We start from the raw sequence: 121,367 nt of genomic DNA, 5'->3' as shown, positions 1-121,367 counted from the left end.
ATGATGTGGCTGCCACTCTACTATTATTACTACTTAGTAATGGTGATGTGACAGCCTCTTTTGAAACTGATAGGGCTGATGTGTCTTTATCTAGACAAAGGAAAAGGTAAGGTTTCTTGTGAAGACTTAGGTGAAAGTCAATTTAATGATTTCTCCACATACCATCTCCAAAGATCTGATTCTGATTTAGATTTTGATATCACTGATTTTGATGGTGATTCACTTTATGATGTTGATGAAAATATTGAAGAGTTCAGTGATTTTGATGAAAAGTTACTTCAAGTTAGAAAGTCTAACATTGAAAAACAAGCAAAAGAAAATGGTGAGAAAGTGAATCTAGATGAGATACCAGCTGGACCAGTAGGTATAGATATTGGTTTTGAGGATATTTATAAGAACAAAGGGGTTAGATATGAAGGTAAACTGGGTGGGGATGACCCTTATTTTGATAGTTCAGATCCTGGTAGTGACATTAGTGATGGAGAGGAAGGAGATCTTGTTGATGATGATGAAGTGGTAGATCTACTACCTAGAACTTTATCTAGCAAGATTTACTTTGATAAAACTGCAAAGAAGGTATGTTTTCAATTGTATGTAATTTTTTTCAATGTTGTTGAGTTTAGAGAGGCACTGCAGAGTTACTCTATTAAAAAATGTGTGAACCTTAAGTTGAAACCTAATGAGAAGGAAAGGTAATGGCTAAGTGTAAGCATAAGGGTTGTCTTTGGATTATTCTTAGAAGTGTTGATAACACAGAAAATTTTACTGTGAAAACTTACTTTTCTGTACACAAGTGTTCTAAAAGGACAAGAAATAAGATGTGTAACCCTTTGTGGATTAGTAAGTACTACAAGGAGAGGATTATGAGTGACTCATCAATAAAATTGCATCAGATTTAAGCACTTTTAAGAAAGGACTATGGGTTGTATGTTAGTAAACAACCTGTAGAAAGGAAAAAAATCAGAATAATAAATAAACATTTTGGTGATTTTATAAAAGAGTTTTCTAGGTTGTATGACTATGCTGAATAGTTGAGGACCACCAATCTTGGTACCACTATATTTATTAGGACATCCAAGAATGCAATTCTAGGAAAAGAGGTGTTTATGGGCATTTATATTTGTCTTGGGGCCTTAAAAAGTGGATGGAAATAGGACCGCAGAAGAATAATTGGTTTAGATGATGCCTTTCTCAAGGGTGTATGTAAAAGTATCTTGTTGTCTTGCATTTTCAAAGATGAAAATAATCAAATGTATCAGGTAGCATGGGCTGTGGTTGATAAAGAAACCAAGGACACATGGTCTTGATTTCTTAGGTGCATCATCCATGATTTGGAACTTGAAGAAAATGGGGGTGAAGGCTTGACAGTAATGTCTGATATGCAGAAGGTATGACTGTTCATATGTTCATATTTTTCAGTTATTTATTTTTTAGTTTGCTGCAGTGATGTTATTAATGTTTAACTATTGTTTTACATGTTTGGATAGGGTTTTCATTTGACACTTACTAATCTACTGCTAAATGTTGAGCATAGATAGTGTGCTAGACATATATGGGCCAACTTGAAGGAGGTTTAGAATGGTGAGGAAAGGAGAAAAAAATTCTGGCACGTTGCAAGGGCCCCATTTGAAGTGTATTTGCAAAAAAGCTTAATGAAATGAGTGAGTTGGGAGTTGGAATTATGAAATATTTGCTCAAGTCCAACAAAGAGGCATGGTGCAGGGTCTTTTTTAAGGAACATAGTAGGTGTGATGTGGTTAAGAACAACATGTGTGATACTTTCAATAGTTGGATTTTAGCTGCTAGGTTCAAGACAATTATCACTATGTTGGAGGAAATATGATGCAAAGTCATGGAAAGAATGAATCAAATGAGAGATTTTTCTGAAAAATTGATCAGTGATGTATTATCAATGGCTATGAAAGTTCTTGCAGAGAATGGTAAATATGCAGCCAAGTGTAAGGTGAGGTTTAATGGTGATATGGGCTTTGAGATTGATGATCCACCTTATACGCATGTTGTTAATGTGAAGAGGAAACATTGTAGTTGTAGGTCATGATAACTAAAGGAAATTCCTTGTGCACATGCAATTGCTGCAATCCATTACAACGGATGGAATGTAGAGTCATTTGTTGATCACTGGTATCAAAGGAAAACATACTTGAAGGCATATGATAAGTATATTCAACCAATGACAAATATTAACATGTGGCCAAGAAGCACAAGACCACCAATTGATCCACCTGAGATTACTCTCATTCTAGGAAAGCCAGGTAAAAATAGAAAAAAAGCGAAGGATGAACCTGTTAAGAAGAAGTTTGGAAAGTTACAAGAAAGGAAAGAAAAATGACATGTTCTGTGTGCAAGTGTATTGGACACAAAAAGAAAGGATGTCCAACTTTGGTAAGCTAAATCTTTTCTTATTGATGAATTTTACTCTTTTTGAATGTGTTTTTGACCTTCTCATATTTTTTTGTAGAAAAAAAATTTCAGTAGTAGCTGTGACAGTCAACTAAGTGTGCAAGCCAGCACTAGTACTGTAGCTGTTGCTGCTGCTGAGAGAGATGCAAATGCTTCAACAGCTGAAGAGATGCCTGCAAATGCTAAATCAAGCAACAGAAGGACTGCATGAAGGCCTTCAAATGCTCACAGTGCACCAAGAGGTGCAAGAAGGCCTGCAAATGCTCACAGTGCACCAAGAGCTGCAGAAAAACCTATAAATGCTGCATCAGTTGGTAGTGTGAGGCCTGCAAGTGCCTCAACAACTGATATAAGGCCTGCAGCTGCTGTGATGCCCACTACCACTTTAGCAGTAGGTGATGCTGCTACACAATCTACATCTCAGCAGTCTATTAGTGGTGTTAGAGCCCAAAAGAGGAAGACTAGTACAGCTTTGAGAGGTGGTGCAAATCTGACATATAAAAGATCAAGGCAACAAAAGACAAAAAATGCAGGTTTTAGTGTGTTGTTTGAACCAAATGGCAGCGTGGTAGAGAGGATAAGTTTCATATAATGTAATTTACGTTTAACTAATATTATTTAGTGCATCAATAACTGATTTTTTTTTACTTTTACAGTCTGAAAATACTGATAGAGTGTTGCATAGTCCAACACTTATTAGTTCAGTTCCAACCAATATTGACTTAGGTTTCAAACCAAATGGAGTAAGGTGGAAAGGAGGAGCTGCAGTAACTCAAAGACAGCTACAAGAACAGAGTTACAAAAGATCAAAGGCAAAATCATCTACAAGCACTCAAGCCACATCAAGCACTCAAGCCAACAAGAATTAGTCCACAACAAGCACTCAAGGAACACATTAGTGTAATTCTCTTTATATATTGATCCCAAGTGTTGTTAAGACAATTTTTTAAAGATTTTTGGTTCATTTCTCATTTAAGATATTGTTAAGACAAGTTTTTTTATGTCAACTCTTATTAAGACATTATATATTGTAAATTTCTATGTTGGCAAAATGGTGTTTGTCATTAAATTTGAATTTCATTTCATTGTACCTAGCAACTACATATATCAAGTTATCTTAAATAATACAACAGATATAAACCAAATGACAACAATAATGATAACAGTGATATCAATACTAATGCTTGATCTTTGATGTCTTCCGTTCCTTCCATATCTTCCCAGTCTTTGTTGTCTTTGTTGCCTTCGATGTCTACCTTTATAATGTTCATTTTCATCAGTCCATCGAAAGAATACACAACCAGTACCAACTTGATATTTTTGACAGCCCCAAAATATTCTTCAGGGGTTGGTTGACGTTCTTGACATCTTAAGTTCCGCATAAAGTCCACAATAACAAATTCGAACTGTCATGGTGTTGCAAAAAATTACATAAAAATTTAACTTTCCAATATTATAAACATAACAGGAAAAAAAATAAAGAACAAGAACTTAAAGAGAAAAAATGGAAAAGAAGGAAGGAAAAAACTCAAATTGCTCCAACAATGGTGTTGGAAGCAAATGAGGAAGAAAGAGCCTTTATAATGCCCTTTATGACCGTTGGGGGCCTTTTTGGATGGCTGACGCGCGCTTTGTGACTGGGATACATGTTCCTATGTGGTCCCAGCCACATAGGATGCCATATCAAAAAAATTGTTTAAAAAATTATTTTTTAGTGGGTTCAGGAATTCAGATGACTAACACGTAAGTAGAGGTGTCCAACTTACAAAACAGACATAATACAGGGGTCCATTGAACTATTTTGTCAATTGATATATAAGATTCATACAGCCAAATTTTAACTAATGTTGAATTGGATATTGAAGTTGATTGCATTTATTTGAAATGTTTACAATTTCTTGAATTTTTTTCCATGTTAATGTGACTTTTAGGTGAATGCTGTTGCTCGTTTGCTACTGATATATGTACATATATGGTTGTCATAGGACTAGGTACTCATGAAATTGTTTAAAAAAGAAAAGGGGATATGTATTACTTTTGACTTTGACCAATTATATTGAATGATTACATCAAGCTACTTAATAAAATAAAATTGATGCACATACAATAATTGAGATGGAAGTCCAATGGAAGTTACTTCATGTATTCACACTGTAATTAGAATGAAATAAAATAGGAGAGACATTGAATAAAAAGTAAGATGTCATCCATATACAAAAAGGGAGACAAGTAATAGAAAATAATGAAATATTTAGTTATTTCTTGTAATTTGCTCAAGTTTGATGGAAAAAATTACTCGAAAACACATTAGATGGGAGGAAAATACAATAGTAAATTAATCTAAACATCAAATGCTACTTAAAACGAAATAGTATGAATGTGTCTAGAGGAAGAGTTCTTTGGTTGTATCTGCATGGCTGCACCTAGAGTTTTTTATTCGCGGTATTTTAAATGTCTATTTTGTTATGTGTTTTTATGTTTTTATTTGTTATATTGTTATGTTATCTGTCCCGAGCCAGGATCTATCGGAAACACCCTCTCTACTTCATCTAAGGTAGTAGTAAATTGTGTACACTTTACTTTTCTCAGATTCTACTTTGTGGGAATGCACTAAAACAAAAAATTGGGTGAGGCAAATTAAATATATACATGAAAAATCTCATTTTACTATCCCACTTTGGTTTTCCATTCGGTACTTGATACCCTCTTTGAGGCTCGTGTTGGGTGTGTGAACCAAAGTCCCACATTAATGGCCTAAAGAACTAGAAGTTGGGTGTAGGATTTCTTAGTGATATGAGACATTTTAAGAAAAATCGTGCAAGCTTGACCAAACATGGACAATATCACAATATATAAGAGTAGGGGTGGACATGGCATGGCATGGTATGGTATTTGAAATTTTGGTACGGTAATTTCGGTATCGATTTTAAAAATATTATACCATTATCATACCATATTAATTCGGTATGGTTCGATATTTTGACGTTTGATTTTGGTATTTTGTGGTATGGTAATCGGTAATTATAGTTTGTACAACTTCGATAATATATACTCGTACTAGAGTATTATTACTTCGACTTTTAAAAAGCACGTCTTAATTGTATCATAAATACACATTACACATGTAGAAATATTGAAAAAGAAGTACAAACAATTCTTTTTGTTAGTCAATTACACAAAAAGAATTGTGTAACTGGTAAAGTTGCTGCCGCCATGTGACCAGGAGGTCACGGATTCAAGCCTTGGAAACAACCTCTGGCAGAAATGCAAGGTAAGGCTGCGTACGATACACCCTTGTGGTGGGCCCTTCCCCGAACACCGCGCATAGCGGTAGCTTTAGTGAACCGAGCTGCCCTTTTAGTCAATTACACAAAAAAGACATTTCAATCAAGATAGAGTAGCGAAAGTTTCAATGTCTAAACATTTTTATACTAATACTAAGTATTATATTTGTGTATGTGTGTGTGTGTCTCTATATATACGTAAAAGTCACTTACGTAACTATATGCTTCGGTATGGTATTCGGTATTTCGGTATGTCATTTGTAAATATCGAATACCATACTATATACTAAAAAAATTCAAAATGTATACCATATACCATACCAAATACCATAATATCAAAATTACGGTATCAAAAATTTTGATTCGGTATAATAATTTAGTATATACCATACCATGCCCACCCCTATATAAGAGTGTCTTTGGACTGACTGAGCCCGATAGATCTACTATATAATCTTACACCGAAAAATCTCACTTAAGAGATAGATCACACCTTATCAAAGACAAAAACATCATTCAGGATTTGAATTTTATCAAGTCTTACAACAACCTCTTACAACAACCTCAAGTGAATACTATGTGAATATTAACTTTAAAAAAAAAAAAAAAAAACAGTCCAGTGCATTAAACTTTCGCTATGCGTAGGGTCTAGGAAAGGGACCGACCATAAAGATCTATTATACGCAGCCTTACCTTACATTTCTGCTAGGGGTTGTTTCTAAGGCTTGACCCGTAACCTCCTGATCATATAACAACAACGTTACCAGTTACATGATTACTAGCTAGATTCAAAATTAAATATTTATAATCATTTTCTGAATTTCTTAATATTTATACAAAGTATTTCTTAGTATTAGTACAAGAGATTTCATTTCCTCAATTTTAATTACCTATAATCCTCACTTACCATATAATGTGACATATGCCAAATGTAATTAAAAAAAACTTGTTTGAATATCCAAACGGCCCCTTAGTAGTCCAAATTTCTCTATATAGTTTTGTCTTTGCACCTACTTAATTAGAATAATCAACCTCCAAACAGAAAGTACCTTAGAATTACTATAAAATATAGTAGAACCTTTTTATGTCATGTCTTTTTTGTTTATTACTTATTTATTAGGAAGTTTGATAATTTAAAGACCATTCATCTTTTCAAAGATATGAGAAAATCTAATCCACCAATAAGATCTCACATTTTGATTATGTGGTCCTCACAAATCTAACACTAACACAAATATTCATGTGTGTTTTAATTTGTTTGTCTTAATTTTATTAGACTTGTAATTTTAAAAATTTATTAAAAACATGTATAATATTTCTAAAAATATCTATAATATATTAAAGATATGTATAGTATATTAAAAATATACTTTATTTTGTGATCTTAAATATTTATATTAAATGTTGAAATAAAAATTTACCAAATTCTAAAAAAGTTTTTTTAAAAAAAAATAACTAAGACATATGGAGTAATAAAGGGGCAACTCGGTGTCCTAAGCTTTTACTATGTGCAGGTAGGGGTGGGCGTTCGATATTAGGTTTGGTATTTTTAAAGTTTGGGTTCAGTAATTTAGTAGTCAGTATTTGAACGTAGATACCACATACCATACTTATAAATATCAGTTCGGTAATTCAGTAATCGCTAAATTAAACTTCGATTCGGTTCGATTTTTAATAATACCATATTAAAGTTGAAGATGTGCAAATGTATATTTAAACATCAAATATTATATTTAATCAAAACCCTATTTAGTATTTCTTTTTTTTGCTTTTTACGAATATATTACAAACGTCCAAGAGATTCTTTGTGATGACTAATACTATTGTCTATTGGGTTTGTTAGACATATCGTATTATATATATACATATATATATATATATATATATATATATAAATTTTGATATTCGGTAAATACCAAATACCAAACGGTATTAATATCTTGTACCAAATCCAATCTCGAATACCAAAATATTGAAATCTTACTCTCAAATACCATACCAAAATACCGAATTATCGAATACCAAATTTTTTGGTTCAGTTCGATAATTCAATTTTCGGTATTTTATGTCCAACCCTATGTGCGGGGATCAAGGAAAAACCAAACACAACAAGGCGCATCGATGCAGTTAACTTCTCTTATGTGTGGAGTTTCAGAGGAAAGGTCAATTCATAAAAAGATTTAATATAGACAAAGTTATCTTGCATTTCTACGAGATATTATTTTTACAGCTTGTATTCGTAATCACTTAATCACATATATTAATAATTTATCAGTTACTTCAAGACTATCGGTAGAGAAACCAAACCAAATAAGATGGAGCAATTAATATACCAAAATTTCAACTAAGTTTTCTTTTTAGGTTGTTTATTATTGAAAGAGACTAATGCATGAAACTAAGCCAAGTATTTTAGCCATTATTATGACGTTGACTACACTGTCCAGTTCTTAATTTGCTGTCCACGAAAAAGTAGAAAGAATTAAATAATAATATTATATTAATAGTAAAAATAATAAAATATAGTCTTCTCATAATTTTTGTCCAAGTAAAATGACAGCAGTGTAATGAAAAGTCTGTTGATCTTATCTCTCAATGTTGACGTCTATTGAATCATTTGATATTACCTACAACTATAATGAGATTAATAAAATTAGTTAGATGTCGCCAATTTAAATTCATAGAACAAAAATGTTTTGATAATTTTTTTTATGTGAGTATGCTTCAAATATGGTTTGCATATATTTTTTTTAAGCCCAAAGTGTTGTTATTTATAACGTTTTCGGGTACAAGAATATGCATATACATGTAACAAAAACTTTAACACAAATTCAAGTCTAAGACAAGGACACTTATGAAGTTTCTTAACATCTTCAACACAAGATTATTAATAATTTTTCCAAGAAGTATGTTAATTTTCAGAAATGAGATGAAACAGAATTTTCAAGGCCAAGTCCCCCGACTTCACGGAGTGTCCTTAAGAAATAAATTCCCTCACTGTACCCGAAGTTATGAAATTTTCCTCTCAAGATAAAATGGCCTTCAATCCGAACAATAACGGCACCTCAAGTTGTTGGATTCTTCGAACTCACTCAACAGCTTAATGATCACACAGAGTTTTAATATAGAAGAAGAGTGTTTTTGTTGTCAAAAATTATACCAATACCTGAGGAATATATCAGGTATTTATAACCTTTAATATGTCCTTTTAGAAATGATGCATTGGTTCAGCAAAAAAGTCACTTTTTCAGTAGCAGACACGTCCCTGCGCCCAGTCTGTGCTGGACCTGCGCCTGATCTGCGGCCGTAGGTGACGTTTGGCAAATTTCAGTGCTTTTGCGCTACATCTGCGCGCACAGATCGCGTACCTGCGCGGCGTCTGCGCCGGCAGGTCATTCTACAGCGCGAAACAGTGTGCCTTTTTCCTCGAAGGGTCATATCCTTTTGTGATGCGTTGCGTATGCATTTGCATAGCGTCAAAATTGCGCTCGCACTTGGAGAAAAGTAATTATATAGATTTTGGATTAAAAATTTCACTTGTAAACAAGTTTCAAATAAAATTTGTCTAAAAAGTTAGATCTCATCGATCGATTATTTGACAAATCCAAATCCAAAACCGAAGTCGAAGCCGAGCCGAGGGAGGAGCGACGACGATGGCGGCGCGAGACACCACCTTGTTCTTGCCTCACTATCCATGTGGAGTTAGTGTTTCTCATTAAAAACACTTCAAAGTTCCCTTCTCCCACCAATGTGGGAGAACTAGTGAACTTTCCATTTTTGAGAGTACATTTTCTAAATTGTTGTCTCTCTTTCCCTCCACCATTTTTTCCTCAATTTTCCATTCACTCACACATATTGAACTCAACAATCCCCCACATGAATGGAGAATGACTATCTTTTGAAGAATTTACGGACAAGCATGTGATCATTTAGTAAAGGCTGATTGCATCTGGATAAGTAGATTTTCCTTTGAACTTTCCGTAGTGAACATGCATCGGATGCACTCGGTCAATCGGTAGATTTGATATCTTTGAACCGTCGAGCTTTAATGTACATCTAAACAATACATGTCACACAACCAGCCTTTTACTGTTTATGATTTTCACGATTTTGTTCTTTTCAGCCATGAACACGTACCGATTTCATGAGCTCTTAGAGAATAGGCCGTTACTAACATTCTCCTTAAAGCAGCTTCCACTTCACCCTCACATAGGTGATTGCTAAACGTTCAATCTTATATATTAAACTATTTGATCAAATTTGCTAAATTTAGATAATCATTAAAAGACTTTGCACCTTAAGTCTTACCCTTGTTTACTAAATATTGTCTACATCATGAGAAAGGGTTGGGTATTGACAATGTTGAACCTGTCAGACACAAATTTGTGTGATCTCTTTGAACTTAGCTCTTGGAATTCCAGTTTGCTAGGTAGAGTTACCGTCATGCTGACTTGTCCTAGGCCTTAAACTCATTCCCTTAGATGTCCTCTCAACTCCTTCTCTAGATAGGCCTTTTGTAAGTGGATCCGACACATTATTCTTTGACTTTACATAGTCAACAGTGATAGTTTCACTAAAGAGAAGTTCTCTAACAGTATTATGTCTCCGTCTTATGTGACAAGATTTATCGTTGTACATTATGCTCCCTGCCCTACTTATTGTCACTTGGCTATCACAGTGTATACATACTGGTGCCACTGGTTTAGGCCAATAAAAAACATTTTCAAGAAATTTTGGAGCTATTTTGCTTCTTCACTGGCTTTATCTAATGCGATAAATTCAGATTTCATTGTAGAACGAGTAATACAAGTCTGTTTAGATGATTTCCAAGAGACCGCTCCTCCACCGATAGTAAACACATATCCACTCGTGGATATTACTTCATTCGATCCGGTGATCCAATTTGCATCACTATACCCTTCAAGTACCGCAGGATGTTTATTATAATGCAAAGCGTAGTCTTGAGTATATTTAAGATACCCCAAAACTCTTTTCATTGTCATCCAATGAGTTTTATTAGGATTACTCGTGTACCGACTCAACTTACTTATAGGGCATGCTATATCTGATCGTATACAGTTCATTATATATATTAAACATCCTAATACTCTTACGTACTCTAATTGTGAGTCACTTTCACCTTCATTCTTTCGAAGTGCAAAGCTCACGTCTAATAGAGTCTTGGCAATACCGAATTCCATATACTTGAATTTGTCAAGTACCTTTTCGATATAATGAGACTGTGACAATGTCAACCCTTGTGGAGTTCTACGGATTCTTATTCCTAAGATCACATTCGCAACTCCAAGGTCTTTCATATCAAACTTGCTCTCAAGTATTAGTTTCGTTGCATTTATGTCCGAAATGTCTCTACTAATGATCAACATACCATCCACATACAAACACACAATGACTTGGTGATTTGGAGTGTCTTTAATGTAAACACATTTATCAAATTCATTTATCTTCAACCCGTTTGCTAACATGATTTGGTCAAACTTTGCATGCTATTGTTTAGATGTTTGTTTTAGTCCATAAAGCGACTTAACAAGTTTACACACCTTATTTTACTTTTCTGGAACCACAAAACCCTCAGGATGTTCTATGTAGATTTCTTCCTCCAATTCTCCGTTTAGGAATGCTATTTTCACATCCATTTGATGAATTTCAAGACCATATACTGCCGCCAAGGCAATTAACATCTGAATTGACGTTATCCTTGTTACTGGCGAGTATATATCAAAGTAATCAAGTCCTTCCTTTTGTTTGAAGCTTTTTACAACAAGTCTTGCCTTGTATTTATCAATAGTACCATCAGTTTTCATTTTCCTTTTGAAGATCCATTTAGAACCTAAAGGTTTATTTCCTGGAGGAAGATCAACCAACTCCCACGTATGGTTGCTTAAGACTGAATCAATCTCACTATCGACTGCTTCTTTCCAAAAGGATGAGTCTGAAGACACCATCGCTTCCTTAAATGTTTGAGGCTTATTTTCTAAGAGAAATGTTACAAAATCCGAACCAAACGAAGTTGATGTTCTTTGACATATACTACGTCTTGGATTCTCATCATTATGTACATTCTCACTTAGTTCATCTCGAGGTTGTTTAGACCCCCCCCCCCCCCCCCCTCACTAGACTGTTCATGTCTAGGTTTATATGGATAGATGTTTTCAAAGAATTCAGCATTATCTGATTCAATTACCGTATTTTCTTTAATATTCCGATGTTCGAATTTATGAATAAAAAAACAACATATTTTACTACTTTTAGCATATCCTATGAGCATACAGTCCACCGTCTTAGGTCCTATCTTAACCCTTTTAGGTACAGAAACTTGGACCTTTGCTAGACACCCCCACACTTTGAAATATTTCAAGTTGGGTTTCCTTCCTTTCTATTTTTCATAAGGAATTGATTGTGTCTTACTATGGAGAACTCTATTGAATATACGGTTGGCTGTAAGGATAGCCTCCCCCACAAGTTTTGTGGTAAACCTGAACTTATAAGCAAGGCATTTATCATTTCCTTCAAAGTTTGGTTTTTTCTTTCCGCAATTTCATTAGATTTGGGTGAATATGGGGCTGTAGTTTGATGGACAATTCCATTCTCTACACATATTTCGGCAAAGGGAGATTTATATTCTCCGCCCTGTCACTTCTTATCGTTTTTATCTTTTTGTCTAACTGATTTTCAACTTTAGTTTTATATTGCTTAAACGCATCTATTGCTTCATCCTTATTGTTTAGCAAATAGACATAACAATATCTAGTGCAATCGTCAATAAAAGTTATGAAATACTTTTTTGCACTATGTGATGGTGTTGACTTTATATCACAAATGTTCATGTGTATTAAGTCTAAGGGATTGGAATTCCTTTCAACGGACTTATAAGGATGCTTTGCATGCTTTGATTCCACACACGTTTGACACTTTAATTTATTGCACTTAAAGTTTGATAAAACTTCTAAGTTAATCAGTTTTCGTAATGTTTTGTAATTAACATGGCCTAGACGTTCATGCCACAAATCATAAGACTCAAGCAAGTAAGAAGAAATTGAACTTTTATTGATTTCAACATTCATTACATTCATTTTGAATAGGCTCTCATTGAGGTAGCCTTTTCCTACATACACTTCTCCTTTACTAAGTACAATTTTTTCGGAAATAAATGCACATTTGAATCCATTTTTGTCTAGAAGTGAAACAAAAATCAAGTTCTTCAGTAACTCCTGAACATACAAGACATTGTTAAGTGTCAACACTTTACCAAAAGTCATCTTTAAGCACAAGTCATCTTCAAGCACACTTTTCATGTTCCTTCTACTTTTGCAGTAGCGAAGTTTGACTTGTAAATCTTTTCTTCTACTTGAGCCGGAGCGAACGTTGAAAACAACTCCTTATTAGCACAAACACGGCATGTGGCACCAAAATTCATCCATCATTCGCGAAGATTTCCCACCAAGTTGCATTCGGAAAGCATAGCACACAGATCATCCATTTCTTTCTTAGGCTCAGCCAAATTTGCTTGGTCCTTCTTCTTCCCTTTCTTCGAGGCACGGCAATCCGTATACTTGTGGCCAATCTTGCCACAGTTGAAGCGCTTTCCCTTGAATTTCTTCTTGGGTTGATTGCTTTCATTTCCAGCTTTCTTTCGTTTTTTTGAGTTGTTTTGGTCATCTTCTACAATGCTTGCTCCATTCATTGCAGAATTGTCTCTTGACCTTCTTTCCGTAGTCTTATTATCTTCTTTAATGCGTAGTCGTACAATCAAATCTTTGACTGACATCTCCTTTCATTTGTGTTTTAAATAGTTCTTGAAGTCTTTCCATAAAGGTGGTAGCTTCTCTATTATAACTGCTTCTTGAAACGCCTCATTCACGATCGGACCTACAATAAAGGTTAAGTGGATATTAAGACCATTTTTAAATGGTTCAACAAAGGTATTTGTCAAAATTCTACCTTCCGCAAGGAGATCATAGATGATCACTTGCCGTTCTTGCACTTGGGAAACAACCGACTTGTTGTATACCATTTTATACTCCAGGAATCTTGCAACAAATAACTTTTTAGTTCCCGCATCCTCCGTCTTGTACTTCCGTTCTAGCGCTCCCCATAACTCTTTTGATGTTTTTATTCCACTATACACATTGTAAAGGTCATCTTAGAGACCACTCAAGATGTAATTCCTGCAAAGAAAATCTGAGTATTTCCAAGCCTCTACAATCACAAAATGTTCTTTTTCAGAGGTTCCCTCGGCCATCTTCAGAGCTTCCTCAACCGTGAACCTTTGAAGACAGAGAGTGGTGAGGTAGAAAAACATATTCTGCTACCATCTCTTAAAGTCAATACCCGCGAACTTTTTGGGTTTCTCCGTTGGTGCCATTGCTGGCGGAGCATTCGTGCGACTTGTTGTGGCAATACTAGTTGCCCCCACAGTCGTTGCAGCGTCTTGCACTTGACTATCGTTAGTCATTTTCCTGTCACAACAAGACAGTACCTTTAGTATATCGAAATAGTTATTACAAAGTTGCAGCAACTTTAAACTCTTCTTGTTTCTAGTTTAACGATGAAGTTTTTATGACTTTCAATCGTCAAATGAGTGATCTTTAACTTGTGATGAAGATTTTATATTTTCAAATCACTAGTTAAGTTCAAACGGAGTAGAAAGCTTAAAGCTTTAATCTCCAAAAACAAGGTATACAGATTCCGAAGGCTTATTCCTTAAAAATGTTATTTATAACGTTTTCGAGTACAAGAATCTGTATATACATGCAACAATAACTTCAACACAAGTTCAAGTCTAAGACAAGAACACTTATGAAGTTCCTTAACACCTTCAACACAAGATTATTAATAATTTTTCCAAGAAGTATGTTAATTTTCAGAAATGAGATGAAACAGAATTATTAATGCCAAGTCCCCCAACTTCACGGAGTGTCCTTAAGGAATAATTTTCCTCATTGTACCCGAGGTTATGAAATCTTCCTCTCAAGATAAAATGACATTCAATCCGAATAATAGCGGTACCTCAAATTGTTAGATTCTTCGAACTCACTCAACAACTTAATGATCACACAGAGTTTTTATATAGAAGAAGAGTGTTTTTGCTATAAAAAATTATACCAATACCTGAGGAATATATCAGGTATTTATAGCCTTTAATATGTCATTTTAAAAAGGATGCATTGGTTCAGCAAAAAGGCACATTTTCAATAGCGGTCACGTCCCTGCGCCTAATCTGTGTTGGACCTGCGCCTGATCTGCGGCCGCAGGTGACGTTTGGCAAATTCCAGTAGCTTCTGCGCTATATCTGCGCCCACAAGTCGTGTACCTGCGTTGTGTCTGCGCCTGCAAGTCACCCTACAGCGCGAAACAGTGTTCTTTTTCCCTCGAAGGGTCGCATCCCTTCGTGATGCATTGCGAATGCGTTTGCATGGCGTCAAAATTGCATCCGCACTTGAAGAAAAGTAAAATTTCACTTGTAAACAAGTTTCAAATAAAATTTGTCTAAAATATTAGATCTCATTATCCGAAGCCGAAACCGAGCCAAGCCAAGTGAGCAACAACGACAACGGCGCGAGGCACTACCTTGTTCTTGCCTCACTATCCTTGTGGAGTTAGTGTTTCTCATTAAAAACACTTCATAGTTCCCTTCTCCCACCAATGTGGGAGAATTAGTGAATTTTTCATTTTTGAGAGTACACTTTCTAAATTGGTATCTCTCTTTCCCTCCATTTTCCATTCACACACACATTGGACTCGACAAGTGTTCCCTACCAAGTATAAACAAATTCAATATAAATTTTACAACTATATGTAGCTAAATTTCTAATTCCTAGTAGCTAATTAAAAAGCGAATGAGATTAAAAGCAAGTTTTGATATTTAACTGTAAAATTTGTCCATAGCAAATCTTCGTTCTTTAGGTAGCGATTTGAGATATGGTTCGAGATTCAACATAAGCCTTTCTAAGCATATCGAATAGTCTTTTCAAACTTTCTATACACCAATTTATCATTAAATTGCTTATAACTAACGAAATTTTTTCGCTATTCCTCACCAATTTATCATTAAATAAGATGAAAGACGAATTTTAATAGCAATTTAAGCTAAGATTTTCAAGAAAAATAGCTATTGAATTACACAAAAAGGGAAACAAAATTAGATATATGCACATAGTTACCATCCTCCTCAACAACAACATAAAAAATAAATAAAAACAAAATTCAATTTTTTTTTTTCTTTTTTGCTAATATACATAAAATTTAAAAAGACGGAACGACGCCGTATGAAGAAGCATCAACGGCAATAAGGGAATCAATTTCGATTTCAGTACGTTTAGCGAATCTCCCTTTAATTCTGGGTCGAGTTTCAGCATAAGCCTTTCTAGAAGCATATCGAATAGTCTTTTCGAACTTTCTATTCTTCCTTTTCTCTCTGTACCTCATTACTCTCGCTTCTCTGTCTACACCAGATAATGGATTCGGTGCGGTATCTCCGACGGCACCCAAGGCTGATGAGGTGATCATAAAGGTGTTCGATTCATCCGTCATTATACTATGGTCTGGCACAACTCCAACGTCCATGGATGATGAGGAAACCTGTAGATTATACAAAGACAAAATTAGCACACAAAATTAGTTTAGATTTAGAGTGAACATAAAAAATACATTTAAACTATGTTGGCTTTACGAATTTTATATCTGAACTATCAATCGTGTCGGTTTCTTTACCAAAATTATCATTAAGTATTTATCAGAACACACATCAATCATCATGTGTGACCTTTCAAGCAGAAAAAGTGAATAATTAACTGTTAAAGTAAGTTTTGATGAATAATTTGGTTAGTTCAGCTCGAAACTTGATAGTTCAGATACGAAACTTTAAAATTTCAAATACTTTTAAGGTATGTTTTTACCCTTAATTCTTAGATTTATTAATAATACTTCCTCTCCATTCTCTTCTACTTTGTGACATTTCGAGAACAGTTCTCGAGAGTTGGCACAAATATTTTACCATATTAATATGGATAAAAAATATACAATTTATGATATTTTTTTATAGTTTTGACCATCGAATCGAATTTAATTTAGCTTCAAAGATTAGGTGACAAGTAAAACTAAATATGGTAACTGCATCAAGTGAATTATTATACTGATAAGGTAGAACAAAATGAAAAGCAGTGAAAGAGAACATACACTCTGGCTAATGGATTGGGAGTTGAAATTGTACAAATAAGGCTTAGATCCAGCAAAATCCATTTCATATGAAGGAAATCCATCAACAACTGGACCTGGCAAATAAGTAGTTGCCTCAGGCACAACTCCGTCAGTGCTGCTGTAATTTCCATGGTGCTGATGTTCTGGGTGGTGATGATGAATCTGCGGCTTCTGCTCTATCGACATGATATCCATATCCAAATAAGAATCCATATCGTTAAACGAAAAATCACCAACACAAGATGATTTATACTGGTGCTGATCATCTGTTACTTCTTTTGGATTTTGAAGTATCCATGATGCTGCTTCTGCTTCTTCCTCTGGTTGATCACATGTATCCGGAAAAAGGTTCTTCTATCATGAATTATATCAAGTATCAGATCTCAAATAACAATAACAACCATAAGCGAGGTACAAAAACTGTTTCGATAGATCCGAGCTCAAGATAAAAACACTATATAAGAAACATAACTGAAATAAAATTACCACAAAATAATACTACAACCAATCTACTCGAAACAGCAAATATCACAAGATCTATTTGTTTTGTATATATTTTTTATTTTCTAACCATAGAGGCATTTGGAATACGTTTAGCCATAAATTTTCAAATAATTCCACTTTATTCACATTTTTCAAAATTTCTAAAAACAACAAAATTACTCGTAAAAGTTTAAAAACAAATTTAATTTATTTCATCCTAAAAACAACTTAGATTTTCAAATACCATTTTGCACCTTGAAAACAAAAACTACATTTTTCTACTTCATAATGAAACATAGACCAAACGCCTCCGAAAACTAGACTCGTGCACTAAAGCTCTCGTTATGCACAGATTCAGTGAACGCCCCATTATACGCACTATTACTAGTATTTCTACCAAAATCGGTTTCCAAAACTACTACCACAAAATGATACAACAACAACATATCTAGTGTATTCCCACATAGTCGGATCTGGGTAGAGTAGAGTGTATGCAAACCGGTGAAATAGAGAGGCTGATTTCGATAGACCCTCAGTTAGCACAAAATGATACTACAACGAAACAACAAATATAACCAAAACACCAAAAAACAAAGTTGTAGAAATAATGATATGACTAAGGGGCAGCTATTTATTTTGTACATCATATGCTGGTTTCGATGCACGTGTGTATATATTTTCATCATAATTACCTCATCATCGTCACCGTCGGTGCCGCCGTGAGATTTCACTTCAACATTAGAGTCGTAAAACGGCACCACCGGAACCCGTTCATGCCGACGAGCTAAAGGATTAGCAGAATGAATATCATTATCGCACGTGACACAGAGTGCGGCGGCGTCCGCCTTGCACGTGACACTCGCCGGAGCTTGTTCACACACTTCGCAAACCCAAACGCGCGCGTGTCTCGACGCGAGCTTATTAGCCGCGTGGATTTTGGAATCGCAAAGTAAACAGAGAAACGCAGAATCGGCACGGCAGAATACTGTAGCCGACGTCGTTTTGCATGAGTCGCATAACTTCGCCGTTAAACTCCATGTATCTAATCCCATTTTTTTGTTTTTGCTTATTTTTTTTTGCTTCTCTTTAACTTAATGTTTTTTCTGTAAATGAGAGAAGCAAAAGTTTTTAGAAAGGAAAGTAATAGTTTTTAGGAAATTATAATTTTTTTTTAAGATGTAAGAGTGAGTAATATATATAAGGAAAGTAATAGTAAGTCAAGTTTCTTTGTTTGAGAAAATGACAAAGATGGTCCCTGTGTTTGAAGGAAGCTTTAAAACGATATCTTAAATGGAAATGGAAAAGGTTGGAATATACCTTAACTTCGATAATGATACAGATATATCATCCGTATATTTTAGGTATAAATATACTCTTATCGTTAGTAAAAAGGTATATATATTTTCCTGAAATTTGATAAATAATACAGATATATCCTCCAATATACTTTAGATACAAATATATCCCTGAATTTTGATAAATGGTACAAATATATATTTCGTCTTACTTTAAATACAAATATACACTTATCGTTAATGAAAAGATATATTTATAGTCTTCTCACTAATGGCAGAACACGTGTCACAATCTTATTCATTTGACCTTTTTTAAATTTAATTTATCCCAACTCCACCCCAAAATAATTCCAATTTAACCCATAACACAATCCAAATAATAATTCAAACTCGATTCGGTCTAATAAAAAAAGAAAGAGAGAATGAAAATGCGTGAATAGAGATGCATATCAAAGGTTCTATTAGACCGATTCGGGTTTAGGTTATTATGTACCTTTTCATTAACGGCAAATGTATATTTGTACTTAAAATATGATAGAGGTATATTTGTACCATTTATCAAAGTTCAAGGGTATATATGTACATTTTCATTGACGGATGATATATCTGTACCATTTATTAAAATTCAGGAATATCTATGTGCCTTTTCATTAACGGCAAGGGTATATTCGTACCTAAAGTATAACGAAGGATATATCTATATCATTTATTAAAGTTCAGAGGTATATTTGTATCTTTTCCGTATTTTAAATGCCCATTGAACATGTTGAAAAGAGCAGTTCGATATATTAAAATTTTTATTACGATTGAATATGAAGAAGAATTAAATCATAAGAATTTATTATACGTATATTTATCTTACATTTTTGTAATAGTAGTTTATTTCTATGGTTCAAACCTGTAATAGATTATATGGAGCGAAGTGTTAACCAATTAAGATCTCTCATATCCAAAAATTGAAGATGTCGGAGATAAAGATGTTGTAATGAATGTGTGGACTTACAAGGAGGGATAAAATTAGAAATGAGATTATTCGAAAAAAGATGAGAGTAACTTCAATAGATCGAAGAATAAGATGCGAAACTTAAAATTGTGATGATTTAGATACATAATAAAGAGGGACACAGATACTTCAGTACTGAGGTGTAGAGGGGTCATTCCAATTTAATGGATGGCATTCAACAAATATTTGATAGAGACTAAAAATATTTGATCGAAGTATACTTAAGAGATTATCTTGAACTTATCATCAAATATAAAGGATCATTTTCTCTTCTTTATTATTTCCTCCATTTCATAATAAATGAATTATTAAATTTTGATATAAAAATTAAGAAAAAAACATTAAAGATATAAATTTTATATAACTTTCCATTTTTACCCTCAAAAAAGAAAAAAGCTGACTTGTAATATTTTTTCAAAAGTTAATTGGTTGTCGAATCATAAAGGTAAATTTGAAAAAAAAATTATTAATTCACTTATTTTGAAACACCAATAAATACCCCAATAATTCACTTATTCTGAAACGGAAGGAGTAACATAATTCTTTTAACTTCACATTCAATGTTACTATTCATATCGACGTTCGATTAAATTTAAATTTTTTACATTATACTAAGATCTGTTTCTAAAAGAAACGCTTCATAAATAATCTTTTTCATTTTCTATAACTCGAATTCAATACCTTTAGTAAAGCATTAAAAACGAAATTATCTCAAGTGGGAGAGATATCTGGAAGATGACGAATAAAAGATTGACACATGGCATATGTTTTAGCCAAACAAATTTTGACATTAATATAATGTTGAAAAAAATAAGAAAGTGTCGTTTAATATGAAAATAGATGAGTTGTCATTATGGGTGTTAAAAGAGATGGTGGGCCCCACGTAGAAGAAGAGCCGTGTTTGGATTGAAGTTATGTTGGGTGTTTAGTGGGGCTTCCTATTAAGGACATGTTTGGCTTCTAGTGAAGTGTTTATGTATAAAGTTTTGAATTTCGAGATTTAAATAAGTATTTTATTTAATAGTCGTTTGGTCATGAAAGTTATTTACATTTTTTTTTTGAAAAATCATTTCTCTATAATAAAAAAAGTGAAAACAATATGTGTTTCGTCATAAAATTTTTAAATATAATTTGAAATTATATTTGAAAAAGTGAAAATAAGTAAAAGTTATTTTCACTTTTTTCACTCCTATTTCTATCACAAATTTTAAAAAAATAGCTCAAATTTATATTCACGATTAAACAGAACTCTAACTTCAGCTCTAACTCTAACTTCAATTTCGAAAAATTATAATTTTCATGACCAAACAGAGCTTTAGATTTTACATTATTTTTTATGTAGTTTTTATGTTTATTTTCCTTTTACAACACTAAAGTTGAGTATCTTTCGTAATAATCTCGCTTCTTTCTCGAAATAGAATTTTAATTGTATGTGCTTTTTATGTAATTTTTAAATATGTAAATTTAATTTTAGAAATTTAAAGATTATCTATGGTTGGAATTAAATTACTATTATTCTTAAAATTTAAAATGTATCACATAAATTGAGACGGAGAGCGTATCGAAAGAACGTGGACTTCATAATAGAATGTGGGACCCATATGCTCGTGACGTAGATTATGACAATTTTAAAGGTAGGTCCCACATTTAAGTGAGTTCGTGACTAATTTGTACACTCTGTAAAGTTGGCTTTTGAAGCTTTTGAAAAGTCATGAGAAGTGTACATGCTATTGTTTTTTTTTATAGCGGATATTTATATTAAAATTTAATTAAATCTAAATTTAGATCGAGCGTCTATTGAGAATAATTTTTCTATCATATTTTTGAAATAGAGGTATGATTACGTATGTTTTATTTTTCTCCTATCAACTTCAGTAGGATACACTAAACATATTATTATTATTGATTAAATTTGAATTTACATAAAAATATCATGTATTAAGTGAAGAATCGTTTCTAATAAAGGTGACTTTATACTTAAAATTTTAATCCTACCAAGGGTATGAATATTTTCTTGTCTCATTTTATGTAACGCTTTTTTCAAAGCATCTATCGGAAAAAAGATATTTTTTTCATAATAGAAATAATTTGAGGTTAAAATTTCCTTTACTCTATTTTTTTTTTATAACAACTCAAATAATATCACATAAAATTGATATGGAAGTATTACTAGATGCATGTTAATATAAAAGTAATTAAAGAATGATATAGTTATCTTCTAATTAAGTTTCGTTAGGTTCGGTGTGAAGCAAAAACATATTTGTCTAATTAAGTTATAATTATAGGGTCGTTTAGTTGGAAATGAGTTGTTTGGGGATTAGTTAATTTGAAATTATTTGAGATTAGTTATCCCATCATATATATATGAAATAACTTATCTGATTATTATGATGTAAATGGTGGATAAATAATCTTGGTACTAACGAATACCTCCAACCAAACATGAGGTAAATTATCTTTCATTTTATTTCGAAAATGTTCATTTTTTATATCTCACACCATACAATCATAGGAGTATGATTAAGTAGAGCTAATAAAGAAAGACAAATATTATGAATTCTCCATATTTCGAAAAAAAAATAAAAAAAAATTGACCCCTTTTTATCATTTTTAAATGTCATGTGATTTGTATAGTATCACATATGTACTTATTTAATTTAATATAGAAGGATGAGAACTTTATAAACTAAATTTAAAAATTAAGTGACTAAATAAGACATATAACTTGAGTAATTATTTAACCCAGATGCAAGAATGACATGATTGTGACATAAAATCTAATTCTGACATGAGTCTATGATAGATGACTTAAGATCTATCCACAATTTTTATTATACAATTTAAATTCTCCAAGAAAGATGGATAATGAGGACATTATCTAACAAAAATATTCATTTGTTCTCACTCATCTATGAGTTTTTCAAGCCAAAATTTACACTTAAATCTACTAGGTATAATAAATAAATGTGTCATTTAATTTGGTCTCATCTAATGTATATGTTTTTCAATTTTTGATGTGCATAAATAGACATTTAACCTCGTATAAAGTTGAATTGATAGACACACTCGTCCTAAGTGACGTCTCACATGAATTGACACGTAGAACGTTTGTGTGTACTTGTTCAATTTTAAGATAGTTTAAGTGTCTACTTGTGCACATCCTAAGTTAGAGGACGTAGATGTCAACTAAGATTAAGTTAAAAGACAAGTTTAATTATAGGTTATGTCAATCTATAAAATAGTAAATATTCATCGCCCCTTATCGTATAGGTTTCATTGATTTTTTTTTTCTATTATTTTGATAATTCTTTATACCTTTTTTTGCATAAACAATACTCATATTATATATTACTATAATAAAAGTGACGTGAAGATAAGAGTAGCAAAGTACTTCAATGTATTATATATTTATCATACAAGCTGTTACAGTGCTAAAACCTAACACTGGAAGACTCATAATTCTGTCATTACAAAAATGTGAAACACAAGAAACATTCGAGACTTTGATAATCATTGTATGCCTATATAGTGCGGTTTATAAGAAAGGGTAGAGTGTACCCTGTCCGTACCTCTATATTAGAAGTGAGGCAGAGAGATTATTTCCGATAGACCTCCGGCTCAAGACTATAAGCAATAGGTGGTAATAAAATAATAGATAGTAATAGAAACAAGACTATCACAAAATAATACTATAATCAATCTATCCGAAACAACAAGCTAAGCATCACCAAAACTTCAAGAACAAAACTATAAGTGTGACAACACTACGACTACTAGTACAGATAACAAGACAAAACATTCCTATTGTCACGCCCCTTTTTTTTCTCAAAAATTATATTTTATGGTTTTGAAAGGGTTTTACTATTAAGTGACAAAAAGATGAAAATTTTATTTCGAAAAAGAATTATTTATATTTTTTTATTCAGAGTCGCCACTTGGCATAAATCTGGTGTGCCAAGTCACCTTTGGAAATCCCTTTGCAAAACGATTCTGATTCTTTTAAACTGATCCACGAGCAGAGATTCCTGTTAAGGAATTCTGTTGACCGAGGGGAAGGTGTTAGGCACCCCTCGATCCCGTGGTTTGACCACGGTTGCTTGGTAGGGCGTATCGGCTAATTTGACACTACAAATGTATAAACCACACAAAGCACGCAAAACAATCAAGCAAGCAAACAAAACAAAACAATCCAAAATTTAGTGTCCAGTCCAATTATACAGTCCAAAATAGAAAAATGCAAAAAATATAAATCCTATTCTAAGCTGGTCCTAGACTTAGCACCAATGCATCACCCAATGCCTCGAGCCTTGATCACAAACCTCCTTCGAAGACATAATACGTCGGGGCATTCCCCAGTGAATAAATACATGAAACCTCGGGGCATTCCCCGGCCAAATGAATTCACTTTTCAAATACGGTAAACAAAACCTTCAACAAATATTTCAAATATTCCAACAATCCACCAATTCTAAATTTTACCTACCCGAGCCTAGTGCTTGCCTACCCGCTCGACGACATATCACGTTCAATATCAACAATGAATCAAAATACCATAATATTCACTCTTATCAATTTTTGATTCCCGCCCCCAACTTCATTTTTATCAATCACACCATCAAAATTACTCAAATTAGCTCCTTATATCACCTAAATCACATTGTCAAACACATAATCATAACATCAAAAAAATCAAACAAATCGTAATTACCCAACACAAAATCACCAAATCACGTCATCAATATAAAGAGAAGAGATGAAGAATTGGACCAGGAATTGAGGCTTTCAAACTGTGTTATTCAATTAAAGAGAGTTCGCGCCCGGAAAACTCGAACAAAACCTCAATACGAACTCAATCCGACCTCAATACTCCGCAATCCAAGCAGATTTCGCCCAAAGCTCAAAAATACAAAAGAACAAAACAGAAAACCCGTCTAGATTATAGCTCAGGTGAGTTTAGATGGATCGAATTCCGACAAAATTACCCTTTTCCAATGAGATTTCAACTGAACACCCAAGGAAACTAAGAGATTTATGGTATCCCGGGACTAGGACGGAATTCGAACCCACGGTACCTAAATCCGATCGAAACAATGACCGATTCTAATGAAAGATTCACTAGAAAAAGCTTAGCTCTAGCTGAACGTCACCGGAACAGTGACCCTCCGTGAAAATCGTGCTCCTTCCTCTACTCTCCCTATCCCTTTGTCATCGTCGATTGGATATTCACATATTTCGGTGAAATCGACACTTTTTTTTGTATTTCGTGTGCGACGATATGGGTGTTTCTTTGTGTGATGTATGGGTATGGTGTATTTTGTGAAGATGGGGTAGAATTGTGAGGGGTCTGTGTAGGGAGTGACAATGCGCTCCCTTGATGAAAAATTATCCTCCATTTTTAAGAAGAAAAGATGAAGATGATGACCAAGAATGATCCCCCTTCTGTGTGTTTTCTGAATATGGAATAAAAACATTAAAAAAAAAAACTTTTCAGTGGCCCCTTCCACTTTTGTTTTCTTGTTTTTTTTCCTTTTTTATACTATCCTAGGTGGATCAATATTATTGGTGGCTTGTGGGAATAAGTTTGTGGCGTGTGAAAAGATGAGTGTGGCATGTGCCCTTTGCATGTATCTAGTGGAAAATGAGGGGTGAGGTGTTGAGATGGCATGGTGAGGTGGCAAAGATGCTATGTATTTAATTATTTTTAATTCTTTTTGGGGACAAATTATCAATTAAACAAAAGTATGGTAAGGTGAATAAAAATAAAAATAAAAATTAAATAAAATAATAAAAGAAAATTAAATAAAATAAAAATAATTAAAATATTTTTGGGAAGGGACAAATTATGTGTCTACATCATGCCCCCTTTGGATGTAAACACATGGTGTTTTCATACAAAGCAATAGACAACGAGATAGAATTTTGTCCCGATCTTTATTCAAAAGCACGGAGCAAGAGGAAGGAGGGAAAACAGGTCTTGACTTAGGGCATCCTACCTACCCAAGTTATGAAAGAAACCCGTCACAGGTACTTCCAAAGGAAGGAGAAGGGCTATACCGAGTTGGAGAGTTGAGTGAGGTTCCATCGAGGTTTCGGTCCACAGCTCTGTCATTACATCAAAAATGAAAATTACTACTTAAAACATAAGTGAAATTACAAAAACTCTATCTATGCAGCTTTTCTTGACTCTTGACTTGCTACTTCATCACCCTGTTCTTTAAGCGGACTCCTGACTTGAAATTTCTTCAACTTGTTGTTTGGCTTTCAAATGCTTCACCTCATTGCTTAACTTTCAATTCTTCACCCTGTTCTTCAGGCGGGCTCCTGACTTGCTATTTTTTCAATCCGTTAACTTTCATCTTTTCACCTTATTGCTTTGTTTTCAACTTCTTCACCTTGTTGCTTGACTTTTAACTTCTTCGCTTTGTTGCTTGGATTTCCATTTATTCGCCCTGTTCTTCAGGCAGGCTCCTGAAATCACATCAAAACTAAAAAAAAATTATCCCAAATAAAGATTATTACAAAGAGAAATTTCGGTTGCCAGAAAAGAAAAGTTCCAAAATAGATATTAAATTTCCCCAGTTTACCATCAGAAGACTTTTGAGAAAGTCAGATCATACCTACTTGCATGTTGCAATAACGAATCAAGACTCTGACCAAGAAATGCATCTTTTGAGAGTAAAATTGAATGACCAAGACTAGGAATTGTGTCTCCTAAGAATTTAAATGAGGAATTCTGACTAGAAAGTGCGTCTTCTTGAGATAGAAGTTAAATTAAAAAGTATGTCACCTAACAAATGAAAACTAACAAGAAAGTGCATCTCATAAAGATTAAGTTCAATGACTCGACTAAAAAGTGCATTTTCTAGAAATCAAGGAGAATGAATGACTCGACTAAAAAGGTATGCCTTATAGGAATCAAGGGGAATAACTCGACTAAAAGGTACGTCTTATAGGAATCAAAGAGATATGACTCGACTAAAAGGTATGTCTTATAGGAATCAAGGGGTATGACTCGACTAAAAGGTATGTCTTATAGGAATCAAGAGGGATGACTCGACTAAAAGATACGTCTTATAGGAGTCAAAAGGAGATGACTCGACTAAAAGGTACGTCTTATAGGAATCCAGGGAAATGACTCGACTAAAAGTACTCCTTGTAGGAATCAAGGGGGATGACTCGACTAAAAGGTACGTCTTCTAGGGGTCAAGGAGGATGACTCGACTAAAAGGTACGTCTTATAGGAATCAAAGGGGATGGACTCGACTAAAAGGTACGTCTTATAGGAATCAAGGGGGATGACTCGACTAAAAGGTACGTCTTATAGGAATCAAGGGGGATGACTCGACTAAAAGGTACATCGTATAGGAATCAAAGGGAGATGACTCGACTAAAAGGTACGTCTTATAGGAATCAAGGGGGATGACTCGACTAAAAGGTATGCCTTATAGGAATCAAAGAGAGATGACTCGACTAAAAGGTACGTCTTATAGGAATCCAAGGAAATGACTCGACTAAAAGGTACGCCTTGAAGGAATCAAGGAGAATGACTCAACTATAAGGTGTGTCTGATAGGAATCAAAGGAATTGACTCGACTAAAAGGTACATCTTCTAGGGGTCAAGGAGAATGACTCAACTAAAAGGTACGTCATATAGGAATCAAGGGAGATGACTCGACTAAAAGATACGTCTTACTAGGAATCAAGGGAGATGACTCGACTAAAAGGTACGTCTTCTAGGTGCCAAAGGGAATGACTCGACTAAAAGGTACGTCTTATAGGAATCAAAGGGAGTGACTCAACTAAAAGGTACGTCTTATAAGAATCAAAGAAGATGATTCGACTAAAAGATACGTCTTATAAAAATCAAAGGGAATGACTCGACTAAAAGGTACGTCTTATAGGAATCAAAGGAGATGACTCAACTAAAAGTTACGTCTTATAGAAATCAAAGGGAATGACTCGACTAAAAGGTACGTCTTATAGGAATCAAAGGAGATGACTCAACTAAAAGTTACGTCTTATAGAAATCAAAGGGAATGACTCTACTAAAAGGCACATCTTCTAAGGGTCAACGGGAATGACTCGACTAAAAGGTACGTTTTATAGGAATCAAAGGGAATAACTCGACTAAATGGTACGTCTTATAGGAATCAAAGGAGATGACTCGACTAAAAGGTACGTCTTATAGGAATCAAAGGGAATGACTCGACTAAAAGGTACGTCTTATAGGAATCAAATGAGATCACTCGACTAAAAGGTACGTCTTATAGAATCAAAGAGAATGACTCAACTAAAAGGTACGTCTTCTAGGAGTGAAGGTTCAATTTAAGAAGTGTATCATCCAGCAAATGAAAACTGAAATCCCTGGACAAGAAAGTGTGTCTCCGAGGGATATAAGATGATGAATTTTTACCATGATTTAATTATCAAACCTATGCAGCAACTTTGCTTCCTGCATTTGTAGGAGTGAGGCATTGCAGCCCTTGATATTTATGCTCTGAAGTCCTTGCTTTGAAGGTAATATGTTTTCTGTTTCATCAAAGAAAACTTGTAAGTTTAAAACATGGTGGTTGGTTTGTGGCTTTAGCTTTCGCGGCGATCGCTCTTGCCCTCATCACATTTAAACTTACTTTTAACTATTAGCATATATCATTGACTTGCTGAATCACGGACCAGAACTCAGATTATTAAGAGTGACTAAAACAAACACAGTATCTCTGTTTTGCCATGTTTCTCAGATAGACCCTTTAAACCTTGGTATTTTCATGAGTTCCCTGACTTCTCTATTGACAAAACTTTCTGCCTGACCTTTTTTGGCTCACAATCATGTCTCTTTCATGTGCTAGCTTTTGTCTAGCTTTGTGCAATTAAAGAAGTTGGTAGCCAGTTTTAAAATATTTTCTCACTTATTTTGACACGGACTTGACTCAAAGACAATAAACAAAAAAAAAGAATGACAATTTTTTTTTGGATAACTGACTCAAGAAAGATAAAAATAAAAATAAAGAGAAGAAAGAAAAGACAATGAATGTTCCCATTTGAAATAAAGAAACAAAAAATTCATCTAAAAATGACAGTCAACACTAATGATTATGCCATGCATTTTGAATTAAGCAACTTGATCTTTTCATTCAAACTTTCTACCCATTGTTATTGAGTTAATGGCATTGAAACTGAGTTGCTTCCTTAGTTCAATTGCATTTAAGACCCCATTCGGCTAGTGACGCCTTGAAGGGTTTTCGCCAACAAGCTTCTCTCATTTTGTTTTCCTCAGCTCACTATTGCCTTATGGTGTCTGTAAGGGTTTTCCACTAATGAGACTCTTTTATCTTTATTTCCCTTAACTCACAGTCGTCTTACGGTGCCCGTGAGAGTTTTTACCGATAAGACTCTCTTATTTTTATCTCTCTCAGCTTACCATCGTCTTATGGTGCCCGTGAGTGTTTTCACCAATAAGACTCTCATTTTTATTTCTCTCCTTATTTCTTATGCTGAGGAAGTCTTCGTCATATTAATCTTTAAAAATGCTAGTACATAGCATGCAATGTGAAAGTACACGATCAATATCACTTATGACATGTTTTACACCACTAACTTGCCCCGAGCATGTGTGTCACCACTTTTATATACTTGTTAAACATATAACTCTATATTTGTTGTACATCCTTCCCATTTAATGACTCATGCTTTCGTGGAGTTGATTTTCTTTCTGTTCATGCAGCCATTATTGACCTAATTGAAACATGTCTTTCAATTAATGACCAAGTTATTCTTGTGATTCTCAAAGTAATTGCCTTAATTTTTTAAGAAGGCTTCAACTTGTCACCAAATGTCTCAGCACTCCACCTATTTTCTCAGATATTTTTCCTAACTTTAGCTCTCTGACTCAATGTTTCATGGTTAAGTTGGATTTTAAGATCTGGCTTAAAATTCCGATAGCATGTCATATCACTAGAATCAACATAAAATGTACTGTATAAAGAAAACAAACAAACGACACATATTTAAACACAAAGGGAAATGGACAATTTATTTAGTTAAAATAAAAGATAGAAGGGTTTGAACATAAACGACAAAGGGACAAAACAAGATTGATCCCGAACTACAATTCTGAAATAATTCGGATAACAGAAAGTAAAACAAAACAAACTACCAGACCTCTTCCTAGTAGGGAGAGGGGTGACTTCTCAATTGCTCAGCCTGACATCTTAGCCGCTGATTTGCATATCAGCATGACTAGAGTTTCCCTCACTGTCAATGTTCTGCACCATAATTGATCCATCTTGAATCATCTTTTTAATTTCTCTTCTCAAAGCACGATAATATTCAATACTGTGACCCTGAACATCAGAATGATATGCATATCGTACATTAGGATAAAAACTTCTTGAATGTGGGTCAGGAGTAAACCCAAGGAGAGGAGTGATCACGCCTTGCTGTACCAATCTCTGGAATAAACTGGCATAGGATTCCCCAAAAGGAGTGAAATTATCTTTTTTCTTCCTCCTCTTTACGAACTCTGGCCTCGGATGAAACTTGGATTTAGAGGTTCCTTAGTAAATATGTGGGGGTCGAGGACGATGTTGAGGGACAGGTGCATGCCATTGTGGATAAGAAAATGGATAACCATACAATTGTGCAAGGATATTGAGGAGGTGGAATGGGATTTCTTAGATTTTGGGAAAAGAAACCTTGTTGCAAGTGGTTATGTGGATCTAATATGTAAGCTCGGGATTTAGGCTGACAGTATTGGTGGGTTAGACCTCTCAAACTCTGTTTTGGCCCTAGCATGACTATAGGTGCGTTTTTCTTCTTCTTTCCTTCAGTTTCATTTGGTTGATTGCAATGTCGACGCAAATATTTCACAGAATCCTTCTGTCCATCAGGCTCCCTAAATTTTCATGTCTCAAAGTTGGGAGGAAGGTTAACACTCGAATACATGCCCCAGTTTTTACATGAAACATCTTCATAGCCCATAAGTCCAGGGGAATTTTTCATATCATTTTCTACACTCTTAACTTTCTCAACCACTTTCTCTAGCTCTTCTAGCATACTAGGTTTCTTAGTAAGAAATTTTGGCGGTCCACTTAATTTAACGGTAGGTTCAAGAGTATAACAATGATCATCAAGAGTATTGAACATGGATTCACTAGTGGACTAGGGAAACACAATCGTTGGATTGATAGCCAAAGTGAAAGTTTTAGTAGAAGGTTGAGCAACAAAAGCACATACGGTATGTGGTGCTGTGAATGTGGTAGACTTATATTGAGGAGCTAAATAAATAGAGGTGGAAGTATTGAGGTGCATTTGACGTGGGATGGATTCTGAGGTATGCTGTGGTGCATCAATAACAGTGGAAAACTGACTTTGCAATTTTGGTGGAAGACTCAAGGTATTTGCAGGGTCAAAAGTGGGAAACGGAGGTGGAAGCAGCCCACTGGCCCAAGCTCGGTACATTTTCATCATATGTTGTCTCAGTCTCAAATTCTTTTCCTTTAAACTCTCAATTTTCTGACTCTTTGTTTCATCCATAGTGCCACTCTCTATATTCTTGTTGGACACAGCTAAAACTTTCTTGGATTTGGTGTGATATGGAGGACCAACCAGGAAGCCACAAACCAACCACCTTAAACTAACTTAACAAGAGGCAACAAATATGTTAGAGTTCAACCTTTTTTCGAGACCTCTTTTTTTCTTGAAAAGATCACCGAACCCAAGAAGGGCGCCTACGTATCTCGCCCTCGAGAGGGGAGAATCAGGTGTGCATAGTTCGTGAAGTCGTGCCAAAATGGCCAATTGAACTCTTTGTTTTCTTTCCTTTTTTTATTTTTCTCGAAACTTTAAGAAGAAAAGAAAATAACAATTTGTCAAAAGAATTGACGAAAATGTTTTTGAATTTTTCAGCATTAACATCCCTATACAAAGTGAAATCTATGATTACCAAAGAAAATCTTTTTGGGTTTTCAGTTTTAAATTTCATATGAAAATAGAACTTAAACCTATTAAAGAAAAATCTTTTTGTAGTTTTCTTTTAGAGATGTATATAAAACACCTACTCTAAGTGAAAAGTGAGAAAATCTTTTTGAATATTGTAAATACAATCCCCGAACCAACAATAGGTTGCCTACGTATCTCACATCCCGAAAGAGGAGAATCAGAGGTGTGTAGTTCGTCCAGATTGGACAATTAAGGATTATAGAACAAACAAAACCTTGACTTGAGAGACATGACTGCACGATGAAAATAAAATCTTTTTGAGTTTTTAATTTGACACTTCATACAAAAATGGCATCAACAACTATGAAAGAAAAATCTTTTTGGTATTTTCGTTATATGAAATGTAAAAAATTTCTAAATCTTTTTTTGCATTCTTCTTTTATAAAAACTCTTATGAATGAAAAATCTTTTTTAGAATTTTTGAATTGTGAATGCATGGTAAAGGAAACTCTTTTTGATGTTTTTGAGAAAATGAGTGCGAAAGGTAAAAAAAAAAATTTGAATTTTGAGATTGTGAAAGAAAAATCAAAAGTCATAAAGAACTCTAAGAACTTACGAAACTCCTTTTTTTCTTTTGGACTTACTTTTTTTTCTATTTTTTTTCAATATTTCTTGCATACGCACTTTACTTCTAACACATATTTTCCCTAAATCAGTCCCTCAAATGGCCACGTTATCCTCAAAGATGCAACATTTAGCACGTAGGGATGCTTTAGAGGTGAGTCTCCTACAAAGGATCACGTGGGTTCCGCTAGGTCTCAATATGATGTAAATAAACATGACCTAAAGGCTGACCTACGCTGAGGTCCACTAACAAGGCTATTTGGGGAGCGTATGATCGATAGTAGATTGCTTTAGCTGTCCACCTACTCCATACAATCCAACGGTTCCCCCTCCTAAAATAATGAGGACTCAACTATAGGTCGTGTACACACGTGTACTACGGACTTGTTGTAGAAAGAAAGACTCGGGTTATGCACATGTGCCAGATATAAAGCGGTAACACATAAAGTAAAACCGTAAACAAAGAGCACGTAGACACTCAACAATGATTAACAATGACACAAAACAACACAAACAACATATCTATACACCTATAGTGCCAGCTCGAATTCTGAAAAATCCCCAGCAGAGTCGCCAGAGCTGTCACACCCCTTTTTTCTCTCAAAAATTATATTTTATGATTTTGAAAGAGTTTTATTATTAAGTGACAAAAAGATGAAAATTTTATTTTGAAAAAGGATTATTTATATTTTTTTATTCAGAGTCGCCACTTGGCATAAATCTGGTGTGCCAAGTCACCTTTGGAAATTCCTTTTTAAAACGATTTTGACTCTTTTAAACGGATCCACGAATAGAGATTCCGATTAAGGAATTCTGTTGATCGAGGGAAAGGTGTTGGTACCCCTCGATCCCGTGGTTTGACCATGGTCGCTTGGTAGAGCGTATCGGCTAATTTGACACTACAAATGTATAAACCACACAAAGCATGCAAAACAATCAATCAAGCAAACAAAATAAAACAATCCAAAATTTAGTGTCCAGTCCAATTATACAGTTCAAAATAGAAAAGTGCAAAAAATATAAATCTTATTCTAAGCTGGTCCTAGACTAAGCTCCAATACATCACCCAATGCCTCGAGCCTTGATCACGAACCTCCTTCGAAGACATAATACGTCTGGGCATTCCCCGGTGAATAAATACATGAAACCTCGGAGTATTCCCCGGCCAAATGAATACACTTTTCAAATACGGTAAACAAAACCTTCAACAAATATTTTAAACATTCCAACAATCCATCAATTCTAAATGTTGCCTACCGAGCCTAGTGCTTGCCTACCCGCTCGACGACATATCACGTTCAACATCAACAATGAATCAAAATACCATAATATTCACTCTTATCAATTTTTGATCCCCGCCCCCAACTTCATTTTTATCAATCACACCATCAAAATTACTCAAATTAGCTCCTCGTAACACCAAAATCACATCGTCAAACACATAATCATAACATCAACAAAATCAAACAAATCGTAATTACCCAACACATAATCACCAAATCACGTCATCAAAATAAAGAGAAGAGATGAAGAATTGGACCTGAAATTGAGGGTTTCAAACTATGTTATTCAATTAAAGAGAGTCCGCGCCCGGAAACCTCGAACAAAACCTCAATACGAACTCAATCCGACCTCAATACTCCGCAATCCAAGCAGAGTTTGACCCAAAGCTCAAAAATACAAAAGAACAAAACTGAAAACCCGTCTAGATCAGAGCTCCGGTGAGTTTAGACGGATCGAATTCCGACAAAATTACCCTTTTCCGATGAGATTTCAACTGAACACCCAAGGAAACTAAGAGATTTTATGGTATCCAGGGACTAGGACGGAATTCGAACCCGCGGTACCTAAAACCGACCGACTCAATGACCGATTCCGGCGAAAGATTCGTCGGAAAAAGCTTAGCTCTAGCTGAACGTCACCGGAACAGTGACCCGCCGTGAAAATCGTGCTCCTTCCTCTACTCTCCCTATCCCTTTGTCATCGTCGATTGGATATTCACATATTACGGTGAAATCGACAATTTTTTTTTGTATTCCGTGTGCGACGATATGGGTGTTTCTTTGTGTGATGTGTGGGTATGGTGTATTTTGTGAAGATGGGATGGAATTGTGAGGGGTCTGTGTAGGGAGTGACAGTGTGCTCCCTTAATGAAAAGTTATCCTCCCTTTTTAAGAAGAAAAGATGAAGATGATGACCAAGAATGATCCCCTTTTGTGTGTTTTTTGAATATGGAATAAAAAGATTAAAAAAAAAAAAAAGAACTTTTCAGTGGGCCCCTTCTACTTTTGTTTTCTTGTTTCTTTTTTTCCTTATTTATATTATCCTAGGTGGATCATATTATTGGTGGCTTGTGGAAATAAATGTGTGGCATGTGAAAAAATTAGTGTGGCGTGTGGAAAGATAAGCGTGGCGTGTGCCCTTTGCATGTATCTAGTGAAAAATGAGGGGTGAGGTGGCACAGATGCTATGTATTTAATTATTTTCAATTCTTTTTTGGGACAAATTATCAATTAAACAAAAGTATGGTTAGGTGAATAAAAATAAAAATAAAAATAAAAGAAAATAATAAAAGAAAATTAAATAAAATAAAATAATTAAAAAAAAATCGAGAAGGGATAGAATTACGTGTCTACACCTACCTGGTAGCATGCATGCAGGGGCGCACCCACCTTATGGCCCAGGGGGTTTGACTATACTATTTATACATGATTAAAATTATTTTTTATGTATATATAGTTGATGTTAAACACCCTTCGACTAGTTCGTGTGCTTACTTCTTTCTATCTAACCTTTTACAACTTTGTTAAAAGAAAAAAGAAAAAGCATATAATCATAGGTGGTGGTAAGACTTGTTTATTGTTTTTTGCAAATGACAATTAGGTATGAGTGTGACAATAGTTTATTTAAAGTGCCTCTTTAAGTGGAATTTTTTAGTAATTGACTTATAATTATTATAATCATAATCATAATAATTTATTTAAATGTTGAACCGAACTATTTAATAAACACTACTAATGTTTGATTTATAAACATAAGGTCAATATTTAACTTTTAATTCATTGGCAAAAATACTTTCCTAAAATAATATTTTTCACAAATGGGAAGTACTTCCTCTTTGGGTATCGTTATCTCAAACCTAACGCCAAGACATAATTTTATTTTTTACAATAATGGTGGTGGGTCCATTTGTGCCTACATTGACTAATATCAAAATATTATTATCAATTTCTAATATTATTTTATTGAAAATATTATTTTAAAAGAAGGTTGTTTCATTATTGATTGGTCAAGACTTAGGAAGTGAATTATTTATGTATTAAACTCAACATAACTAGTACTATTATATTTGGTGAAATATTATACTAGTAGCTATACATGTGCTTTACAAAATTCACCGGTACTGGGGTTACATGCTGATCATGCATAACTGAAAACATGACAACATGACTGAATCCGAAACATGATGACCGACTAAACCAACTCATGAATGCATGCAATGACATGGAGATGAGCACATGACCGAAACTGAGAATGGAAAAGAGAAAATCTGAGGGAAACCAAGTATAATATTTAGTTATTTTTTTATAATCCGATATGACTAATACGTACATCACTACATAATAAATCATCCGTAACTAATGTCTTTGTTATTAATAAATGCATAATTCTAATCAACGCTCAAAATGGTCCATGTAGGACCACTAAAATGTGTTTCATTGGTTGGGGACTTTATTGTTACAAATGCTTCACGTGGGACGGTGGGAGCAACCACAATATGGACATGTTTTTTTTTTCTATAGTAGGTATGTACCTTTTGTTTTATTTTTTTTTTATTTTCCATCCATGCTATGATATCTATATTGGAGCTTCGACTAACTTGAATTACGTATTGTTAGGTTTATTCCGAGGGTGGAGCTCTCAATAATTTTTTTTTTTAGATTTGAAGATCTATCTACCTTTCATTATATCCACAAAAGATATACGATAAGTTCTTGATTAAAGTTGGGTGTTAACTAGTTAACTTTGACTTTGTTTTATATACGTTTATAATCTATATTTATAATTTATAATATATTAAAAATATAAATATCATTAGAAAAGTGATTCAAAATAAATACATAAAAGCTTCTTTACTATAATGGTATAAGTATTTTAGTTTAAAATATAGTGGTATATTTAAGAGTAATGGTGTAAGTATTTTAGTTTAAAATATAGTGGTATATTTAAAAGTTAATCATATTATATAAAAGTGTTTAGAGTATAAAATTAGAAGTTATCTTGAATTAATCTTTACGAGCATATTCCTTGCCCTATGAGGAATCCATTTCCTTTTTGACATTGAAAAAAAATAAAACTTTCTTACTATGGATTTATTTTTATTTTCTTATTTACAAAATCTATTTCAATTAGGAATCAACTAAAGAAAAAGAAAACAAAAAAAAATAAAAAAATAAACCCTTTCCTAAGTAATCTCAGACAAGGTTTATTTTTCCCTCTTTTTAATTACCTATAAATACATACCTATCTAGACATATAACATGAACACATCAACAAGAAGAAGTAAACATACACAAAGTAAAATCCTTTCGTGCTCATTCTCCTTAAGAAAATATTAATTAATGGGACCGTCTGTTGAGAGGATGATCAATGCGCGTTGTGCTGCTCTCAACAAACAGTGTCTATCGACATCTAGTTTTATTCCGAAGGGTTCTGATCATGGACGTTATGGTAGAAAAAGGCGATATCGCAGCGAGAAGATTTGCCTTATTTTTGCTGGTGTTACTTTTATAGCCATTGTTGTGCCAACTATGTTTATGTTTTACGATGCAATTTCCAGTTTATTTGTTTAGTTACGTAGATTTTATTTTTCTTAGTTCGTAGAGTTAAGAGGTTATATGTTAAATTACTTTAGATTTATGTAAAGATGGATTGATTTATTTAATTTGTTTATTGATCGAATTTTCAGTGTTACTTTATGTGTTTTGGAGTAATGAGAGGTTTAGAATGGAATTGAATTTGAAATCTTGATTTATAATAAATTACGTTTGTAAATTTCGTAAAATTATTCGATATATGATAGTAGGTTTTTAATTATGTAAAACTTTTTCTTCACGTTAAAGTTTGGTTGTCAATAAGAAAGTTTGGATTAAATTGGTATATTAATATTGATTCAATTTGAGCTTTTGAAATTGGAATAAATTCGACAACCGAGCATAAATTTGGGTGTTCTTCTCTATCTAATGAAGGTGAATCGTGTTAGAATTGTTTGCCCCACACCAAGGGTACGGTGGAGGTAGACTTAATGGTTGATTAAATTCGATAACTTTTGACATTGTAAAAGTGTTTAAAATCTTGCTAAACTTCAAACAAGGATCGCTCAAGGACAAATTAGAAAACTCTATTAAAACGTTAGTCCATAATCCAACAGATAAAGTACATTACATAATTCAAGGACACAAATTATCCATTCAACAATGGTATTGCTAATTTACCAATATATTTGTTTGGTTTAATGATTAAATGCTTGCTTAATTAGCTATTCTATTGGTCGAAACACTATTGTTAGAATTAACATGGTCTCCAATAGTATTTGCCTTGTTCGAACATCTTGCTTTGCCAAATTATTTTATTTTAGGGTTAGCTCTGATAACTAGTAGTTATTCTGTCTTTCGCTTTTACAGGTGGACGGAAATGAAAATGTTGGAGAGCGATAGAATCACAACACTATCACTCTTGTCACACTAACAAATTTTAATTTTAATGAACAAGTAGAACTACCCGCCTTTATGGCGGTTTCTTTTAGGAATTTTTACACTACACAACAATCCAACAAAACAATAAATAACGAGTAAAGCATCTAGCACCTTCTGAACTATGATCAAATTTGTTACGCCACACTCCAACTGTACAAGGGTCCTATTACTCTGTGAACTCATTTTTTGCCCTTTTAAGCTGACACGACATCTTTTTAGCTGATGTGACATCTTTGACGTGAGCCCTATTTTTATGTAATAAAGGTGTCACAGGGGTAAAAGGATCCTGTGAAATTGGAGCATGCTGTAGCAACTTTGACTATAGTTTGAGGGAGTACTGAATGCTTATCTCAAAAATAAATAAATTAATCTTTGTTCGTTACTAAAAGGTCTAACTTTGCCCTCCATTAAACTATGGCTCATTTGCATGGTATGGACCTTAAATCTCCAATGGAGTCATATACATGTCCAAGTTTTAAGATCAGGGCCTACCGACTCTGGAAGGCTTCATGTAATAGCCCAAATGTGGCATTGGACATTTTGACAAATAATCACTTTTCATGACAAAATTTATAGTATAAATAACACAAATCCCAATCCTATTAGATTTATTTATACTCTTTCTCACTTTTTAAATTATTTTATTCTCTCTCCAGATTAATATAAACTAGTATAGATACCCGCGCGATGCACGGAACATTTTTTAAAAAATAAATCATTAGAAATGTTATCTTATTAGTTTGAAATAATAAATTAACTTTTATGTATCACATTAATATGTTGAATATATTTTATAATAAATAATTCATAAAATTACATACTTCAATTAATTTAATTAAACTATGTATTCTCCCTTCTCCGCCATCACACCGCCGCGTCACCGCCACCCGTCTTCAACTCTCCCAACCTCCTCCAGACAATTCCATAATCAACTCATATGAAAAAAAATGAATCATGTAATTATAAAAATAAAAAAAATAAAAAAAGAATTGATCAATAATTTTCTTTATTGCATTGTTCACTATCTAATAGTATTTGATTGTTAACATTTGACTTTTATTAACTTATCGAATTGCTTAATATAATTATCAAGAGCCTTTTTTGTTAAAATAAAATTATATATTTATTTTATTTAATCATATATTTTTTATTTTTTTTAATAAAATGTATGGATAATAATCTGTCTATTATCAAATTTCAGTTAATTTCTTTACTGAAATTCTTTTATTTAATTTATTCATTATATTCTCAAAGTTAATTCAAAATTCTTATCCCTCACCCAACCCCAAATACTTGAAAAAAAATACTCTATTTTAATTATTTTCTTCAGAATACGATGAATTATTTTTTTTAGTTACATTTCATAGGCAGATGAGCTTTTTTCTCTCACATTTCAAAATATAAGATATTAAATTTAAATCTAGATTACTTAAATTCTTATATTCAATTATTCATTTAATTCGTTGTTTATTGTTGCTATACATAACATACAAAATTTACATTTTTACTTGTTATGATTTAAAAAATACTTTTTCATTTAACATATTAATTGTATTACACTACTACTACACATACTAAGTATTACTATTAATACACATATATACTATGTGCTACAACTACTACTTCTATTTATTATTTGTAGTAGTATTAGATTCTTATACTTCATTTAATATTTTAATAGATTACATTTAGATGTATTTTTAATATATTTAATAATTAAATGTACCTATAATTTTTTTTAAAAAAATTATAAGTTTATCTTTGAGAAGATATTATATCTCCAATTCAAATTAAAAAAAGGAATAGACAATAATAAGAATTCAATTAGAACTCTTTAGTATGATAGCTAACTACTTTTAACATGTAATTTCATCGACTTTTAATTTATCTTTAATCTTGTTTTAAACCAAATAACTCTTTTAAATTGAATATTCTACGTCCTCTCCTCCCCTACTCGTCTCAATTGAATATTTTAGATATCTTTTTTCTACTTATCAATTTTTTTTATTATTTTTAATATTATATAATGTTCTTCTCTTTTAATATATATTATAGACTTACATATATTTATAGAATAAATAAATTTTACTTATTAAATAAATATGAGATACATAATTTTTCATACATATTAAATGTTAGAAAGATAAAATAAGTGATCACAATAATGTTTTAGTCGGAATGATTTCTTTATATAAGTAATTTTGACAATAGTATTAATAATACAAAAATTTTATTTACATATTTGATAATAAAATAAAATAAAAATTTATTTGTCTCCCTCTTCTCATATCCTCCCCCCCCCCCCCCCCCACCCCCAACCACGCTGAAAACCCACCAAAAATCAAATATTTTCTATTCTTTTTTAAACTGTTAAATTTAAATAATTATTTCTAATTTTTTAAATTCAAATGCTAAGAAGATTAATTATTATTCTCTTTATTCTTATTTTTTTTTAAAATGTGTATATTTACCTTATAAGTTATATAATTGAATTGAAATAAATATTTAAGATAAGTGATAATGATAATAATAATAATGTAGTAGTAATAGTAGTTGTTGTTGTTGTTTTTATGCTGTTGTTGTTACTACTACTGCTATTACTAAAACTATCACTACTCTAGTATATTTTTTAATTAACTTTTTCAAAGTTACACTTTATAAGTAATTAACTCTTCTTCTCTTATATTTTAAATATTAAATACTGAATTCTTCTCTTATATTTTAAAATATAAAATACTAAATTTAAATTTAAGTTGATTTTTATATTTTAATGCGGATATGACTTGTTGTTTATCGAGATTTTAGTTGTGCGATTTTAAAAAATATAAATGACAAACAAAATTAGTAAATATTTTTTATGTATAAATATAAATTTGCCAGTAAAATCATGAAAAGAATAAATCATTCATGATTTAAGATTGTGGACTGATTTGGAGTGTGTAATGTGTCTTTCGTGGTTTTTCTCGTATCACCGGTGAACAAAAGTCGGATGATGAATTCAAATATTGCTTGAGTGTATTAAAGGGTGTTTGGTGGAGGCCCGAAAATTGTCAAATACTTGATATTGTTGTTTATAAAGTCATACATATAAGAACGGAATTTAGTTTTTTTCATTCATTCGTGGGTGTTACATTACTCCAATGACATATTATGAAATTATGCGAGGGGGATATCTAAGATCATTATATGATATTCATATATATATATATGAATACATCATTCAAGTGGGATATGTGATTCCATATACATAGCAAAGTGTTTTATATATTGTTTACCCTAAAATTTTCAATTCATATACACAACAACTTCTTTATCCCAACAATTCAATACATATACACAACAATTTCTATATTTCAACAATTTAGTTTATACGCACAACAATTCATATATATATACGCACACACACAATGTGTTACATATGTCCTACCATAATTGCTATGTGTATAACTTACGCATACCTTACTTATAGATATGTTTATATGAAAATTATTTACATAACTGAAAAACACATATACATAGTCTAGTACAAGTAATAGACAGACTAATGATATGTATATGATAAACACATACATAACTACTGTTATGTATATGAATTGGCAACTAGTAACAACACACACAAATCACAATACTAAGAAAATAGAAATCTTGAATAAAATAATAAGCAGATTCAAAAACTAAAATAAAAAAATCTTTGGTAGATGAGGTTGTGAAGTATCTTCTTTTTTTTTCTTTTCTTTTTGACGATTTTTTGATTTGATTTTTTGAACTTTGGGCAATAACTTTACTTTTTCATCTTAACGGGGTCGTTGCGGTGTTTTGATCGATTTCACTGAAATTAGAGTTCTTGTAATTGAAATTTTCAGGAACAAATTCAATACCGTAATTTATTTGTTCATTATGCTCTAAGTGAGTTAATCCTAAACTAAAAGATAGAGAATCATCCATTACAAAGTAATAGTTACAGAATAAACGACATATAAAACTTATTCAGTCAAAATCTTGATTTGATAAAGTATAAAAAAAATCTTTATGACTTTCAATCTTAAATTTAAGAATGTTATTAAAGGAGTTTTTGAAAAAAAAAAAAGAGTAATTTCCATCGATAGTCATCCATATTTTCATAATTGCCTACAAATATCACTTTTGTTTCTTTTAGGACAAGAATATCACCCAACTATTCCTATTTTCCTCAAAAAATACTTGACACTTCAAAAACATTTCTTCGCTCCTAGTTTGCATGACATGTCATTAAATCTTTTTTTTTTTATATATATATATAAGATATAAGAAATAGATCTATTTGACTTATCAAACTTATTTAACTAAAATTTGATCTTATTTCTTTTAAAAAAATAAATACACATGATATATTTATTATTGAAGAACAATTTAATTATATACTTTAAATTTTATATTTATTTTATCTTTCTTACAAAAATAAAAAATAAATTATATTTATTCTTTATTCGATATGAGAAAAATTACATCACATGCTAAAAATATTAGATAATCACACAACTTAAAAGAAAATAATTCCTCTGGTAATGCAATGCACATTACTCATCAATGAAGTAGTTGATGTGTCCAAGTGTATACATAAAACTAAAGGATTGAATTATTTTATTTGGTACTTTTCAAAGTTTTTTAAATTTATTTATTTAATCACTTAATAATAATATTTTTAAAACTCAAGGTATTTATATGAATTGGTACTAATTTAATATTTTTTTGTTATTTATTTCATATACTAAAGATTCTTAAAATGTAAAAGAAATGAAAATGATGAGTTTCAGATTTTCATATATGTATTAAATGTACTATTTTGAAGGAATGCAAAATTATTTAGTCATGAAATAAATTATTTTTTTAAAAAAATATTAAAAAATAATCTAATATTACAAATGAATCTTGAAATAGTACCAACCAAGGATCGCTTGCTTTTTGTGAGTTTAGTATGAGGAAAGGATATAAATTGGTGTTTATTTATATAATAAGATAAAATATAGTATAATAAAAATAAATAATAAAATGAAAAAATGAAATTAAAAATAATAGATTTCTATTTAATAAAGTTTTTGCCTTCGTTAACTTTGCGGATTTACTTGATTTGTTTATGAAATTTACTTGGGAAAAATTCACAAGAAGAATTCATTTTTTTAATCATCTTTTTTTCAAAAAGGTCTTGTTAAAATTTTACAGGTGATCTATATAAGAATTAAAATTTTCAGGTGATAATTACCTTTAAGATTTTTCTATTGAATTTTGCTTGACAAAAAAAAATTCTAAGATTTTCTCCTTCAAATTTTATTAAAAATTTGTAGGTTTTCCATCAAATTAGTTTGGTTGAAAAACTTGTAGAGAATTAGATTACCGGTAAATTCTTTTGCAATTTTTTTTTAAAATAAAATATTATGTAATTTAGATTTTTCTTGTAGTTTATAAGAAGTGGGTTTGAATAAATGAACTTGAAGAATTAAATAGGTTTATAATTAAGAAAATAATTTTTTTTTAACAACATGGCATGCCAAGTAGAAGAGAATAAGGTTTTAAAAGTGTCAAGTTTTTTTTTTTTTAAGAAAAATAGAAATAGTTGGGTGATATTCTTTTCCTAAAAGAAACAAAAGTGATATTCATAGGCAATTGTGAAAACATAAGTGACTATTCATTGAAATTACTCAAAAAAAAATGTCATTGAAGAATATATTAAATCAAATATGATTGAGAATTCAAAATTGATAACTCATAGAAAGTTGCTCCTTGATTGTAGAGATTTTTTAAGGAGTGAAATTCGTAAATAGATAATAGTAAAATAATGTATATGTACTTTTAAAGAGAAATTAAAAAAGTGAGATTTTTGTAATATACCCATTTTACTCGTCCCAAATTGGATGACACAGCTATTAAGAAAAATAATAAATAACATGGCTAGTTTACCATACTATCCCTATTAAATGATGTTTACATTTTAATTTAAAGAAAAAAGTAATTAATGCAAAGGATAAAATATGGAAGAAAAAAATTGTCTTGTCTTGATAAAAAATGACAAGTAAAATGAAACATTAGATTAGGAAATTTAAAACAGGTAAAATAAGACGGAGAGAGTATTTTGATAGTTGAGATTTTGTGTAATGAATGATATTGTGGCTTTATGTAATTTTTAGAAATTTATATTGTGATAAAAATATCCCTAGCTAAAATACGAATTACGAAATAACTTGACCGTTAATATTGCTCCATTTCAGCCACAAATACATAAAGCCGCCGAGGATAATTCCTTCAACATTGAACAAAATTGAGATTAATTACTTGTTTTTCATCATCGCCAAGGAATGAATTTGAGCGTCCCTGTGAGAGAACTTTCAGTTGCGGTGATTCGAGCAGAATCAACGCGGCGCCGTAGAGCGCTAAGAAGGTTTGATAAAGAGTTAGCCAACCGAAATTACAAGGCTGCTCACTCTCAATTGAAGCAATTACTGAACAAGCCCGGTGGCCTAATTGGCTTCGCTTCTGCCAAATTGGTGCCTAAAAATATACCAGCAATGAATACACAACAACTATGTATGGTTGACTCAATTCTGTCTTCAATCAAATATAGCATCAACTTTGATCCATTATCAGATGACGAGGTATGCATTGGCTTTTCTATTGTTAATCAGGCTGGCTATTGATAATATTTTTGTATTGTGTTTACATTTAAGGCCTCATATTCTTGTTGTTAATTCGACATGTCATAATTACGTAGTTACCTAGATTATAGTTAGGTAGGTTGTTAATCAGCGGTGGCTTAAGGGTAACACTATTGATAATATTTTTGTAACGTGTTTATATTTAAGGCGATTTGATTTTAGATCACTAATTTTATTGAGACGACCTTGTTGTCATAATTATCTACGACGGATAGGTCTTATTGGCAGGAATGGAAGATGCTACGAGGAGTGATACCAATAATTCCGCTTATGAAGATCATCAAATGTGTTTGGAAGTAAGTAAGACATTTTAATAATATGATGATTTTTCACTCAACGAACAACAACAAATTGCCATCAGCTTTCTTTATCACCACTCAGAAACATGTAAATGCTTAATAAAACAATATTTGAATGACCCAATTCACAGGCAATGTGAGTGAGATGCGTCTCCTTAAGGGCATAAGTTGTGCCACTTGATTTATCTGGAATTCTGAATAGATCTATTTGATAACTTTAGGGCATGCCTACTGGCATACAAAGTTTAATTCTTCAGTTAGTAGCTATTATTGGTGTACACTATGTTGGATTTTTAAGAGTTGTGAATGGAAAATGAATAAGTGAAGCAACCCCTTGATGACTATCAATACCTGAATTTTTTCTTAGGTAAAGACATAATTCGAGTTGAAAAACAATCTTCTTCTTCTAAAAACTCTTGTGTGATCATCAAATCGTTGAGTGAGTTTGAAGTTACAAAAAATTTGTGGTACCGCTATTTTTTTAAAGGAAATCATTTTATCCTGAGAGGAAAGATTCTATAACCTCGGGTATTTGAGGGGAATAAATTTCTTAAGGACACACCGTGAAGTCGGTGGACTCGATTCTACATTTTCTGCTTCATCTTTATTTTTTAAAGCTGATAACCACTTCATTTTGATAGTTCATTTGAACTTGTGTTTGAAGTTGTTGGAACTTCATTGTAGTTCTTGAAATAGCTGATGAATTTCCTATTAAAATATATAGATTTTATATCCGAAATAACACACTATTGAATATAAAGTGCATGGTGATTCTCGCTATTGTTGTAAGTTATCTCGAATCGCTCTTTCTTCATTCAACTAATTGGTATTGTTTGTTTGAATATTGTAAATCATGGAGGTTCATATAGTCTAGCTATAGCTTAAAAGGTGCATTTTGTGCAGCATGAGGCTGGCCATTTTCTGGTTGGTTACCTGGTGGGAGTCATACCAAGAAGCTATGAAGTACCTAGTGTGGAGGACATTACACAGAACAAATTTGCTCAGGGAAATGTTCGGTTTCTTGGCTTCGAATTTATCAAAGAAGAAACCAGAGCCAAAATCTCATCTCAGACTTTGAACAAGTTCTTGTGTGTGATACTTGGAGGTTTAGCAGCTGAGCACCTGGTATTTGGATACTCAGAATTACTTCATTCAGATGTTCAAAAGTTGGACAGAGTGCTAAGGTTGTTGTGCTTCAATGAGAATGAAGCTGAGTCTCTGGTAAGATGGGCTGTTCTTACCACTTTGTCACTATTAAGTCATCATCAAGAGGCTTTATCAAGACTAGCAGAGGCCATGGCTTCAAGAAGATCAATTGGATATTGTATTGATGTCATAGAGAGCACTTTGTGAGACCATGAGGTTTTAGCCTACATGAGTCACAAACTTGGGGGAAGCCAAGGTGGCTCTTTAAGAACATATGGGCTAGAAATGGTTGATGAGACCTATCCAATTGGGATAATTGGGCCCTATAAAGTGATGGAGAGTTTTATTTGGGATTCGGGTGCAAGTAGCCATGGTCGGAGCCACCTATATCAAAGGATGGTCAGGTGCACACCATTCATCGAAAAATTATGCTGTATATATAGGCTAAATGTTAGCTATTATTAGTGCATATTTAATCTTGCACACCCTTAACTCAAATGAGAAGAAAATTTGCACACTTCGTCAAATTCCTGGCTCTTGCGAAGTAGCAGTCGGTTGAAAAGGACTAGGAGTGAGAAACGAGTGGATCTTGCAGCATGTTGAGTAAAGAGTCTAGTTCATCTCATCTCCCTTTAGAGTCTAAGCTTCTCGTCCCCATTCTTTACTTGTAATCTCATTTTTTTTCAACTGTAATTCAGTATTTTGAGTGTTGCAATTAAGATTCTAAAGTTGTAATCGCATTCCCATTCTTATTGTTATAATGAAGAATTCGATTTGTCACATTAAGTTCTCACTAGTATTCAATATCTATATTGAAATCCCGACTAGTTCAAGTCTTGCCACTTAAGGTCCATTTAAGGGGAGAGAGTTCTCTACCATATATTTTTCCCCATATTCAGAACTCGAACTTGAGACCTTTAGTTTCTTAAGTGGAGACGAATCATATTCATTTCATCATAATCTTTCATAGAAAAAGTTGATGATGCATACAACTCATACACAACACATTAAAATCCTATTGCACAACCCAAAAAAGCAAATGAAAGTAGAAGTCCATTGACACAATGAATAAAGGCTGCTAAAATATTCTTGCTAGATTGTTGAAATTAGAGGTCGATCTCCTACCCCACCAAAAAACACCTAATAGTATTTACTTGCTGTTTTCACAACTTTATTTAGTGTTCAAAAAGAATTTTCCTTTTAAATATTATAATAATTAAAAAAAAAATTAGAAAGTGAGCAAACACTAGTTAGTGGTATATGATGAAATGAGGTTCAACAAAAGTAATAATAATAAGAGATTTTGGATATGGTAGTGAGTTTCCAAATCTAAAATAGTGTATGTCCTTTCATTCAAATGTACGGCCATTTCATCTACTTGTACTATAATCATTTGCTCATGGCAATCCTAAAGAAGGATTAGGATTATTGAAAGTAAAAAAGTGATAATTAAGATTGTTGGGATATCTCAAGAGATGTGATTATATCATCTGCTTTGAGTTATGTTGGCATGATTTTTCTTGTAAGGGTTGGTATTTTACTATTAAAGAAATCATATTCTTATACGTAGCTTTTCAACCTTTTCAGCTATTGATATGAGACTTATCAACAATATTTAACATCTCCCTCCCCCCGAACTAAATTCCATGCGGTTCATAACCACGATTCGTGAGTCTATTTTCAAGATTCACCGTGCATGTGTCATCCATATTATCTGAGTATTTTATGACAATCTAAGCCCGTAACTAGCTTCTTCTTGTATGTGTATGTCTCTAAGCTCATAAGGAGAAGTAAATCGAGCCCACGTAAAAGAGATGTGATGAGTTTCATATTTGTGGGTTCAAGGCTGAATGATCTCTTTAGTATTATTGAGCAATTCACTTTCAAGCTAGCGTTTCAGAATTGAATTAGGCCAAAAATCTATTTCATAACTATATATATATATATATATATATTGTATTTTATTATATCAACCACTTTGACCATGTTATTATCCTTGCAGGTTATAACCAATTAGTGTACGTTTAACTTCCAACAAAAAGTGGAAATAAATTTCCTTAAGTGAATATCATTTCACTTTCTTTCATTACATGCATGTCGAGCGAGTGAATTTCAAATATCACTTAATTTATATAACGAAATAATGATCACATACTTCGATAAATAAGAATATATTTTGAGAAGATAAATAATATGATGCAAATAAAAAGGATAATACTTATATTGAGGGGTTCAATAACTGCATACAAAAACTCTTGTACTCTATAACTTGAAGAATATTTTTGAAAACATTATCTACTCAAATGCACTATATCTTGTTCCTCTTTTTATTTTATTTTGTGCTAGTGATGAAACCATTTTTTCCACTTGCAACAATTTTAATGATGGGATAGGCCTCTTTTGTTCTTTTGGCATGCGTAATACATAATAAAGGACAACTCAAAAAAAAAAAAAAAGAAGTAATATGCCATCTATATACAACAAGAAAAATATATATATATATTCTTACATCAATGCATGTAATAAGAATTTAACTCAATTAATTAAGTATAGAAATATAAACAATATTTTCTTAATATAGAAGTGGCCTATTATGAAAATGAAAGTTATTCTCATTTGATTTTAAGAAAATGATGTCACAATGTTCATGACAAAATAAAAGGTTATCCTCATATGTATACTTCGACCAACATTTTAGGATGATTGAGTCCATCTTCTTACAATGAAAAGGCTTTCAGTTCCTTCTTCTTAAATTTGCAGACTCTCTCTTAATAATTTTAATACGAAAAAAAATTATAATTTATAATACAATCGATAAATTTTTACTTTTAAATTATACATAAATTTAAAAGTCATTTTTGAACAAGCAAAAGTGACAAAATAAAAAGTTATGATGAGACTAATTTAAAGATCAATAGTATTAAAATGAAAAAAAAAAAAAAAAACTAATGCTACATGGATATATATGAAAGAGAATGGAATCAAATCCTAATGCAAAAAAAAATAAAAAAAATAAAAAAAAAATACAATCATTTTTTTTGTTGTTGTTGCTTTACCCACCAATCCAATTATTTATTTCTTGTTTGCTTAATGATTGAAAAAGAGAAAAATCTAAGTGCTTTTTTCCTGTAGCTTAGATGTGGACTTAAGTGTTACACCTGAGCTCATAACTAGGCCCCAATAGATATAAGATTCATCATACATAAGGGGTCTTTATAAATATAATCGATCGAATTTACTGTTTACTTTTCTTAATCGATTTTGATTGAATTAAAAGAAGCAGTTGTAACTTTGTTCGTATCTGGGAAAAGAGTAAGAGTTGATGAAACTCCACTATTTATTTTTCTTGATCGACTCTGATTAAGCTGAAAGCAACAATTCTAACTTCATTCGAGTTCGGTGAAGGACTAGTAAGAGCTGATAGAAAGCATAAAGTTTGTTGCAGCAGAGCCAGAAATTTCACCAAGGATGTTCAATCATTACATTAGCAAAAAAATTTTTTTTTACGAATGGTGCATTGAAAATTTTAAAATCAAACTACATAATACTAATAATCATTTTTTCATGAATAAATGTATCAAAAATTTAAAATCAAACCACATAATATTTAGCTTTAGTGTTCATGTTTAATTTAATACGAAGTAAAGCGATAAGTAAAGAAAGAAAAAGAAAAAAAATCAGTTTTATGCTTCAAGCTTTCGTCAACCTATGGTGACGACAATAATAACAACTTTCATGAAGAGCAGAATTAAATGAGGTCTTTTAAAAAAAGAAAATTCTATATAAAGAAGTTCTTCTAAATAGAAGAAAAAAACCTTTTAGCCCGCAAGGGATCGAACCCACGCACTAAAGGAGAATCGTCCATTCCCTACGCACTTACCACCACTAAGCTAGAGCAACTGCATGTGTCAAAATTGTTCATATTGTATATTTAAGCCTTTAAAGCAGCATTTCATGTACTTATATTGTATAATTTTTCGGCGAAGGGTGTTCATTAACCACCTTTGCTACAACGTAGTTCCGCCCCTGATCTGTTGTATGTATAGATTAATGCACTAGTTATATATATGATTATATACATATTGTACGTGAGTCATGCATATTATGTATTTATCGACTATTTTAATTTTTTTTATGTGTTTGAGTAGACAACTATTTGAATTAATTCTTCAACTATCAAGAGTTCCATCCCAGGCTTTCCCATGTATACTTTTAACTCAGTACTTTCGAAAATATAAAAGCAAGGTTCAAATCATAATATTCTAATTTCTAACAAGTATTCTAATCATAGTTATACTATCAAATTACCTGAAGTATACGCATAATACATTGATAGAAATCTTAATTTGGTTTAAATAAGTTGAGTTCGTAAGTCGTAAATATCGTAATTTTGAAAATGCATAAGTTATCTAGATGTACATTTTCAAAATTAAAATATTTTGTGAGACGGATTCATATCAGGTTAAAATGTTTAGATAGTCACAATAAAAATTCAACCAATGGAAGTCAAGTTAAACTATCTAATATCTATCTATGAATGTACATTCTTATTATAATTGCAAACTTTTGAATTTAAAATGGGAATTCTTTTATATAACTATATGCTGCATGAATGATAAAGATTATTAAAAAAAAAGAATTACTTATTCCTACTTAAAAGTTTATATAATTTCTCTTAAAAATTGTTTGATCCCCCATTAACAATTTATTCCATTCATAAAACCTTTATTATAAATACACATACACCTAACTTCACTTCTCATCAAAGCCAAGTAGAAAAAAGCAATTTAGTTCCAAAATTACCCTTCTCCATAAATTTTATTCCAAATTTATACAAAATGAGAACTGTAAGTACCTTTGTTACCGGAAGAACTCCATTGTCGCCGGCGGAAAGTATTCAGAGATCCACGTGGCATTCTCCGGCGCCGTATTTATTCATCGGTCTTTCAGCAATGCTAGGGTTAATAGCATTTGCGCTATTAACCCTAGCTTATTCTTGCTGGAGAAACTCCGGCGAGAACGGAGGAGACGCCGGTGATGTGGAATCCGGCGGCGCCGGGGAGAAAAATGCCGGAGATGTGTTGAAGTTGGAGACAGATTTAGAAGAGAAAATTGTAGTGATAATGGCGGGAGATTTGAATCCGAGTTATTTCGCTACGCCTGTTTGGATGAATATTTGTAAGTTTGGTGATGAAAATGGGAAAGTTGAGAAGAAATCGGAAATGGAAAGAGGAGAATTAAGTGATGAGAAGGTGAAAGAAGAAGTAATTAGGGACCAAAATCATGAGGAAAGTCATTGTGCTCGAAACAATATCTGTATTTGAGTCTGACTAATTTGAAAAATTCGTACTGTAGGATTCACTGGACGAGATTGAACAAGACTAATTTGAATTCGAATTATAGGATTCACTCGAGGAGATTGAACCAGACTAATTTGAATTCATATTACGTAGAATTCACTCAAGGAAATTGAATTCTACATGTTTGAAATTGAGACTCTGATCAAACAACAAGCAGCTTCGCAATATTGTTTGAGGAATGTTTTTACCTTTTTAACTTTATTTTTTAATATTTAAAAATCCTACTTTTAGTTTGGATTTTCAGTTTTGACATTCCGGAGAATGTAAGTTTTGTTTGAGATAAGAATAGTAGCGAGTTTAAGTTTTTTACATTTTTATAAGCTTTTATATTCGAGTTTTCTAAAGTACTGTTAACATAATATGTGGAATTTGAAATATTGAAAATAAAATATAATGCGGCTATGACAGGTAAAGAAAATTTGGTAGTACAAAAATTACTCATATTGATAATGTATTACTTAAACATTGTGAGAATTTCTTCTTTTCATGTAATTTGTATATTTTTATATATGTGGAATCTGAAATGTTGGTTTTGTCCAATGCACAAAATATTTTTAAATTTAGGATTTAGCTCAAACTTTCTATGATGTGTAAACTCGAGCAATTATGGGACTAAAATTAGATTAATAAAAAGCGTCCAATAATTCTATACTCTTTTCACAAAGCTACGTACTATAACGTAGTGCTACCACCATTAAAGGATGTAGTTGTTCTTCCCTTAATCAAAGATCTCAGATTCGAGTCTTGGTATGAAAAAATTCTTGGTAGAGAGCGTTATTCCCGAATGACACCCTACCCGGCGCGAATTCGGATTAATTGAGCTCCAATGCGGGTACTGAATACTGAATAGAAAACCAAAAAAAAAAAAAAAAAAACGTAGTCCTACCATTTGTCAATTTTGTTCTTTAAATTGCATTTGAAATGATTTTTTTTTTCCTTGCATTTCTTATTTATGCTAGAGCTTCGATTAATACGGATTTACATTGTATAAGGATCTATCAAAATTATTTTTATTCTTTAAGCTCGAACTTGAAACTTTGATTTTTCAAAATAATTTTTTAGCTTCATAATATTATAAATGAATAAGGTTTGTGTATACATTATCTTCCCCGAAGCCACTTGTGTAACTATACTCTATTTGTCATTGTAATAGTTATATTACTGTATTAGTAGATATCACTACAATCCTAATGACTGAAATGAATAGTTTAATTTTAAATAGACCTAAATATTCAACATCAAAAGAATACCACAAACTCCTACACTTTTTCATTTTCAAGGATTTTAAATAATTAAAATTAAATTAATTTTGGTTGTGAAAACATTCAATTTGGGAACATATTAATTAGGTCTTTTGATATTTTATGTCATCATCCACCTTGAAGAAAGTGTCTAAAAGATTTAAAATACAATTATCAATTCGAACTCTTCCACTTACAAAATAAAATTTAATTATGCGAGAACCTCTTTAATCCATTTGGATAGTAGAATCGATTGGAAAGGACACACAAAGAAAAAGTAAATCTTTTTCTTAATAATCGTGTGATATTTGGTATATTTATTAATTAATTCAACTAATTTAAATTCATATCAAATAAAATCTATTAATAACAAGAATAGTTCTATATCAAAAATTTTAGTTTATTTTTAATATTCAAATTTAAAAATTTTAATAAAAAATAGGAAAAATACTTTGTTTCCACTCCGAACTATACACGAAATTACTGAACACACCCGAACTTTAGAAGGGTCCTATTACCCTCTAGACTAATTAAAATCGTATTCTTTGCAACCTTAGTACCTATGTGGCACATACGTGTGTCTACGTGGACCTTCAGTGTGTTGATTCACTGATGTGCCACGTAGGCACCAAGATTGAAAAAAAAAATGATTTTAATTAGTAAAGGGGTAATAGGACCCTCCTAAATTTCGGGTGTATCTCAACAATTTTATGTATAATTCAAGGTGGAAACTGAGCATTTTCTCAAAAAAAAAAAATATAGAGATTTTATCTATCTCACCCCACTCGTGAGTGATATAAAGCAAATATCCTCCTCTACAACAAAAGTATGTTATAGTGCTATTTTATCTAATACTTTCTTAATTAGATGTGGCGAACCAAGAAGGGCTCCATATAGATTATCAAATATTCTCCAACCAATATATTAAAAAGCATATCAACCCACAAATAAATACTATATGAAGTTAGTGACGAGTTTCTTTTTCTCAAAAAGTATAATTTGTCCACTATGGAAATGAAAGTAATTCTTTTTTATATTAGAAAATGATTAATAGTTTGTATAATGTATAAAATTAAAAGAAATGAAAATTAACGAATAATAACTACCGATATGGGTTTTAGACTTTTAGTGTAGCGGTGGGTGCTCCACCCTTAATAGAGGTATCGGGTTCAAGCATTGACTATGAAAAACGTATTGTTGGAAGTGTCATATAATGCGCGATCCGAATTAACATAGGGCATAGGCTGCAACTACACTGTACCGAAACGGTTAAATCTTCATTTGACATTTACATTAATTTAATAAATCTATAATGCATATTTTTTCACATAATAATAGTGAAATATTATAGTTTGGTGAATTTTTATCAAGTTAGCAAAATTATCTCCAATCATAATAGAGGTCTCAATTTCGAAATCCCTATGCTGAGATAGCAAGGGATTGGCTTTCTAGGTTGAGTTCGTCGGATAAGCTTTTCAAGTGTGGTTTACCTTTCATATATAGGTTTGTGAGCTATTACACATAGGAGCGGAATTTTCTCTGCCCTCACAGCTTAAAGGATAGCGACTACGGATTTCCCCGTCATGAAAAACATTAATACATAAAACGAAACAAAAACATATATTACTAAATACTACTACTTAATAGTTGTTGAATTATATTCATATCAAGTCTAGATTGTTATTATTTCAAATGAATGGTTAGTGCATAATACTAATTACATTAAATGACCAACAAAAAAAAATACTAATATATATCATCTCCAAGCTTAGTTGATAAGTATGAGATAATGATATTTTAGTTCATGAAGAATTACTAATGATAAGATCACTTTATACACCACTAATGGCATTTTTAATTCTCTTCTTTTCATAAGCTTTGAGTATTTTTTCCACTTAGCACCATTAGTAACTCAAACAAAAGATCGTTTATTTAATTTTATTATTGAAACAATGCCGTAAAATGAATGAGATTTTTTCATCTTTTATTAGAAATTTCGAGTTAAAACTCTAACTAAAGAGATTTATAATAAGAAATATTTTATTTTTAATGTATCATATATTAGAGATGGAGCCACCCAAAGTAAAGGGCTCAAATGATACCCTTCCGTCCAAAAATGGGACGAAGGAAGTATTTATATATATTACGAGCTAAAAATAATAATTTGCATGGTAAATACAAGTGTTAAATTCCTTTGAGTGGATGTGTGAAATGCTCTTGGTGTAACGAGTAAAGTTACTCTAGATAACTAGTTGCTCTAATAATAAGCTTTGGACCATTTCCTTTTTTCTTGAGCCGAGAGTCGATTTAAAGCAACCTCTCTACTTGAAGGAGAGCCTTGGGTAATTGATAAAATTGATGTCATGTGACCAGAAAGTAATGAGTTGAAGTCTTAGAAAACAAATTCTAACAAAAATACAATGTAAGATTGCGTACAGGTACAATACATGCATGCAGTGAAGCCCTTCTACGAACGGTAGCTTTAGTTTAGTGTAATGCCCTTTTAAAATTATACATGATTCCCCATTATCACTTCACCTTTCTCCTTTTTAACCACTTTTTCCTCTCCCTTCTCTATTCCTCCACTACAATAAATACACTCATCTACCATCTTTGCACAATTGCACTTCTCAAAACTCAACCTAACCAAAACATTAATTTTCCATTTCCTTTCTTCACAAAAACAAACACAAAAATGCGAAGTATAAGTACCTTCACTGCATCTTCTCCATCAACTTCACCCTCGACAATCATTCAAAAATCACCATGGCATTCACCGGCGCCGTATCTCTTCGCCGGCGTAGCTGCCATGTTAGTTTTAATAACGTTTGCTCTGGTAATCTTAGCTTGTTCTTACTGGAAACGCTCCGGTTATCCAACAAGAGAAAGTACCGATACTGAATCGGCCGGGGCTGCTGGTGAGGAATATGCCGAAGATGTGTTGAAGTCCGAGAAGATTTTTGAAGAGAGAGTTGTTGTGATAATGGCGGGAGATTTGAATCCAAGCTTTTTGGCTACGCCTAGTTGTAGTAGAGGGAGTTCTTTTGGTGTTGGTGATAAAATTGAGAAGAAATTGGAGGAAAGTGAAAAAGTGGATGATGAAAAGATGCAAGAGCAAGTAAGCTCCGTGCATTAAAGCTACCTACCTCTATACCCGGTTTTCTTGAAAACGGTCTTTCTAGCAGAAATATAAGGTAAATCTGCGTACAATACATTCTTGCGGCGAGCCCTTTCAAGACCCTAAAAAGGAGCTTTAGTGCATTGGATTGTTCTTTTTCTATGTGCGGTCATTGCCTTGCAGATGCGAGAGCTGTTTTCACGACTTAAACTTGCGACCTGAAACAACTGATTACCTTGAGGCCGAAATAACTTTACCAATTACGTGAAGAGCATTTTCCTAAATTTTTTTTTCTTGTTAATTCTCCATTATGGTTGAGTTTTCAATTTTGAAATCCGGGAAATTGTACTAAATTTTTGTTGAGATGAGAAATGAGTCATAAGATTTTTCATTTTCTAGTAATATGCGTTTTTGTGATGTTGTTGGAGTTTAAGTTTTGTGCACTATAAGTATATAAAATATTCTATACGAGGATATTTAATTTTTTATCTAAAAATTGAAAAAGAAAAAGTTGGTTAACCTACAATAGCAGATCAAATTTATCTAATAGGGTAGAATATTTCGTACATATTGACAATACAAAAAATTTAATTTTTTAAAAATTTATTAAAATTGTTACTCTCTTTATTTTATATTAGTTGTCAGACCTTTTGAACTGACACGTTTCAATTAGAAATTTAAAATATTGAATTTCAAAAAATTTAAGTGTTCAGTTGACAAAATGGAGAGTGTGGAATGCACGTCTACAAAGTTCTAGATTATCATGGGAGTTCGAATTTCAATTATGTGAAAAGATATTTTATTTTGTAACTCAAAAGAAAGATATTGCTTTACATTTATTATCCAGAGTCATTTATCAAATAATAATATAATGTATTTTACTCTCCTATCATAAAGAAGAATAAAGTGATTAGGAGTATATCTGCGTGGATTTTAATGGCGTTTGGCCCAAAAATAAATTAATCATGTCATTATTCTCCTGATGTTTTTTTGGATGGTGGATATAATAACAATGGAAAGAAAAGAAAAATCATAAATGGCCATAATTTTTTGTAATTATGAAATGTAGCGTCAGGGGCGGACCTACATAGTGGCGAATTCCCTCGGTAAAAAATTACATTGTATATATAAGGTAGAAAATCTATATTTATGTACATATATTAATTTTGAAGCACCTGAGATAAGGTTGTTGGATAGCTTAGTGGTACAATCTCCACTTCTTGAGGTGCTACTTCAGGCTTGGTCGCGGGTTCACGATCCCCATTAGGCTGCTTTTTTAAAAAAAGTAAACTGAAACAGAACAAAAAAGAAGAAGCCTATAACTATTGAAAAAACACTACATACCTCACCTGCTATATAAAAAAAAAAAAAAACTTTAAAATAAGTTAAAATATAAGTTTAAGCCTAAAAAAAAAAAAAATTTAAAATAAGTTAAAATATAAGTTTAAGTATTTTATATTTATAGACTATATACTATTACGTCCCTTGAAATTATATTTTGTTGGCTTATTCACACATTTATATTTTTATTTTTTGAACTCCCTGAAGAAAATTTCTGGATCTGGCACTGATAATCGTAATTGTAGCAAGCGAAAGAGATGTATCAATTGTATAAGTTGTATCATATAAATATTAATTGTATCAACAAAAGAGATGTATTCATGTGATGAGTATCAGATAAATACCAATTATATTAGCTAAAAAACACAAAAAGATGTATCAACTCACATTTGGAAGAGTTAATTTAGTTTTGTACCACTTGGCTCCGCCTTCATTTACAAGGATTTCTAAATTTTGCTGGTGGGATTACATTAAATATGTCAGATGAGACTCTTCAGGAGTTGACGGAAATCTAACATATTTGTAAATACTAAACATGTTATTTGATTGAGTAACCGTAAGATATAATAACGAGTTGATGCGATTACACTAGATATGTTATTTATTGTCTCATTATGTACTTTTTTTTTTTCGAAAACCTATAGTATTTCTATTTTCCGCCGAGCCAAATAGAGATGAAAAAATTACTCCCTCCACTTAAAAAAGAATGAACTAATTTGACGTAGGACGAAATTTAAAAAAATAAATAAGACATTTGAATTTTGTGGTCCTAAATTAAAGTTATGTCAAATGTATCAGAATATTTTTCTCTCCATTCCATTTTACTTGCCTTTTTTAACTTGGCATACCCATTAAGAAATATTAATTAAAAGTATATTTTACAAAATTAATCCTATTAATGATTTTGGCGAAACTTCACGAGCGGTCCCAACGGCCTATAGAGTGGATCGAGTTGCTTTGGCAAAGCCGGTGGAGCCATTTTTTAAGTCAAATGGGAGAAACAACAAGTATTGCGGGATGTTTTGCACTTTCGGTGGGTGTTAGCCCAGGGTTCGGGGGTGGACCGGGGCTTCAGGGGTGATTTTGCGCGATACTTCTCGAGCGATTCACCATCGGCCTATAGAGTGTATCTGGTTACATTAGTGGGACCAGTGGGGCCATTTTTCAAGTCAAACGGGTAAAACGACAAAAAATGAGCATTTTATGCGACTTTCGGTGGGTGTTAGCCCACGGTTCGGGGATGGGCTCGAGCTCGGAGCATGATTTTAGGCGAATTTTATCGGGTGGTCCCATGACGACTTATTGAATGGATCTGGTTACTTTGGCGGGGCCTGTGGATCCATTTTCCAAGTCAAACGGCGCGAAACAGTAGGAATTGTGGTTTTTTTAGTCTTTTGGTAGGTATTAGCCGACGGTTCGACGGGTGAACCCAGGCTCTAACTGTGATATTGGACGAAACTTCTCGGGTGGTCCCCGACGGCCTAAAGAGTGAATTTGCTTGCTTTGGTGGGGTTGGTGGAGCCATTTTTCAAGTTAAACGAGTGAACTGGCAGGAATTACAGATTTTTTACAACTTTTGGTGAGCGTTAGCCATGGTTTGGGGTGTGTGATCGGGCTTCGGGCGTTATTTAGGGTGTTCTCGGGCGGTCCCTCAGTAGCCTATTGAGTGGATTTGATTGTTTTGGCGTGGATGATGGACCCATTTTTCAAGTCAAACAGTCGAAACTGCAGGAATTGCGTATTTTTTGCAACTTGCGATGCGTGTTAGCTCATAGTTTGAGGGGTGGGCCCAGGCTCCCGACATGATTTTGGGTGAAACTACTCGAGCGATTCTCCCGACTGCCTATAGAGTGGATTTGGTTGATTTGACGGTGTCGGTGGAGTTATTTTCCAAGTCAAACAGGTGAACATCAGGAATTGCAGATTTTTTACAATTTCGATGGTGTTAGTCCACGGTTCGGGAGTGGGCTCGGGCTCCTTGTATGACTTTGAACAAAACTTCACGAACGGTCCCCCAACGACCTATTGAGTGGATCTTGTTGCTTTGGCGGAGCCCATGAAACTATTTTTCAAGTCAAACGGACGAAACAACAGGAATTACGAAGTTTTTTTTATTTTCGATGGGTATTAATCCAAGGTTTGGGGGTTACCCGGACTTTAAGCGTGATATTGGATCAAACTTCTCGGGCGGTTCTCTGGGAACCAACTGAGTGTATCTGGTTTCTTTGATGGGATCAATGGAGCTATTTTCCAAGTCAAACGGACAAAATGACAGAAATTATGGTATTTTTGACGACTTTCAATGGGTGTTGTTAACCCATGGTTAGAGAGTGGGCTCGAACTTTGGGTGTGATTTTGGGCAAAACTTTTCGAGCTATCCCCCGATGAAATGAAATAAAGGATAATAATCTTGTAATCTTAAAGATATCTTATGAAAAATTAAAATTAAATTATTACTGAAAAAGAGAAAATATCATTCATTTTGAAACTTACTAAAATGCAAAGTGATCATTTTTTTAAAAATGTACGGAGTAAATTATTTTTCTTCAATTTCTCTTTAATTTTCCTTTCTTCCTTCTAATTCCTCCTCAAAGTTAAACATATAAATACTTCCACCATAAATTTCCGTCCGGCGAAGTTGAAACTCCGACCACCGCCCATCCGCCGGCGGCGAAGATGAACCAAAGTAATCAAGGTCAACAAACAAGTGAAGGAAGACACGAAGATGATGCTGCACTCGCCGATTTCCTTGCTTCCTTAATGGACTATACTCCTACTGTAAGCTAATCTATTTCTATTTTTCCTAAGAAAAAGTTTTAGGGTTGGGGAAATTGGGGATTACAAGGCAGGGAAATTGGGGAATCGAACTCACGCCAATAAGGTGAAAATTTAGATAGCCAATCAACTGAGCCACTAAGACTTTTATCGTCGTAAAATTTTAATTAGGTGTATAATTTTATGATGTGTTTGTGAGTGTTAAAGTTTTTTTTTTTTTATCAGATTCCTGATGAATTGGTGGAGCATTACTTGGGTAAAAGTGGATTTCAATGTCCCGACGTTAGATTGTATGTATACTATTCACATTCTTCTGTTGATGTTTCTTTAATTCAACTCTTTTAATTGCAAGTTAAAATTGCATAGAAAATCGAGTGAACGTTCAAAAATACACCTAAAGTATCCCCTTTTTTCGAGTTTCGTAACTGAACTATTGGGTAGGAAAAGCAATTGTTCACTATCGTTCAGGTAGGAAAAGGATGAACTGATATTTGAAGTGTGTTTTGATAAATCGTTGGTGATAGTTAGTTAGGGTATCAAAAACAACAAAACAACAACAACATACCTAGTGTAGTCCCACAAAATGCGGTTTGGGAGGGTAGTGTGTACGTAGACCTTACCTCTACCTCAGAGATGAGGTAAGTAAGAGGTTGATCCGGTAGACCCCCGACTCAAGACAGTACAATAGACAATAGATAGTAACAAGTTAGTTCAAGTATGAAACTCAAAAAGAAATGAGACACTTTAGGTGTGTTTTTTAACCATTAACTCTAGAAAAATTGTTTGGATTGATCAAAAGGAAGATAAGGAAACCATCATTGTATGATTCTAGTGGGCGTATGGTGAACTTTTTTTTACTAGGTTTATTCTATCCTTTTTTTTATACCGAGACATTTGTCTGGAGCCAAACCCTTAGGATCAACTGCAGTCTCCGAAACTCGGATATGATTGACGTACCTCTTTATCGTACCCTTCTTAAGTACTAAGCTTAGTTAGCTTGGCATAGCACTCGAACTTGTGACTAAGCCTTATCTCTCAACTTTGCCAAGTGAGCTCAACACTGGGAGCCAAAAGGGCGATACTGTATTACTTCAGCAAACAAGCAAATTGAGCAAAGGTGACCATATCATCCTGTACAACCCAACTTGGGAAGAAGTGCTCCCAAGATATTTCTTGAAAAAAATAGTAATGGAAAATTTAGCTAAATTATGTGCTAGTTTTGTTTAGATTTCTTGGAATATAAACAGTGTCTACATAATATGGAAACTCAAATGTCTTAACAAGCTATGTTGTTCGGACTGTCCGAAAATCTTGCTGTACCCGTGTCGGATCCCACTACCTTTGGAGGATCCGGCACGCATCAAGTGAGATTTTTGAAGAGCCCGTGCAACATAGTTGTCAAGTCACTTCTATCTCCCACGAGGTAGTAATTTTTTCCGAAATCATATCAATAACATTCTTTGCATCCGATAAAATGTTCACATTTGTTTAATCATTCCTGATTGCACATTCAAGAGCCATTTTATAGCAAGAGCGCTTCGGCAGTTGTGGCATCTTCTGAAAACTGGGTTGGGGACCTATGGACATGAATCAGTTTCCCAAGGCTATCCAAAGCTGCAGCACCAATACTTGCTCGTCTAGACCCCACCTTCAGACCTGCATCATTGAGCAATAATATACCATCTTCGTGGGTTGTTAGTGGAGCCGCAACGCAATACCCATTTTTAAAACAAGTAGATGAGCAAGTAGCTGAATGTGTTTGCACTCATAATAATCAAACAGTGACTAAGAGACAATATTCTCTGCTTTAAGTTCCGTCTTTGTTTTGAGTTTTTTTCCTGGTTTAGCAGTAATTATAGTAAAACTAATGTATATGTGAATTGGTTTGGTATTTGCTTTTTTAGTAGTTGTAAATTTTGATATTTTAGCATTTGATGTTTCTTTTGACAGTGATGCCCCGTTTATCTTTGATGTTTTATCTTAAATTATCCGTTTTAAACACTGTATTGTTATGCAGAATAAGGTTGGTGGCAGTTGCTACACAGAAGTTTATTGCAGATGTTGCCACTGATGCTCTCCAGTAAGTTTATTAATTATTTTTCTTGTTTTCCCCTCCTTATGTTAAGTAAGCTGCTAATTCTTCAGCGTAGTGCTCAATAATTGTCCCTTACTCTCAATTGTTCAATGCAATTGTTTTGCCGCCTTCCAAGTGTTTGCCGTTCTATGATACTTCCAATTGTTAAGTGTCCAAGTTTCCCCCCTCCCACCAAACCTTTAAAGTTTTTTTTAGTTTGGAGGAGGGCTTGTCCAGTACTGCAAAGGTGAATAATGTAGAAAATTTTGTTGGTGTTTTTAAGCGCATTTTGAATCGCAAGTTTTAGCGAAAAGGTTTGCAAATGGAAAATATATCTGTGTAAGCAAGAATTAATAACTATAGATACCAATTTTATGGCAAAGGAGTTGAAAAATTATGGTTAACTTAAGTATGTTTTGAATAACTCGTTTTAAATTTCTGTTCAAATGCAAAGATGCATTTTTAATGAAGTGTAGAATAGTAGAGGGTTGGGCCCATTACCACCAAGTTTCGAACGAGTGCCATTGCCCTCGGGGTTTACAGGTTATTTAAAAGAAAAGGACGCAATTTTAAGTTTCTAATTCTAGCTAACTTATTAGTTGTTTTATACTCCATTTCTAGCTTCTTATTCCTGATCTTTAAAAGAATTTTGTTCATAGAACTTTCTTAAAAATTAGTATGTCACCTATAATTATTGTTCTGTGTCTTCCTCATTAAGATTAGAAGACATGGGCTGAAAAGCACATACCAGGCGCATCCCTTAAAGCTTTGGTGCTTGCATTATACGCTGTCTAAGCAAGATAACGGTTCTAACAATACACTTAACTTTTGAGTTTAACCATGTCTCCGGCGAGCTTTTAACAACACTAGCCTTGTCCTGATTTTGTGTTAATTTTGGAGGAGATAAAAGTATCTGTTAGCCTAAAAGCTATGTTGCTTGGACTCTTCAAAAATGTCAGCAGGTGTGTGCCGGATTCGCCAAAGCTAGTGTAGTTTTGGAGAATCCGACACGGGTGCAGCATCAAAAGTGAAGAGTCCACGCAACTTAGCCTAAAAGTATTCTTAGCTAACTAGCTCCACAGAGGAAGATATTAAGTTTCTTCTGCATGATTAGAGCTCGCCCGTATTTGCAGCATCTGTCATCTTTTTGACCTAGTCTCTTCTTAATTGAAAATAAAATTTGCAGGAGCGAGTCACAGCGTGTATCTACCTTCTAGGCGTCTACCCTTTTTCTAATCTAGTTACTTCTCTCCAGCGCTAGGAATCTATTGAATTTTAATGGAGTTCTTTATGTTCTATTCAGAAGCTCCAGTACAAACTTTTAAGCAGTTAAAATACCATTCTCTCTCCATCCAATACCACCTATCTTTTTCTGTTCTTGTAGAATAATGTTAGTAAAATGTTAGCTTCTCCATTTCTAGTCTTGCAAGTTTCCTTAGATCCCATAGTATTCCGTGTAATTGTGGGTATTACTGCCCTTTGCTGGTTGGTAATGCAAAAGATTGGTGGGAACACTTCACACTGAGGGTTATCACCACACTATCTCTGGTTTCAGTAATTGATGGCGGATCCTCTACATACTTTGTAGTTAATATTCCAACAGAAATCTTTTCAATACCTCATTATTTTCTCTCATAGGGCTATGTCATAGGGTGACGTGTTCTCCATTGTTCAACATCCCGCATTTTTGTGTTTTAAGGAACCTACTGCATTGATCCACTTGGCTATATCCTCCCTCTCTCCTAATAAAAGCATCAAGGGAAAAGGAATCGGAATGGATCGCTCTTTGAGAAATTTCCAAATGAATAATTTCAACGTCCTCCTCTATAATACATGTTTTTTTGATGACAGTGGTTGAAGGAATGAAGACCAGGATGAAGGGATATTCCCATTTTTTGTTTTGAGACAAGAAATAGAGTTAAATGTTGAGAATTTCACATTTACTTGGTTTATGTTTCTGGAAAACTTAACTGTCAGATAACTTTTTTGTTTTTGTGGTGATGCAGGCATTGCAAGGCAAGGCAGTCAGCTGTGGTCAAGGATAAAAGAGATAAGCAGCAAAAGGTGCTTCACCTATTTCTCTTCTCATTTTCTTTATTTTTGTGGTTCTAACTCTGTTTTAGCAGGACAAACGCCTTATCTTGACGATGGATGATCTTTCAAAATCTTTACGAGAGGTAAGCATCAGATTCAAATCATTTTCTGCTGACCTATCAAAAAATTTTAAAAATATTCACCACTGTAGTTTCATCTTATTTACTCTGTAAGCCGTCTCCTGTATAATGCATTGTGACCAATAGTTCTTTGTTGAAGTGGTATACTCGTCTTTTCTTCTTTAAAAATGATTTTCTTAGTTAAAAAGTTGTATTTAGTGAGTACTCTGAGAGCTAGTGACGAGATGATCAAGAATAAGGATTAAGCTCCATGCATAAGCTGATTTTAGCAGAATCTGCTGGCTGAACACAGCCTTGACCTGGGATCTTTCCTCCGTGAGCTTGAGAAGTGATTCACATTGTATACGGTCATCTGTGTTTATGAAGTTCTCCGTCTAAATAAATCTCTGTCAACTTTACATTCTCGTCATTTAATATTTTCTTTTGATTAAGGCAAAGATTTCTTTTGGTGCGACCCAGCAGTATACAATAGGTACATAGAAGTAACCGTACATAAAAAATTATGATTCTCTAGAAAGAGCAACTAAATCATCTATATACTGGGACACTATGGATGCGCCAAAAATTGCTTAGAAGCAAAAGACATGCTCTATTGGGTATAAAAGCGTTTGTTTCCTCTCCAAAGATTGTCAGTGCTATTCTTTGCATATGATACTGTGTTCCAACTTGCTTACAATAGTTCCCTGCGACGTTTGATATGCATTGCAGTATGGTGTAAACGTCAAACATCAAGAATACTTTGCTGATAGCCCATCTGCTGGGTTAGATCCTGCTTCAAGAGAGGAATAATGTAATGCCGGCAATCAAATCTCTGCGATCACATTCATCTGATTGTTCGGGAGGTCATTGCCTTGTCATCCTCTTGATTTCTGAAAAGCTATATAGGTTCTGGGAGGATGCAACTCTTGATTACTATGTATCCATATACATCTGATTCACTTACCAATGTTAGCTGTAGTTTCCACCGTTGATAGATTGCTTGTTTTGAGATTCTTTCGTGGTATTAACAGGGCTGATGTCGACAACTGGTTCGGATGTTTAAATTTGCTTTGAACTGGTTGATGAATCTACTTTATTTTGCCTAATTGGGTTGGCCTTGCAAGCTATTTTTGTAGATCAGACGTCTTTGGTTGCGCCTCATTCTGCTCTTTCTTCTTATACTTGTTTTGTAGCTTGTTATATGGTAAAGTTTTGTTTTCAAAATACTCATTGAAATGTGTTGGCTGTAACTAATAAGTTTTCAGCTATGGTTTTAAGATGAATATATATAAAAAAATTTCTTTAATTTAACAATTTAAACATCTTCAGTATCGTAATTTCTTTCTTTCCTAAAAGAGAGTTTTTAGCAGAGCAAAACCTATTTTTACTTTGATGTTTTTTGACATATGCTTAAATGTAAATTTTGAAAAATTGATAGCGCTAATAGACGGAAAGACAGTATGATGCACTAAAGCTTCCGCTATGCCTCATGCTAGCAGAGTTTGATGCACACACTTGAGTGTGTGTGTGAGGGGGGCTAACCACCCGCCCTAGTTTTAACAAGTCGTGCAATGATTTGATCGATGCACACACTTGAGTGTGTGTGTGTGAGGGGGGTTAACCACCCGCCCTAGTTTTAACAAGTCGTGCAATGATTTGATCGATGAATATTCGATTCTTTCTTCAATGTTGAATCGATTCATACATACTTCAAAGGTCAAAATGGAGACCATTCACCAAACTTTGCTATCAATATTCATCATTAGTGAACAAAATGCAATTCATACTATGAACAAAATAGACAATGAAAGTTAATATTTACCCTTTTTTTTTTGGAAATTTCTGAAGGATCTAAAGCAATTGACAATCTGCAACAGATAACAACAAATCGATTCGAAACATCACGTTTACAAAAGTTAAATTGTTCTAAAGACCATCTATGAAGCCTTCACTTTATCATGAGCAAGCATCAATCAAGCTTACAATTGTTTGCACCACAACTAAAAGAAGAGGTTTATAAAACCTTTCCCTTTTCACTTCATCGGCCACTAGTCCACCGGGAATACAAACACTTAGGTGAGTGATTGCCAGTTTTCACGCGAATGAAGATACACTCGAGTCTTTCCAGTGGATCCTTTATTATTCCTAGAACATGCAAAAAATCACATGTAAGAAATGGATCGATATAGCTACTGGAGTAACAGGAAGATGGATTGCACCATCGTAGTTGGCACATCATCGTATCTACTGGAAAGACCACTAGTAAAGGGCAGCCCGGTGCACTAAAACTCCTGCAATTTGTGGGGTTTAAGAAAGGACCGGACCACAAGGGTCTGTTGGCATTTCTACCAGAGGCTAGAGGCTATTTCCACAGCTTGTACCCCCGTGACCTCCTGGTCACATGGCAGCAGGGAAGACTACTAATATCATGAAAATAATCCATGTTCAATAGACCATTATGGGGTGGAGGGGGGATTTCAGCTGAAGTACTTACCTAATTATCATAGAAGCGGGAACGTCGCCTTTGAGAACTGTACCACAAAGGAAGCATGAAAAAAATAAAACTTGTGAATCAGACAGAACATTAGTGACAAAGATACTATTGACAATACAAATTCGCTAAAGCAATCTCCTTCACATGATGCCATTTTCTATGTTTCTGCAATACAATTCTTAAACTGGACCAGCCGGACCAGCCTTTACGACAAAAACAACATACCGAGTGTAATCGCACAAGTGGCCTCTGAGAAGGGTTGGTGTGTACGCAGTCTTACCCCTACCTTGTGAAGGTAGAGAGGCTGTTTCCAATAGATCCTAACTCAATTAAAGCATAATAAAACCAAGTATGGAAAGAACAATATAACAGTGAAGCAGTCATGCACATAATGGACAAGAGAAACAGTAACAACATGTAATACGTAACTCAAGCAAGGGAAACAACAGGTAATAATAGAATCGAAGAACAAGATAGCATGCAAGTAATAATAACAATACTGATAGGGGAGAATAGACAATGCTCGACTATAAATCACTTGAACGCACATTGAACTGTCTGTTTTCTTCCCAGATCAATTCTTTATAGTTTCCACAAGGAGTTTAGAATTAGCAAAAAGGTAAATGATTGACGGTCAAATGTTTCCGTCAAACACAATTTACGAGGCAGAAGAAAAGGCTCTTAGTAGGCCAGTACTAATAGCATGGTTTTCACAACCATGGATTTCACAACCATACCATAGTCAGTAACCCCAAAATCTTAACTTCAGAAGTTGCAACAAGCTAGGTCAATGGTATAATGTTAGAAATGGTGGAAATAAATGAAATTTACAGACTGTTTTTGTCTCGAGATGGGTATATTGGAAACAGCCTCTCCACCTCTGAGATAGAGGTAAGGTCTACGTACACTCTACCTTCCCCAAACCCCACTTTGTGCGACTAAATTGGGTATGCTGTTGTTGATGGTGGTGGAAATAGCTGAAATGCAAATATAACCAGTGAGGATTAAAATATGAAGAGGCTAGTATATTCTACTCCTTTTCCGTTTCCTATTTATTCGCTTGATACTTCGTTGTTTGGACTTCCATGACTAATACTTTTCTCCACCACCATATGATCATATCTAAATATAATTTAGGACTTGTTATCTCAATTTTGTATGACGACTCAAAACAGTTGAAGTTATTTGTTGGTGGATCATTTTATGAGGATAAAAATGGAGTGGCGGTTAGTATGTATTGAAATTGTCAGAAGGAAGAAAACAGCAGGGAGAGTTTGGAAGGAGTGCCATTCGTGGATGAAAGAACCTGCAAGTGAAAGACGACACTCTTATCTCCAGATAATATGAGTTCTTTTATAGAGAAAGAAAGACAACAGCTTGACGAATTCTGACGTGTACGAGATCTACAATAATGAATTCTCCCACTTTACTGTGGTTAAAACATCCTCAAATCAAGACGAGCTTTACAAATGTAGTGCATATGAAAATAAGGACGATTTATCTTGAAGTTACTAACCTGCGACTATCAGCTCTTCTTCTTGAGAGGCCAGCAGCAGTTACAAACTCATCATCAGTCTCATCAACCCCATAATCTACATACTCTACAGACGTCACAGAACTCTCATCAGAGTTTGAAGCATCATAACCCAAATGACGGTTTCCTCTTCTTGTATTACTTACTCTAGATCTTCTTCTGTTTCTAGACGTCCTAAAGTTATTAAATACCTGATACAAGATACATGATGTCCACCAGTTCCCTTCCGCTGAAGGGAAATTCTCAAATTCATCATCAGAATTATCATTTCCATATTCAATCACATAATCACCTAAAACAACCCCTCGGGGAACTTCTGCATGAATAGTACTCAAGACGTCTATTATTTCGGAGGACTGCTGAAAGTTTTCCCAGTCAATCTGTCGAGCAGGATCGATTTTTGAGGGACATGCATGAGGGTGGTCAAGTTTAGCATGTTTCTGGAGTTCAGCGAAGGTACCTTTAAATCCACATTTATCCTCTTCACAACAGCGTTCCTTGACATCGAGATGCATGCGGGCCTTCTCAACAACAACCCATCCAGTAACTTCTCCTCTACACAAGGGGCAGGGAGGCCAGCTGTTGGCCTCCGATTTTGTCACATCTTCTCGCTCATTGGATGTCAGTGATTGTGAACCAGCCATCATCTGATTTGCTTGTTTGAAGCGTTCTAGACAGTTGGAATGCAAATGATCTGTGTCACACAAAAAAGGCCTGCAACCCTTGTCATAAGATGAGCACCGGAGGAGAACACCATTGTGAGGAAAATCCAGGCAGATGGGACAAAACACATCATCCCAATTGGTATACAGTTCCACCTCGTCTGTAGAATACTTTGTCATAACTCCTTTCAGCCTGAAGTTTCAGTGACGGTAGAGAGTAAAGACCAAGTTCCTGTCAGCATGCAGCATCTCCCTTCCTCTGATCAGGATTAAATACTATTGAGCTGACAAACTGTGAAATTATGCAACAAAGGCAACAGTATAATATGAGTAAGCAAATATTTCACCAAAACAAGCTTGAACTCATAGGTCAAAAGCTAGATAGAAGAGAACAAATATCTCAGACCCGTTAAGCAAACGACCAAAAGAAAGATAAAAAGTGAAAAAAGAGTACACTAATCAGTGAAGGCTAATAAACTCTGGAGGCAGACAATTGATTCATCATCCCTTGCAACTTACCCCAAAAATAGAATTCAAAATATACTAGAGTAACGGCTAAGGGATCCATATATAACTTCTCTATCTCAAAATGCCATCTCCTCAAATACACTGTCCCATTTCACCTCATAATACTAACTATCAATTTGTGTTTTTCAATTACAAGAAACCAAAATAATCGTATGGAAAAACTTGCATAAGAAGGTGCAAATATTGATTATTTATAAGAAGGTTCTAATATTAAAAAATAATTTGAACATCAAAAGACCAAATGATCAACTATTGAACTCAAATGCAGACAAATCAGATACTTGTACACATTCTTTCAGGAGAATGGCATGACATGTAGGCAGAAAGAGGTGCTATCCTTGCAACTGAAAATTTGAGAAAGAGAGGGGATAAGATGCGTGAATAGGTCACATGCGCAAGTGTGTGGGAGACGATCTAGAGCACCACTTGTGATGCCAGCTATAGTCAAGGATGTGATACTCATTGGACCTTCAAGCGCGGAAAAAGATGCAGAGCTTGCGATACTGCCCCTTGGGTTCTTACAGTTTAAGAGATATGGTGATTGGAGAGGAAAGACTTTCTTGGCCATGGAAGTAAACTTGGAAACTACTGCTCCATATAAAGTAACATCTTTTACCTGGTTGGTTACACGAGAAGCAGCTCAACACATGACAACCTTCAAGGGATAGGATTTCAGGTATGCTCTAAATAATATTTATGTCGAGAAAAGCCAGAGTATATTAATCACCTTTTTTTTGCATTGTCACTTCATGGATCAACTATGGCAGCTGTTTCTTAATATGATGGAGAACTTAAATGGAGCACGTCGGGACATATAAGTGAGTTTTTGAATTGTTGTAAAATCAACGGAAAGAATCCAGATGAAAGAAATTACCCCAACATGCATTTGGTGGACTATTTGGATCAAGAGAAACTCCAGATGTTTTGGAGACAAAGGAAATTCTATTCATAAGATCAAAATGAATCGTTTGCTCTCGTCTATTTTTTGCATAAAAAGAGCTATGTAACTGACGCTGAACCAGTGATAAATCTCATCGAAGCCCTTTAAAATAGAAGGAATATACCAGTGATTCTGGCACCTTATAAATACTTTTGACAGCACCTTCTTGGTGCTACATTAATAATACTAAGAAAAAAAAAAGGAAAAGGAGAACGTTTGAGAAGATGGGAAATGATACATACATATTGAGAGCCTGTCTTTTGCTTTTTGTATATCTATTGTGCAGCCATGAGATCCCAATTAGTATAGACATATAGATGTCTCTCGTAGATAATCATATTAATTTAGATTCTCTATACCTCTTTTATACGAGGACTTCCCCACAACATTAATAAAATTTATTACATGAAAGTGTACAAACATGATCCCATGCCCTCGGCATCCATTTTCCTAAGCTGCCATACGTACAGAGTAATTGGTAAATCATCTTATGATATTTGTTGCTCTGCCACCAGTTTCACCCTTTCTGCTACAACTTATGATGTCACAATCAGAGACTGCCTCAAAACTCATAGCGTAGTACTTAACTATCTCTTCATTTTCACTTCACAATATGAGGAAAAAAATAATGCAACTCCTTCCTCCTAAACTGATAAACATGAAAATCGCGTTTCTTATTAAGTCATTATTATTGCCATTTCTCCACTGACTCTGAAGCCAATTGTCGATCGCAAAATCCAATTCATTTCTATGTTACCTATCGCAACCACAATCCCAAATTATTGACTATAAGTTACATCAACAAAATTAATAGACTTACAATCCCCCAAACTCAAATTACTGAAAACTGGTAATCTCCCACATAAACTTCATGACGCCCACTTTATACACCCTCTATCTTTATTTTTGACCAGTTTGGGCGGACCTCGACTAATTCTATGGGCACTTACTACCTCCCACCAATACAAATACCAACTAACTCTACCCACCAAGTCTTGGACAGATGGGCAAAAGCCACCTAGTGCTTTCGCCTCCGCTAGGAATTGAACCTCACTTCATCTCTATCTTTTTTCTTGACCAACTTAGACGCACATCGACTAATTCTACGGGTACCTGCTACCTCCCACCAGCACAACACGGGAACCCGGTAACTCTACTCAACAACACTTGAAGTCTTGAACAGCTGAGAAGAAATCACCTAGGGTTTTTGCCTCCGCCATGAATTGAACCTAACTTCCTCTCCTCTTCTCACCTCGACTTAACTAGCAAACTAATACTAATAAAACTTCAATATAAGTAGTCCCCATTTCTTAGTTCATCATTTCACCAATTCATACAAAGCAACAAAAGCATCCACCAAAACAAGAAAAAGGGTAGGTAATGTCCAAATACCAAAAATTTTAACACCCAAGTACTGTAAATAGATAAACATATGACATCAACAATCCTTTACAGATACCCATTAACATAAACACACACACACACACACAGAGAAATCAATCTTGACCAAAAAAGATTCAATTTTTATGGTCAGAGACAAAAAACACTAGGTGATTCGTTCCATCTGTACTAGCCTCGGTAAACAGAATTACTAATATATGATGCTAGTAGGAGGTGGCACATATCCCATAGATTTAGTCTTAGTTACACAAAAGTTGGCTCGGACACCACGATTATCCCAAAAGAAAAAGATTCAATTTTTATAGTTCATATGTTCTAGCTTTGGTGGACAGAATTTGTTATCCCATAAATTTAATCTAGGTGAATAAAAGATGACCCAAACACCACGATTATAAAAAAAATTCAATTTTTATGAAAAAAGTCAACCAAATGAATTCAAGAATTTATAAAAAGAACAAAAACAGTGATGGATCATTCAAACTAATCTAAAAAACCCCATACAGAAAAAAAGATTAAATTTTTTTGGATCAAACCTGAATAATTGGTGAGAAATCAAGAACACCCAGAAGAAGATTGAAGGAGGAAAGAGTAGAAAAGAAAAAATAGAATAAATGTATTTTTTTTATATAGTACTACTATATATGTTTATAATGTGTTGAAAAGAAGAAAAAGAAAAGTAAAAGGAAAAAGTCTAATAAGTTAATTAAAGTTCTATAAAGCTAGGTTTTGTGTTTGCAATTCTTTTCCATTTTGGATGTTGACATGCATAGCCTACTTATTTTTGTTAATAGCTATTTTAATATGTTATTTTTATTAATAGCTATTTTTATATATTATTTTAATAATTATTTTATTATGTGTTTTTTGAATCTAGACTAATTCGAGGCGCAAATAATATTTATATTTCCACAACATATAGACCTTCATATGTTGTATACTTGTTATGTTGTGTTTATTTATATTATAGTGAATGTTTATCAAAATTTACTTTGCTATCTATTAAAATTTGAAGCATCTATCTTTTACTCATACTAAGACTCAGACTAGGAGTAAATTTCTCTTATAAATAGAGAGGTTTTATTCATTGTATTTGCAATCATATAATCTTTCATCCCTCAAGAGAAATAAAAATTAATATTTATTCTCTCTCTACTCTTCTTCTTTATTCTTCTTTGCTTTATAATACGTTATTAGCACGAGATTCTGCCAAATAAGATGAAATTATAAATCTAAAGGACAAGGTTAGTAATTCCTTTTGTTATTTGTATTTTTTTATTAATAATATAATTATTGCTAGATTTGAGAAAAAATAATTGGTTTGGAACCATTTATATTAGGATTAATATTATCAAAAAGGTTGATAATATGTTGGGTTCAAGTCCCATCGATTCATGCCTAAGACGTCTTTATATGGATCAAATATTGAGTTTGAATCTCAATACATCGTATTGATGATATTGTGATGGCTAAGACAAAATAATGGGTGTTTGATGAAAAGTTTGAAATTCGACCCATTGAATATGCTCCATTCTATGAAGTGAATGTGGTAGCAATATATGATAAGTCTGAAATATGACAACTTACTTCATTCTTGAGGTGTATGTGGTAGCAGTGCATAATATGTCTGAAAGAAGACAAGTGATTGAATGCACAAATATACGCGTGGAGGGACAATATGATAATGATCATCAAAAGTGATGATATTTTCACACGTTTATATGATTATAAGATATGCTAGAGAAAAATTCTCTACATTATATGTATGCCTCAATTTGCTTCTGAAGTAGCAAAATCTTGAAAGAGGTTATAAGCTATCATAATTTGATAGACTTAAGGCACGATTATATTCCATTCCTGGGGAATGAGAAACTTATTAATGCAAACGTGCACTTAATTGTGATTGTATCACAACTCACCCCCGAAAGAGGTTGGATAATTTTGAAATTTACTTCTAAAGTATTAAATCTGAAATTTATTCATGTAATAGTAAATCTGAAATTTACTAAAGAAAAAGTACATGTCATGGTAAACTTGGAGTTTACTAGAATAAAAGTTCATAAATTGATATGAACGATTGTGACATCTCGAAGATGTGCATGTATTGAAGAACTAGAAGATTCTTCAAGAATTGTTTATGTCGTTTGTTCTCATGAAAAGTTAATTGGACCAACTAATATTGGGATTGGATCCCTTCAAATCTGAAAACTATAAAAAGTGAATAAGGGTCCGTTCACCTGTCATGTGATATGTTGAAAAGATGCATCAATAAGATGATCACATGTACATTCATGGTCAACCTACGTTTGATATTTATAAAGTTACTTGTTCAATATAAATTGAGCATAATTTTTAGATTGTGTAATCAAGATAATTCATCTTGATGATGATGGTTTAGCATTGAATATCTTCGATAAATATCTAAACCATTGTTAATGAGAACAAAACTTAATGTATTGATCTGAAATATGATATATTGCAATAGCATTTGTATGCATCAGACCAATAAATTATAATTATTTATTCCCTCTCAATTGGTTCAAGGTCGGGAACCAATTATTCCCTCTAATAATTTTGATGTGCGGTATATGATTAATGAATATCCCATAATGCACAATGATGGATTCCTCAAAGAAGTAGAGGATGTATGTTAGTTTTCCTAACATAAGGGAGAGATTATAAGCGCTATGAAATATGATAGGAATTATCACCATATCCTTATCCAAAAGATAATTCAATATTTCATATGCCGAAAGCATCTCATATTAAGCGCTAGTACTCTTATTTTGTGTTCCTAAAGGACAAAGTCTATGCATGCGTGAAGCGTGGTAGACTGATCGATTCCAAATGAAATAGTCCTTGAAAAATAAGGAGCAAATAATCATAATAAGAAGGCAATGAGCTCTTGAAGAGCCTACGACATAACACTTCATGAAACCTTATGAGAGGTTCATGTACCTAAAAATAATGAAGTGATGAGATCTCAAATGTTATGTCGCATTGTGAACCGATACAAAATGATATATCATCAATATCTTTGACACAATATTGACGCAATATTGTGAAAGATTACGAGAATCTGAATTCTACGTTAATTTAAGCATACTGACATAGAAACATTTATCAAGTGACATGAAATGATGCATCTTGGTAAGTGAAAATTTATTTGATTTGCAGTCCAGACACTTGAAGATGTCACAAATAAAATGTTGAATATTGTCACTTTGACAAAATTTGTATGAAAACTTCTTTAAAGATTCAAAATATAAAAGTTTCTGGGAAACTTATTGATAATCCTTATATTGTATAAGCTTATAGCTTGAAAATTATTGAAACTCTTGGAGAGTTTTCAAAAGCAATAAGATTATTTGCTGAAATGAGAAATATACCAATTTGGATTGGTTATAAAGTACCATATCTTAGTACAATTGGTGCACTCATGTATCTTGTAAAAAACTACAAGACCCAATATAGCCTTTCGCTCAATTTGTTAGCAAGGTATGTTTCTACTCCTACTAGGAGGCATCGAAATGAAATAAGATACATGAGTTTATTTTGTTCTAAAGATTGCAGTTCCGATCTTACTGGTTATGCTGACGTTGGGTACTCATCTAACCCGCATAAATCTTGGTCTCAAACATACAATGTGTTCACATGTGGGGATACTGTCATATCTTGGAGATATACAAAGCAGTCTATCGTAGCCACTTCATCGAATCATGCTGAGATAATAGCTATTCATGAAGCAAGCCGAGAATGTGTATTGCTGAGGTCCATTATACATCTCATTCGAGAAAAATATGGTGTGAAATATGACAATCTACCCACAATTTTACACAGAGATAATTCAGCATACATAGCACATCTTAAGGGAGGATTCATAAATGGAGATAAAACGAAGCATATTTTGCCAAAGTTTTTCTATATACATGAGCTACAAAAGAATGATGATATTAACGTGCAACAGATTCGTTCACCTGACAATGTGACTGATTTATTCACCAAGTCTTCTCCAATTACAACTTTTAAGAAGATGGTGCACAAGATCGGGATGCAAAAGTTCAAAGATGTTCTCATTAGGGGGAGCAAATACGCGTTGTACTCTTTTTTCTTTTCAAGGTTTTATCCCACCGGATTTTCCTTGTAAGGTTTTTAATGAGGCAGCCTATATGCGTATTGTTAGAGATGTGTACTCTTTTTCCTTCACTAGATTTTTTTTCCACTGGGTTTTTTCTAGTAAGATTTTAACGAGGCACATTATCTACCAATTAGACATTCAAGGGGGAGTGTTATAAATGTATTTACATTATAGTGAATGTCTATCAAGATCTATCTATTTCTTTAGAGGTAGAGGTATGGACTGCGTACATCTTACCCTTCCCAGACCTCACTATGTGGGAATACACTGGGTTTTTTGTTGTTGTTGTTGTTGTCGTTGTCTATCAAGATCTATTAAGATCTACTTTGATATCTATTAGGATGTGAAACATCCATCTTTTACTCAGATTAGGAGTAAATTTCCCCTATAAATAGAGGGGTTTTGTTCATTGTATTTACAATCATATAATCTCTCATCCCTCAAGACAAATAAGAATTAATCTCTATTCTCTCTCTACTCTTCTTCTTTATTCTTTCTTGCTTTATAACATGTTCCACGTTATAAAATTATATTCGGTATATTGTTGTTGTTGTTACTTTTAGTTATTGGTATGACGATATCTATCTACTTATGTATTTTAATTAATTAGTAATATTTATTACTATCTCCGTTTCCATTTTATGTGTCGCCTTTTGATTAGGCACGGAGTTTAAGAAATGAGTGATGACTTTATAAGGTTTACAAAATTGTCCTTTTTAAATTTATTTTAATGTTTATTTTTTATTGACTTTTTTTAATAAGTGGGACGCACTAATAATAAAATAGGAATGATGTTATTACATAGTTAATACTAAATAAGAAAATGTGATATTCTTTTTGGCACGGACTAAAAAGAAAATAGCGACACATAAAATGGGACGGGGGGAGTACTTCCTCCGTCCCATTTTATGTATAGTCTTTTGATCGGGCACAGAGTTTAAGAAATGAGTGATGACTTTATTTTTTCTTATTAAGTTGGATTCATTAAGGATAAAATAAAAATGTTATCATTAAATAGTTATTTTGGGATAGATTAAAAAAAATAACGATACATAAATGGAACGGAGGGAGTAATAATGTTTTATGTACTTACATACATATATATGTATATTAATTGTTGTTTTCAATCTAAGTGATTGAATAGACAATTGTTTAAATTAATTTATTTTTTAATATATATTTCTTTTCGCACTTCCAGTTTGATGTAATCTTGTCCGGGAGAATATTAGAATATACTATGTCACTTTTTTCAATTATACAAAAACTTGTCATGATTTGGTATTAATTTAAAAAAAGTTGTTTATTGTCAAGGAAGGCTAAAAATTTGGGCTACCAAATTAATAATAGTCAAACTTATGCAGAACTTTTTTAGGGTGGTTATTTCACATTGGAAATTGTTACTCTTTTATTGGGTAATTCATTTATAGAAAAATAATTTATTTCTGTTTTTTACGTTGAAGTAATCGATAAAATTGTAAAAGAACTTTCTGGAAAAAGGAAGTGACTTTTCCCATAAGAGCAAAGGGAATCTTTGGCCCACATAAAATAAAACCTAGCCTTCATGTAATCTCGAGGTCACAAGTTCAAGTCGGGGAAATAACCTCTTGTAGAAATGTCTGTGTATAATAAATCCTTCTGATTTGACCCTTCTTAGATACTCTCACAAACCGAGAGTTATAGTGCGCCGATTTATTTATTTTTTTCATTAATTGAGTGTGAATTAGAGCTCCATACTTTGGACTAATTTGCAGCTTTGAGGGTAATAAGAAATTCAAGTTGTTCTTTTAGTTGCTATGAAGTGGGTAGGTGAAAGATAAATACTTGTTCCCATCTAGTAAGAATTATTAGTGGTTATCAATTATCATACCCAGTAATGACTTTTATTGTATGGTCAAATAAGAAATTTAACTATCTAGCATCTGAAGCTAACTGGCTCGAGTAATTCAAATTCGTGTGGCATATTAATCCTTTGACCGTTGTTAGGAGAAGCTGAGACTTTTAATGTTGATCTTACAAGTTTTGTTCATAAAAAAAAAAAAAAAAACCTTCAAAAGATTGTATATGTACTGACTCGAGTAATTCAAATTCGTATGGCATATTGACCCTTTGACCGTTGTTAGGAGAAGCTGAGACTTTTAATGTTGATCTTACAAGTTTTATTCATCAAAAAAAACTTTCAAAAGATTGTACATTCGACACATGTTAAGATTGTACATTCGACACATGTTAAGGGCATACTAAACGCTTGAGAGAATCATGTAAAAGTAATTCAATAAGATAGACTCATGTGCCTTCCAGAATTAAGAGTATTCTAGTTTGTTGTGTATGATCATCTAAGAGTATTCGAGTTAGTTGTGTATGACTAGCTAACCTTGAGGCAGCAAAATGATTAGACAATCCTCATGCTAACCTCCTGGTAAACTAACCGTACCAAAACTAGGTTAGGCGTTTCAAAAGGGTAGCACGGTGCACCAAAGCTACGTGCGCAAATAGAGGAAGGGACAAAACACAAAGATCTATTATATGCAACCTCACCTAACATTTGTGCACGGAGCTGTTTTGAACCCGTGATCTAATCACATCGCAATAACTTTACCAATTACTCCAGACCATTTATTGACATGCAATGACACCACATTGATCATCAAAACCATAAAAAGAACCAAAAATCCCCACAAAAAGTACTTTTAGACATACATATTGACAAATAGGTACTATAAGATAAGCCTACGTAAGACACTTCCAAGACCATGGACGAATTGGTACCACTGAGAAATATGATTGAAGAACCTATCTTGCTGACATATAATATAACAAAATTGGATACAGGAAACTGCTTTCTAGGTGTCAAAGCACAAAACACAAGAATATTTCTCTGAAAGATCTTGTGGTGCATCCATCTAGAACAACCCTCAAAACGATCCAAAACAAGAATGATTACAGTCGAGCAGAGATCTCACATCGGTAGAGGTCATCCACGCTATATCCAACTTAAAAACAAGTTCCAACACAAAAACTTTTAACGATCCAAAACAAGAATGATTACGGTCAAGCATAGATCTCACCACCGGTAGAGGTGATACACTCTATATCCAACTTAACAACATGTTCTAACACAAAAACATTCGGCATTTCCAACAACCAGGGAACTAAGAAAGGAAAATTTGACAATCAAGATTTGGTTCAATCAATTCACCCTTTTATAGAAATACCAAACAATGTATATGGCAATGCAATACCAAACAATGTATATGGCAATGCAAAACCAGAAAGTCAAATATGACAGGGAATTACAAAAGTTGTCTCCGAGAACATTATAAGGCTAATATTAGTATGGAAAGGACTAATATGGTATATTCTTAGGGAGGTTACGAATGACGTTGCTTTTCATGCCAATCTTACTGCGCATATTCTCCACACCAGATCTATTCATGGCCTTTAACACCTTCAGCTTAACCATGTGCTCCCTGGACTGCACAGTTGCAAGACCCATGCTTCGGTACCTGGAAAGAACAGTTTTTTTTGCTCAAATGACGGTTTTGAAGTGAACAAAGGTGATGATGATGATGAATACTTTTTGAACAAGTTAAATACATACCTTGCAGCTAATGCAGCACTTATAGCCACATCATTGGTCCGTGTGGGCCTCAGTTTCTGTCGGTAGTATCGCAAAAACTCTCTTGATCCAAGAGTCCTAACTGATACTCCATCATTACGTCTTGTCGTTATTATGAGCTCAGATCCACCATTTCCAAGTGCCACACTGTTGCCCGTGTCATCCGATAAAACAATCTGTTTCCCAGTTTCATCCACAAAGCTACGAACAAAGAGAACGTCTCAAAAGCAGTAACAAAAGGTACAGTGCTTTACACACATCCTACCTAAATTGCTTTCTTAAAAAAATCTAGAAAAGAATACAGTGCACTACACTAATCCTACCCGAATTACATAGAAAGTAATCATATTAGAAACCATACCTGCTGCTATAGTCATAAAACTCTTCTAATTCAGCTTCTTCATCATCATCGCCATCACCATAATGCACTCTGCAATGGTTCTTTGCTTCCATATGCTTCCGAACTGCTTCCAAACTGCTGAAAGGTTGACATCTGTAATTGCAATACAGACACATGAAATCCCTTTTAACCTGCACAGGGAAAAAGAAAAAGATCGTGAACACACAAAATAGTTAATGCGGGCTGGAAAAAAGACGAGAGGAGGCACATATTCTACCTTGAGACCAAGGTAAGTCAAGAACCCTTTGGGATCCTTCAAATACTCGACATCAGGTATGAAGAATCCATGCTTCTTGTGCATGTGAACCATGCAGCTCTCAATGGTCTTGAGTTCTTTATCACACATAAAGCAACAAGATGGGTCCAAGTTTCCAACATATTCATCATCAGTATCTTCATCCATATTGTCATTAGATGTACGCTCATTCATCTTTAAGTCTCTCAAAGGATCGGTGGCTTCACTAATCATCTCTTCATCTGGATCAACCTCCTCCCATTCACTTTCATCGCTTTCATCACTCTCCTCAACATCTTCTTTTGCCTTCTGAGAAGTTTCATTTCGAGGGTGGCGTAGAAGCGGCTTGATTGTTACACTATTCTCATCATGATGACCTGGTTGTTGAGAAGCCCGCGCTAGGTGACTTTTAGATTTCAGATGCTGAGCATGAGCCTTGGAGCTTCTATACTCTTTGCCACACAGACCACAGGCATATAGCAATGGAGTTTCATTTAACTTTTCGTTCTCTTCTGCAAGTGCAGACTGTCTGGCTAGAAAAATAGCCTCTCTCACTCCAGGAACTCCTGCAACCTGAAAAAACATGCATGAGAGCAAGAACAGCAATTCTGCATACTTACCCACGAAGCCATTACATAACAAACCCCATATGGAAGAGACAGACTCTTAAATAGTCATCAATACTAAACTTAGACGAATGATGCAAAATGTTGTCGCAATCATGTCGGATACTTCCAAAAGTGCACTCCTTTTGGAGGATCCGACAGGCACGCGGCGGCATCTTTGAAGAGTCCGAGCAACATAGAATTAAGTCCCTAGTTTGGTAGTATTCAGTTGAAAAATATCAGTTGAACACAGGTTCCTCTACCAGACTCATACTCTTCCTCGCCTAAGAAAACACCAATGATATGTGGATTTTGGTTACGATACCAGAGATATAGAAAGAAAAAAATCCTATGAAGCATCATATTAGTAGTATATTTTCTAGCATAATCCACTTCTTTGCTTTAACAGGTGAAATCCAGTTTTTGCTTTGCTTTTTGATAAGTTTGATCAACATACCTTTTTCGAACAGAACATAGCATATATATCACATGTACCCCTCTGGTAAGACATTGATTATTCAATGAACAGGAAACTGACTGAATCAAGGTCCGCCACAAAAAAGCAAAATCAAAGGCGGATCTAGAATTTTAAGCTTGTGGGTTTCTTGGGCAAAAAAAAAAAAAAAAAGTGAGTGATGGGGTTAGAAACCACAACCAAGAGGACAACAGTGTTTCAACATGCACTTGCTTTGCCACTAGACCAATAGCACACTTTATTGTGGGTTCCTAGCTTATAATTTTTATATATTTACTAAATTTCTCAATATAAATACAAGATCCGTACGAAAGTTAGTGGGTTCCCAGGAACCCCCACCGTACCTTCTAAATCCGCCCCTGAGCAAAACTAGCCAGAGTTGAAGAAAAATAAAACAATCAAATTTAACTTCCCATTTTTCTATCACCAAGTATAAAAGGTAACAACATGTCACTTCCCAACAAATCAGACTAGAAATTTATCCTTCAAGTTAAAAAGAAAAAAAAAAAGGTGATTTCTTGTAAGACACAAGAACAATATTTGCCAACCCTCCACCCTCCTCTTTTTCCATAACCAAGAAATCCTCCATGGCCAGCTGTGCATGGCTCACAACTAGAAGGACCGTGAGCCCGACACTACCCTTCTTCACTTCAATACCAGTTTTTTTTTTTTCCTAATCTACATATCATGCTCCACGCTCTTTTACTACTTACCATAATAATTCCCAATCCAGTAATCAACTTACAGCTACATAAGTCCTGACCATACAGAAATTCACATTATCAGCATAAAATTGAGTAAGGCCCCACCCCACAAAAGACATCCCGGTCCTTCTTATCCTTCACTCTAGCATCTTAATCATTTCCTATCACTAATCTTCAACGCTTACTTCACAAAAGAGAGCTCTACTAAAAGAGCAACTAACTACAGAAAAAATGAATTGGCATCGTCAACTCAATAGCACCTCTGTACTCATAAAATATCCTCTTAGAAAATGCCAATGTTTTTACAACTCATATGCCCTCATGATCTTGATCTGCCTGAGGGTCATCTCTGCTTCATCCACTTAATCAAAGCTGATAATGCTCCAGCTGTGGACTTGGAGAAGCTCTCCGTGAGACATCAAGTGTAATAAATAGAAATCAATGCTTTTGGTTACAAATGAGCAATGTTCGCACCAGTAGAATGCACCTAACCCACACACATTATATGCAGTTATAGTAAAATAAAACCATATATTATGTGAGCTGGCATGCTATAGCTCTAGCCAACTACCCTGTAAATGAAAAATGAAACTCTATCCTCAGTCCTCTCTACTCTTAGCTCATGGTGACAAAAAAGCTACTCCCTCCGTCCCAATTTATGAGAGGTAGTTTGACTCGGCACGAAGTTTAAGAAATAAAGACTTTTGAAACTTGTGGTCTAAAATAAGTCATAGATATTTGGGTGACTATAAATCATTTCATCAAGGCTAAAATGGACATTTTAAAGCTAAAGATGTTACTAAAGGTAGAAATGTGTCATTCTTTTTGGAGTTGACTAGAAAGAAAACAACAACAACAACAAACCCAGTGTATTCCCACACAGTGGGGTCTGGGGAGGGTAAGATGTACGCGGTCCATATAGGTAGCAAGGCTGTTTCCGATAGACCCCCGGCTCAAGACAGAGAATAATAAACAAATTGACTAGAAAGAAAAGTGAGTCATAAATTGGGACATGACTACTTCACTTTCCCAAGTATCTACACCTTGGAGAATCAAGTCTTATTTGGATAGGAGATAGCAAGCATCATATTGATTAGTTGAGATTGAGATGCATCCAAGCTGGCCAACATTAGTGTTATAGAAAGGGGCACATAGCAAGAGGGTAGCAAGTACTTTTAGCTTATAGGTTTTGATCCACAATTTCTTTTTGATGATCGTGGTGTCCGGGCCAGCTATCGCGACTAATTCCATGGAAACCTGCCACTTCCCACCAGCAACAAGTACGGGGTAACCCTGTCCACCAAGGCGATGACTGTGGTATCCGGACCAGTTTCAGCGCACCTCGACCAATTCCACGGAACACCTGTCACCTCCCACCAGCAATAGGTACCGGGTAACTCTGTTCACCAAGGCCAGAACAGATGAGAAGAATCATCTAGTGTTTTTTTGTCTCTATTGGGGTTTGAACGTAAGACCTCATGGTTCTTAACCCACTTCCATTGACCACTACATCCACAATAATTATTACTACTACTACTACTATTATTAATCAATAACCATGGTGTCCGCCCAACTTGAGCGCACCTCGACTAACTCCTTACCTCTTACCTCCCACCTCCCAGGCTCCCACCAGTAATGGTAACTCAATTTGAACCTGAGACCTCATAGTGTACAACACAACCATTTTTTGCTTGCTAAAGCTAAAAAGATCGATTTTTTTAACACAAAAACATGATTTGAGCTAAAGTTACCAAGGCACGCCGAACCTATAACAAACAATCTAGCTCCGACCCTCCACATTAGGAACCCCCAACCTAATGAAGGACATATGCTTAATCTACCTAGTTACATAGGTTCAGAACCATTCAAATCTGAATTCTAATACACAATAACAACAACAAACCCAGTTTATTCCCACAAAGCGGGGTCTGGGGAGGGTAAAATGTATTGTGAATTCTAATACACAATAAACAGAAATTAATACACACAAAATTACTCAACAAACGAACAAATACATCAATTTAAATTCAAATACAAAAGGGGTAACTGAGAAATACACGAAAATCACTCAACAAATGAACGAATATATATTTTTTAAAAAATTCAAATAAAAAAGGGATAAGCAGTAAATACACGCTAATTACTCAACAAACATCGAATATGTTGTTTAAATTCATCAAATACAACAAAAAAATACCTTGCGTTTAAGATTGTAGCGGTGCCATTCAGATTTATAATGCAGTTTTTGTTCAGTATCATCTACAAATTCCTTGTCACATGCGTTACATGTTAATCCCCGCATTTTCTAGAAACTTCCTTCGATACAAAAATGGGGAGATTTTTTATTTTTTTTTTGTAGGCTGCGTGTAAGGGTTTTGTTACACAAAAATGTTTTTGAAGGAGAATAGGTTGATAGGCGGTCGATATTTTGATCAAATATCACAAAGTGCCCACATCTTATGATTATTCCAAATATTTACCTAAAAAGGAAACATAATATAAACACACACCTTAACTTATTGTATTTACGCAAATTTTCACTCTTACAAAGTAATTATAATTTTTTTGACTAATTATGTATGTTTATTGGATGTATCGAAAACTAATTATGTATCTTGAAAGACTTAGAATCGAAAAAAAAAAATTGGGAACTAATTATATATTTTTACAGAGGAAAAAATGTATATCGGGAGCTAATTATGTACCTCGACAAACCTAAAATTGAGATTTTCAGTAATTATGTAAAATATTAAAAAAAAATTATAACTAAACGCCAAACTGTCGGAATTTATGTTGTTTGCATAATTTTAAACGATGTCAATTGGATGTTAGGTAATTATGTTGTTTCTAACTTGACATGAATAGTTTCAAACATAATAATTTTTGCGACTTTAAATTAATGTTTCAAAAATATTATTTAATCTCGATATCTTGCACATGTCACATCAAAAAGTTAGAATTAGAAAGTTATCGATGAAGAAAAGAGATGTTTTTTAAAGGGGCTAAAAAAGAAAACAAGACAAGAAAATTAAAACGAATTGAGTAATAATTTTTAATAATATAAAGATTGTTCTTTGTTTGATATATTCAAGTGAAAAGAAAAAAAAAAGTCAAAATGCTCTTTTGGACCTCTGTACTATGTCGGTTTTATAAGTTGGACACTTCTACTTACATGTTTGTCATCTGGACCCTTGAACCTATTAAAAAATAATATTTTGTACCCTTTGACCGTTGATCTTGCCTATGTGGCATTCAAATAATGACTAGGACAAAGAAAATGTAGTCACTCGACTGGGGGTGCGAGTGAGGGTCAATTTTTGACCAATTTTATATTAAAATAATTTAAAAAAATAAATAAATTAATTAAAAAGGGTCTTTTTTTCCCTCCATTTTTTTAATTTAAAAATATTTTTAAAAATTTAAAATAATTTAAAAATATTTTTTTTCCTCCCCTAGTCCGTCCCCACCCCCACACCCCACCTAGCCCCAGCCGCTTCCAACCCCCCACCCCAACACCCGTCCAGACCTTCCCTACCCCCACCCAGCCCATCCTCACCCTACCCCCAGCCCCTTCACCCCACCCAGCCCCGTCCCCACCCCACCACCCCCCCTCATCCTCGTCCCTACCTTACCCCAGCCCCGTCCCCACCCCACACACCCTGTCCAGTCCCTCCCCACCTCACCCCCAGCCCCTTCCATCCCCCACACCCTACCTCAACACTCTTCCAGCCCCCCCTCACCCCACCACATTCACTTTTTATTTTTTATTTTAATTTTTCCTCAATTCAATTCTTTTCATTTTTTTAATTAAAATTTAAATTTGAAATATTTTTATATTTTGGGGATTAAAATTTAAATTTTAATTGAAAGTGAGTGATAGTGAATATTGAAAAAAATTAGTGAATTTCCTTGAAAAAAATTAAACTTTGTGTGAATTTGTTAAAGATATTCAAATTTAAAAAATAGAAAATTTATTATGTTTGTATATATGAATTTTATAGTTTAAAATTTAAATTAGTTGGAGAAGAATTTTAATTATTTGGAATGGATTTGATGTTTAATTTGTGAGCAAAAATAAAAACATGATTATTAAAATTTTTCTACAATTATAAAACTTTCTTATTTAATTAAATTAATTTTAATATTTAATTTTTTATTTAGCATTTTAAAAATGACTTGAAATTTAATGTAATACTTTTTTTTATTTTTTTATTTTTTTAAAAATGACGTGGCAGACGTGGCAGCTGACGTGGGGAGAGTGTGTTACACTCACCAAAAAAAGATTTAAAATATTGCTTTTTAGTGGGTTCAGGTGTCAGATGACAAACATATAAGTATAAGTGTCCAACTTACAAAACCGACATAGTACATTTTGTGTCAAGAAGAACATTTTGTCGAAAAAAAATGAAAGAGCATAAGGGCATTTCTGTCTATGTCTATATCAACACATGAGGCTTTTGCGCAAATAATAAATGTTGGGGGCTTTTGTGTAACTAATAAATTTGTGTGCTTTTAAAATGGGTCAAAATCATTTTCCCTCCCCAACTTTGTCTTAAAAATTAAAACCCCCCTCAACTTTGAATGATAATTATACTCCCTCCTTTATCCTAATTGACTTTTTGAAATTCCTATTTTATCCTTTATCATCAATTTTTTTATTCTTTTTTTTTAACTTCTTTAGAGTGTGTTTGGTATGAAGGAAAATATTTTTCATGGAAAGTGTTTTCCTAGAAAATGTTTTCTTGGAAAACAAGTAGATTTCTTACTTGTTTTCCTGTGTTTGGTTGGTGGATGAAAAATATTTTTTGAAAAATAGTTTGTAATGTTTGGTTGGTGAATAAAAAAATATTTTTCAAAAAATACATTTTAATCTTTAGCTAAAGCGTAAAAATGCATTTTAGAAAAAAAAAATTTGATCTCAAAAAATATTTTTTTGGGGTGTGTTCGATATGAAGGAGGAGAAATATTTTCTAAAAAAATACGTTGTTTCTTACTTATATTTAGGGGTGCATTCGGTTTGTTCGGTTTGATTGTTGAATATCGGTACAGTTTTTTGGTTTTCGGATTGACGAAAATGACAATCATAACCAAACCAAAATTATTTCGGTTTGGTTCGATTTTTATAAATTTGGTTTCGATTATTTCGTATTTTTATTTCGATTTTGCAGATTAAAGTAGTGAGCATTTAAAATTGGTGATTTTTCTAAAACAATAATCTTTTTTCAAACCTATTTTCATTCTTAAATATAATTAATTCAATACGAATGAAATAACCATAAATATCGACTTCGCTGAGTCACCACCGTTGGCGTAACGACAATGGCTGCACGCGACAGCGACTGTCGACGGCAGTGATGGGGTTGTCAAAATAGGTAGTAAGGATGGGTAAAAAAATAATTTTAATTTTTTAAAAAACAATTTTTTTGCGGGGGTGGGGGGTGGGGAGAGGTTGGGGGCTAGTACGGGGTGGGGGTAGGGGTAGGGGAGTATGAGTCGGGTAAAAAAAATTGAAATATGTTTTTTGAATGTGGATAGTAGGGGGTGGGGGTAGGGGAGTGAGGATGGGGTGAGAAAAAAATTGAATTTAAAAAAATAAAATAAAATAATTTTTTTGAAGGGGGGGGGGGGGGGAGGAGGTTGGTAGATGAGGTAAGAAAAAATGTTTGATTTTTTTAAAAAAAATTATTTTTTTTGTTTTTGGAAAGGGGAAGTAAGTTGGGTTTTGGGTAGGGGTGAGGTAAAAACAAATTAAAATATATTTTTTAATAGGGGTGGTAGGGGGTGGGGTGGGGTGGAAGATTGAGGGTTGGAGTAGGGATGAGTGATTTTGAGAGTTGTATGAATATTTCAATTTAAGAGTGAGTTTGAAAGAGAGTTTTGGAAAATGTTTTCCTTACTTTTTGAAGGGAAGTCATTTTCCTTAGTTTTAAGGAAAATAAGTTGATTTGAAAAATATTTTCCAAAACTTGTAAGACAACCAAATAGGAGAAAACTGAAAAACATTTTCCAGAAAATGTTTTCATTCATATCAAACACACCCTTAAAATCATCATATTTTCATTTAAAAAAAAATCATATAACAATTTTTTTATAAAAACATAAACATTATTCATATAACAAAATTTTCATAAAAACATAAACATTATCTTCTAGAAAAAAAAAAGTAAGACATATATAAGTTAATGATGATCTTTATGAAGTAAATTAGCATAATAAGAAAAATAGTTTGATTAATAATAATCAAAACTATAATATTTATTTTAACAAGTGAAAATAATAAGTACTACTAATTTTATAAACATATTTCAATGCAGAAAATACAAACACTAAATGAAAGAGATAAGCCTCTAGTGCCAACCCGAATTATGGTCAAAGTTGTTACGACACACTCCAACTTCACAAGGGTCCTATTATCTCCTGAACTCAAATTTAGCGTATTTTTATCATTTTTTGTGCTAACGTGACACCTTTATTACATAAAATAGAGCTCATATCAAAGGTGTCACTTCATCTAAAACGTTTGACAAAAGGTATCACGTTAGCTAAAAAGATTGACAAAAATACGTTAAAATTTAGTTTAAGGGGTAATAGGACCCCCTGAAGTTGACGTGTGTCGGAGCAAATTTGGTCATAGTTTGGGGATATTAGATGTTTTTCTCGAATTAAAATAAGGTCAAATTTTAAAGATTATATTTATTTATATAAATTATAAAATATATAATACTCTATTAATGACAATCACAGCTTATTTACTGATATAGACAATAGATAATAACGTTTCTTATCACTTGATCCTCATGCTAAAACTAAATGTTTTAGTTTATCTGCTTAATTTGTGAAATCAAGAGAATTATATTATATATTTTTTTCTACCATTTAGTGTTAAATAACTATATAAAGTAACAGTATAGACAAATTTAAAGTTTCAAATTATCATTAATAAGGTTAATTTAGCAAAATATACCTCTAAGTAATATTTTCTTAAGGATTGTGTTATATCAACAAAAAGTTAAGTAATACGAAACAAATTTAGTAAGAGAGTGATAAAATATGAAAATATACGGACAAGCATGTACATACATATGTATATATACACACTTAGGGTGGGTTGTTTGGAAACAAGTTATTCTGGGATTAATTATTACAAAATAAGTTGTACTAACATGTATGTGTGATAACTTATTTCATCACTGTGGTATAAATGGTGCGACAAATAATTTTGAGATTACCTAATACATCTAATTAAACGCAGGATAAATAATCATGAACTTTATCTTTGAATTATTATAATTATATCTCACATGACTCTTTAATACATATAGTACTAAAATAACGATCTTAAAAAATAACATTGAGTTTTGTGATAAATTTATAAAACGTATTAATTTGCGTATAAAGTTAATAAACTTAAATAAAATGCTATAAATATCCATGTTAAAAAAATATTCATTACATATAATATAAAAAGATATTACATAAATAGAACTAAAATTATAAGGACAAAATGGACATTGCATGGGATAAAGGGGGAGTATGATTATTGTTCAATGTCAAGGGAGAGTTTGATTTTTTAATAAAATTTTGGAGGTGAAAATGATTTTCACCTCTTTTAAAATTCTTGTCACACTAATATTGAAATTATCACCTTTACTCGATAATTAAAACTTGCGTCACCTTTAATTACTTCTCCCTTATTTCTTCATTGCATTTTATGTAGTTTCATTGTTCAGTACAGAAGTAGGAATAAATTAGTATAGGTTAATTACTAGTGAAACATAATATTTATGGAATCGACAATCTTTTATACGATGTTGTTCAGTTGTTGTACATCACATTTTAGCTTGCGATACATAAAGATAAAAACTTGCAAACAAAAATAGCAAATCTAACCAAGAATTCCACTGCATATTAGATCACAATATACATTGTGGGATCAAATTTTGGAACTACAAAATTTTGTAATTCTAACTTCTAAAAATAATTAATCTTATGAAGTAACATATATAGCTAATTAATACAACCTAAAAACTATTCCAACAATTGTCTTAAAATAAACAAGAAAAAAATTGTGGTTCGATACGGGGATAAAACTATAGTTATACTGCCTGGTTCTACAGAACCTAATAACTTTGACGCGTATCTTATATTTTTGTGTTAAAAATCTTGTATGGATAAGTTATTCAAAAACCAATAAACTGGCCTTTTTAGAATTCAGAACCTATAAACTCGAAACTATAAGAGAGCACCCCAGAGAGTCGTAGCACTTTCGCCACACTTGGCGTGTACATACTTTATCCTCTCGACGGATCTGCAAATTCCACTGCAGCTCCATTCAAACGCCGCTACACAAACATTACCTGCTTGTGCTTTCCATTCGCATTCTGCAACAATACAAGAAGTTATAAGACGCCGTTAGTCCAAGAAGAGTTTTAAGTTTTATGCACTGACGGTATAAACAATGTTTGCATCAAGTTGTTTACCGGGTGGAGTTCCACAACACATGCTACGCTCATCGACATGCTCAACTTCCAGACCGATTAACCACGCACCAAGTGACACATCTTCGTTTGCAAATTTATGCAGAATAGGCCTGAAACAAGACTAGACTGGTAGAAGAACACGCATTGCAACTTTACAAGAACAGTCTTGTGTCCGATTAATACTTGTCATCGGTGTCAGTGGCTCAAAAGAAGTGTTTTCGTCGATTTAAGAACAATCAGAAATCAATCAACTTAGAGCATTGTAACATGACTAGCTCCAGACGTTAATGAAACAGATCGATGTCAACAATTTATCTTACCGGTTATTAGCAATGTATTTCGCGAGGTCTCTTGAGATGGCATATATCTGTCCAGTTGCATGTCGGAAGTACTTATTTCCAGCCTCCCCGAATTTCCAGAACTCGGGTTCATGGTACTTAACATTCCTACAAAGAAATGAAAATTATAAATACGAGTTTCACGGACTGAGAATGTCTTGAAATTGGAGTGAAACGGGAAGTTCCCAACAAAATTACTTCAGATGAAGAACCGGCCCCGATTTCATACATCCTATATACACCCTGGATTTCAACCGATGCCTGGCTAGCGTCGCAGCCAGAGTACCTACAACGTTATGGCAACCAAGTGTGTAGTTCCAAAGAGTTTAACTTCTATACACTAATGTTGTCATCGAAAAGAGAGTGGATATACCTAAATTAACATGAACATCGTCATCAACCTTAACATAGAACTCGGCATCCCATTGTGCAACTGCAGTGGTAAAGAAAGCTTTTGTCTTTGCAGATAATTCATGGTATCCTTCTATGTGATCCTGTAAATTAGCAATATAAGATGAAAGTACGAGCACGAATCAATCACATTAAACACAGTCAAAGTTCACTATGTGCTTACTAGGCGAAGAATGTCTTTGTGCTGAGCATCTTCAAGATCAACGGCTTGATCTAAAATGCTATTGGACGTAGCACTGTATAAAATAGAACACGAACTTTAGGCTGAACAGAACAACGTTGAATCATTTCAAAACGATAACTTTAGAATACAACCAGTGGCCGAACCAGGATTTCCACTGAGTGGATTCAAAATATAAAGAAGAAGTCGAGGGAATTCAACATATACTATACATACATAAAATATAACTTCGACTATGTATATATAGTATAGTTGGAGCAATATATTTCACCTGTGGCCTATCATGAATCGCACGATGATCCCCTTTTCTTGCTCCAGTCGGAGTAGCTGTTCACCTAATCCACATGAAATCTATCACTGAAAGAAGAGGAAAACCAGAAAACGAAAACACAAAATCTGATACTGTAACATGTTATTACTATACCTTGAGGCATCCAAGTTTCTCTAATCGAATCACGCCTCTTTCTAGCACTGAACGCGGTGTTTATTCCGATTACCACAAAAGGCTTCCTTCTTATCCCAATTCTTTCAGAATCTGTGGTGATCATAGTAGGTAAGTCTTCCATTTTCCTCGCACCGAGGAATGCCTTAGCTGAAGGCAGCTCATATCGGATTTTAGCAATTGAACTATCTAACGACCTGACAGAAGACGGCCACAAGAACAAGATTATGGACAAACAAACAGACATTTGGAAAGCATTTCGACTATGCTCTTTCTTTCTTCAACCAAATTGACAAAGTTACGATCACAACTTCTTGTCGATATTGTATAAATGTATTTCTATACTATGTTTACCTGAAATTTTAGTTTAGTTCAAATGTATAGGCTAATTACGTAAGAAACTCACCGAATAGCTTCATGAGCTTTGTTAAACTCTCCCATCATATCATCCTCCTGGTAAAAAAGGAAAAGTCTTTTTTACCTTCTTGAACTTTGTGCGCGGTCAAACTAATAATAAGACAAATAAAATGAAATGGAAGGAATATATTATATATAGATATGCGCGAGTCCGTGTAAAGAATGGATCTTGGGCCTAATTCAACCCCAAAAGCTAGCTCAAGAGGTGAGAATCACTCAAATCCATGTAAGCAAACTACCAGACCATTCCCCAACCAATGCGAGATTTTTTACCCACCCCCTCACGCCCAGGGCACAACTGACACATGGCGCATAGACCGGGAGCCCAAAACGAAAAAGGACTTGGCTCTAGTACCATGTAAAGAATGGATCTTGGGCCTGACTCAACCCCCAAAGCTAGGTTAGATGGATCTTGGGCCTAACTCAACCTCAAAAGTTAGCTCAGAGGTGAGGATTACCCAAGTACATATAAGCAAACTACCCGGCCATTCCCCAACCAATGTGAGATATTTTACCCACTCTAACAGTCCGCTTGTATTAAATGAAATATTACATAGAGTTGTACTGAACTAGTGATGATTTTCGACATGTACGCAGACCTTGCCTCCACCTCAAGGAGGTAGAGCGGCGGTTTTCATGACATAACATAACATAACATTCAAAAGAGTAGCAATAACAATAAGCAACTAATGTGATAGCTGAAGCACAGTAAATAACGAGGAGTAAAAAAGCCATAGGCAACTATGAGACGAATGCTACTACTACTGGTATAAACAGCGAACTAAATAATAAATGATATTCAAAATCACTCGATGAACAAATCCAAAATCTTTATATGTAGAGCCAGTCATTAATCTCCAACAGTCGAGTGAATGAAATCCGATACATAAATCAGTTAATAAAAGAACAAAAAAAACTCGAACCTGGATCTTTTTGGTTTCACAATCATCAGAAGAAACAAAACTCAATTTTTTCTCTTGATTGTACCGCCTTGGAAACGTGATCCTTCCATCCAATTCAGGAGGAGCCCAAATCCTAACAGACACAAATATTAACACATAAAAATAGTTAAACGACTGAATAAGAAAACCGATATGAAAATGGACCTCGAGCCTAACTCAACCCCAAAATGTAACTCAAAAGTTTAAGATCGCCCAAAACCACAAGAAGTACAAATTAATGAAGCCTCGATGATGTGGGATTCAACACAAGTGTTTTAGCCTTGTGGACAGAGTTACCTAGTACCTATTGTTGGTTATAATTATAGCATGGAATTAGTTGAGATGAGCACAAGTTAGCCAGACACCACGGTTATTAAAAAAAACACATGAAAGTATTTAAGAATCAAAATCACCAAGTTCTAATTTCTTAAGCAAAAAACTCAACCAAAAATCTATAATTTTCTTAAGAACTTATGCATCAAAATGAATGAAAATTAATCCCTCCTCAGAGATTTATGCAGAAAATGTACCTCGAGCCTGACTCAACCCCAAAATGTAACACAGAAAAGTTGAGGATCGCCCAAGACCAGATAAAGGACAAATGATCCAATCCTCGACCAATGTGGATTCGACATAAGTGTCCTAGTCCTCAGACAGAGTTACTTAGTACCTATTGTTATTGCTGGTGGCACGTATACAGAGTTACCTATCTCGTGAAATTAGCCAAGATGCATGCGAGTTGGATTGGACACCATGGTCACACACACACAAAAAAAAGATCACCCAAGACCACGTAAAGGACAAATCATCCAAGCCTCGACCGATGTGGGATTCAACACAAGTGTCCTAGCACTTCGACAGATGCATCCGTGAAATTAGCCAAGATGCATGCAAGTTGGCTCGGATACTAGACAAATAAGCACAAAACTCAACCAATAAGCTACATTTTTTTTAGAGAACTTATGCATTAAAATGATTGAAAATTAACCCCTCCCTAGAATATTATCCAGAAAATGACAAATAAAATACTGAAAAAAAAATTATACCTCTTAGAGAAAAGCATTCCAAGAGCAAAGCTGGATAAACATAAAATTAAAATACATTGAGGTGAATTTTTTTCTTTGTTTCTATATTTCATATTTTTTTGGTTCTATTTGTATGAAGAAGAAAAGAATTCTTTATTTCAATTTCCTCTACTTTGTTTTATTATTTTCCCTTCTACTTCTTAATTTTTACACTTATTTGGATTAATAGTAATAATTGTAATGTTGATTATTGGAATGACAATTGGCCAAATATCATAAAATGAGAAACCAAAGCCAAACATTTGGCATCCTTTGGCTGTTCTTAATCGAAAATTGTGAATCTCTTTTTCCAGAATTATAGGATAAACAACATAAAATTACTCTGTGCGTTTCGCTTTATTTGTCTGATTTTAATTTGAGATAAATGTTATCTCATATTTGGTTTGATATTAGTTAATCTCGAGATTATTTTATTTCACAATTTGTAACTAATGTAGTGGAGTGGAGATCTTTTGTTAAATGGCTTTTTCAATTCTTTTTTTTTAATTAAATAGACTACAAATTGTGGCTTTTTTTTTTTTATAGGAAAATGATCCATTTTTTAGATAGATTTATTATCTATTCGACCGATGTATAGACAGATTGATTATCGAGCCGACCTATGTTTGAACAAATCGATTATCAATCCGACAGATGAGAAAATAGAAGTAGGTCATTTTGCTAATCGGAAAATTGAAGAGGCTTAATAGCCAAATTTTCTCAGTAGGTCATTTTACTAAGTAGAAACTTGAAGAGGCTTAATAGCCAAATTTTGATCCCGTTTTCACTCTTTTATAATATTGTACTACAAGTGCAATTTCAAAATATGAAATTTTACACACACTACATCAAAAACTAATCAACCATATATCATTTCTTTTTTGATAATTGTTGTATCCGGGCCAACTTTTGCACACCTCGACTAAATCCTCACGGGACAATATATCATATAGCATTCTACTCTAACAATATCAGACACCTTGAAGCACTTGGAATAACTACATAAACTGCAATGTTCTCAAAGACTCAAACAGTGGTAAATTTAGAAAAATATAATCCATCCATCCATCCATATTCCAGGTGGTGTCTAATAATATTAACATAAACAGATCATATATTAAAAGTAAACAGTCCAAATTTAGGTCTCCATCAGTTGGAGATTGATGGGGTTGCACGTGTTTATGGATTGAACGAGATTCAAGCTTCCGAGGGACTTTTCCTTTCCTCATGCATGTGACACTCATTCACTCCTCTCCATACAGCATTTCCGCTTTCTGAAGATACTAAAATCTGGCTCCTGAATTGAAAACAAAGTGAAGTCAGTTATCGAAGGCATATATAAGAGAAGTCATGTGGTGGAAAACGAATGTATGTGATCATCATCTTACCACGCCTTTTGGATTGCACGAAAGTATTTCCTCAACACGATCAGGGATCCTTAGAGCAACGTGGATGCAAAAAGTTTCGATAGGTAGTGCACCAAGGGTGAGATTTAAGACTTTAACGGTCATGAAATACTACTGTTCGTATCCTGAAACCATGTAGTAATTCACTTTCTCAATCTTCAAGACCTTGTACTTGAAAACCTGCAAGGAGATGAGCAATTATACATCGATCACTTTACTTGGACAAGAAAAACATTACACAAGGTAAATTAAGTTGGACAGGCGCGCGGCATACATACATTGCACTCCAGAGAACTCCTTGACATTCGGAAGTGGATATACTGTAACTTCACCACCGGGGAAGTCATAAAAGTCGAAACCCTGTCAATTCAAACAAACAAGTAGAGACGAAACAAACTGTATCAGTATCATGACTGGAAGAAAGAAGACGGGGATAATGATCCTAAATTGAAACACAGGATAGCTCCAGAGAGAATGCAGATTCCAGTAGATAATTTAGATTGTTGCCTTTGTGAAACTCAAGTACACTTGTTCTTTGACAGTATATATATAATGTTCTCAAAAAAAAAAAAGGAAGCAAATGTTACATGTTGTCGTGACAGCGAAACAAAGATGTTCGTCTGTTCATCAATCTTATCCACAACACCTTATGACTAAATTAATGGCTAAAAAGATATTATATCCAAGTATAAGGTCAAAACTAAAAACTAAAAGGGTTGCTCGGTGCACTAAAACTCTTGCTATTCAGAGGGGTCCCCGAGAAGGGTCGGACCACAAGGGTCTATTGTATGCAACCTCACCTTACATTTCTGCAAGGGTCTGTTTCCACGGCTCGAACACATAACCTCCTAGTCGAGTGGATATAATTTTATCAATTACTCCAAGGCTCCCTCATCAGAATTAAAAAATAGGGACAGATAAATTGATACAAAGTGAGTAAAATATCTACAATCATAATCATCTAAATTAATGGAGAATGGAAACTAGTAATTATCAGAATAGAAATAACAGTTGTAGAATCATACAAATCAATATGAATGTGGAAAAGCATAAGCAAATATATATAAAGGCAGACGATATCTAGATATAAATTGAACAAATACAACAACAACATACATAGTATATTCCAACAAAGTGGGTCTGGAGAGGGCAGAGGGTATGCTGCAGTCCGTACCACTACATCAGAGGTGTTGTTTTCAATATACCCCAATTAGTAAGAAAACAACATAGACCAATAGAAACAAGAATACTACAAAATAATACTCTAATCGATCTTCCAAACAACAAACATCACCAAAAGTCCAAGAACAAAGACACTATAAGTGTAGCACTACAACTACTTGCACGGGCAACAAAACAACACACTCATACCTACTAGCATGGACAACAAAACAACACACTCCTACTTACTAACAGGAATCACTCCCTCATACTAACCTTCTATCTTAATTCGCTTCCTCCATACCTTCCTATATAAATTTAACAAATACAATAGAAATTGAACACAAAGGAAGGAAGCAAACATGAGATTGATTAAGCTGCTTTTGTAACTATCCACGTGAAGTTGATCAACAGCAGGATGATATATGCTCCTTCAACGTACCAACATATCCATGAAGCATGTTATCACATCAAACCCTAACCCTACTAGCATGAATGGACGAAGCACTCCTACCTACTGGCTACTATCACTGATGGACGCATGGATGCTTTACCATCTATTAGCATGATGGACGCACACCTATCTACTAGCGTGTGCGTGGATGCATGTTCTCCTACCTACTAGCATGCACGGATGCACTCCTTCCTACTACCCCTAAATCACGTCCTCCACATCTTCCTATGTAATTTAAACAAACAGAAACATTAATTGAAACAAAAAAGGAAGGAAGGAAGCAAACATGGGATTGACAGAGTTGCTTGCTGTAACTGTCACGAAGTTGATCAACAACAAGACGATGCTTCTTCAACATATCCATCAAGCATGTTATCTCACCAAACCCTGACCCTACTAGCATGCATGGACCCACTCTTACCTACTAGCATCGATGGACATGGATGCTTTCCTACCTACTAGCATGCATTGGCGCGCTTCTACCTACTAGCATGCATGGGAAAACTCTTCTCCTACACTTCTATCCTAATTCACGTCCTCCAAACCTTCCTACATAAACTGAAAAAAAACAAAAAACAAATAAAGTAAAGAAAGGAAGGAAGAAAACATGGGATTGACGAAGTTGCTTGCTGTAACTATTTGATCAGCAGCTAGCAGGACGATATATGCTCCTTCAACGTACCAACATCACATCCATCAAGCATGTTATCGCATCAAACCCTAACGCTACTAGCATGAGTGGACGCACTCCTACCTACTAGCATGCACGGAAACACTCCTTCCTACTCTTTTATCCTAATTCACGTCCTCCACACCTTCCTACATAAACTGAAAAAAAAACAAAAAAAAAAGAACAAATAAAGTAAAGAAAGGAAGGAAGCAAACATGGGATTGACGGAGTTGCTTGCTGTAACTGTCACGAAGTTTATCAACAGCAGGACGATGTTCCTTCAACAAACCAACAGCACATCCATCAATCATGTTATCCCTCTCGTCAACAGGAGTGGGAGGCCTATTGCATAAATCACATCCCTCTGGAGATGGCTCATCGTCGAAACCACAAAAACATCCTTTTTCTACTCCACCATATAACTTTGGTATCAAATATGTAATTTTTCCCTCCTCCTCCTTCACCAATTACAATCGATTCTGTCATCTCTAACCAAACCCTAACCCTAACCAAAATTATATTACCTTAGCTTTACCTAGGGTGGTAAAATTTAAAAATAAATAAATTGGGTTGATATGGAACTGAATTGATTTTTGAGAAATCCTGTTAAAATATTTTTTTATTTGATATGTTTATATAGATATAATCTACATAATTAAAATCCTTATTTTTGTTTGATCTAAGGTAAGAAGTCACAATTTTGATACTTGCAAATTAATTAGAATTTTACCTTATATATATATAAAAAAAACCAAATATGTTAATAGGAATCAAATAATCGTAGGTAAAAAAATAAACCAATAGGGAAATAGGTAGTCTTTAGTATAGGTTTAGAATCTTAGATGTCTTGGGATTTTTATAAAAAGGGAAAAAAAGTCGTAGGAGAAAAAATTAAATTATAGGACAAGTAGTCTTTAATTGGCGTAGTTGATTAGTGTACATTTTTTTATTTTTATTTTTAAAAAGAAAGAAACCAAGAAGACGTCCAAATGGGTACGTAGGAATAAGATGATACTACGATTTAATTTTTTGGTTAGTTAATTTATCTATCAATCTATTATTCAAGGAGTTAAATTAAACGACAAAGAGAACAATTTTTGTAGTCGTATAAATTTTATTCAAATTAAATTTAAAATATATTAGTCCAAATAAATGTGATGGATTAACATTATTGGATGAATTATTTAAATCCAAATGAATATGGATTTGGTTAAAATTCAATTTCTGTTGGGTTAATGATAACCCAATGTGCTAAGCCTAACATGTCATCATATTCTAGAGGCCCAAATTAGCGTCGCGTGTCAAATGACGTGTTATCAAGTGGAGGATCCAATATAAACATGCAATACATCAAAATGATGCAGCCATAGTGAATCAAAATCCTATAAAAATATGTCATGTCACTTGAATCTGATTTGTTAGGAGAAACCCATTTTTACCATGACTCAACAACTCTAACAAGAAGCAAGAGAGAGCTCGTGGATCAAACACACCAGATTTCTCTACAAGCTACAAATCAAGCATTCAAGGTCAAAACCACAAGATTCAAGAACAAGCTCAAAAGTCTCTGATTCAAGTACAAGTCAAGATTAAATCTATCAAATTCACAAATCAAAGTTCAAATTCAAGATCAAGCTCGAAAACTTGAATTTATATTTGAAAAGACGAATCAGAAGATTCATAAAAATTGTAACATTCTCATATTGAAATCAATAAAACGATTGTTGCAATATTTTTCTTATCCCGTTTATTATTTTTTGATCTCAAAATTTTATTAAGGAACAAATTGTGGCATTCCCAATGGGATCAAGTCTGTCTTTCCTCTCTCTTTCATAAATCAAATGTGCAAATATGTAGTTGCAAGGCCATGAAGATGGAAGCTCTGTGGGTACTTCAAGAATCGTCCTTAAGTTTCATCAACTCCATACTCCGACAAGCCTTGAAGTAAGGGCATTTATAGACAACCAAATTTTATGGAATCTACAAAAAGAATTCAATTTCTGTTAGAGTTTTTTTGGAGGCTACTTTACCCTAAATCTACTTTACTCTAAACCCTAATATGCCTATATAAAGGGGCAAAACGCCTATATAAAAGGAAAACTATTCCCTTAAAGAGGCATCTCCAATATGTCACAAATTCATGAATATTCATAAAGAGATCAATCGTGATAATTTCATAAACTCATAAAATATCACAAAGGATCAAAACTCTCTATTCTTAGTAATCAAATACATCAAGAAGATTCACAAACCCTCTTTTCATAGAGATCAAATTCAAATATTTCTACGTTCGAGAAATATGCCACTAACGGACCTCAAATTACAAAGAAAATTCATATTAAATCTAAATCTTCCTACATTCGAGAAATATGCTAATACTAGCAACCCTCGAATTACAAACAAAATTAAGAGAGAGGAATCAAGAGAGAAACAAATTTGTACCCACGTGTTTATCAATAAAATATTCTTGTCTCTACATATTTTATTTATAATTGTAATTTATTTCTATAACTGTAAAATTTGTTGCAAACAATATTAAAATTAGTTGTTACACATCTATCTATTCTTCATATGAAAGCAAGAGTTAATAGTCTCTTTTTCTTTAATTTCATGGTAAATTATTTATCAATTTAAGTTTGACCATAAATTTAGACATGAAATTTTTATTTTTTTTTGAAGTAAAATTTATATATTTTGAGACTACGTAAAAAGTACTATAAATTATGTTAATTGACTATTCAAAATATGCAATATATATATATATATATATATATTTATATAGGGAAGCAAAATATGTCACATAAATTGAAATGGAGGGAGTAGGTTATTTTAATTCCAAGATCAAATGGTATTTTGGGAGCACTTATAAATATTTTTGTGGTTAATTGTTTAATATCTAGTGATCTAATATATAAAATAATTATTAAATTAATTTTTTTTGATTTTTTAAAGTAATATTTAAATAGTTTTAGTAATATTATATTATTATTTAATATTTTTTTAATGTATCTATTTATATAAATGTTGATTGGAAATTTTCTCTATAAAATAATTATACATTTCTTTTTCTTGTCATTTGTCTCTCAAAAATATTTTATCCAAACATAATTTATTTATTAAAAATATTTTTTAAATCAATTTATCAAACACAAATTATTTTTTAAAAGAACTTTTCTGAAAAATATTTTATTAAAAGTTTTTTAATATAATGTCAAGCGAGCTCTAGAACTTACACGAGGCGCCAATAGAACAAATTCAGTTACATAAACTTCCAAATTTGGAAACTTGAAATTCCCATTTTAGAAAGTTTCCATAACCTTCTAGAAACTTTTATGGCGCCTATATAAATTCAATTTTTCAATACATATCAAATTCCCCTTTTCAACTCCCATTCTCTCTACTACTACTACTTCACACATCGAGAATAACGCCGGCAATTTCAACTCCGGCAGCATTTCGCCGTCGCTGTCCCCGTCGTTGATTGGAAAATGAAGGTGTTTCTGCCGAATAGCTGCGCCGTGTGCGGCAATGTCGCAGTGAAACGATGCTCGCGTTGCAAGATGGTTTATTACTGGTACACATACTGTTCGAATTGGCAATAGTATATACATATTTTGTTGAAAAGAATAAAGATAATGAAGTCTTTGTTTGTAATTGGTGTTATTTTTTGTAATTGAAGTGAAAGTTTACATAAAATTCAAGGTAAATTTGATGATTGTTCTTATGGGGTTTTAGCTATGTAAGTAGAATTATGTGTGTGTGTGTGGGTCGGTGGTGGTGGTGGTGGTGGGGGGGGGGGAGCGCTTAAAGGGGAATCTGGTAAATAAATGAAGGATGGAAACAACCTCTAGACTTCTTCGGAGGTAATGGTATGGGCTGCGTACACTTTACCCTCCCAGACCCCACTTGGTGGGAATAAACTGGGTATTTTGTTGTTGTAAATGAAGGATGGAATTTATGTATTTTTTAGTGATATTGATAAGTCGGAGCACTAGACATTTTGGAATTGGCAAGTAGAAAAAGAATCAAGATACAAAGATAACTGAAATTTTAGCTTGTAATGGTGTAATTTAGTGAAAGTTTACATACAAAATTCAAGTTAAGCTTGGTAGGGGTTTAGCTATGTATGGGGGGGGGGGGGGGGGGGGGGGGGGGTAAAAGGGAAATTTGTTTAATTCTGTGAAGGATGGAATAATAATTTGTTGGGTCGTTTCATATACTTGCTATTGTCAGTGATAGAGTAGCAAATAGTTTTTTTTTTCATTCCACTTAGCAAGATTTATATATGTCAGAATCTTGTTAATCTTTATGGAAGTTAAAGAAGAAATGCCACAAGATTAAGGTTCATGTTAACTAAAAATTATGTTACTCCGTTAGACTTCTTGTTCTATCTACTGGTTAAAGGGGTTGGGTGGGGGTGGAGGGGGAGATGAAAGGGGAATGTTGTAAATTTGTTGAAAGGGGGGAAGGTGGAATGATAATTTGATGGACCATTTGATATACTTGATATTCTTAGTGATCGAGTAGAAAATAGTTTTCGTTCAATCCACTCAGCAAGATTAATGCATGTTATAATCTTGTAAGTCTTTATGGCAGTTAAAGAGGAAATGCCACAAGATCAAGATACAGCTGAACTAGAAATTATGTTGCTAATCCCTCTGTTAGTCACTCGTTCTATCTACTGGTTGAAGATGGTGAATTTAAAAGAGAAATTTGGTAAAGTTGTTTAATTTGGTGAAGGATGGAATAATAATTTGATGGACCATTTGATATACTTGCTATTTTCTTAGTGATAGAGTAGAAATTGTTTTTGTTCATTCCACTTAGCAAGATTTGTACATGAGATAATCTTGTAAATATTATGGCAGTTAAAGAGGAAATGCCACAAGGTTAAGTAACTAGAAATTATGTTATTTTTACTCTGTTAGTCTTCTTGTTTTGTCTACTGGTTGAAAGTGGGGGTGGGGTGGGGTGGATGGGGGGAGTTAAAAGGGAAATTTCATAACTTTGTTGAATTCTGTGAAGGATGGAATAAGAATTTGATGGACCATTTGATATACTTGATATCTTAGTGATAAAGTAGCAAATAGTTTTTAATTCATTCCACTTAGCAAGATTTATGTAGGTCAGAATCTTGTAAATCTTTTCTGATCATCAGGTGGTTCTTATCCTTTTGAGAATTAAATGTTGCTGTTTCTTGTCATATTTGGGTATCTTGTGAGAATGTTTTCTTTTTTTTTTTTTTTGTCTTACAGCCTCTATAACGGGAAGAGGGGGAAAAAAAAAGAGAATCTTAAAACATCTATGTCGAATAATAACTTTATATTTTAAGTATACCTGAAGCGAAATTTCTCCTATATTGTTCTTTTCCTTTATAAATTTACTTTATTATGGTGGTGTATAGTTCATCACCTAGCTGTTGCAGAACTCACCTAGTACCAGCTCTGTTTAATCGTTAAACTGCATCATAAATGTCCTACTATATTCTGCTGCCTTCCTATCTTATACTACTGGCAATTCAGCGTTAAATAGTAGTGAGTTTTCCCCCCTGATTTGGATCACTTGTCCATCTGCTACATAGTAAACTTTATGTACATAACTGATGTGACCAAGAGTATCCTCCATGCAGCTCAATTGCTAGGGTTTACTTGTGTAATGGATGGGCGGGGGTATTTTGAAGTTCAGAGAAGTAGAATATATGATAATGAGGAGAGACGGAGTTAGCATGTTGGGAGTGAGGAGAGGGACTCGTACCCAACACCATGGTTCATAGCTAAATGCTGTAATCTCTATACTATAGGCCCTGCCCCGTCTTCTCTAGATCTGTTTTCAGGAGTACCAACAAAAAAAGGGAACCTTTCCATCCGTCTGATTTGCTTCTTCTAAAGAAAATGATATCTATGAGGTGTTTTGGATAATTTTGTAGTTTATAAAATATTGGTCGTTAAGATAATTTTGTGGTTTTGTAGCTTGTAAGGAGGCATACACTAGTTTTACGCTTTTATGATTTCACGTGTCATCTGTCTTAAGATTTAACATCCACTTCACGAGGTGTCAAACACAAAAAGTTGTGTCCAAATTTGACTCGTACCCAGCACCATGGTTCATAGCTAAATGCTGTAATCTCTATACTATAGGCCCTGCCACGCCTTCTCTAGATCTGTTTTCAGGAGTACCAACAAAAAAATGGAACCTTTCCATCCATCTGATTTGCTTCTTCTAAAGGAAATGATATCTATGAGGTGTTCTGGATAATTTTGTAGTTTATAAAATACGAGGTGTCAAACACAAAAAGTTGTGTCCAAATTTGACAGAGTGCTCTTAAAATGAGCCAACCAGAGGAGTGTGTGGTGTCAGACGAGAGGCATCTCTAGCCTATAATTGGGCGGAAGATACCCAATGTTATGAACCCCGCCCTGTCTCTCTCTATATCTATATATAAACAACTCTACGTCTTGAGTGGGGGGGTCTATCCACTAGGTGGGAATTCACTGGGTATGTTGTTTTTGTTTGTCCCGACCCGAGCCGGGGCCCTGGCCACGACGGGCATTCCGAACCATCTAGGCCCGAGAGACCCCTGTAGCTCCCCAACTCATTAGTGATATTGTCCACTCTGGGCCCAGGCCCGCACGGCTTTAAAACGCTTGACTAGGGAGTAAGTCTTTCTCACTTATATACCCAGCATCCTTCCTGTGTTTTGCCGATGTGGGACTCTATCCTAAGTTGGGGTGTTACATTGTTGTATATCAATAACTCTACCATTGAAGTTGCAACTCGGCTTGTCTCACCAGTTGACCTAGAAAAGCAGACTATAAAACAAAAAGTATATTGTGTCCAAGCTTCAAGTGATGCACCTTAGTGTATACACACACACACATCCCTACTTTTGCACAGACCTGCACTGTCTTGGTGTCGGATGACTTTTTCAGTAATAGAACTTTTATTACCTTCTATTAAAAAAAGTCGTCGTTGATAGGCGTACATCTTTTTCACACCAAACAGTCTTCATTTTACTTACTGGATCTTGCTTTATTGTTCTCTTTCAATTTTCCTTCCACTTTTTCTGTCCATTTCCTGGTTCTTCTGGTTTTCATTTCTTCCCTTGGAGTAACCATGATCTTTTTGCTTCTCTTTATACAAATCTGACTTTGAGTGTAGGATAGTAGCTAATTGTTTTATTTCTCTCTCTCTCTCTGTGCCTATTTATCTATCTAGTTCTGAAGCTTGCCAAAGATCCGATTGGAACTCGGGGCACACGTCTCGATGTAGGGATTTTCGATCATCTGTTAAAGGTAATCCTGAGCAATCAGCATATACTTTGCAAAGGAGGAAGTCTTTTTGCAGTTTGCTTGTTCCTTCTACTGGAAAAACTAATATACTAAATCAGTCAAAGAAGGTACCTGTTTCTTCCTTAATTAGCTTTTTACGAACACAAATACACATGCATTTTTAACCGCTGACAGGAATTTGGATTTAACCTACTTCAGGTACTTTTTCCATATGAAGATTTCGAGAAATACTTTTACTGGGATGGTCCAAGCGTTCCTCCTTGTGGACTCATAAATCATGGTAACAGGTATCTCTAGTTTAGACTCTAACGGCCAAGAATTATCTAAATTTCAGTCTATTCGTTGAATTTTTTTAATGTCGTTCTTTGGTTCTTATACAGCTGTTATGCTAATGTGGTTCTGCAATGTCTAACGCACACTAAACCACTTGCTGTCTACGTGGTGGAGAAAGACCATCGAGGAGAATGTAACTGCGTTGAATCAAATTATTATGATGAAATAACCCTTTGTTTTAAATTATTGGAAAATAATTCCTTATATCATGCATCTTCTCTCTTTCCACCCAGGCGGATTAAATGGTTGGTGCTTCCTTTGCGAATTTCAACTCCATGTTGAACGGGTTATCCATAGTTGGGAGCCCTTTTCACCAATTGCCAGACTATCAGAGTTGCCTAACATTGGTGGTAATCTTTCTTGTGTAAAGCAGGAGGATGCCCATGAATTTATGAGGTATGTTGTTGCCTCAACTGAGTTGATGCATATTTGGGATAATGCACATCATGGAAACCTAATTTATCAAGAAGAATGTGTCATAATGACCAATTACGTAATCATTTGTGGTGTATGCCAGTGAACATGTTTTAGAGTTACAATCAAAATTGCCTGCTTGGTAGGTTTGCTATTGACGCAATGCAATCAGCGGTCCTTGATGAATTTGGTGGAAGAACGGGTGTATCTCCTAGCACTCAGGAAACAACTGTTATTCAGCATATATTTGGTGGTCACCTTCAATCTCAGGTAATCTTTAATCCATGAGAGAAAAGAGATATTCAATGTGATTGTGCAATGAGAAAGAGATAGGAAAAATTTACCATCATGATATTTGTTGTATTGGCCAAACAAATTTCTGTATGGTGCTTTTTACTAAAGGATATTCATATACCTGATCCCTGAGTTGGTTTGGGATTGAGGTGTAGTTGATTGATTAATGTGTTTTTTCTTTTTTTAGAAAAGATACATTCAAGCTGTACAGTGTTTACACTTCTGTATGGTGTGAATCTTCCTTCCTCCTTTTCTGGCATAATGGGCTATTGCTATTTTTAGGTCAAATGTTCAAAATGTGGTAATCTCTCTATTCGGTTTGAGAATATGATGGATCTGACCGTAGAGATTCATGGGGATGCTGAATCTTTGGAGGACTGCTTAGATCAATTCACTGCTGAAGAGTGTATGGATGGTGAAAACATGTATAAGTGTGATAGGTAGCTTCTTCTCCTCAATTCTGACTTTCTTCTTCAAAAGTTGACCTGTGACTTTTGTCTATACTTTTAAATACCATTTAGTTATTCCTTGAGGCGAAGACATGTCAGTACATATTCCGCCAATGTAATGCTGATCATTGCTTTTATTCTCACACTTTTATGTAAATCCATTTTAATAACATGAATGGCTAGTACATAAAGTTCAGGTTCGCTCTGTCACACCTGGTTTGAGCTAATTTCTAGTAGAAAATCTGAACTTTTAGATGCCAGAATTTCCTCAACTATCTTTTTTATGGGGAAATATTTTCAAAGTTTCTTTTTCGTAGTACTTCTTATGTTAATCATTAACTTAGTCAAGCATCACCGACATTCTTTTTGTGGGGGAGCAGGTGTAACTTACCTATGATATCTGGGTGACTTCTAAAATCACGCTTGCTGCAAAATATTGTTCTCGATTTTATTCCAACTGTCTATTGCTCAGTTATTGATTGTTTGAAATTGTATTTGCTCTTATATGATAATTTTAATGGTTCATCCATTTGTTTTCCCATTGCATCTTCACTCGGTTTCCTTTCTGTTATTGCTCACTGATGAATGGCATGTTCTTACAGATGCAATGATTATGTTAAGGCATCGAAGCGCCTAATGATCCAGGAGGCACCAAATATCCTAACAATTGCTTTGAAAAGGTTTCAGGTTGATCTCGTTTTCTGTTTGTCTATATTAGCTCTTTGCCCTATAAACTAAGTTTTATTGATAACTAGCCATTAAAAGATTGAAAAAAAATTTACCATTATCCATATCACTTCTTCAGCACAGATGAAGGTCTGTTCTATTAATTTGACAAAACAAGGGGGATATTTTAGTCATTTAAGAGGATGATTTGTTAGTTTCATCTCCGCTATGTGTCATACCGGAATCATTTTCTCTCTTTCTGTGAAATGGTTTTGTTTGGCAAATTGAAGGACAAAGGCACAGATGCAGCAGCCAAGTGGGCCGCTTTTAACTGATGAAGGCTAAAACTGGAACATGGCTAATACATAAAAACACCTCAAAAGAGTTGGGTAATCGAAAGGAGAAGGAATCAATCCCGGAGAAGGAATCAATCCCGGGGAAGAAGTGGGTAGTGACAAAGAACTATTGGAAAAAGTGTTTAGTACAAAGAGCCATTGCATTCTGATTAAAAAAAGTTGCAGTTTATAGTTTTTTCTCAACCTGTGATGGCTAGAGAGCTGCAACCAAAACTACCAAATCTAAAATTGAAGAGACTTTGATTTGTTTGTTTCATAAATAATCCAGCGAGGCCAATTGGCAGGGTTGATGTCCGGAAATGAGAAGTGAGCATAGTTGTTTGATATGGAAGGGACTGAATTGCTCCCGGTTTTTCCATTTAAGAGGCACATGAATCACATAAAGAATGGGCAACTTCTGACAGAAGGCTTTTGGTATGTCTTTTTAGTGTGAACCAAATAATAATCTGAAGTTTGAAGTGCTTACCTAATGCATTTCTCAGTTCTCACTATTGAGTAAACTATTGCAGGATGCAGAATTTGTAACTGTCTCTCTACAATGATAGGCGCAAACATTTCATCCTTAACTCTCTATGATACTATGTAGTTATATTAGGCTTAATTTGGCTAACTGGGTTTTATAATTAGGATGTGTAACTTTCAGTTTGACTAATCATAGCTGATGGAATCAACATCACATATCTTTGCTGTTGAACACAATCTGATCCTTCCTCATACATCATAGGTGAAAAGTGACCATTGATATGTTCTTCATTTTAATGAAATTCCAGTGTGTGTGATGTAAATGCCACATTTCAGTTATGCATCATATAGCTAGAATGACTTTTTCACTAAGGCATAACAGCTAGAATGGCATAACAGCTAGAATGGCTTCTGAGGATTTCTGTGGAACTTTGCTCTATGTCTGCTTTTACATCAAAATAGTACACGGAAGACATAGATACTGCATATAGAAGAAAGCATTCGTGAAAGTCCAGCTGAAGTTATTTATGATGTTTACAGAGGTACTGAATTTAGGTCTGCAATGTGCTGGTTGCTCAAGTCCATCTTATGCCTTTCTTGTATTCTTGGAGAAGTGTCTTTCTCTCTGTTGTCCTCTCCCGTCTTGTTCTGTTCAGATTCTTTTTTGTTAAACACGAAACCTTGGATTTTAGATTTATGATAGCCTGATCTAATTGGGCCAAAAATCTTTTTGCAGGGAGGAGGTGGCAAACTAAATAAGAGGGTGATATTTCGTGAATGTTTAGATCTTCTTCCTTACATGAATGAAGGAGATGACAATGACTATTTCAAGCTGTACGCAGTGATTGTTCATGTTAATATGTTGAAAGCATCAGATTTTGGTCATTATATCTGCTACATCAAGGATTTCAGTGGGAGTTGGTATAGGAGCAATGACTCTAAGGTAGGAGGCATCTGTTTCCCTGGCTTTGTCTCCTCTTTTTTACTTTGTGTGTTTTCCAAAAAGATTTGATAGTATACTATTTGTTGAAAATGAAGCTTTAAGAAGCAACCTTCTGGTCCTTTATGGTTTAATAAATGGGTCTAAACTGCAAGGAAAGCAAAAAAAATCTTCTGGTAAGACAATACCGCATGTGCCATTTGGCCCTATGCAACAAGCAACATGCATGTAACAGACAAACTTGCCTGGGTATATTTAAACAGAAATATATTGGATAGATCTCAAGTTCTCCCTTTGTTGCTTCATTTACTTTTTGGGTGCATGGCATGTTTGTGTATCCTTCCAACAGTATAGCCATCATTTTCGAGGCTCTTTGTTACTTGATAGCTTATTTCTCATTTCTGCAATAATGTTGAAGCCTAGCATGTTGTGCTCTTACACAAGTGCTTTGGGGTAAAGTTGTAAAGTTCTTCTGTCAAAGTCATTTATAAGTATGTATTCACACTTGACTAGCCTTAAACATTCATGAGCTTCCTATGACGAAATTCATGATTCCATTACATATCGAGCATTTGTCACCTTATTTTTCCTCTCATTTTCTAATTTTTCCGCCTTGATTCACAATTTATTTCAGGTGGATAAGGTAGATATTGATGAGGTTCTTTCACAGGAAGCATACATGCTCTTATATAGAAGGTATCTTCTTTCAACCATGGTCTAGTTGATCCTCTCAAAAGTTTACTACGTCTCTGCAAGTAAAACTTAACCCGTTCACTTTAAAAAGACAAATTAATTTTTCTGACCATGATTTCTCATGTAAATTTATAATATTTTGAATTTGAGAGTTGAATTTGATAGTACTAGTTGTTACTTTATTATTATTATTAAGGAGAAATACACATTCCTCCTCTGACAGTCTCAAACATGGACTTTCCATCCTACATGTTTTATGCAACAGAACTTTATGGTAATCTGGGAATGGACTTGTTTTATGAGCCAGCTTCAATTTTTCTTCCATATTGTGCAACAAAACAGACTCATTTTAATGCATTTCGTCTGATGCTAATCTTTTTAAATTATTTTCGTACATAAAAAGCGATGATGGAAAAGCAGATGAAAAATACAAATTACACATTAAGCTAGAAAAAGTAGCTCTTGTATCTCTTTTAATCTTGTCTTTGTTTTCTGCTTTTTATTTTTTTGCAATATTTGAGCTTGTCTTTCCCTTTTTGTTCTATTTTCAGTTTTAAATTGATATGTTGTTATCAAGTATGGAATTGTTTGAAGAAGCTGGATGGAGAATGGAAGGATGGATGTTCCTATAGAATGTGAAATGTAGTTTAAAAAAAGGGCAGCTCGGTGCATTAAAGCTACCGCTATGCGCGGTGTCCAGGGAATTGCCCCACCACAAGGGTGTATCGTACGCAGCCTTACCTTGCATTTCTGCCAGAGGCTGTTTCCAAGGCTTGAGAACCCATGACCTCCTGGTTACATGGCAGCAACTTGTAATAGAACTAAAATGCAGGGGGCTAAATTTGTCAACTTGTAAATCAAATTTCAGTTTTGTCACTCAAAACATGGATGAAAGGACGTTTAATATTAGCTCAGGGGAAATACTAGAGGTTCTTAAGGCTTGAAGAGTGTGTTTGCGCCAGTTAGAACTTGGGGAAGTGTAGATAAAGAATTTAGAAGTAAATATGAAGTACTTAGAAGCCTTAGACATTAGGGGGTAAATACTGTGGTTGCCTTACTATTTGCAAGGATAATGTGTCTATTAGTAGTTTTAAACAAATGTTAAACAAACTAGGCTTCGTTGGAAGGTCTATGGCACATTAATCAAGGCAGAAAAGCATCAAAGCTATTCCCAGAATTATGAATATCTTGTAACATTTTAGCGTAGGGAATAGGCTTAAAGGTTCTTAAGACCAAGAATGAGGGTACATGTTACAAACTGAAACTTGAACGGAGGTTAGTTATTCTCTATTGTTCTAAATCTAAAATTGATTTCAGGAAAGTGCACTTGGATGTATTTTTCTTCTTTCTCGTTTAAGTTAATGCTGTATGGTCAATAATGTCATATGTGTGCACCTCACGTTGCTTCTTTTTGGTCGTGTTAACCTTTGGAAGCTAACTACTTGGCATCAAATAATCTTGCTGCCTTGCTTTTGACAGGATTGTTGCCAGGCCGACATCCTTATATCCCCTTGAATCATTAAACAAAGAGGACCATGATTCAGTCAAAGTGGAAGGCAAACAGCATTCCCTACTACAACCTCTTGAAGGTCAGATGATAACTGCGTCTGCTGCTGTATGTGTTGATTCTGGTTCGTTGCCAACTGATAATAGTTCAGAGATAAAGGGTGTTGATTCTGGTTCATTGCCAACTGATAATAGTTCAGAGATAAAGGTTGTCAGAGAAAAAGAGGCGTTGCCCTCAATTACAGTCTCTGAGGATGGAAAGGAGGATGATCAAAATATGGTAGAATTGGGGGCAAGTCGTTATGTCTTGCAGGAACATCAGGATGTTGGAGTATCCAGTGCTGCTGAAGAAATTTCTTACCTAGGAATGTTATTATCTCCTTGTTCCCCCACTGATAGTTCTTCTGAAACTGACGAGGGATTCTTTGTTTCTGACAATGAGGAAGAAACCGAGACTTCTGAAGGAACCGCCAATGAGGATCAAGATTTGGTAGAATGCGGAGCAAATCGTCAGGAATTTCAGGATATTGGAGTATCCACTGCAGCTGAAGAAGCTTCTTGCCTAAGAGTGGTATTATCTCCTTGTCCCTTCATTTATAGTTCTGCTGAAGCTGTAATACAGAAACCTGAAGGGAGATCCATTGTTTCTTATATCAAGGAAAAAACTGAGACATGTGAAGGAACCACCAAGGAGGATCAAGATATGGTAGAATCGGAGGCAAGTCGTTATGTCTTGCAGGAACTTCAGGATGTTGGAGTATCCAGTGCAGCTGAAGAAACTTCTGACCTAAGAATGTTATCATCTCTTGGCTGGAGCATTGATAGTTCTGCTGAAGCTGTAATACAGAAACCTGAAGGGCGATTCCTTGTTTCTGACATTGAGGAAAAAACCGAGACATGTGAAGGAACTGTCAATGAGTCTCAGTTAGAGAGTTCTAGTGAGGATTCTACAGACACAAGGTTTGAGCCACTGTTTCCCTATGGTTTTCTTGAGAAACGCAAGGGCGGAAAAGAATTTTCATCTCAAGGCATACACGATGTGATCCTCGAAACAGACAGAGGTACTTCTTCTGCCAAAAAGTTTAAGCCACTGTTTCCCTATGATTTTCTTGAGAAACGCAAGGGCGGAAAAGAATTTTCATCTCAAGGCATACACGATGTGATCCTCGAAACAGACAGAGGTACTTCTTCTGCGAAAAAGTTTAAGCCACTGTTTCCCTATGGTTTTCTTGAGAAACGCCTACATGCAAAGACTGGCTTGTCTTGTGGACTTTTTGATGATGCGAGCAATGAGCAAAGGCCTGAGAAATGAAAGTCCACAATCTAGTAAACTCTGTGAATCAACATATTGAGATATGGCACTCGACGAGACTTAATTTCTGATCTGGGCAAATGAGGGTAACCTCTTCTGACTGTAGTTCATGATAGTATTGGAGCTTAAAGCTGTATAGATAGCATAGTTCTGATTTACAATTCTCTTGGAGATTAAAGTTGTATAGATAGCTCAGTTCTGATTTACAGTAGAGTTGACTCTCAAGTTGTATAGAGATAAATAACAAAGTACCATCTTTTTCAATATCGTAGAGGAAAACATAAGAGGGGTATAAGTTTTGAGAAGTGAAATACATCTTGTAGACATGAATTGTATATTGATATTCCTTTTACATGAATGATTTTGGTGATAGATAATCCCTTCACTCTTAATCAGAGCTCTCAAAATCGAGCTTTGAAAACGAAAAAAAAATTCTGATTAAAGTGGTGCTTTTCAGGTCTTAAACTGTTCCTAGTGGCATCCCTTTTTCGCCATTAATCATTTGTAGGCGGATTATTAGTTATGACATATTTAAGACCACAAGTTTCAAAAGTCTTTATATCGCTTAAAACTCTATGCCGAAAACTCAGTGGATTTTGAGTACAATACATTGATAATATACGTGAAATGATTAAATTTATTTTTTACAGATTTCACTGATGTTGGCAAGAAAACTCAGACAGTATATAAGATTATGTCAACTCAACTGTGTTTCTTTAACAAGATGACATCATCTATTAGACAGAGGTCAAGTCAGAATTACTCTCCCCCAAGTTGTATGAAGACTCTTAACTCTCTCGATGCAACACCCGTGTTGGATTCTCCAAAATACATTACTTTTGTAGAATTTGACATGCACCCGTTAATATTTTTGAAGTGTCCGAGCAACATAGACTCTCCCTACACACTCTTGTCATGTTCTTGACTAACAGTCTCACCTCACTCCACAAAGACATCTACCAGCTTGCAGAGCAAAATAGGTCAAAATGATGTCTGCACCAGCTCGTCGAAGGCACATTAACGACTCCATCCTGACCTTTTCTTCATCGATCATTTTCAGAACACCACCGGCTTTAATCATCGCGTATTCACCTGAAACCTGTGACTGAAGTACAACATAGCGAGAAGTCATTCTGCTCTGTTCATCTATACCTAACAATAACAAGCAAGAGGAGCGTAGCGTGCTAAAGTTCAAATCCGTAGTGATCTTTGCTGATGTATATAGTGTGTCACCTTAGGTAACTTGACTCATTTCTATCGATGAAATGAATCAATTCTAGGTATGTCACGAATTCATGTTGTCCATGACTCTATCTGGGTTAGTCCACGTTCGTTATCAAGTTTCAGTTTCAATTTCGATTTTCGTGTTTATTGATGTGATTGTTCCACCAAGTCGACATGAAACTAACTTGCTAGCACGGAATGAGATTGGCCAATTGGACTTGGGAGATTGAAGTATGATGTACCACATGTTTTTGTGATTTCTCAATATCCAACTTTACATTTTTATTGTAAAGATTATTACTCCTTCCATCGCAATTTATACGACTCGCTTTCTCGCTTCCCTTTTTAGTCAGTATTTAGTAATTCATTTTATCCTTAATGAAGTGATCTATAGTAAACATCTACGACTCATTTTAAACCACAGACTTCGAAAGTCTTTCGTTCTTTCTTAAACTTCGTGTCAATTCAAACGAACTCATACAAATTGCGACTAAGGGAGTACTTGATTGTTGGTGAATGTTATTATAGGGGTTTGGATTACCTTCAGCATGTATCCCTCTTCTATTATTTGATTAGAAAAAATTCAGAGTAATCTCATGTCATAAGTGAAGTCACTCTATAAGTCATAAGTGAAGTTTGAAGAGAGTTAAGATATATGCGGTCCTTATCCCTTACCATTATGGGGGTAGAGAGGTTGTTTCCGATAAAAATATATATACAAGTAAGCTACTAAAACACTTGATAACACTAATTATATTTTATATTTTGTATTGAAACAGTAGTATAATCGTTGTAACTCAGCCTTAAAACATTTACCATAGGATTCAAAATCCATTTCTTGCTGTTCAATGGCTCACCTCTTTGTTGGGCTGATATTTTATGGACTGCAACAATCCCACAAGTGGGGGAGAATAAGATGTGTGCATACCATACCCCTACTTTGCGAGGCTATATTTTAAGGACTAAAAAGGACAGCCCGGTGCACAAAAGCTCCCGATATGCGCAAGGTCCAGAGAAGGGCGCCACCACAAGGGTGTATTGTACGCAATCTTACCTCGCATTTCTGCCAGAGGCTGTTTCCAAGACTTGAACCCGTGACTTCCTGGTCACATGGCAGCAACTTAACCAGTTACTCCAAAATGTGTTTATCGATATAAAAACGCGATTAGAGCAAGAAAATTATTGTAACACTAGCAAAGGTTGAAGGAAATGAATATGATAGCATTCACCACCACAAAGCCAGAAAAAAGGCCTGGGCTTATTGGTTCATATGGCAAGAGCAAATTAAGTACAAGAAAAATGAATTGAAGAAATCCACAAAAACCAGCCCTAGATGAATTTGTACACAAGGGAAACTGTTACAGCTTCCCACATCTGGGGTTAAAGTATTCTTAAAGATTTCAAAAACTAAGATAGCGTTTTCGGTGATTCTGCTGCAACCTTACAGATAGGGCACCAGTTCTTGAGCTTAAACCACTGCTTTATGCACTCGGTATGATACCCGTGCTCACATCCCAGGTTCCCTATTTCATCTCCAATCACGTACTCCTCCTGCAATAACGTATGATCATCGCAATGGTTAGAAAATCGATTCATATGGACAGTGATATGGTCAATGAGGATTCATATAGCCGATCCAAACTTGCTGAGTTTTCATATATAAGCTTTGTCTCACACAGACGATGCAACATATTAGAAGCTTGGAAATGTCGATGGCATGATTAGACCTGCCAAAGTTAGGTCCTCGAAAAGTCTATGGACCCAGACATCGGAAGCACATAAGCATTAACAAGAGTTCTAGGTTCACTTTTTCAAACACCACTACAAATTTTTAAGGTCCTCGAGCAAAAACTAGTAAGCATGTTAAATATTAAGAAGCAATTACAAGAGGGATATGTTTTTTCTTGAAAACGAGCAAGAGGAAAATACTTTGTTAAATAAAGATCAAAGGCAACAACAAATAATCAAAAAATACTAATGTCGTCAGGTGAACATTATCTAATAGCATTTGATTTCTCTCCACTTGAAAAGATATTTCATAGGCAACGGAATACCTAATGCAATCCTATAAAAATATCGAACATGAAAAAGAAAAATATGAACGATGAATTAATGGGTAAATATGCTTAAAATAGGACGACAACCTGACAAATGCTGCACTTGACGTCATCTCCATCCCCGTCAGCTTCTAGTGTTTCTGTCTCTGAAGCCATACCTTGATAAATGCTTCTCCTGAGGCACTTTGATAGTGCTTCCTCGGGCAGAGCTGTACTAACAGAGCCAATCCTCTCCTCAAGTGCTAATAATTCCTATTAAAAAATCAACAATCATTTATCAAACGATGGATATAAAAAGATCATTTTAAGATGATGTAGAAGTATCATGCTAGACTGGTGGGAGAACTTTATTTGAGGTGCTTTCAGCTAAGAAAACTTCAAATAATAACCCTCAATTCTTGCAAATAAGAACACACATGAGTGATGGGGTTCGACAATGAGGACTATCTCTCTAAATTTTTGACTTGATTTAAAATATGGATTTTCCATACTTTAAAGACGAAATATACAGTTCTAAAAACCAAAAATGAGTACTATAGAACATTCATTAAATTATCGAAGTGTTTGAGGAAGGCATAGCCAAAGACACCATTGTTACTACAACAACAATATACCCAGTATAATCCACAAAATGCAGTCCAGGAGGGTATAGCGTAAGCAGACCTTACGCTTACCTCAGAGGTAGAGAGGTTGTTTCCGATATACCCTCGGCTCAAGGGAAAAAAATAGTCCAAAGCAGTCCAGAAAAGAAACTAACAGAGATACAAGAAATAGCACATAGTAATAGGAGAGTCACTGCAACAAAATAATATGATAGTGTAAAATAATATGATAGTGTAAGTATAAGACAACAAATAATAACAGAAATCAAAGGACAAGAACTACAGGAGAAATACTACAACTACTAGTATGGACGGATAACAAAACAACACAATACTACCTACCATGTTACACTCGTTAAATAGTAATAATATCATATAAGTTGTGAGAGAAGAAATAAAAGCAGACCTCATAGGACATATCATCGATATCTAGTCTCATGTCTCTATGCTGATCATAGAAGTTAAGGCCACTGAGGAACAAATTGGTCTCCAACGCTAGTAGTCGCTGTAGATAGAAAACAAGAGCGCGTTCACAAACCAAAATAGGAAACTCACAGGAGAAGAAAAATAATTAAACATTGACTACCTCATAAAAATAATTAAACATTGACTACCTCATAAGATAACTCTTCATCTTGTTCAATTCTCTCAAGTGCTAGCAATACCTGTAAAGTAAAGCAAGACCAAAATACTTCAATATCAGTAAGCTTTAGAAAGTAGATTAAATCTGAATTCCTCCAAGAAAATACCTGAGCAACTCCATCCATGTTATATCGCTGAAAACCTTCACGGTTCACAAATCGATTAATGTCGATTTCTGCTGAAGTGAATGGTACTGCACCAGGTAAATCATCACCTTCGTCTTCATCTTCATCATCTTCGTCATCATTTCCAGGTAAACTATAAGCACTATAATCACTTGATGAGGAATCCGTGAAAAGTTGACTAGATGAACTAGGTATATCTAGAATTGGAGTTTTAGGCTGAGGTAAATTTCGGCTTAAGCCAGAAGACGACTTAGTATGCAATGAATCCTGAATCGGACCCCTTAACCTAGTACTCGCATTCATAGACCTGTGGGTCCTAACTGATACAGCACGATTCCCCTCATTGCAATCCGAACTTCTACTACTCCTTGAATCAGAGATGGAGATTCCAATAGCGGGACGAATGACACGTCCTTCATTTCGTGATACCCCGCTCATTTTCTTCCCTTTAGATGATGAACTGCTTTCACCTTCAGTATTTCTCCTTTTCACTGTGTCCCTTCTACTAATACTTGATTCTGATGGTGAATAACTATATGAGAGGGCATCCGATACGGAATTGCACTTCAGATTTTTCAACCTATATCCCTCCCCACTACTACTTCCCCTTGTCCCAGCACTAATACATTTAGATGATGACGAAACCGAGGAATCCACTGGACTCTTTTGGCTGGAAGAACCAGGTCCCTGACCAAATATTTTTTGAGGTCTATTGCTCGGTGTTCCACTAGAACAGCCAACTTCTGCAAATAAAACTTTGCTGGATCCAGTATGGAATTGATGCTCAGTCGATGACTGCAACTGTTTTAAAACTTCTGGCTCTTCATTTAAGGAACGGGTATCTGATGGCTTATTTTCAACGTTAGAAAAGTATTTTCTCTGAGATTCCTTGCCTGACCTTCTTGCACTAGTCATTCCAGAAGATGTCACAGATGAACTCCCAATTACTTCCTTTCCATTTGAAGAACCAAAAGCAGGCCTCAGAGGTCTGGGTTTCTCCATTCCTCCAACTCTGGTACTCTTCGCATAATTGACTCGGCCACTACATCCAAGTCTAGAACAATACTGAACATTTTTATCTTTGCTTTCAGCCGTTTCCCTTAAACCTCTTCTGGGGGCGACAAGCCCATTGCCAGCTCTTTTAACAGAATATTCCTCCATGTCTTACACGAAGCACCATTTATTTCTGCGCAAACCATATAGTCTTAAATTAGCAATCGTTGATTAGGCCTTACAACAAGGAAGTTATATATGTCTGAGACGACATTTCTTTTGCAGCTGGCAACAACTCTCACGATAGAACAGGATTTCAGTAAAATACTAATCTCTAAAATTTCAAAAACAATGATCAAGTTCAATTGTTCAAAAACTGTTAGCAATTAGCTAAGAGAAACTTCATTCATATTAAGCAGACATCTAGTTTTTAGGTGATCAAAATCAAAAAGCGTCAAACATAAATCATTTTGAAATTCATAACAGTTCATATATGAGCTGACTAAAACTCTCACTAACTCATGAAAGGGAAGCCCGGTGCACTAAAGATCCCGCTATGCACGGAGTACGGTAAAGGGCCGGACCACAAGGACCAAAGAGGTTGTTTCCACGGCATGAACTGTGACCTCCTGGTCACATAGCAGCAACTTACCAGTTACTCCAAGGCTGCCCTTCAACTCATAATATCATCAAAAACCATTCCCCTAGATTCTATTTCAAAACTTATGAACCTTCTCTAGTGGGATATTAGCAGCACTAACACATCCAAAAGCCAATTCTTTTTCTTTTTCCGTCATCCTTTTTATTCAAATAGACTTATTGGTAATTCGCACGCATCTTTGAACAGAATTCAAAGATCAACTACCAAATCCAATAGCTAAAACAGTATAATTGACGAGAATAATTTGCTATGCCACCGTTCCTTATCTTACATTTGACATGATCATACTTAAATAGGGTGTCAAACTCCAAAACAAATGAAATGGATTAATGCAATCAAGAAAAATAAACCCTTGTGGTGGGGCCCTTCCCCGGACACCGCGCATAGCGGTAGCTTTAGTGCACCGGGCTGCCCTTTTAAAAAAATAACATAAATAACAACCTAAAAGATTCATCCAGAAGAGCTAACAAGAATAAAGGGAAAAATAAGTCAGCAATATAATATAAGGCCAATAGTAACTTATGAACTCAATCACTGAACTATAGAAAAAAAGAAACTAAAATCTACCAAGAGACTTCAAACCAACAAAAGTAGATACCAAAACTTTCATCCGATGCACGTAAAGTTGGCAATCAATTAAAAAACTAAACGCAGTTAATACATAGAATCCCAATAAACTGATCAACAAGATAACAATCAAAAAGGAGAAAATTAAAAAAAGGTCATCAAGAAGTCACTAAGGAAGTCAGTCAAGCAAACCAGAGAATATCAAAAGGACTGAAAATCCAATTCACGAATTCGCAGGAAACGAAATTATAGCACCATAATCAGCCAAAAGATGATTGAGAAAAACTACTGAAAAATTCTTTTTTGCCTCTCTATTTCCAAACCTAAATAAAAAAATCACGAGAAAGTGAACTATAGTATCATAATCAGCTAAACAGTATTGACAAAAACGATCGAAGATTCATTTTTTGCTCTCTCTACTTTCCAACGCAATCCGAAAAATCACAATAAATGAACTATAGTATCATGATCAGTCAAAGATTATTGAGAAAAAGGACTGAAAATTCATTTTTGCTTCACAACTGCCGAACGCAATCCAAACAAATCACAAGAAAGTGAACTATACTATCATAATCAGCTAAACACTTCAACCCCAATTCATAAAATAGTAGAAAACTGAATTATATCACCATAATCAGCCAAAAGACGATTGATAAATACAACTGAAAGTTCATTTTTTGCTTCATTAATTCCAACCCCAACTGGCGAAATTGCAGGAAACTTAACTATATCACCATAATCAACCAAAAGACAATTGATAAAACCAATAAAAATTCATTCTTGCCTCAACCTAATTCAAAAAGATCACAAGAAAGTGAACTATATAGCACCATAACCAAAAGTCATTAACAAAACCAACTAAAAATTCGTTCTTGCCTCAACCCCAATTCAAAAAATCACAAGAAAGTGAGTTGTATCACCATAATCAGCTAAAATCCAATTGATAAAAACAACTGAAAATGAATTCTTGCTTAATTAATTCCAAACCCAAATAGCAAAATCACCATAATCAACCAAAAGACGATTGGTAAAACCGATCAAAAATTCATTCTTGCCTCAACCCAATCCAAAAAAATCACAAGAAAGTGAAGTATATCACCATAATCAGCCCAAGCGATTGATAACTGAACTACAACACCATAATCAGTCAAAATCCCATTGATAAAAACAACTGAAAAATCATTTTTTCTTATCTAACTTCAAAACCCAATTCACCAAATCGCATGAAAGTGAGAAAAACAACTGAAAATTCATTTTTTTGCCACGTCCATTCCAAACCCAATTCACAAAAATCGCAGAAAAATAAACTATTAACACCATAATCAACCAAAAGACAATTCACGAAAACGATTAAAAATCCATTTTCTTGCCACTTCACTTCCAACCCCAAATCCAAAAGATCACATAAAAGTGAGAAAAACAACTGAAAATTCATTTTTTGACTGATCAATTCCAAACCCAATTCACAAAAATCGCAGAAAACTGAACTATAACACCATAATCACCCAAAAGACAATTCACGAAACCAACTAAAAATCCAACTTTTGCCACTTTACTTCCAAACCCAAATCCAAAAAACCATATAAAAGTGAGAAAAAACAACTGACAATTCATTTTTGCCTCATCAATTCCAAACCCAATTCCAAAAAATTCACAAGAAACTGACCTATCTAACCATAATCATCCAAAAAACAATCGGTAAAACCAACTGAAAATCCATTTTCTGCCACTCTTCTTTCCCAAGAAATATAAAAACTACACTATCACGACCATTCAATACCCAAAAAAAACAAAGAATTATTATTCCATTAATTTATCCACCTTTTTCTCTTCAATTTACTTCTTCTTTCTTCTTTTACACCAAAACAAAAAAGG

At 34.1% G+C, this 121,367-nt stretch overlaps 10 protein-coding genes and 1 long non-coding RNA gene across 18 annotated transcripts in view; 5 read left to right on the top strand and 6 right to left on the bottom strand.

Annotated features, from left to right (window-relative positions):
• Window positions 1–15,818: 15,818 nt before the first annotated feature.
• Window positions 15,819–18,658, bottom strand: LOC107851436 (zinc finger protein CONSTANS-LIKE 4). Of its 2 annotated transcripts, none has more exons than XM_016696445.2 (3): window positions 18,098–18,658; window positions 16,902–17,273; window positions 15,819–16,304 (listed from the first exon to the last, which is right to left on the bottom strand). In XM_016696445.2, the coding sequence occupies exons 1-3, from the start codon at window positions 18,455–18,457 to the stop codon at window positions 15,969–15,971; spliced, it is 1,068 nt and encodes a 355-aa protein (XP_016551931.1). In that variant the 5' UTR covers window positions 18,458–18,658; the 3' UTR covers window positions 15,819–15,968. The 2 variants fall into 2 exon arrangements, with proteins under 2 accessions (XP_016551931.1, XP_016551930.1); XM_016696444.2 differs by having other exon boundaries at window positions 16,902–17,276; window positions 18,098–18,657.
• A 7,006-nt stretch (window positions 18,659–25,664) lies between these two features.
• On the bottom strand, window positions 25,665–34,488 carry LOC124889467. The gene is made up of 2 exons (XR_007048485.1): window positions 33,805–34,488; window positions 25,665–26,171 (listed from the first exon to the last, which is right to left on the bottom strand). It is a non-coding gene; the product is annotated as an uncharacterized LOC124889467 (long non-coding RNA).
• A 9,732-nt stretch (window positions 34,489–44,220) lies between these two features.
• Window positions 44,221–46,577, top strand: LOC107851827. Of its 2 annotated transcripts, XM_016696924.2 has the most exons (3): window positions 44,222–44,646; window positions 44,922–45,002; window positions 45,909–46,577. In XM_016696924.2, the coding sequence occupies exons 1-3, from the start codon at window positions 44,350–44,352 to the stop codon at window positions 46,356–46,358; spliced, it is 828 nt and encodes a 275-aa protein (XP_016552410.2). In that variant the 5' UTR covers window positions 44,222–44,349; the 3' UTR covers window positions 46,359–46,577. The 2 variants fall into 2 exon arrangements, with proteins under 2 accessions (XP_047257210.1, XP_016552410.2); XM_047401254.1 differs by lacking the exon at window positions 44,922–45,002 and having other exon boundaries at window positions 44,221–44,646.
• A 4,267-nt stretch (window positions 46,578–50,844) lies between these two features.
• LOC107849904 (protein GLUTAMINE DUMPER 5) lies at window positions 50,845–51,859 on the top strand. Its single transcript, XM_016694430.2, has one exon. It carries the CDS (start codon window positions 50,990–50,992, stop codon window positions 51,473–51,475), a length of 486 nt encoding a protein of 161 aa, XP_016549916.1. The 5' UTR covers window positions 50,845–50,989; the 3' UTR covers window positions 51,476–51,859.
• A 3,413-nt stretch (window positions 51,860–55,272) lies between these two features.
• On the top strand, window positions 55,273–56,272 carry LOC107851359 (protein GLUTAMINE DUMPER 1). Its single transcript, XM_016696343.2, has one exon. The coding sequence runs from the start codon at window positions 55,448–55,450 to the stop codon at window positions 55,886–55,888; it is 441 nt and encodes a 146-aa protein (XP_016551829.2). The 5' UTR covers window positions 55,273–55,447; the 3' UTR covers window positions 55,889–56,272.
• A 3,370-nt stretch (window positions 56,273–59,642) lies between these two features.
• LOC107851360 (transcription initiation factor TFIID subunit 10) lies at window positions 59,643–65,319 on the top strand. 2 transcript variants are annotated; one of them, XM_016696345.2, is made up of 6 exons: window positions 59,643–59,989; window positions 60,212–60,276; window positions 62,004–62,066; window positions 64,067–64,124; window positions 64,187–64,237; window positions 64,943–65,319. In XM_016696345.2, the coding sequence occupies exons 1-6, from the start codon at window positions 59,888–59,890 to the stop codon at window positions 65,021–65,023; spliced, it is 420 nt and encodes a 139-aa protein (XP_016551831.1). In that variant the 5' UTR covers window positions 59,643–59,887; the 3' UTR covers window positions 65,024–65,319. The 2 variants fall into 2 exon arrangements, with proteins under 2 accessions (XP_016551831.1, XP_016551830.1); XM_016696344.2 differs by having other exon boundaries at window positions 59,675–59,989; window positions 64,184–64,237.
• Window positions 65,320–65,945: 626 nt separating this feature from the next.
• On the bottom strand, window positions 65,946–72,468 carry LOC107850907. 3 transcript variants are annotated; one of them, XM_016695721.2, is made up of 4 exons: window positions 72,306–72,468; window positions 68,224–69,195; window positions 66,708–66,744; window positions 65,946–66,358 (listed from the first exon to the last, which is right to left on the bottom strand). In XM_016695721.2, exons 2-3 carry the CDS (start codon window positions 69,081–69,083, stop codon window positions 66,708–66,710), a joined length of 897 nt encoding a protein of 298 aa, XP_016551207.2. In that variant the 5' UTR covers window positions 69,084–69,195; window positions 72,306–72,468; the 3' UTR covers window positions 65,946–66,358. The 3 variants fall into 3 exon arrangements, with proteins under 3 accessions (XP_016551207.2, XP_047257209.1, XP_016551206.2); XM_047401253.1 differs by lacking the exon at window positions 66,708–66,744 and having other exon boundaries at window positions 72,306–72,456; XM_016695720.2 differs by lacking the exon at window positions 65,946–66,358 and having other exon boundaries at window positions 66,707–68,013; window positions 72,306–72,456.
• Window positions 72,469–79,084: 6,616 nt separating this feature from the next.
• Window positions 79,085–84,396, bottom strand: LOC107850941 (cytoplasmic 60S subunit biogenesis factor REI1 homolog 1). Its single transcript, XM_016695801.2, has 5 exons — window positions 84,140–84,396; window positions 80,141–80,731; window positions 79,885–80,054; window positions 79,506–79,724; window positions 79,085–79,410 (listed from the first exon to the last, which is right to left on the bottom strand). Exons 1-5 carry the CDS (start codon window positions 84,242–84,244, stop codon window positions 79,251–79,253), a joined length of 1,245 nt encoding a protein of 414 aa, XP_016551287.1. The 5' UTR covers window positions 84,245–84,396; the 3' UTR covers window positions 79,085–79,250.
• Window positions 84,397–89,828: 5,432 nt separating this feature from the next.
• Window positions 89,829–94,515, bottom strand: LOC107849722 (beta-1,3-galactosyltransferase 7-like). Its single transcript, XM_016694284.2, has 11 exons — window positions 94,199–94,515; window positions 93,135–93,246; window positions 92,201–92,247; window positions 91,777–91,991; window positions 91,624–91,687; window positions 91,335–91,407; window positions 91,134–91,254; window positions 90,959–91,046; window positions 90,743–90,868; window positions 90,423–90,532; window positions 89,829–90,323 (listed from the first exon to the last, which is right to left on the bottom strand). The coding sequence occupies exons 1-11, from the start codon at window positions 94,288–94,290 to the stop codon at window positions 90,175–90,177; spliced, it is 1,197 nt and encodes a 398-aa protein (XP_016549770.2). The 5' UTR covers window positions 94,291–94,515; the 3' UTR covers window positions 89,829–90,174.
• A 6,612-nt stretch (window positions 94,516–101,127) lies between these two features.
• Window positions 101,128–112,991, top strand: LOC107851615 (ubiquitin carboxyl-terminal hydrolase 18). Of its 2 annotated transcripts, XM_016696697.2 has the most exons (12): window positions 101,167–101,481; window positions 105,123–105,303; window positions 105,395–105,483; window positions 105,577–105,662; window positions 105,763–105,925; window positions 106,090–106,213; window positions 106,520–106,677; window positions 107,289–107,373; window positions 108,907–109,113; window positions 109,745–109,806; window positions 111,283–111,880; window positions 111,968–112,991. In XM_016696697.2, exons 1-12 carry the CDS (start codon window positions 101,396–101,398, stop codon window positions 112,619–112,621), a joined length of 2,493 nt encoding a protein of 830 aa, XP_016552183.2. In that variant the 5' UTR covers window positions 101,167–101,395; the 3' UTR covers window positions 112,622–112,991. The 2 variants fall into 2 exon arrangements, with proteins under 2 accessions (XP_016552182.2, XP_016552183.2); XM_016696696.2 differs by having other exon boundaries at window positions 101,128–101,481; window positions 111,283–112,991.
• Window positions 112,992–115,045: 2,054 nt separating this feature from the next.
• The window catches only part of LOC107850904 (E3 ubiquitin-protein ligase MBR1), a 6,466-nt gene continuing 144 nt past the window's right edge, over window positions 115,046–121,367 (bottom strand). Inside the window, exons 1-6 of one of the 2 annotated variants that reach the window (XM_016695715.2) lie at window positions 121,314–121,367; window positions 117,254–118,457; window positions 117,119–117,169; window positions 116,911–117,009; window positions 115,990–116,154; window positions 115,046–115,396 (exon numbers count right to left, since the gene is read on the bottom strand). The exon at window positions 121,314–121,367 is cut by the window's right edge and continues 144 nt beyond it. In XM_016695715.2, coding sequence (XP_016551201.1) covers window positions 115,253–115,396; window positions 115,990–116,154; window positions 116,911–117,009; window positions 117,119–117,169; window positions 117,254–118,432 — 1,638 coding nt within the window. In that variant the 5' untranslated portion in view covers window positions 118,433–118,457; window positions 121,314–121,367 and the 3' untranslated portion in view covers window positions 115,046–115,252. Of the gene's footprint in view, window positions 115,397–115,989; window positions 116,155–116,910; window positions 117,010–117,118; window positions 117,170–117,253; window positions 118,458–121,158 lie in introns of both variants that reach the window. The other variant, XM_016695716.2, reaches the window with a different exon arrangement.

This window comes from Capsicum annuum, chromosome 12 (assembly GCF_002878395.1).
Source record: "Capsicum annuum cultivar UCD-10X-F1 chromosome 12, UCD10Xv1.1, whole genome shotgun sequence".
NCBI lineage: Eukaryota > Viridiplantae > Streptophyta > Magnoliopsida > Solanales > Solanaceae > Capsicum > Capsicum annuum.
The sequence above is the reverse complement of the archived record's forward strand: the minus strand, read 5'-3'. Positions and strand labels throughout refer to the sequence as shown.

Coding starts and splice junctions, on each gene's coding strand:
- LOC107851436 (XM_016696444.2), bottom strand. CDS start 18,457: ATGGGATTAGATACATGGAGTTTAACGGCGAAGTTATGCGACTCATGC. Junction 17,277..18,097: donor CCGACGGTGACGATGATGAG/GTAATTATGATG, acceptor AATTCATGATAG/AAGAACCTTTTTCCGGATAC. Junction 16,305..16,901: donor CCCAATCCATTAGCCAGAGT/GTATGTTCTCTT, acceptor TATAATCTACAG/GTTTCCTCATCATCCATGGA.
- LOC107851827 (XM_016696924.2), top strand. CDS start 44,350: ATGAATTTGAGCGTCCCTGTGAGAGAACTTTCAGTTGCGGTGATTCGA. Junction 44,647..44,921: donor ATCCATTATCAGATGACGAG/GTATGCATTGGC, acceptor TACGACGGATAG/GTCTTATTGGCAGGAATGGA. Junction 45,003..45,908: donor ATCATCAAATGTGTTTGGAA/GTAAGTAAGACA, acceptor CATTTTGTGCAG/CATGAGGCTGGCCATTTTCT.
- LOC107849904 (XM_016694430.2), top strand. CDS start 50,990: ATGAGAACTGTAAGTACCTTTGTTACCGGAAGAACTCCATTGTCGCCG.
- LOC107851359 (XM_016696343.2), top strand. CDS start 55,448: ATGCGAAGTATAAGTACCTTCACTGCATCTTCTCCATCAACTTCACCC.
- LOC107851360 (XM_016696344.2), top strand. CDS start 59,888: ATGAACCAAAGTAATCAAGGTCAACAAACAAGTGAAGGAAGACACGAA. Junction 59,990..60,211: donor TAATGGACTATACTCCTACT/GTAAGCTAATCT, acceptor TTTTTTTATCAG/ATTCCTGATGAATTGGTGGA. Junction 62,067..64,066: donor GTTGCCACTGATGCTCTCCA/GTAAGTTTATTA, acceptor GTGGTGATGCAG/GCATTGCAAGGCAAGGCAGT.
- LOC107850907 (XM_016695720.2), bottom strand. CDS start 69,083: ATGACAAAGTATTCTACAGACGAGGTGGAACTGTATACCAATTGGGAT. Junction 68,014..68,223: donor AGAAGAGCTGATAGTCGCAG/GTTAGTAACTTC, acceptor TTTCACTTGCAG/GTTCTTTCATCCACGAATGG.
- LOC107850941 (XM_016695801.2), bottom strand. CDS start 84,244: ATGCGGGGATTAACATGTAACGCATGTGACAAGGAATTTGTAGATGAT. Junction 80,732..84,139: donor GCTACAATCTTAAACGCAAG/GTATTTTTTTGT, acceptor ATGTTTTTTCAG/GTTGCAGGAGTTCCTGGAGT. Junction 79,411..79,505: donor AGTGCTGCATTAGCTGCAAG/GTATGTATTTAA, acceptor TGTTCTTTCCAG/GTACCGAAGCATGGGTCTTG.
- LOC107849722 (XM_016694284.2), bottom strand. CDS start 94,290: ATGAAATATAGAAACAAAGAAAAAAATTCACCTCAATGTATTTTAATT. Junction 91,408..91,623: donor CGATTCATGATAGGCCACAG/GTGAAATATATT, acceptor TATTTTATACAG/TGCTACGTCCAATAGCATTT. Junction 91,047..91,133: donor CGATGTTCATGTTAATTTAG/GTATATCCACTC, acceptor ATAACGTTGTAG/GTACTCTGGCTGCGACGCTA.
- LOC107851615 (XM_016696696.2), top strand. CDS start 101,396: ATGAAGGTGTTTCTGCCGAATAGCTGCGCCGTGTGCGGCAATGTCGCA. Junction 106,678..107,288: donor AACATGTATAAGTGTGATAG/GTAGCTTCTTCT, acceptor ATGTTCTTACAG/ATGCAATGATTATGTTAAGG. Junction 109,807..111,282: donor TACATGCTCTTATATAGAAG/GTATCTTCTTTC, acceptor TGCTTTTGACAG/GATTGTTGCCAGGCCGACAT.